This window comes from Cyprinodon tularosa, unplaced genomic scaffold (assembly GCF_016077235.1).
Source record: "Cyprinodon tularosa strain WSP-4 unplaced genomic scaffold, ASM1607723v1 ctg143, whole genome shotgun sequence".
NCBI lineage: Eukaryota > Metazoa > Chordata > Actinopteri > Cyprinodontiformes > Cyprinodontidae > Cyprinodon > Cyprinodon tularosa.
The window spans coordinates 1,284,905-1,427,403 of record NW_024038254.1 but is presented as its reverse complement, the minus strand read 5'-3'; the positions used below and the strand labels follow the sequence as shown (position 1 = coordinate 1,427,403).

The following is a 142,499-nucleotide window of genomic DNA, read 5'->3' as shown; positions in this document are numbered from 1 at the left end:
ATCTTTATGTGGCTGTATGTGTATTCTGTTCCCTTACAAACATCTGAGGCCCTTACAGATCATCTAGACTTTGTCCAATTTCTTTCAGTCAGGCTGTCTCCTTGGGCTCCATCATCTGCACTTTGACAATAATTTCACTGATCTCTTTCCAGATGTTTGCAAAAACTGCGACCACGTTATCGCCAGACACGAGTACACCTTCTCCGTTGTAGACGAATATCAGGTATCGTGTTAGATTACTTTACTGTTCTGGCAGTGTTCCACAGATTTGCTCAGAGGATCTTGTGTATCTGTATTGTGTGATGCAGGAGTACACCATGCTCTGCATGCTGTGTGGAAAGGCAGAGGACTCCATCAGCGTGTTGCCAGATGACCCCAGACAGTCTGCACCTCTCTTCTAAACCGCATGACAAACCTTAAAGGTTATCAACATGGATCTGACACTGGTCGCCCTTGAAGTGCTCCAACCATCGAATATTCAAAGGGTTTAGATCTCTCCCTGCACAAGAGTTTGCTGCTTGCTTTTAACTTATTTTGATATGCTCTTTGTTACATTGGCAGTTGAGCAGAACAGTCATTTTTTTTTAAATTTTATCAAGGACCAAAATCATCTATATTTTACTTGACAATTGACTGTTAATAAGATTTTTGTACTGTTTCACCGATTGATGTAAAGCCCAAATATATCTGCTGTTTACTTTTCCTCAAAAGGTTTGGTTTTGGATATATTTGATTCTAAGGAAAACTGGATTTTGTATTTGCCCAAGTTATCCTAGATATGAACGCTTGGTTAACTATGAGCAACTTACTAAAACAGAACATTTCTGATGGGGTAGGAATACTTTTTACAGTGTATTCCTAGGTGCTCCTCTATAAATAAATATATAAGTTAAGTTTAATACAAAATGCAAATATTATATATTCAAAGCATCTAATCCTCTTCTATCTTTTTGCCTTCTTTCCAGATGTGTACATTTTGCATGTTTGTAAATCACGGCTCTGGATGGTAAAGGCAGAGCCTCAGTAGAGCTGCTATCTTCCCTCTGGTATCACAGCTGGACATATTTTACTAGGCAAACATTTCTGCTCTCAAAATCTTTTATGATCCTTCAGTTATATTTTATATTTCTAACTAAAAGCCTTGTTGTGAGTTTCAGAAGCTATAAATGATAGTAAAACTGAAAAAAAAAAAAAATAAACAACTTTGCGTTCCAAATCTATAAATGTGTCTAACTTTTTCAGCTGAATTACTGAAATAATTTGATATTCTAAGTGATTTTTTTTTATAAAGCCACTGTGGTTTAAATATTTTCAATAATTGACCATAAAAATAAAGGGGAAAAAGCTGCTGGTGTCTTGGCAGAGGTAGCTTATAATCCAGCAGGAAATAAAGGTTTCAGGATTATCCTGTTTATGCATCAAAGCAAATGTGCTTAAACCCTTATATGATTTTTCCATCCCATCAAACAGATCATTTTAGTCGATGCATTTAAAAAAAAAATGTGAATTTTCCCTTTTGATGCCTTCTATAAATGGGGGGAAGAAAAAATGGATTTATCAGTATTTGAGCTTCTTATCAATGATCAACAGGAAAACTAAGATTTTCAATTCTTTTAACTGAATATTATAATAAAATGTCATTAAAATTTCAGACTCCAATCTTAGCAATTCACATTACATTATATTAAAAAAAAAAGCCTCTGCTTAGAACAATGGATTGACTGTACCGGTCAAATCTACCTTTATTGAAATATGTTTAGTTTCCATTCAGATCCACATAGTTTCTAATTTTCTCTCCTTTTATATCTGGTCAAGTATTCCATTTACCACCACACCCGCCTCAACTAACACCTGAAAGACATTCCATATTCCATTAAATTAAATCAGAACCAGTTCAGTAAAACACATATATGCTTCAGCAGATTGTACAAATAAATAAAATAAAAAAAAACTATGTAAGGATATTCATGCATGATTACAATACTGCTCTTAACATACATTCTTAGAAGCTGGTAGAGCGTGATAATATCTTCCTATAAAAGTAAAAGCACACTACAACACTAAGATAAGCAAAAAATGAGCAGCTTCTCATCAAATACAAGGATTAGTCGTCTGAGGACATGACGTCTGTGCAGCATGCGCCGGCTCTGTACATTAATGCTGATTTACACAAACCGATTGCATGGTTGGTTACCGTTCTAGTGGTTCTACAGTGAACACATGGTTTATATATTTAGTGCTCTTTTTGCTAATAGTACATATCTACAGTTAGTTGGGTTTATTTTACATCTTAAGTATTAAACATGATTATTTTGGTTTCATTAGTCCTAAATATAGATTGATTAGAGTGAAATGAGAGGTAAAGTTGGCAATCTTGACATTTTCTCCACTTTTTCACATCTGAATAAATAAATAAATACATTTTTATCATACATTTTACATTAAATACAGTACATTCCCTTCAGTAAATGTTATATTTACACATGCTAACAGACATGGTGGTTGGGGTGAGTCAGTCGTATGTGAGTTCAGTCATCAAGTCAATTTTCCGTAGGCTTTACCCTCATAGAGCAGAGCTTTTCCTCTGGAGCCAAGACCCCACTGGGCCGGCCCCGGAGAGGCCCTGTCCTGCGGCTGAGGGTGTCGAGGGGGCGGGGAGCCCGACAGACTTGATGGAGAGCGGCTACGTTCCTGCAGGGCGGTGCTGTCACGGAGCTCCTGTCGGGAGGGGGAGGAGCTTAAAGAGCGCTGCAGGGAGGAGGAGCTGCGAGGGCGAGGAGGAGGGCTGAAGAGCATCCCGCCACGATCCTGCATCAGCTGGGTCAGGCTGGCGAGAAAGTCTGCGTCGCTGGTGCTGCTGGCGCGCACCCTCAGACGCCGCCGTCTGGAGAGAGATTTGAGAAATGTAAATTCCTTCAAATCATTTCAAGAATCAAAACAGCTGTTGATAAATATGTAACTACTTTAGTTTCAGACCGAACCTATCGAGACAAAAGGTTTGATTCTTAAATACAAAATTGATGTGTTTTCTGTTCAGTTTCTGCTTTATTTCTACTCTAAACAAGTTTCAGAGTATAGCACGTTTTAGAGTATATGTCAGCTAAAATGTTTCAGCCCTTGTAGGAATGTCACTCTAGAGAAGCATTTAAGGTTGGCAAAGAAAAAAAGTTCATTATTTCTTTATATCTAAACCAATCGAGTGAAATAAATCATTCTAATTTTATCGGCTGTTATTTGCACATTTCTGAAACAGGCAAACCAGAAACTAAATTACATTAAAACCAGCAGCCAGGCAGAGATGTAGGCTGTTCCTTTGTAAACCACAGCAAACTCCTGCCTCATTCTAATCACACTTCAGGGGTCATAGTAATTTTGAGGGAAATACTCTCATCTTGATGGTATTTGTGCAGCTTATATACCTGCTGTCCACACATGGACGGACTGGGGGTTTCCCAGGAGGTGGCCGAGGCAAAAACCTTCCGCTGAGCTGCTCCGGGAGAAACGTGGCGCTGACAGGACGAGGGATTTTACTTCTACTTCCGGATGAGGAGGATAGGGACAGGGGGTCTTCTCCCACACAGTCAGACCTAGAGCCACGTTCTGAGGAAAGCCTGTCTCTGGGCAGAGCGCAGGGCAGGTTGTCACAGGACAAAGAGGGAGAGGGAGAGTGTGTGGGAGAGCCGACCACTGGGCTGCTCCAGCGGTGGCGTCGCTCCACATTCGGGTCCCTGCTCGGAGAGTCCAGCGGATTGCTGGGATCTCTCACCGGGATCCGACTTAGTCTCGGAGAAGACGGGGAGTCCCTTCGTTTTAGCAGAGCAGGAGGCGGGGAAGATGAGACGGTGACGGTGCTCTCCACGGCGCCCCCTGCTGTGTCAGCAGGAGGCTGCTGATTTGGCTCTGAGGAGCGGTCAGGCAAACCTGAATCGCTTTCTGGGTCTCTGTCGTTGGTCAGGTGAGACGTAGGGCCTTTGGCAGGGATTAACTCTGGCACTGAGTCCAACCTCCTTCTGTCCTTCAAGCCTTCCTCAGCAACTTCCTCAGGTTTGCAGCTAGGTGCTTCATCATTCTTCTGTACAGGAGAGAGTGGTGCAAAGTTGGAGGACTGAAAACAGTTATAGACATTATTCAAACTGTAAGAAGAGCTTTAAAAGTAAGTTCTATAATATTTTTAGTTGAGTCTTTTTATCTGAATTCATGTAATTTCTGTTTTTAAGTGTCAGCAGTTCATAAATCAACTAAAACCTAACTAGGATCAACCTGAAATGCATCTGCTTGAATTTTGTGATGCCATCGTTTGAATAAGTCCAATTGAAAATGAAAGTAAAACGATCGATTGAGTTGGACAAAGATTTACATTTCAATGTCATAATTTAAAGGTTAACAGTAAATTTTAATTACAGTAAAACACATTTATTTGACAAAGAAATCTGGATTTTAATCCCAGTTAACAGAATAAGATAACACTGAGCTTGCTCCATGTGCAGCTGACCTAAAGTTCAGACTAATTTGTTGAGATCAGAGTCCTGCTGCTTCTCATTATGTCCTAGTAGAAAGAAATCTTGTTATCCTACCTGCTCCATCTGGGATCTCCCCATTAAGACAGAAGGCATCTGTCCCAGCATCCCCGGCAGCCTCCTGTGGCCCAGTAACCATGTGCCGGGCACCGCCATCTGTAACAGGACTGGGCTGTTGGGTACTGCAGGACTGGCCTCGCCATCCGGCTCATTGGACTTATTCTCAGCTCTTTCAGCCCCACAGGGGCCTGACTTGTCCTCGCATTGGGATGCTGCCTGAAGTTTGCCTCCTCCTGAGCTGTTGACCTGCTCCAGCTCCAGCATCACCCACTCCTGAGAGTCCGCCTCCTGAGGCACAGGGCTAAAGTTCACTGCAACAAAGCCGCTGCTCGCCGCAGCTTCCTCCGGGTCAGGAGTTGCTGTTCCAGACTGTTCCTCATTGCAGGAAGGCTTCTGCTGCTCCTGTCCATTCTCGGGAATGGGCGTCTCCCCAACGTGACAGAGGACCGGACGCTGTTTGCCCAAGCTGACAGAAAGAAGGAGAATCAATAATGACATTTGCTTTAGGTTTCAGTTTTTGCTAATAGTATTTTTTACAAGGAGCTCTTACTATGCTTCAAACAAACGTTCAATGGTGGGCTTTGGCTCAGGCACGAGTCTATTTTCAAACGCCAAGCTCTGGCTGTGCCTCATCCTGCGGAGCAGCGGTGCAGCTCGGTCTAGGAACATCGTCTCAGATCGTACCCGTCTGGGTGAACTCTGCACAGAGCCGGTGTTCGGACTCTGGTTCCCCTGGTTCTGGCTGTGTTCATCCTCACTCACTACCTGAAGAACAGCAACAAGGACACATCCTATAATCCATAAAATAATACAGTGGCACCTTAGAAAACTGCAAACATGGATCCCACTCAGATTCAGAATTCAATTTAAAATTATTCTCTTTACGTTAAAGGTCATCCACTACATCTCACCTTCCTATCAGATCGTCCTCCTCAGTTCATCTCTCTGTTCCCTTATTCCGCCTCAGTACCTTTGGGAGCAGAGCTTTCTCTCACTCTGCCCCCAAACTCTGGATTATTCTCCCATCGGATATCCATAATGTTTACAATATTAATATTAACAATATATCAATATTGATCCGTGCGCCGGACTGGAATTGTGACAGGCAGCCCGGGCCACAGGCGGTTACGCTCTACCCCTTCTATTCATTTGGCTAGCTAATCTGAATCGTTCGATTCCATTTCGAGAGCGAGATCATCTGTGATAGTAGCACTAGACATCTTCCAGGCATGCGAATAAAACTAGCAGCAGTTCAGCGAACAGGATGAATGAACAGTAGCCGGCGCGCGCGGATGACATCATACACACGCCGCTTTGTTTTAAAAAAATATGAATATTAAAAAATACAACCGCGGATGTCTGGGGGACAGTGATTCGCCTACATGTTATGCATGCTGGCGTACCATAAATGATAAATTATGAACAGTTTAGTTTGTGCCTTCAAGTCGTTGCCCATAGGAAGACGTTACTTGGATATAACCTAACGGAATATCTTCAGAACATCTCCAAATGACGCAAAACTCATATGGGTGAGTAGAACATGATGTAATAATGTAAAATCAAGGGGCCAATGTAAAAAACACGGTGTTTCCCTTTAAGCTTTGTTTTATCCTGAGAAAAAAATTATAAATTCTAACTTAGTGAAGAAAAATTAAACACTTAAAATGAATAAAGTGTTCACAAACTTCAGCACAGAACTGAATGTAGAAGCTTCTGAGCTTCATGTGGGACGTTCATAGTAAACAACAATCCTGACCTTCCCGATCAGTGGCTGAGGATGTTTAAGGTTGCGGTTGCGATCCATCTCCTCCCACACGTCTCCACCGGCGGTGGTCGGTGTGGGGATGGGGGGGCAGTTATCGGCGTCGCTGAGGCGTTCCCCTTGAAGGACGTCCTCTGTGTTTTCTCTCTGCAGCTCACCCGGCAGCACTGAGGCATTGGCCATGCTGGAGAATGATAAGAGGGAAGGTCACTCTGAGGTTCATTTCCACTAAATCCTTTAGAGCTGTGATTTTCCAGGGATCTCTGAGTCTGCAGATTCCTGCTCTAAAAACAGCAGCACCTATGCTTTATGCTGGAACATGGTTCCAACAGAGTGTGACGGAGAACTGAATATCATCCTAACGGCATAAAATCTACCTAGAGGGAATAATAAAAATGATTGCAGTAATAACTATAAACGTGAAGAGAGATTTCTTCAGCTTCAATTACCCGAGGTAAGCTGGGGTGAGGCGAGTAAGCTGCTGAGCAGTGTTTGCTGCGGCACTGATGGTCAGCACATCCTCCGAGTTACATTTCTCCCAGTCGTACGGGTCGTTCTCCAACACATTGTTGCTCTTCATGGCCTTCTCAAACACAGACATCAGGAGCTGTTTCATAAAAACAAAGCAGTTATCAGCATTTTAAGCTTGGAGACACCGAAAACAGGGCAGAGAAAATGTTTCAAAACAAAAGAAAAAAATAAACCTGATAGTCGGGTTTGGTGAAGTAATCCAAGGTCAAGATGTGATCCAAGAAAGTGTTGAATTCTAGAGGAAGGTGCTTTAGCATTAGCCGGTGGTCATACGTCTCTTTTAGATTTCCTACTTGTTCCTAAGATGAGAGAGGGGTCAGAAAATAAGCAGCTGAAGCCATCTGTGAACACTGGTTATAGAACAAATTGAAAGAAAACAGGTGCATACTTTGTCTTTAATTTTTCTCCAGGGAAGCTGTCCAACCATGAACTCAACCAGCATGTAGAAGAGGGACCACAGGTCATCATGGCGACCCATCTCCTGCAAATACACACAGATGAGTATAAGGGAGACTAGATGCACCTTTTAAAAAAAGTGTTATATTAAAATAATATGATCCAGTTACTCAATATAAAGAAACAACAAGCATTTTCAGCAGACTAACTATTTAGGAAATAAATGACTTAAAGTAATAACAACGCATCCCATATTTATTCAGTTATTTCTGAAAACGGTTGCTCCCATGTCTGATAAGCCTCTCTTTACTCTAAAGAGTAGGGTTATGCTCTGAGGCACACTGGAGCAGATACCAGCTGCTTTCCAGCTAACATTCACCTCCTGGTTAAAAGGCTGGATTATTCACAGCTGTACGTACATCTACTAGCAAGACAGCTGTGCTTTAAATCCAGTTGGATGTGCAAAACCTAAACAATATGCTGAATATGTGAGTGAAACCAAATACAGTCATGAGGCTTAAAGCTGACCAGAGTCACACTGATTTCTGAAACAGCACCTATGGTTACTTGCATGTGAAATAATAAGTGTTGCTAACTTTTCCAAACACTATTAAATCCAATAAAAGAAATGAAACTTATAAATATATATTTTTTTCAGTTTTCATTATTTTATTATTTAATATTTTCTTCACTTCTATTTCTCCAACCTGTGTTTAAGATGTCTCCATTCCAGTGCAATCTTTAATATCTAGGGCAGAATAAGGCTTAGCCCCTAATGTAATCAATGTGAACAGAACTTTTTACCAAGCTTGTATACAACAACATATTTCAAAGTGAAAAAAGCAAATTTTAACTTTCTGATGTAAAGGCTGCAAAGAGAAAAAAAAGGAAAGACTGCTGCCACCATGGCTGGAGTCAGAGAGTGTAAAATTGAAAATACTACATTTTCTCAGTAAACGGAACAAACTAATATATTCCAAACCATTTGTGGGACAGTCTACGTGTTTTGGTAAAATCTCACCTTATTCTTATGAGCATTGACTGAAGCATATCGCACCGTTCCTCTGAAACCTGCCACAGGACGAGGCTGAAAGAGAATGACTATTTACTAGAATACAATCACACTGTAATACTCGTACTTTAAAAAGTGCCTCAAAAAAAATATAGCTTCATTTGACATGCTAGTTTTTATTTCAAAAACTGTCATGTTTGTTAATATTTCTCTCAAAATTATTGACAGATGTTCTATTTTTTATTTAAGAAGCCCAAATAGTTGTAATTATAGCACTTACTGGACGGACTTCCTGGTTGGAGTTGGTAAACTGTCGAGCTAATCCGAAATCCAACATATAGCAGCATCGGCAGGTACTGGCAAGTCGTCCCATAGCAAAGTTTGACTGCAAAGTTGACAGAAAAACAAGTTCACATTAGTTTAATTAAGAATTAGCTTATAATATGCAGATGATCTATCACACACAAATCACACCGTAAAGATAAACATACAGGCTTAATGTCACGGTGAAGGAAGCCCACAGAATGGATGCTCTCAATGGCTTTTAAAATCTGCTTCCCCAGCCTCAAAGTCGTGGAGATTGAAAAAGTACCGCGGCTCATTGTTCTTCGCAGATCTGCCAGATTCCTCCCCTATGAAAAGGATTTTAATATTGCATAAACAAAATGATCAAATATTCCGAATGGGTTAAACACCATTCAAGAGTTAGACAGCGAGAGTGTCACCTGCAGCTCCATTACTACGTAATTGAAGCGGTCGTTTCTGCCGCAGCCAACGAAGCGGCAAACATGATCTTTTCCTGTTCAAAAAGGAAGACACAGATTTAAATCTGTTAACAGAAATGCGGTGTGCTGGTTTCAGACATAAAGATGTGTGAAAACACAAGCAGACACAGATTATGTCATTGCAATGAATCTTCATTTATTTAACAAAAATTTTTTTTAATTCTGAGCAAAATAGGAATAGATGGGCTTAAAAAAAAAAAGATTATTTATATATATATATATATATATATATATATATATATATAGACTGCATTTCAAACAGGATTTATTGATTTCCTTGGATGGATGTAGATGCAAAACCAAACAGCACTGCACTGCTGAGTACATCAACTGAACATTTTGATTAGGAAATGGAGGCTATGAGAACTTAGAAGTGGGAGAGATCTAAAGCAAAAAGAAGATAGCATTTAGAAAATGTGACAGCATTACTAGCCAAATAATGGCACCAAATAATCAGAAAATAATACACTATTGATGATACAACACTTTCTGAACATATTTTAATTCAGGCTGGATAAAAGGATTACTTGTTCACTGGAAAGTTTTGAAAAGTAGGAAAAGTATAAGTTTTGTTAAAAGAAAATCTGAGAGTTAAGAGCTAATGGTTATTGGAAAGATATGTTGTATGATTCAGACTGTATAAACCAAACTGGTTTGTTAAATTGGTATTATTTATTAACTACCTCATTAAAATACCGACTTATGAATACATCAGTCTCTAACATGATATTTGAACTGTTAGATTTCATTTTTGCTTTGGTATGTGTCTTAACCTTTAAAAAAAAACACACCTTATTTGTCAAAATTGGAATTGCCAATTCAGACCAAAGAAAAAAAAACAGTGTTTACCAGAAGAGGAATGCAGAATTCCTTTTTAATAGTTTACAGATTTAGATCCACCAGAAACTCTTGAACAACTGATTATATTTCACCTCAGTAGACCGAACATTATGTTGAATTTTCATCTGCCAAGAGTGTGAATCATTTTGCAGCAAATTACAAGTTATAAATTATTCATAAAGAGACTCTTGAGTTACATTCTACGATTTCTCATATCTTACCCTGAAGCTTCTTTAGCACTGCCACCTCCATCTTTAGCACCTGTTTGGGCTGCTGAGCAGATTCCACCTTCAAGGCAACAGTGGCTTGGCTCAGCTGATCCAGGACCTCATAGATCTCCCCAAACCCACCTCCTCCTATCTTTTTGGCCTAAACATCAGGTTGGAAAGTTAAGCCATGATATTTGTTGGAGAGAGAACAAACAAAGTTATGCATTCATAAATCTGATTACTTTAAAGCAATGACACCTACCACTTTCCACCTGTCCCTGACCACATCACCCACTGATAGGATGTCCGTGTGCTCTACAGCTCCACTCATCCTGGGTGCTCTCTGCTGGCATCAGTGTCACAAGCACCTCACTAAGAAAAAAAAAATAATAATAATAATAACAACAACAACAAACCTCAGCAGCTTCATAACAGTGGGTCATTTATGTTGTAGCAAACACTGTACAGCCACACAATGACCCATGAGCATTTCACCGTTTCCATGGAACACTTATAAGACGCTAGCTAGATAGAAGGATATAAGCTAGCAGGGTTTTTCTTTTTATTTAAAGCAGAGCCAAAGCACTGCATAGCCAAAAGAGCAGAGCAGGAATCAGAGGGTGGGGAAAGATTCGACCAGTTTGATGCGATTACATAACTGAAACAGCATAAAAATCTTGTTTAAATGTCTCCGTTCGTCCTGGCAGTTAGCTAATTAGCATGCTTCCTGGTGGATAACCGTTAGGAGGCAGCCTTCTCCATTTTTTTTTTTTTTTTTTTTTTTTACCTGGCTTTGATGCAGCTCTGCGACACCGGTTAGTGTGTAACATCCAAGCAGACTCCATATTTCCAAACCACCCAGAGGTAGATGAGTCTTTTCAAACTCCTTCTTATTTACCAGACCAAACATGGGTGCTGGTGGTGGACCATAGCTGAGATTAGCTGTCCGAGTTAGCCAGCGGGCTGCTAAGGAACGATGAGCTGTGACGCCACATGTCTTGCGGCTTCTGATTGGTTGAGACACTCCTGCATCCCCAAAACAGAGATCAGGAGTTATCAAATAGTACAGCAAATTAGTTTATTATATAAATAGTCTAGCTTTGTAGAAACTAATCAGGTAATTTTTCTTACAATAACAGACAGTTAAACTATAGAGGATAGATCCATTCTCCAGCCCACAGGATATAAACATAAACCTCGCTTTATTTTCTGGTTCATATCTTTAAGTTGCTTAAATTTCTACTTGGAAAAAACAAATTTTAGACACAAACTAACGTTACAAAGCATCATTTAAGCTACCATTACTCATGCTTTTGTTCTTGTATTTTTTTCATGTCAATAGATAAAAAAAAAAGAACATACAAGACTGTTTTTTGCCACGTTTTTTCAGATTTTACTAAACTATAGGACAAATGCACACTTCATAACTATTGCATTTTATTGAGATTTTACGTTTGATGATTATTTTCAAATTAGAATAGGAATAAAAAATTTGAAAGTTTTAGAGGGTATTTGCATTTGATCGTCTTTAGTCTGTTGCCCCTTATGAGTGTTGTGGAACTCCCTTCATAAGACTCCAAATTAGCAAATACAGTTCATATGTACTAAACAAAAACAATATCATTTAACAATTTTTTATTTTTTTAACAAGTTTGCCCAATTAGGGAACTAACCCAATAAAGCAGATCTTTATTTATATTTATTTTCCTAATTAGTGGAACAAATCACCAGTTTTATCACAGTACTTGTTAGATCAGTTTGCTTGGATGGTGAAAAGATGCTTGCCAATATATCACAAAGTTTGTCACGATGCAATTTCCATTTGTTTCAGTTCACAAGTCTGTGATGGATGTGATGCAATGTCATCTGTGCATCTAACTCAATGACTAACATTGATATAAACTCACAACATAAAACAACTCAACTATACTGGACCAGGCATCAAACTCTGTTATTGAAAATTATATTTTAATTTCTTAAAGAAAAGAATAATAATAGATTGCAGCCATGTAAATTTCAAATGAAAGTGGATCTTAAACATGACAATAAATTAATACAAATGAATTCATTTTGAGTTAATGGCTTTGGATAATTAATAATTTAATCAATGTATTTATTGTGGATCAGTGTATTGCTACACTTTTCATTTTTATGGATTTTTGGGGGGGGAAAGGGTTGATCATGTTGTATTTACCTTTGATAGTTTCTCAGTGTGGGGAGTTTAACTGAAGCACAGATGCAATGTCACTGACAAAGACATCTTTGTTGAAAGACAGTCAGAACAAGACGTGTTTTACATCTGTCATCAGACTGTAAGAGAATCACAGATGAGAAATAAAAAAACAACTTTTGGCCTATTTTTACGATGATATGGTTGATGGGGAACTTTTCTGTAGAGTAAAACATGCCAGTGGCATCATTTTGTTGTAGGGATGCTATTTTATTCAAGTGAGAGTTTGAAGCAACTCAGAGGGGATGAGCTAAATAAAAAAAGAAAATGTAAGAAGCTTCATAGTATTTAAGACAAAGTCTGTTTTCTAAAGTCTAGCAGAGCAAATACTTTAATTACACAGTAAAGGCTCCAATGTGATGGTTTGTCTTAACTTGTTCTCAGCTATCAGGAGAAACTTGTTCATTCCAACCCTGAAAGAGAGTCTTAATGTTTCCTGGCCTCTGCTGTGTTAGCTGGAAGCTCCCTGAAATATGTAACATATAATTGTGTTATATTTGGAGAGATACGTTCATATTCTTACAGTGGCAGACCTCTTGGTTAAAATGAAGAATAATGCAGTTTGTAATCAGTTGAGAAGTTGCTTGAATTTTATGGAGGACCAATCCTGCCATAATTAAAAATACACCAAGAAATGGACAAATGACTCTCTAATATAATTAGTTGGCAAATTTGATCTCTGCACTTTTATACTTATTCTTTCCATTTTTAGTCTTTTTTTTTTTTTTTACTGCTGTATGCTATGCTAATGCTGTATTTTTCCATAGATAATTTATTACAAGTAAATGATTGGTGTTTAATTGTTCTCTTTTATTTATTTATTTCCTTCCCTCTCTTTTTTTTTTTTTTTTACCACCAAAATGTGCTTAAAAACTTGCTTTCCCCCTCAAAATATATTATCTGATTAGATTAGTGTTCTGTTTTGTGGAATACCAATCTTGCCATAATACAAAATACACAAAGAAATGGAAAAAAAGGCCGTTTAGAATAATGCATTACTCAAATATAAGCTTAAAATGTAAATGACTGATCCAGTAAATACAATTAACTGATCAAAATTAGGGTTATATATGTAAATGGTTAAATTAATTACATATAAGTAAATATTTGTATATATCTTTTATTTTCACTGTTCTATTTAATCTCCTTACTGTTATTCTAGTTATATAGTCAAACGATGAATATTCTGTCATATTTTTTTGAACTGAAATGCTCTATTTTTCCTTTGGTTATTTATTACAAGTACTTTCCTAACTCTTTTATTTCTTGCTTAGTCTCTTTACCGCCCAAAACAGGCTATTAAACATGTTTCCCCCCTTTAAAATACATGTTATAATTAGTTTAGAGTGCTGTATATTGCAATAATTAAGAGGCTAAAAATGATTTGACCTACGTGGTTGTGAAATCTTGATTGTGGCTCAATAACGACCTTTAGCAGCGTGGCGGGACTCCGCATCCGGGACAAACTGATGAGTAAAACAAGCGTCCACGGAGTTAACGTTGGGCCCGACAGAGGACTGGATTGGACAGCAGGATGTGACTTGAGCTGTTTTGGGGTGAGGCGTTTAGGGGGACCAACGTTTTTGTTTTTGTTTGCCCATCTGCGCATTTTCGCAGCGCTCTAAAGTCTCGAAATGAAAAAAAAAAAAAAAAGTAAAAATAAAAAATAAAATAAAAAAAAATCAGAATTTTCTGGGGAAGTACTCTTAGCAGCCGCTGCACGGCAGCATTTCACCGCATGCAGCAGCAGTATGATGCGTGTTACGCTGTGGTGCAGGGAGGGGGGGGGAAGTTGTGGACATGTTTTCCTGGAAGTGCACGGTTTTGCGGATACAGTGTGCAACATTGTAACTACTGCGTTAAAAAGACTCCTGCTTCTCTGACGGGACTTTGGAGCGTATTTCCGTGTTGCTGTCAAACAGACTGGATCGCCTTTTTTTGTGCGAAGCGAAACTCGATGAGAACTTATCAGAGTTGTGACATTTGCTGCGCACAAACCCTCTATGGAGCTGCGCGCAGTCGACTTTGATCGAAACCAAACTGACTCCATGGAGCTGATCAGGGGGACGTCTGTGCACAATTGATCAGGTAAAATAAATCCTTTGGCTTTGATAATAATGCTCGCTGTCTAATAGCACACCGCTTCCTTATTGCTTGTTTGCAGCTGAACATTACTGGCTATCGCTCGGGTGATTGCAAGAGCCCCTTCGTTTCCTGTATTTCTTGTTAAGCCAAATGGCAGCTCCGCTCTGGAGGCGCCTCCTTGTTTTTAGCAACCCTGAAACTTCAGCTTGCAGATGTCTTCCCTGTACGCACCTGATCGCATGAATCCAAACAGGTTTAGTTTCCCTCTCTCTGCTCTGCTTTATAATTTCACTTTTCACACCAGGCCGTTTGGCTGGTGTAGGCCTCAGTTTCCTCTTTGCTGCTGGCGACTGTAAATAGGCTGTAATGTCTTTCCCCTATAATGCTATTTAATTTTTTTTTTTTATGTTTTTATCTGTTTGTCTTTCTTCTAAAGGTCTAGCTCCCTGATGAAGTTAAAAAGATTGGACAGCAGACCTCAGATTTAATTGCTGAAAGAGGGCTGCATGTTCCCCACCCAGCACTTTCCTTTGGGATTTTATGTTTCCTCTCAGATACCTCTGTATACACAGTAAAAAAAAAAAAAAAAATCACGACTGTGGGCAGGGGCAGCACACTAAAGAGGCATATGCCAAATTTTGCACGCTCACTCATTCAGACGAAAAACATTTTCTAGTTTAGGAGACTGCTATGAGTCTTCCTTCTCAGGTAAACACTGACAAGAGCAAGCATCGGAGTCCAGCCATGAAAGAAGGAGTGCAACACACCGGGGAGGTTTATTATGGTATGGGACCTCCTGCTTCAAAGGTGAGCCATAGTGACTCTGCAAGCAGCTCTGGTGTTTATAACCCAGAGAAAGGGCACCAAAGTCTGCCACACTATCAGCAGGCATCTTCAGTAAAATGGATGCAGGACTCTTTACAGGCACCTGGGTGGACCCAGGAAGCTCCTGTCCCAACTTGGGGGCAGAACTTTGGCCAATACATGAGCGGCGTGAACGTCAGGGATCAGATGGCTTTCCATAAAGGAGTTCATGAAGGTGTAGCTATGCCGATGGGAGCGGAAAACCAGATGTCGGCACCTGTGGAAGTTTACAGAGATGCCCCCCAGGCTCAAACTCAGGGAAGGGGGCATGAATGGGAGCAGCATGCCACTGCTGCTGTAATGCACCAAGCCCAGCTACAAGCCTATAGCCATAAAGGCGTGGATCTCCAGAGCCAATCCCATGTGCCATCCCACACAATGCAGGGGCCCATTCTGCAACCTTTCCAGGCCTCATTCAGACCGAACAAGCAGCAGTTTTCATCAGGTTATTACTCTGTCTTTCCAGCAAACAAGGGAATGATTTACGGAGAGCAGCCCAAAACTCAACAGCAACTAATGCATCAAATGCAGCAGCAACAAATACATCATCATCACCACCAGCAACAACAACAGCAGCAGCAACAACAGCAACAACAACACATTCACCAGCAGCATCACATTCAGCTACAGCAACAGCAGCAACAGCATTTGCAGCAACAGCAGCAACACCAAATGCAGCAACAGCAGCAGCATATCCAGCAGCAGCAATTGCACCAAATACAGTATCACCAGCAACAGCTGCAGGAGCAACAGCAACTTCAGCAGATGCAGCAGCAGATGCAGCAACAGAATGTTCCACAGCCAGAAACAACACAACCTCAGGGACAAGCGAAGCTGCAGCAGCAAACCCAAAGTTTTGGAGCTTTTCCACCTCCTGAGCCTCTTCCACCTGATTCTGGAGTTAAAAAAGATGTACAGCCAATGGAGTCACGACCAGAGGCTCAAACTTGTGACGCATCAGCATTACCTGCTGCATGCTCTGAAAAGGTTGGAGCTACAAATCCCTTAGATACTGTGGACTCAGCTTCCGGGGCCCCTCGACGCTCACGCCGCCTCTCCAGAGAGGGACAGTCCCCGCTGGGTCCTCCACCCGGGAACATGTGGTCCCAAGCTTCCAAAGAGCTACCACCACCACCCCAGAACGGAGTAGCTGGTGTCACAGGTGCAAAGGGAGCAGAAAGCCAAGCAGCAACAGGAGGGGTCATACAGATAACCCGCAGGAGGAGGAGGGCTTCCAAAGAGATCAACCTAGAAACTCTGGCTCAGAAGGCTTCAGAGATGGAGTCTCTACCTGCTAAAGCTGCCAAGGTAAAAAAACAACAACAAAACATTTACAATGTTTTTGTACTAAATGTTATTTATTCATGACTGAAAACATAATTATAATTTTATATTAAATTAAATGCAATAATTGTATATTAAATAAACGAAAAAGTCTGGAAATTTTGATCCTCAGTTTTCTACAAGTGTAAAAAGGTAAATTTTTAATCACCTAGTATTTATTGGCAGGTCCAAATCGAGTTTTAGAATGGCTTTTCTTCAACAGTGGAATCTTGCGGAGTGAGTGTTCTAGTTACTTCTGTTCTGTCTATTACTACTGTTCAATGAAACAACTGTAGGTCTAGGTTATTTTTTTTTATATAGTCTGTAAGGGGTGTCCTAAGCTCTTAAAGGAGCATAGTGCATCTTCCAGAGTATTTTCAAAAGTCTCCCCCCTCTGGTGACAATGATATCGATATTGTGGACCCACATGGGTGAAGAGAAAATTGCATCAAAGTCTGCCACTGTGACCGCACAGGTCTTTTGTTTAAAGGCATATTATCATCTGTGGTAAGAAAATTAATAAATATTAAAGTCATTTCAATATGTATTTCTTAGCTTATCTTGGCATTGTAGCTTTTTAGCAAAAAGAGACCCAAATCAGGGTCACTACAGAGTTAAATCAGTCGACTGGACTGCAATTTTTGCCATTAATTTCACCCCAGAAACAAAACAAAAAAAACGTTTATTTTCCTAGTCTTGTGTTGAGCCTGTGATGGGGTTGTGACTGGCCTTTGTGATCCATCTCAAAACACAAAACAGTTGCCCATGTTCTATCACTAGAGTGTTTATGACAACAGAGACTCAACAAAGTAGGTGAACTAGAGCACATCCCCATAACCTTAATCACTCTGGTTTGCTAACTGAGTGAGCCTTGAGAAGCAACTGCAGTAAATAGAGGTAAGCTCATTTTACATGTCTGGTAATTGTGAGGGCATGTATGAGAAAGAAAACGTATTTAACTTTTCAGCTTGCTCAATGCACCTCTAAAAAGCCCTTCTGATTAGTCCTTTGTGACTATGTCAGAAATGATGTGAGCGGGACCTTTTCATTCCTGGTTTATTGTGAAATTATGTTCTTAAAACTCTTAAAATACAGGCCTTACCGTGCTCACTGCAGCACTGAGGAGCTTCGAACTGTATATCTAATGCTAATGCATGTATGTGATGCTTAAATTTTGGTCTACAAAAGTAAAGCTGTGAAGAATCTGAGAGAGCTCTTTGTTATCAGATTTTTTTTAGATTCTTCTACTTTTGTATTGGGAAACCTTTTTAAAAGGCATTAATTAGGGTTAAACCACCGCACATTAATTAGTATCAACTAAATGTCAGATTACCTTGCTGAATTGCTTCACATTGAATCTATTTTCTTAGCTCTCTCTGCGTTGTTGCGTGTTCTTTTATTCCTGCACTTTTCAAAAATCATCTAGAATTTATTCAGGGTTTTTGCATAGTTTTAAAAACTATCTTAAAATCCATTAACTGAATTTCGAAGCCTTAAAATGTCAATCATATGTCTTGAAACCATTTAATCCAATTTTAATGTTTAGGACATTGAAATCAACACATTCTTTTCACTTTATCCCTTCCCACCTCCACAGGTAATTTGTACATTTAAGAAAGTCATACTTGGAAATAGACAGATTTATGGCAATCTTAGTGTCATACTCTATTAAGGTGCAAAACGAAACGAGTCTGGTCAAATAACAGCAATAAACTGCATGATTATATTCAATTGCCAGTTTTTTTTGTTTTTTTTTTGGATAATTCTTGTATTTCTCAAATTCAAATGGGAATGGCCTAAAATAGAGCTGCATGGTGGCAGCCCTGTTGCCTCCGGGTTCGATTTCCGGCCTGGGGTTTTTCTGCTTGGAGTTTGCATGTTCTCCCTGTGCATGTGTGGGTTCTCTCTGGGTATTCTGGCTTCCTCCCACAGTCCAAATACTTGACTGTTGGCTTAATTGGCTTGTGCATGTGCGCATGAATGGTTTTGTATCCAGGGTGTATCCTGCTTCTCGCCCATTTACAGCTGGGGATAGGCACCAGCATCCCTCTCCACCCCAGCAGGGAGAAGCGTGACAGAAAAGAGATGGATGGTTAAAAATATCAAAAGTCCTAAATTTAACACACTGAAATTAAAAGAACCCAGCTAAGCATATCATTAAAATTATGTGATAATTTATTTGTGTGTGGATCATATTAGTCGTTACACCATTTCAAGTTAATTCAACCATTAGAAAGATGTTCCTTTATTTGCATTTGACAGGCATTTATGCATTCTGACTAACTAATGAGGATATAACAAAGCATGTAATATCCAAGCAATCAATAAGCTACCTCGACTGCTTGTCTGGTTGTGTCAAAGGTGACGGTATAGAAAAGAATTTGCTGACTAATGGAAAGTGCAGCAGAGACAATAGGGAAGAACAGGGGTAGGTCCAGGTAGGCGATGCTCTCCAGTCAGCTGGGTTTTCAAGGTTTCTTAATCGTAGACAAGGACATACTGTTTTGGCCGTGCTCAGTAGACCATTCCACCACTGCATGAAAAAAGTCAAGATTGTCTTGAGCTTAGAGTTGCCGCCGCTCACCAACAATCCCTTAACAACCAGTGTGACTGAGTCAGACAAATGGGAAATCATTCAAATTGATCAGAGTCCCTCTGATAAACATTTTGCAGAAAAAGCTGGTTGATAGGTCTGGCCCGATACGTCTCTAAGAAGCAGCACGTATTTTCCCTGTTTTATATATTTGCTTTTATTTAGGAGGTATAGCAAATGTAGCTTAATCACCAAGTGAAAGCATTTTTTTTCATCTATCAAGGTTGGCAAACAGCTATATAAAGAGGAAGAGCTTTGTTTCTATGCATAACTTCCCTATGGTTTTACAAAACTCCTCCAGCTGTTCAGTTTCAGCTCTCTTTTAAAAGAGGCTAAGCAGTTTATGATTGTGGACCACATTCTGTTGCAGCATTAAGTGGTCCAATAAGCTCTGCTGTACAGTAGATTTAACCCGCACTGAGGGTGTTATCTTTGCAAGACACATGATACTGTCCCAGTTCAGGATTGATTGTGTTTACCCAGTAGGTGCTGCGCCCTCTTAGACATTATTCGTTGCAGCTCCTTTGACACAGACTGTCAATACATAAACATAAGTGCAGAAAGTTCTCTTGCCTTGAGTGGTTTGTTAAAGGTTTGAGTGCTGAGCTTGTAGCGTGATGTGCAGTTGGAGTGGCTGCATGTCTGCACACCTCCACATTCCTCAGGCTGTCTGCCAGTCAGTCATTGGGAGGCAGGGAGGGGCTGAGCTGTCAACGTCCGCGGCCATTCTCCCATTCTCCCCAAACTGGTTTGGTGCAACTAATATGCAAGCCGGAGCTGTTCTCTGTTTTTCTTTCTTTTTTTTTTTTTTTTATGGTTGGGAAGTTGTCTGTTTCTTGATTTGGAGCAATGCCTTTCATGCTGCCTCTGTTAATGAACACCCTGACGCGATTTGTAGCTTTCAGTTCCTCACTTAAAATCTTGGATCAGTGTACAAAAAAAAAAACACAAACTATGAGATAATGAAATTTTATTCTCTGTAGAAATATGTAGATCTGCAAAAACACAACAGAAAGTATAAAACTTGTCTTATATTTGGCTTTTGAATCCAAAAGCATGCAGCTGAGATACAGCTATGTGTATTTTAACAGTTCAAACTTCTTATTGTGTATTTTTATTTTTGCTTTAACCTGACAATGTATCACTGATATTCAAATAATTTTTGCTGTTGCAGCACATAGTGAGATGATACAGACTCTCACCTCCTTCCCCTTTTATTTGTCACTCTCTTTTTTCCATATTCCCCCTACCTTTTTTTTGCCTGACTGCTGTATTTCCTCTCCTCTTCTTTTTCTTCTTCTTTTTTTTTTTTTTTGTTTTCTCCACACTCCGCAGGAGGACGCCCCCTCGACCATTGTGCCCCTGGTTATTCCAGTGTCTGTGCCTGTGCACAAGAACCAGGCTGAGTCTCAGGACGGTTGGGCTCAGGGTCGCATCGGCCACAGTGAGCGCCCAGCAGGCCAAGCGGATCGGAAGCCCTCTGTGATCGTGGCTCGGCGGCGTTCGCTCAGAAACTCGATGACTGAAAGTTTTGGCCAGGTTAGTTTCTTTTTTTGGACTTTTGCACAGCTTTCATGTTCTTTACCCCTTTTAAGACGGTATGCCTGGTTGCCTTACGGTGTTAGGATAGAATTGCATGATAAGTATCTTATACACATCAGAAAAATTATTTGATTTATTGAAAATAAGGAAATTATCCAAACCAGCTTGGCTATATGTAATAATTATTAGGCCACTACTGGTGAAGGAAATCCCATCCATTGTAGCCGATGTTACAGCCGCAAAAGAAAACAACAGGAACACACTGGTGCAAGGCGCATTTTTTCAAATTGATGAGGAGGAGCTTGAGAGAGTCGTATAGATGCTTTATATATGTTAAAAGTTGTATCATACAGACATGCATGTTTTCTCACTGCCTCACACTTCCATATTAAAAGATCACTGTGCTGATTTCCACACCTATAATAAAGTGGGGGATTTTCAACCAGAAAACAAAAGGAGAAAAAAAATCCCCCTTTTCATATTTAGAAACACCTGTCCTTTTATTGACCAGTTGCACAACTTTTTTTGGACACATTGCAAGAAAAAAAGTCTCCCACAGCCCGGGAGAAGGCTGTGCGACCCAGTTCCAGATTGATGGAGGTCAACTGCTTTGATCCTCCTATGTTCTTGAATTTCAGCTGTTCAAAATGATATTAATTTTGGAGATCTTTTAGCCCATCTCATGATGTAAGACGGACTTAATTTAACAAATTTCATCCATTGATCAGAGCAAGGTCAGGCTAGTTAAATTTATCTTGGTTTCCCAGGAAATTAAATGTAGTTTCAACTCTTTTTCACCAGGTTGGTTTAGAGTTTTTTTATTGAATAAAGGAAATCTTAATGTACTAATTACTTAAATACTTAATTATAATATAAGAAATTGTTTTGATGTAAAGTACAAGGTGTTAAACCTCATTTGTTTGATGATCTGTATCATTTACATATGACAAAAAGCAAAAATTATTAATAGTTGAAATTTATTTTTTTAATAAAGATTACTATAAGATTACTATATATTGTGTTATTAAGCATTTAGAAGTCCAAATGGAGTACAGTTTATTCATTAGAGTTATTCCACCCAATTAGAGTAGCATCATAAACCCTAAGGTTCTGTCAGCTCACTAAAGTGGTCCAGCACTAAAAATGTTTTACCATCATCAGCTGGGATATGCTGAAAAGCAATATCTAAACTTTCTGTTAAGTAATGCGTTTCACTTTAACCCTTTAAAGCCAAGTGTATCACATATAATACATGAGTTTTTAAGACTTCTGTATCATAATTGGGATGTTTGTGTGCTTGAAAACCCAGACTTACCCAATCAGACACATGTAGTGAACAGAAAATGTGTAAAAAATTACATAGAAATGCCTAATGTATAAAATTGATGCAAATTAATGCTCTAATTTAACTTATTCAGAAAATATACATTTTGTATTTAATTTGTCAGAAAGTTACTTGACAACTCTAATAAAAGAAATAGAATTTTCTGTCAATTATTTTTCACAATCCACAGTTAATTTCAGATAAAAAAATTAAAGGCAAAGCTTTGCAGAAATATTATTGACTAATACTAACCCGGTTTAACTTGTTCATTTTATGTGACAAAAATAAGCTTACATCAGACATTACAAAGTCTTTATACAATTATGGACTAAAAGGTAGTGCTCGAAAAAGTTCAATCAAAATATCTGTTAACCTTAAGGCAGTAGGCTGGTGGATTAGCACCAATTTTTATTTAATCCTACACCCACAGCAATAGACTATTGAAAACCATTTAGCAGTTTGTTTGTGTCTTTGTTGTCATTATTCTTCTTGTATTTTACATCACATCTTCAGCGTGAGGCGTAATAATGAAACTGCTCTTTTATTATTGGATACCAGACCTACACTGAAGCGTTGGTCATTTTTAACAGTATTTATAGAACTTTAATGTAAATTCAAACCTACCAGTTGTTTAATATTTAGTGTAAGGACCAGTCAACCAAGCATAGATTTTGAGTTCACGCATTTATTGGCTAAGATGCTAAAAACAGCAATAGAACTGGGTGCTGAGTATTGCAACACCTACACTTTACTTTCTATGGTGTCATTGTGATATTTTGAGCCCTTCTTTCATGGGCAAAAAGACTTAAATATTGTAAAATGCTATTTTAGTTCTTAGTTTGAGAACATTCTTTCCAGGCTGCAAGTTCTGGTGATGTTTATATATATTTAATTTTCAAAATGGTGAACTATTGAACATATTTCACAGAGATGGCTACTGTCCCTCTTTTTCGAGGTTTCACTTCTGCCTCCAAACTCTACAAATGAAGGCTTAGTCACAGATACTCTTGCTACAAAAGTTAGGGAAGCAGTTTTTTCTCTTTATAGGACACTTAAAGATATAAACTTTAAGATCTGCCACTTCCCCTCATTATTTCAGGATGGGGAAAGCGATTCAGGAATGGATGAAGACGGAAAGGCTAAGTTCAAGCGCCGGACTCGTCCTGAGCCCCTCATTATCCCGCCTCCCAAAGTATCCAACTTTATCCCCCCGTCCCTCTACTCAAGCATCACCTCCTACCAGAGCAACCTGCGCTCACCAGTCCGCCTGCCAGACAACCTGCACGCCCTGCCCCCATACACGCCCCCTCCCATCCTCTCACCTGTCAGAGGGGGATCAGGGCTCTACTTCTCCACCTTCCTCACCAACATAGCCGTAAGCAACCAGATCCTTCCGCCTCCGGCTACTCCAAAGTCTGCAACGCGTAGCCTCTTACGGTCCAGTAAGTCTCACATGACTTTTGCCAGTAATTGTTTTTTGTTTTTTTCCAATAATGCCTTAGTTTTTCTTTTCTTTTTGCATTTCTTAGCCAGCTCAGAAATCACACCTCCAGTCTTGCCTTTGATCACTGATGCCACACCTGTGTGCCTTGAACCGTGAGCATCACAGATTTGAACAGATTTCTTACTTATATTTTATTTTCAGCGTTGCTCACATTTCTATCTTTTTGTTTTGTGTCGGGGTCCAGCCGTATCAATATCGGGCAACAGTACCAGGCAGAAATACCTGATTTAAAAGATCAGCTGTCCTCTCACTTGGATCAGCATAAGGCCGAGTTGGTCTGGCTTCCTTTGAATAACCCCAACCAAAAACAAAGCGACGAGGAGACCAGTAGGTTTCTGTCACAGACTAATTTCAGTCATTTCTGAGCTTCTCTCCCCTAATTTACATGTTCTTATTTTAGTAGAGCATTTTATGAACCTGGCGTGTTCGAGTGTTTTTAGTGGAGGAGGGACCAATCAGGAGCTGGTTTTGCACTGTTTACATGAGGGTGGAGGCAAAATTCTTGTAAGTAAAGAGACCAGATGTGATTTATTTTAGTTCAATATCTGCATGTTTTATTTTTCATTAACTTTGCTTGATATTAAGGAAACACTGGAGCGTTTGATGCTTCAAGACCCAATTTTCCCCAAAGGCCATCACCTGGCAAGTTATCACTACTCAGGTGAAAAAGCTGCATCACCTTCCAGACATTATCCTCACATCCATCTCTTCATCTTTATTTTATTGCTAGGTTTAAATTTCATTCTATTTTTTTTTTTTACTTTTCTCCCAGGCTCTGACAGCTGGACAGCAGAGGAGAAATGTTACTTCAACAAAGGGATCTCTGCCTACAGGAAGGACTTCTTCTTGGTCCAGCAATTGGTAAGGATGATGCCTTTTGAGTCATTTTTTTCCTTTTCACCACAATACTAATAATAATCCTATTTATATTTTTCAATTTAACAGGTAAAATAAATTTTGCATGATTTATGTTATTCAGGTATGATAGAAATCATTACTTTGCAGACAGGAAGAGATTCTTTTTCAAGTTCCTTTCAGTTCAAAGAGAAGAAAATCAGAGTAAATAAATCACATCCTCTTCACAGCAGGAAGTCTGGGTTGCAGAATCATAACAATAGCTGTGGCATGTGTCGGTGTGTTACAGTATCCAGCCTGAAAGAATCTTGAATTTATAAATTATTTGAATTTTAATATTATTATTCATTTGTCAACTTTCGCTGTAGACTTCAATCCCTTATTCTGCTAACTTTATTAATCCCGTTATTAAAGGTGCCTTCTTTAAACTCTGACAACTGAATACACTCATGTCTAAATAGGTGTGAGAAAATTATTACTTATGTGAAGGAACCCTGGATTTACTCTCCAATAAGGCTTAAACTAATAATATAGATTGAAATAATCATCATTAATTTAGTTGGTTAACAATCGCTAACTGGAATATACAGACTCTAACAGATGGCATGAACTGAAAGAACAAATTCAGAGCAGTAATTAAGCCAAAACTTTATGAAATATTTGATGAAAACTAAACTGTAAATATCCTCCATTCAGACTTTATTTAGATTTTTTTTTCTATACATGTTTTTTGCCATTTACAATGAATTCATAATTTCCAATCATGTTTGTTTTGCTTTCTTACTATGTTCAAAGACTTGTTTGAGGTTTGTTAACAAGCTAAGAGTATCTCTTGTAGAAAACAGTGATTATTTTTTTGGTTGATTGATAGTCGCAACCATTGTCTTTTACCATAAATGCCAATATAAGCCTTTCCTATTGAAATTTGTTCTAAACCTCTCCAGAGGAGAACCTAATTTTTAATTTATAGAGTTTTTTGTTAACTTAATGTTTTGAATTATTTTTTAATCCAAGCGTTTTTTTTATTTATTTATTTATCAGGTGCGGACTAAGACTGTGGCTCAGTGTGTGGAGTTCTACTATACGTATAAGAAGCAGGTGAAGGTCGGTCGAAATGGTATCTTAACCTTCGGCCCCCCAGATTCACCAGTGGAAAAGCACTCTGAGGCTGTGGTGGACGTTAAGGTAAAGTCAAGGGAATAAGATGGGGATGAGGGTAGTTGAAATGATAAACTGATCTGAATGGAAAGAAAGCGAATGTTCAAAGTTAGTATTTATTTCTATGCTAAAAAAAAAAAAGAGTTATTTTATATTTAAAGATGAGCTAAATGTGGGGGTTTCCTCATTTTCAGATATTCTCTGAAAACAATGAATGAATACATTCTCCTGTTTGCCACTTAAAAACAATTTTTTTTAACCTTTTCACCTGGATTTTGTTTTGTCCTTTTTAAAGAAGTACTACAGACTAACTTATTAGCATTGAAGGTAAACATGCTATACAAGGATTAAAGAAGCACCAAAATCAATTATTTAGGTCAAGAGGATGGGAAAGTAGAAGTGATGAAAACTATGGAAAGTTAAAAAGAAGAACTGAAAATTAATGTACATGGGGGTTTAGACCTGATCATATTAATCCGTTTGAACATCACACACAATTTTCCCTTCCATTGACAGAGCTCACATCTGACAAAAGTAGCTCAAGGAGAGGCAAAAGAAGAAGAAGAAAAAAAGGAAGCTACTTTATACGATGAGGACAACGAAAGCAAGCAGCAGGCGAGGGTGGCCCAGTCACTACAGGCTCACGACTACGTAGTAAGTACTGAGCTTTGCTCTTTGTTTTAATAGTCGCCAGACTTTCTTGGTGCAGTCAACGCCCACATGTTATTGTTGCTTCAGACAGGAACAGTTCTGGTCATCAAAGAGCCAGAGCCGGTGAGTAACGAGCCTCATCACTCATCAGTGCCTCACAGGCCTCGGGCTGAAGCTGCTGCGAAGAAGCCCAAAGCTCCAACGAAGCCCCCGCAGGACCCCAATGAAGTGTTTCCATGCAAGAAATGTGGCAGGTATGGCCGTTTTTTAGTCAGCCAGACCGATCCCTGTGGTGTTTGTGTTTTTATATTTGTTTAACTTTGTTAAAAATATTTCCTGAAAGTTTGAAAGTTTTGTGGAACAAACCTCGCCATATTTGTGACTGACACAAAGGATCTTCTTGGTTAATTTTAAACCATCTTATCTCAGTTCTAATAGAATCAGTGTTTCTGCACGCTATTATAGCGTCTGGATGTCCTCAAACAATCAGCCATGCTTTCCTTTGTGGTGCGTTCACACCAAGCTCATTTTCAGTGCATGGAGCGATTTGTTTACATGTCATCTTTATTTAAAGGTGCATTCAGGAGCGCTGCGGTGCAAATTAATACAATGGTCTGCTCCTAGTCACTCGACAGGCAGGATTATGGTGATAGTTGCTGGAGTTGGAAATGTGAATTTTTTATCAATGGACGTGTCTGTAATGTAGAGTGAAGGAGCGCAGCAGTAATGAGCGTTTTTTTAATCGACAAGGAAAATAGAGATGTTGACAGATGATGAAGTAAGGAATGCTTTTAAGAGATTTTTGGGTGCTTGTTTTGATTTAGCCCTTAAAAGGACTGCTATACCCCTTTCCCAACTGCTTAAAAACCTGTTTAAAATGGGAACATTGGCTTTTTGTGGCAGTAGGAACAGCTCAGTGACCCATGTCTACCTTGGTCAAACGACTAGGCAAGCGACCTGCGTTAAAATAGCCTCGGCTCTGATCGGCATGCCTCAGGACCTTCAGAACAGGGTCGATCTGCTAATTTACATGATACCATTGAGAGCAAAGAATGGACATCAAAAGTATGCACCAGCCACCTATGATCTAACAAGCCAAAACAGCTTTGCTTTTATCCTGTAAACATGAATTGGACAGAGAAAAGAGCATAACGATTAAGCACATTTTTTAAGTCCTCCTTACATGTTGCTCTCTGTTGTTTACTTTCCTGATTTCTGTCGCACTGCTTACATCATCAATGTTAAACCAGTGTGATGACACCACCAGACACCCAGCAGTATGGGGCGCAGGGGCCACGCAGCTTGCCAGTGGGGAGGCAGACCTTGGCTTTTTTTTGCCAATGGTGAGGGAGCCAAATGTCGATGGTTAGCCAATCGAACCGTGTCAATCTTCATTCATCTTCCTGTTGAAGCTCCAGAACTCGTCCCAGCCCCCCACTGCCTCTCCCCGACGACTTACTCCGACGTCCTCCTGAACCCTCCCACTGTCCTCCCTTAGCTCCAGAGTACGGCCAGCCTCCTCCTCATGTGTTTTGCTGTCGTCTGAGCTCCATAACACCTCCTCACCTTACCCCTGTTGTCTGGTCGATCCTCCTCCAAAGCAGGATAGTTTCAGGACCTGGTCAAAGGGAAGTAACATGGCCAGGAGGAGGATCATTAGAGAATCTGATGGACCTTGAACCTTTGCTTAGCTTTCCGTGAGCATCATGATCTGCTCGCTAAAATCTAGGTCTGACATGTTGTGTTGAAACCAGGAAGCAGCAACTAGAAGCTCCTTGTATTTGATGAGGCAATGATGCGATGGAAGTGGAGCTCGTCCCCCACCACTCTAATTGCTGGCAAGACGTCAAGTTTGAACGCACTATTCGATACACCAGGTTTCTGCTTTGCCATCCGCTTCAGTTTTGGTTTGGCAGAGGCTTCTGTATAACTTGCTGTTAACTTCGAATATCCAATCTAATGATCAGTAAGGTTGACCAGTATTTCAAGTTCTGAAACCTGGATGTGTTTGCTTATGAGTTTCAACATGACTATTTATAATCTCTGAACCCGATGAGCCATGAGGGCGATTTCCACAGTCTTTCTCCTACATCATCACTTGCTGCCTTTTAATGGCTTCCTTTGGAAAGTATGACAAATATATTTGACTCTTTATCTGAAGCCCAAATATAAACATTTTCCTTTGCTCAGGCAGAAGCAACCTAATGATTTAATTTGGAGGTATGCGCTCTTCTCCCTTTTCATATTGTCACAGTTTATCTATGATATTTCATATTAGACACCGGGTTGATAGACTTCCTGGGAACTGCATATTATTGCAGAATTTCAGTTTGTGTCCTCAACCTTTCCTCTTGAAGATATATATAGATTAAAACATATAGTTTTGTATTCTTTACCCAATTAACAAGTTTGTTCTATATATTTCATAATATAATGTTGTAGTATGACAGTGTAGTAAAAAAAGATCCTGTAACAATGCATAAATAAGGACAAAAGTCACGGTTTGTGTAACAAATCTGGCCAATTATGCTGACTATAAAAAAAAATTAGTTTTTTTTTTCTTGCTCCTTCTCGATACCACTAGGTGTCACTCTAGAACAGCACTACTTTGTGGCAAATGTTGAAATATCCCATATTTCACAGATCATATAAAAAATATTTAATTAAGGAGGTTTACATTTTTTATTATTTTTAATAGTTTTTTTACATTTTATGTTATCAAAATATATTGATTAAGCTTGTAAAACCAATGTATTACATCACACTCACCATGATGCGGATATACACATCTCAAGATATCATTTTGCTTATGAAAACTCAGAGTTTTGTTTTGAAATTGAAGAAAATGACAAGAGTATACCATAAAACCATATAATATTTTAATGTACAATCATGGGAAAACCCGTTCATATTGATGTTCTGTAATGACGGCCCAGCAAACCGGCATTAAGAACCTAGAAAAAGATTTATTGCCAAAGAACCTGGTTCTGTAGAAAGCTGTATTTCAACAGATTTCTTTGAAAAATTTGCACAAGGGGAGTCTGCCTTGCTCTCTAAAGCATACCGGGAGTTAATTTCCAAAGAAATGCAAAATATACTTTCATCTCAAAAATGTATTTAGTTGTGTGTTTTGCTGTACATATTCTTATTGCTTGAGCACCAGTAATAACTGTAGCAGGATGATATTTTTTGTTACAGCTCTTTTTTCTATTAAACCTATATCAATATACTTGCAAACAGCACTTAGTAAAAATCCACCTTCTTTAGCATTGACCTTTTATCTTTCGGATTGTGAAGGGTGTCAAAAAAATGTCTGCCTTCATGTGACTATAATATAAAATCTTTATAAGTTGTATTATGTAGCATTTATGCTCATGTTTTTCATGTTTCCATTCACCAAAAGTCACAGTCCTGTTTGCGCATTAGCTGCACGAGTTCTTATGCTTACAAAGTAAATAAACATGTAGCAAAGTTCACTTTATGCCTGTATGTTTAAGGCAAAGCACAGCCCAACAAAGAACAGGCTTAAATTCCAAGTATCTTCATTTTACCTGAAACAGGAGGATTTTTTTCTGAACAAAGTGTTAAATGTCAGTTTTCAAGCTTTAAGTGAATCTATCTTTCCTTATAGGGTGTTCCATAAAGTGAAGAGTCGAAGTGCCCACATGAAGAGCCACGCCGAGCAGGAGAAGAAGGCTGCAGCCCTGCGGCAGAAAGAGGAGGAGGAGAAAGCTGCAGCGCAGGCTCGAGCCAGAAAAGTGGCTGCCGCAGCAGCAGCGGCTGCAGCAGCTCATCAGGGGGGAGAGGGGGACGGAGCGGCACAGCAGGCGGAGATCAGCAGCCAGGAGGACTCGTCCGAAGGGGAGGATGATGACGACGAGGACTGGCACTGAGTATAAACAAAACGGGGAAAAGAACCTTCTAAGCAGGGGGAAATTATGCAACCACCCTGCAGAGATGAACAAAGAAATTGATTAAAGAGTTAAAATCAAAGTGCAACATTCAATGGGCAGAATAAGCACAAGAAATGGGTTTTTCGTGTCTTCCTGTTAATCTTTACACTGTTTTTCTTCTGTTTTTTACCAAAACTGTCTCTGTTTGGCTGACTTTCAGCTTCACACCGTCACACTCCGCGTTTGAATACTCAGAGTTTATTTTTTTGTAAGATGCACTTACAGTGTCTGTGCTTTTGCCGATATTGCCTTTTATATATTTTATTTAATTGCAAATTCATCAAACAATTTGACGTTTTCATTGCGTAAACAAAACCGTGTGAAAACGAGATCAGATAAATCTGTCCTCCATTAGCTGAAGCCCTTTTGACTAAACATTAAAGGGCTGGAATGTAAAAAAAAAAAAAACTAAAATGGGCTCAATTTAATACAGTTTTCCAGATTGTTAACTTTCTACTACACTTTATTTTTAAGATTTCTATTATACACATTTTTGAAATGAAAATGTAAAAAAATATATATTTATGATACAGCATTTGCAATGATCATCATAATATAAAATAATAATCATGTTGGCTTTGTTCTGGAAAAAATGGAAAATATATATTAAAAAATTTATTGTTCTGAGAGGAACAGCTGTTTTCTTTGCATGAAGTCATCAGGTTGTCACTGCAGGTTCTTGTTGAAATACATGCTGACTGGGGTTTTCCTGTCAGTGTGAACCCGTGGCTCTTTGCATTTTTTCTCAGGAACATTGTGCACACCTCGGCTCACAGGTTGTTCCATTGATCTCTTTATCAATGAACCTTCTGCTCTTGAAAACAGTTGGAAAAGTTGCACACAAAAAAACTAAGCAGATCAAAAATTCTTCATGTTAATGCATGGAAAAGTATACTGATGAAACAAACTGCTAAATTTCAACCAATAAAATTGGTGTCACGATTCTAAATTATTTTGGGGAGATTTTAATTAACATTTCTAAGTACACGGCATTTACAGTGCTGATAAACATTTGGTCTGATAATGGATTTTTTTTCCATTAACAGACGGGTCATGTTTTAAATTTTATTTCATATCTGCTAACTTTAAATAAGTCAAATCTTATTTGAAATCATTGCTCTTTACGAGTCACTCAGTGAGATTCACTGAGGTCTGATTTACCCTCAAAGGTTTTTAGTAGGCGAGGAGCAGGGAGTGTGGTTAACAGTCATTTGGGTGCCAACCACACTGAATGCATCTTTGCCGTGTTGTTAAATTCATAATGGTTTAGTCATTTTGATATTTGTTATGAAAAACTATGAGTAAACTTTATGTACTTGTATGTTTCGGTCTTTTGCCCCTTCAGGAATGCTATTTTTCTGCTAGGATTTGCTCCTAGTTTCTTTCCAGCCAAATATCTGGGACTCACAGCAGGGGGCAGCAAGACTTCCTCTGTATGCAGAGAGAACCTGAAAAACCAAGTGTTCATCTGGGCCTACAGGCTCTACAACATGGATTCGATGGTATCTGGGTTAAAAAACAACCCCTTCTGCCTTCAAACAACCTGAGTTATTCATGTAGTTCTGGTACTGTATATTCCAGAATGCCTGTTGGATTATATCATCCTTATTCTGGTGGGGTAGATGTAGCAGCGAAGCACCCTCATAGTCACACACACAAAATTGGGGATAATTCAATAAAGGTTATTGAGAAACTTATGCACAAAAAAGTTAAATCTCTGAGGCCAGGGGAGGTGCTATTTTTTTGGGTGCCGTAAACCTAAATGTTTTTATGGTGTCACAGCCCCACCCCACGACGTAGAACACCTACTAGACATGATCAGTTGGAGTAGGCTTGTCAATCTATTAAGGTATTTGATTGTGATTAATAGCATAAATATCCTAAGCCTAAGGTATTGTGGAGGTTTTTTAGCAACTTTTTTAGAAGAACCACCCTTTAAACTTTAAAATAAAATACACATGCACAAAGCTGTACCCGCTCCTGAGAGGGAACGCCTATTAAACACGTGTGAGAGCATGCACAAGCCCATTACTCCTCATGCACGCTTTGTTTAAATGCTGTTTTCATAGCTGCAAGCTTCTGTGTCCAAACGTCTGCTCTAACCTCTAAATCCCTCAATCACTATATAGAGCGGGGACTATATAGTGGACTTTATAGCAAACTCTGTTAACTTACCGTTCGGACTGATGATCACTGCTTTTTGCTCCCCCGTTGGTCACGTAACTCCACCGTGCAGTGTCTGCACAATCTTCCTCACAACGGGCCGCTGTGACAGCAAATCCTGTAATGCTTTGCGAGGAGAGCTCTCCATGCAAGTTGTTCTAGAATACATCTGCCTCTTTTGTCTTTTCTTCTCAGACACTTCTCTTACCACCCTCGGCCATTTTCAATGAACCGCGTTGAGAAAGGTGAGCTTCAATGACTGTCTGAAACTAGCTCACCACAGATATATGCCAGAAAACTATAGCTAACGGAATTAGCACGTAGGACGGCCTTACATAAACATATTACCAGAATGATGGACAATTAGGAGGACCACTCATTTGGATGATCCACTCAGAAATGAAAGATTATCCTCTATACCTTTAACTCAAAATTATTCACAAATTAATCAAATATTTTCAGATATTCTCAATTTACTTCAAGGATTTTTTTTTGCATTTGTAAAATTAATTTCAGCATCAAAGTGGACATATATACCTTTTTTATGCAAATGTTTGTTTATAATTATGAAAGAGAATACCGAACATTACCAGGTGGAGCTAGACTTTTTTTTTTTCTTTTGAAGGGGGGGCAAGGCCTTCACAGGCATGGCAGTTATTTGCTTCCCAGCCTTTTGCAATATGGATTACCATAAGTATCTTGCACTTTATAAACAATGTAACATAGATGCATCTATAAAAACAACTTGATACTTGTCAGTATGCAAACGTGTTTAATAATGGGTGGTTGAATATCTGCAAATCAGAAATGAAAAATAAAATACTATACAAGTGCAGCCCATTTACCATATAAAACATGGTTGGTGCAAAACAGTAGTTTTTAAAGATTTTGATATTTGTTTATTGTAACTTTTAATTATTGATTAACTGTCTTTTTTCTGCTTACAAAAAAAGTAACTCAATAAGCTTTACGGAGTTACAGTATGCTTAGCTAATTTTTGCTTTAGGTAATATATAACTCACTGATAACTTTACTTGTATATGAGTAAAGAATTAATTCAAGTTCATGTATTTTTGACTTTATTGATTTCTTTCATTCCCCCCCTCTTCCGTTTATTTCCATCTCAGCCGTTACTAAGGGGGGGTCCAGCTCCTCTGAATGAGCTGAATGGGAGAGGCGGACAAGTGGCCGATGGTACCACGCCCACGCTGCAAGAAACATTTATAATTCCCAAAATTTATGTGGCTAATTCAATGAATGTGCTTTTATCTTATATCAGGGAATGGCTGTCATTGATGAGCTAATGACTGTTACATTTTAATGAGACTCTTTTCAGAGGAATGCTCCACACTCAGGGGCAGTTACAACTAAATGAAACTTCAATCAACTCAGTGAACTTTATTGATGTGACAGCCCCCCCATTAAACAACACCCCTAAGTGTATGAATTCAGCATCTTTACAAAGTCAACTTTGTCTTCAGACTAATTTTCGAGCAGCAAGCTGTACCGCAAAATAGGTTTAGTCTCGGATTTTAATGTGAGGCTTACCTGCTAAATCTTGTGCAGCGTGGATGGGAGGTGTGGATGTTCCTATCAACGTGTTCCCTTGTTAACCAAGTTGGAATTAAATTAACAATACTTTATCTGTTAAATCAAAGTTTCAGCAGTCCTAAAGTAGTTTTACCTGCATGATGCATACTGTAATCTTTTTTTTTTTTTTTTTTTTTTTTACAGTACTCCGTGCTGAAGTAACTCTTGTGCAACAACAGACAGACAGTCCCTCTGTGCTGATTAACTTATCTTGATTCTGTTCTGTATATATACATAAATAAAATGTAAGATGGTTTAAAAGACATTTTAATAAAAAATTTGGTAAGTGCGTCTTGCCCGTTGAGTCAATACTTTGTAGATCTGTATTTTGGTGTAATAACAGCTGCAAGTTTAGAGTATATTTATACCAGCTTTGCATGTCTGGAGATTAAAAAATATTTCGTTTTTCAAAAAATTTTCTCAAGCTCCGATGGAGAGTGTCTGGGAACAGCGATATTTCAGGTTTGCCAGAAATGTTAGTTGGGTGTAGGGTTGGACTTTGGCTGGCCTTTTCTGACACAAACAAATATCCTTGGATCTAAGACCCTTCCCCCTGTAGCTCTATGTTTAAAACTGCTTTCCTGTTGGATTGTATAATGCTGCTACAACAAAATCTCACTGTGGAAATACCTGTTTGCTTTGTTCTTGTTTGTAAGGTCTTTAACCCCAGTTTACCTTGTGGCTTTCTCTGTTTTTATGCTCACTTGCATAAAAGTCAGATTTGAAAGCCAATCGTTATTAAGTGAACAATTATATAAAACCTGAGCTGTGGATCTGTACAGCACCAACACAGTTACAACAGTCATTTTGACCTAATTAACTCTTTTCTTAACTGGCCTTTTAGTTTAAGATAGCAGCCATTTCATAGAACAGTGCTCTATGAAATGTTTGAAGCTTATCTTTTTATCATTAACCTGCATTTAAGTTCTCCATAGCTCTATTTCAACCCATCTCTCGTATTTCTTGGTCTTTACTGAGGCTCTTATCTACTAATGTGCTGTAACAAACCGTTTGGTTCTGCACAGAAAAGCCATGTTTCTCAAACTGTGCAGAAGATGACCATCTGGAGCCATATGGTACCACTGAATGTTATTTAGTGGTTTCATGGTAAACTTTATGATTATATAAGACTTTGTGTTGTATGGGGTACAGAATAAAGAAGCATTTACCATGAGTAATAATAGGGACTTAAGGTGTCGTTTTCCATATTAAAAGGTCAGATGCAGCAGGAAATTTTTTTTAACAGCTTCCTTCGCTGTTAATACATACATTTAATGTCTCAGTTGTTTGAGATGGATTTGACAATGCAAGAAAAAGAAGAAGAATAAATATATGAAGACATTGAAATCCCAATAGGTTATTGAATACACAAGGTTCTCAAAACTTTTTTCGGTTTGCACAGTTCCGTTTTCTACTCTTAGGACTATTAGTTTAGAAAGTGTAAAATAGCGTTTCCTGCAAAGCAAGCTTTTGCAACAAAATAAGAGGGAATATTTTTAAATTAGGAAGGGCTTTTTATTAGAAGCATGTCAATTTCTTCGCAACCACGTTTCTTAATAACTGTTCTCACATTTGCTATTTAGCTGTAGTCCGTAAGTTTGCAGTCCAATTAAGGTTCAGACCTTTCCAGAGGCTCATCCTTTGAAAACCTAGTGTTCTGTTTGTTCTGTATCACCCAGTTGTGTGCAAGTTTCCTTCATCCAGCTGATGATTTGATAAAGTTATAAAGCAATAAAAAGGACAAATTAACACATGGTACTGTATGACTGATCAGATATCGGAACAGGGACTTTCTGAACCAGTGTTTCAAAGCTACAATAGGATAAAATTGAAACAGAAATAAGAAGATTTTCCTTTCTTTTATCATTCTTAGGGAGCTCTTTATTGATAGAAAACAGACAGTTTGCTTACTTTAAACTTGTAAAGAAAAATATAAGTTCCCTTATTAATGTAAGAAAAAAAACAAAATGACATATTCAGTCATACATGTAGTACAGTGGCATATTTTTATACCCCTTTAACCTTTTCCACTCATTGGGAAATTATTTTATTAAAAAATTTGACAAATTTCAAGTGGGCTATAGATAAAGAAATAGTAATGCTTAATGAGAAGTGGAAGGAATATATATATATTTTAAAATATTAAAGAAAAAAGTTGAAAAAAGGTCAATTGTTTGCATTCAGTTCCCTAGACTCAACACTGTGTAAAACCACTTTTTTCTGTGAACCCTCAGTTTTTCGTGTAAAATAATCAGATTTATAATGAGCAATACATGTGAACATCAGGATTTAAAACAACATTTCTAATTTAAATTCACTGTTACTTTGAAAGAGTCCATTTAACAGATTAACATACTTTAACTCGAAGTTCTGCACCAGCCTTTAAACTTCTTTTTTTCTCCAGAATTTTCCTATATTCTATGTTTCTTACTTCTCAGCTCCCACATTTCTTGTGTAGAGAAGAAAATCCAAAACATGATACTGCCTCCGATCTGTATGGCTGTGAGGATGGTACTGTTCTCCACACTAAGTCCATTCACCGGTTAAGAAAACTCTGAAAGTGAGTGGCTGCCATCTATTTCGTTTCAAGGTATCATTGTTAAGGAATCTGTATATAGAGTTACATGACACTTTAAAAATTACAAAACAATTATTTTCCTTCTGCTTTAAAGGTATCTTTGGCTTGTGTTGATCCATCATAAACCGTTCTGATGAAATACATTGTGAAAGAGTTGAGGAAAGCTTAAAATCTCTGTACTGGTTCCACTACACGTTCACCGCTTGTGTAAAAATCTGTCCGAATGGTCCCACTAAATGTCTTCTAATAATGATTGCAGGTAATCCTCTAGCAACAGCTAGCAGCTCCGGCTTCGATTTTGCATCAGTGTGTTTCAGTCTGTTTGGCAGGTCTAGGGCAAAGGTTATCAATGCTTTCAGTAAAAACACAGTCTTTGGTATTTTGTAACACAAATTAATAGAACTGCATGATATTTGAGCTACAAACCTTAAGGAAATAGCTATAAGGTGGGGTTACTTTCAGGGTCTGGTAAAATACTTTGTAGATCATTTATGTAATACAGTTCTGTATATTTGAATTCTACTTAAAAATTCTGGGATGTTAAAATGAAAAACTGAGTTATAAAATACATCTCTAATACATTATTTGAGTGCTGCGCTCTTAGCAAAACAAGCAATAAAAGTTAAAGATTGATAATAAATTAGCAATGATATGGAGCTGATCTGATTACATTTAGTTCTGTGTCCTTTTTTTATTATTTTGTAGAGAAATGAGAATGATTTCCTAATATGTTATTTGCCCTGAATTATCCATTAACAACCCCTAAAATCAAACATAAAAAAGGGAGGGGTTTCACATAATAATACTGAACACCCCCACTCAATGCTGACAGACAAGTCTGTTTTACCTTTGGCCTGCCACAAGGACGGCTCAGACTTTGGAACCAGGGCAGCATATCTTCCAGTCCCAAGCGGTCATATACTGTAAGACTGGAGGAGTATAAAAGCCCAAAAACAAAAGCTCAAGAATTAGTCTTCAGAGAAAGAGGGAGACTCTCTGTATCCTGCAGAAGCTGAACCCATCATGTGGGGTAACAAGCTCTGCCTTTTGCTGCTCCTGGGCACCTATACCCAAGCCCGTAAGTACACCTCTTTTCTGCTGCTAGTATTACATTTACATTGATCCCTGATTAGTAAAATAATAGGTCTAAAAATATTTGACATAGTGTTTTATATTGCTGTGCTTTTAAAAGTCAAATGGACACAGTGTTTGGTGCCTAATCTTTACTAAATAAAACAAGTTTTTTACCAAACGGATATTTAAGTAAATAAGTTTTACCAGTTGAGCGTGAGCATGTTGACCTAACATTTGCAAAGTTAAACCCTTGTCTACTTTTTCAGAGCAAGATTTAGGAGGTTTGGAGGAACAATCAGTTTGCTTTTGTAAGTTTTCTTCTACATTTTTCTCTTTTGTTAATTTTGTCATGTAACACATTTAACAAAGAAACAAAAAGGGTTGAAGCTTTGAAAACCTTTAGTATCCTAAGGTATTTTTTTATGCTGTAATTTGAATAGTAGAAGGCTAAAAATTAAGGCCTCATGCTGGCCTTTTCAACAAGAAAGGAGAGTAGAGGAAATAGATGTAAAATGAAAAAGATTATTCAGTGCCAATTTTTTTAAACACTGCTATAAGTTACTTAAAAATGTAACAAGATATGCTGAAGAGAGTGAGAGTTAAAATTCTGGAAACAATTGTACTTGTGTATTAAGATGTGGAACTATTTGAGAGACAAAACTGAAACATTCTCCCATAATTTATAATTGTAAGTAGTGATAATATATATTTTTATTTTAATATAAATACAAGATTTTTTTGAAAACTTTACTTCAAAATCCCTTTTAAGTAATAAGGAAAATTATTAAAAATGTTTTTTTATATATATATTTTTTATTTGCACAGAACTGTATCAGTGATATAATGTCATAAATATTTTATAACAGAATATACAATAATATTGTTTTAGCAAAAAACTATTGCCTTAAAATTCAGCAATCTTTTCTTTATGACATTATATAATCTTTTATTAATATATTAATTTAATGTATTTGGATGAATTTGTTGTTAATGTTTTTTTTTTCTACAAAACTTAAAGTGTTTGTTTTATGCCCAATCTTAAACTTTAGCGGTTTACTTAAACTGTTAGGGTAGAACAAATTTCTTCCTAAATGATTGTGACTGCTAATGTTTCCAGGCTGAATGAAATGTTTAAAATATTCTAATTGAGTCATTTAAACTATTTTCAGTGGCCAAAAGGTACAAGAACTTTAGGCGGTTTGTGTACAACTATGAAGCTGAGACCTTTAACAGTGTAAACGGAGCCTCAAATGAGAAGAGTGGACCCAAAGTCTCCTGTACTGTAAGTTTTAAACCTACAATTATAACTTGGCAAACTCATTACTTTAACTGAATAATAGGGGTAACGACAAAATGTTTAATTTGCTGCACAGGTTGAGATTGATGTGCCTCAGACGTGTCGATTCATCCTCAAAACAACAGACTGTTCTTTGAGTGAGATTTTTAGTGTGGATGATGGGGGGAATCCACTGTACCGTCCTGCAGCTGGAGCCAAGGATTTCAAAGCTGCCATGGCCAAGTAAGTTCAGTGAAGACTTTATTCATTTGGTTGTGTACTTGGGTTCAACAACCTGGCACGATCACCAAGAAATAATAAAAAAGAAAAAAAAAGATAATGAACCAAATTCCAGGTTGAGAGTTAAAACCTCTACCTGTGTCCAGGAACACCTTGAAGGTTGCGGTGGAAGGACACGCTGATGTCAAGCTGTTCCCTGAAGATGATGAGCCGGTCAACATACTCAACATCAAGAGGGGAATCGTGTCTGCTCTCTTAGTGCCTGAAATGAATGAAGAAGAGACAAAAGAAATGGTAACTGGGCTTCTTCTTTTTTGCTTATTCATTATTTCTGTTTATGACCTCTAATTCATTTATGCCAAGTGGAGTTTGGTGAAGCTTGTGATGTGGAGTCACGCAATGACAAACAAGTTGCACAATGAATTGATAAGATGCCCCAGCCAGAGGTGATAAATCATGCCCCGTAATATCGTGTTCTCACAGTGATTATCTCTAAACACAGGTCAAAGTCCTTGATAAGTAATCGCCTTTTCGGCATCACCTGCTTCCCTAATCGTTCGGGTTCATTGATTATCTGATTTAGGGACAGAGGGGACATTTGGAAAGCAAACTCTGGAAAATTTATTTTTAGTCCTCACCAGGAGTGTCTTTGTTTCAGCCCACTGTGCATGGAGTCTGCTCCTCTGAGCTCACCGTCAACCATGGATTGGACACTGCTACCGAAGTGACCGTCAGTAGGGATCTGTCCAAATGCGATGGGTTTGTTGCTCACAGGCAGAATACCAGCCCACTGGCCCTCATCTCAGGCATGGTGAGAACTTGAGAAGCTTACTAGTCACTATCAATACGCTACCCTCTCCTCAACTCAACTAAATCCGTTGCCTAAGGAACTAAGTATTTTTTTTTATCTATTTGTTGTATTTTACTATCAGAACTACCCTCTGTCCAAACTGATCAGCAGCTCTCAGACCTGTAACTACAAGTTTGACAACCAGAAGAAGCACATGACCAGTGGCTCCTGCACAGAAAAGCACATCTTCCTGCCCTTCTCCCACAAGTAGGTTTCCATGTGTCATCCTATTTTTGCCTTGATAGAGTAAAACTTTGAATATACATCCCTTAGAAGATTCTTCATAAAAATTTATGCATTTTATGAAATTACTTAATCATCTTCAAATTTCCCATTCCACATAAAAAGCAAAGAATATGGAATCTCTGCTGTTGTGAGCCAAACTGTGACACTGAGAGAAACTTCCAAGATCAATGACAGAATCTTTGACCACAGTAAGTTTAATTTGAACATTTATGGAGCATTAATATATTGGGTTAGAGTCTCAATTCTGTGATATATCTACACAGATGAGGCTACTTTCAAGACCCTGCCCATGGATGTTGTTGATGACAAGTCCCCACTGCAAACCAAGGATGCCGTTATTGCCACAATGCAGAAGCTTAACACTCTATCAAAGACAAATGAGGGTGAGGAGCGTGCTGGCCTCTTCCGCAAGCTAGTGTCTGAGATGCGCAGCCTCAACTGTGACATCCTTACCTCAAATGTGAACGAGATGATGTCCATCTCCAGAGATCTTACCTGGCAAGCTCTAGTTCAGTGTGGCACTCCAGAATGCACCAGCAGCATGCTGAAGATACTCAGAAACTTTGACCATGCTTCATATGATGTTGATGCTTTCGTCTATGCCCTTGGAATGATGTCAAACCCTTCTCGCTTGATGGTGCAAGACTTGCTAGAAATGGCTAAGTACAAGCAGAGCAAACCCATCATGTATGCACTGAGCAATGCAGCCAGGAGGTACGTGGGAGTGCTTGGACATTGTAATTACAGTTGCAATTCCTGCTGTAAATTAGTTGCTAATTTTTTACCACTTATTTTTCTGTAGATTGTACAAATCTGAAGGAGTCACCCCAGAGATCACTGCTGTTTATGAGTACATGTCATCCCTCCTGGGTGCAGATTGTGCAGGCGAAAAAGAGCTGACATTCATGACCCTAAGGGTAGGCAGCCAACTGTGAGCACACACCTTTAAAGTAAAAATATTACCAATGATACTAATGTTTAAGTTTCCTATTCCATTAAGGTTGTTGGTAACATGGGTGATGTAATGGAGGCCGCTGACCCTGAAATTAAGAACACCTTGCTGAAGTGCATGAGACAGCCCTCGACCACATTGTCAGTACAACAGGCAGCTATCCAGGCCTTCAGGCGCATGTCTCTGACCGATGAGGTAACATTAGGATTTATTATTATTTTCTTGTTTTTCCACAGATTAAATATGGTTACTTTGAAAATCAACCACTTGCTTTTGTTTGGTGCAGGTCCGCTCCAACCTCCAGAGGGTCAGCCAGTATCACAAGGGTGCAGTGCAGAAACGTCTGGCTGCTTACCTGATCCTCATGAGGGATCCCCAGGACAGTGACATAGACATGGTGAAGAAGCTGCTAAATGAGGAGCAGAACATGCAGATCAAAGCTTTTGTGTCCACCCACATCTACAACATTATTAGCTCAAATGAAACAGAGGCAAAAAAGTTAGTTTTCTTTTTATCCTGAGCTTTATTTCACAGAAGTAACATGAAATGCTTTGTTAAATGCTATATTTACTTTTCCTTAGTCTTGGTGACAGAATACGCCGCGTTTTGATGGACACTGATATCTCCACGCATAACGACTACACCACAAAGTCACGCAACTACAAACTTGGGATTGCACATGAGAACATGGAGGCTAGTATTCAGGGTAATGTCATTTTTGATCCCAGCAACCAGCTGCCAAGGGAAGTCCTGTTGGAAACCACTCTAAAAGCTTTTGGCTACAACTTGGATATTTGGGAGGTATGTGATGTCTTGTGAACTGCGATGGATTTTTAAAAAACAGTCTACAACCATTCACTCTGGTGTATAAATCAAATGTCTTCTCTTTGTAGCTTGGTATGGACGGAAAAGGCTTTGAGCCAACCATCGAGGCTCTGTTAGGAAAGAACGGTTTCTTCCCTGATACCATTTCTAAGGCTCTGTACTGGGCTGGGGGCAAACTGCCACCGGAGGTTAAAACATTTTTAGATAAATATTTTGTCATTTCGACAGCAGGAAAGCAAAATGTATGTACTCACTTGTATTAAGTATTTACTGTTTTGTCCTTTTTGGCGGGTTGCATGTATGTGACCGTATTGATTTTGTTCTCTAAGGTACCTGAAAACCTTGTGGGAGAAATAATTGGCAATTTCAACAAGCTGTTGACCAATCTGCAGAGTCAAGAGTCCCCAGAGGCTATGGCCTACTTAAAGATCATGGGTGCTGAACTTGGTTACATCAAGGGCAATGATTTGAAGTTTATTGTTGAAAATGCAGTCACTAACGCAAGAGCTTTCATGCACCATGCTAAGGTACTGTTTTATACAAAAACAATATTTTCCACAATAGCTTTAGGTGTTTTTCTGACAAAGAGCACTAAAACTGTTTTGCCAATTCAGTTTCCCCTTAATAGATTCCCGAACTTTGACACAGAGATGTTTGCACACTACATCTTCATGGACAACAAATTCATCTTGCCAACGGGATCTGGTTTGCCCATGACATTTGCCCTATCAGGAACATTTGCTCCTGGTGCAAAAGGAGGCCTTCACTTCAACCCTAACATGGTACGTTTTTTGTTAATCCTTGATCTCAGAAATGGACTGGCCTGCTCGTTATTTTGTACCCACACACTGCCATTTCATCCCTTTTCTACATTTAGTTTGTATCTGTTTGCTTAAACCATAGCAAAAGAAGTTCATTTATGAACTTTAATTCATGAAATATCTATAAAGACACTCAAATCTTATAAAAAAGGACCGTTTCTTAAAAAACTACTGTATTGTGTCCAGAATCTTTTTCTTTAACTCACTGGTTTGTCAAAACATCTAAAATTGGCACATGGTAAGAAAGGAATTTTCTGCTGTAGATGACACCATTTCATTTGAAACATGGCAAAGATGTATAATAGCTCTACATACACATAACATACTATAATTATGATTAAGAACCTACGTAGGCTATAGAATTTAATTAGGCTTGTTTCTATGAACAGAAGGAGCTAGTCTTCAGTCCCTCTGTTGGAGTTGAGTTCCTGACCCAGATGGGAGTCCACTTCCCTGAATATGTTGACTCTGCTATTGAGATGCACACCAACATGTTCCACGAGAGTTCCCTCAATGCCAAGATCACCATGGAGCAGAATGAGATCAAGCTCTCAATCCAAGCTCCAAAGGGCACCACAAAACTCTTTAGAATCAGGTGAGTTATAAAAGTGATCAACATTTTGTTAAATCAATCAACACAAGTTAGCGTAATGCGGGTTATGCATCAAAAGGGCTACATTCAGACTCATCATTTCAGGGGATTAAACCATTTCTGTTTCTTTGCCTATTTTACAGCAACAAAGTTGTGATTATGGGTGCTGAACAAGCCACAATAATCCCACACAGTGAGGGTGAATCACAGTGCAGCCCTCTCTTCTCTGGAATCAATTACTGCACCAAAATGCATCATGCTGATTCCCAGGACAGGAATGCTGCTCCATACTTCCCCCTGAATGGAGAGACAAGGTGAGACCTAGTTTGGAAATTTCCAAGTTTATTGTTTGCATTCATATAGCACTGTATGTTCTATACATTTATGATTGTTTCTGTTTTAGTTTTGCCATTGACATCAAACCTACTAACGAGATCTCGGAGTACACAGCTAGCATTGCCTATGAACTTCTTAGTGAAGGAAAGGATGGCCGCCAGAAGGTGGATTCCTTGAAGATGACCCTGAGAGCTGACGGTATGAGTATTGTGTTGGGTACTTCTTATGTGATTCTGCCAGTTAACATTAATTAATATAAAGAATATATTTTATTCTCTTACTTTAGGTGCTGAGCCCAAAGAGGCCACAGCTATCATGAAATACAACCGGAACAGGAACATCTTCACTACGCAAATCCTGATACCTGACATCGATGTTGAGACTGGAATTAAGATTGGCATGACAGACAGCAGTTCAAAGGGCAAATCCCTCACCATCGAGCTGTCTAACAAGAATGTGCCACAGCTATCTCTGACTGGTCGTGCCAAGTGAGCAAACACAACCCCACATCCTTCTCAATATTATCGTTTGCTTCGACATGCACACTTTGCCTGATTTTCATTGTTATTCTTTGTAGACTTCAAGCCATGAATAATGGGATGCTTCAGGTTCAACTCGTGGTGCCATCCATGAAGATTGATGCCACCCTTGGTGCTACTGTAATGAAGACCGATGGGCTCACCTTGCAGATCAAGAGTGATGTCAAGCTCCCAGAGATTTCCTCTGTTCAGGCAGTAACCTTCAAATATGGTACAAAATCATCAGTTTTGTACAGAGAAATGTCATTTCAAAATATAAGAACAAGTTCGAATGCTAAACCATTTTGTTTCTCAGGTGAGAAGGAAACTGAGGCCTATTTAACATCCAATGTAAATGCTGATACAAAGATCCCAGTGCACTACGCTGAAGCCATCCAGTCATGGCTCACAAGGCTTTCCAAAGACCTCCTGGAAAAGAAGGTTGTGAAGACAGACATGAAACTCCGTCACATAGTCAACAAAGGAATTGAGGTGAACAGAATAAAATCCAAGCATAAAACAAATTGTTTAATTTCAAGCTTTTATCTTAAGTCTAAATGTTGGTATTTTTTTTCAGGCCAGCAACATCTGGATTGACAAAATCTCTGAGGGTTGTCCTTATATGAAGAATCTGATGGACAACATTGTAGAACTTGAATTACCAACAATACCTGAAGTCTTATTTTTGAATTTGTAAGTAACTTGATATGAACATGTTCACAATTGCAGTACCATGAAAAAAGTACACAAAAGAGATAACCTGATCAAATACAAGATCAAATTTCCCAATCATTTTATTTATTTAAAGCAGGGAAGTTAGACTCCAGTCCTCTGAGTTCACTATAAAGTCCAATATGTTGTCCCAGCTCTATATAGGTATTCAGGGATTTAAGGTTTAGGGCATACATTAGGACAAAGCCATTGACTTCAACTGAGGAGGTAATTCAGCCATTTGATTGAGGGGTAATGGGCCAGGGAGATAGCAAAAAGTTGCAGGATACCCGCTGCTAGAGGACTTAATTTATACATTCCTGATTTAAAGGATATATCAGCATAAATCAATATGAAAATGTGAAACTTCATAATTCACGAATTAATTGCGACACCACATATATCTTTAGTTCAAAACAGATACATGTCAGAGCTGTAATAAAGAGGCCATTTAAAAAGAACCCTTTTTGACAACATGAAATAGGTTCTGTATCCAATCTAAAGAAATTTAAAGAAAAGTACAATGTGGAGTTTTATAAATACCCTTTTGCATTTACCTGGGTTATTTTTTCAATTTTAAATTTTGATCTGAAATAAAAAAAGAAGGTAAAAATCTGCTAATCATTGTCTTGAATAAATACGAGTAGCTAGCTCATGTATCTTGGGAGTTTAATATGTGTCCCTCTTTTTATGTTTTGCCAGCGAAAGCAAACTCAAATACCAGTTCAACCAGAACCATTTCATGATGACCGTCCCTCTGCCTCTTGGTGGAAAATCATCTGAGGAACTAAGGATTCCACCTGTTGTCACAGTCCCACACATCTCTGTTCCCCAGCTGGGACTAGAGGTTGCCTCACAGGACATCCAAATTCCACGTTTTACAATCCCGACTGAACAAGACATCTCTCTCCCTCTAATGGGACTGTTTGAAGCGTCTGCCAAGGTCAACAGCAACTATTATGACTGGGAGGGACTGATTACAGCTGGCAATAACACCGCTGAGTCTCCTGAATACGTGGCTAGGTTTAGTGTCATGGCTGAAAGTCCAATCAAACTGCTTTCCTTCTCAACTGAGGGTAAGTGAAATGTTTTTCTTAAATAAAGTATATGTATAAGAGATTTTACAGAAACAGCAAAAAGGCTGACTTCTAAAAATTTTTTTCGTCATTCTTGCTTTTTAGGGGCCACCAAAATCACAGACACAGACAAAGAAACCATTGAAGTCACAGTTGATGGATCCCTGAGGCATATGCTAATGAACACAGGTTTCAGCGTGCTGGAAAGCGTTTCTGTCAAAGACAATGTACTGACAACAGGTCGTTATAACATCTATGCTACTGCTGCTCCAGTGGGTCTAGACACATCTATGACCATTACCACCCAGTTTACTCTTGAGCCAGATGCTTTCTTTGGAGACGTTAACACAGATGGCAATATCAACATTGGGCCTATGGTTGCCACAACAACTTATCTCTACACCTTCTCTGTTAAGCCAGCCATGAAAGAAGCAAAAATGGACAGTAGCCTAATGGTGAAATCTGACCTGATGAAACTATCCCACAAGATAAAAGCCTTTTATGAGAATGATGAGCTTTTGTTTCAATCAACCAGCAGCTTAGAATCTGACCCAGTCAAGCACACCACAAAAATCAATCTTAACTACAAGGATGTCAAACTCACCATTCAGTCTGACTCTGTTACCAAGGCTTTTGAGAAGATGATTCTTAACCAGTTGGCGTTTTCCATGTATGAAGGACAAGCTTCCCTCAGGATTGAGAACCAAGCTGATGACACACAAAACCGTGTATACTCCTTATTTACTGGAACAATGAACCCATCTGGTTTGGAAATCAATGCTGATGCCTCCATGAAGATCTTCTCTAGCCTTGCTTCTCACAAAGCAACCCTGTCCCTGAGCACAAATGGCTTGACCACTAGCTGCACAACAACTGCCCAGCATAGTCCATTCGTATTTGAGAACATTTTCCATGGTGGAATTGGTTCCTCTGGTGCCACCATGTCTCTTAAGACAAAGGGAGCCATTGAAGAAAACAAGGCTGAGCTTAACATTGAGGGGAAGGTTTCCAGCACAGAAGTGTATCTCAACAGCATGTATGAAGGTAGCTTGTTTGACATCAGTGGGCGGAACAGAGTGAACCTCAGGCTGAATGAAAATGGGCTGGTTTGCTCTAATAACATGGTGGGATCATTTAGGGAGATGAGGACTGAAAACACACATTCCCTGTCTCTTACTTTAAAATCGTTTACCCTTCAAACCAAAACTGACAACTTCCTTGATGAGAGAAACTCCTACATGCACGATATCACAGTCAACATGGAGCGTTTTACAGCCTCAGCTATGGTGAAAAATGAACTAAAAGTCATGGCAGTCCATTTTGAGAATAATGCCCAATTCAAAGCAGAACCCTATGACATAGAGCTGGCTGGGGCACTGACTGGAAGCTTCTCAGAGGAAGAGCTCAAACACATCTATGAAATCAAGTTTGTTGACTTAGTCTTGTCTGCAAAGTGCAATACTAATGGAAAACTCTTGGGATCGCACATGACACATACCACTGACATGGAAGTTAATGGTCTGGCTATTAAGTTCAGCAATGTGGCCAACTTCAACTCACCATCTCTTCGTGTGGACAGTACAGTTAAAACTACCGCTGCTCCCCTCATGCTTGACGTTGATGCCATCTTCAACTCAAACGGTGAGATAAATCTGTTTGGAAAGCATAGTGGTGAACTCTACAGCAAATACCTCCTAAAAGCAGAACCAGCAGAGTTTGCACAATCATTTGAGTACAGAGCTTCAAGCAGCCATGAGATGACAGACCGACCAACTGTGAAGACCAACATGAACAACAAGCTCAACAGCTTGCTAAACCTGGAAGAACAAATGGTCTCACTGGAGATGACATCCACTGTAAACGAACACACTTTTAAACAAGAACTGAGTGCCTATAACAATGCAGACAGAATTGGTGTTGAGATGAAGGGAGAAGTCTCAACTCCCTTCCTCAGCGAAGCCAAACAAGACTATGCCATCTCTGGATTTGTGAAGTATGACAAGAACAGTGACAGCCAGTTTATTCAGATCCCGTTCATCGAGAACCTTCCCACAGTCATTGAAAACATGAAAAGTACAATGATTAAACTGATAGGTCTCAGCACTGAGATGCTCAAAGACATCAACACAAGGTATGAAATAAGTGCTAAGATTCAGTCCAAAATTGAAGAAATAAGGGAAGCGCTTGACAGTTTTGACATTGCTCTTTTTGTCCAAGACCTGAAAAGGTTTATTGCACCTGTGGAGAAGTTCATCATGAAACTGACTGCCCAGTTCCCTTCTGACAAAGTCATTAATCTTTTGACATCTATCAAGGAAACTATTGTGGTTGAGATTAAGAATTATAACATTCCAACAAGGTTCAAGGCAATTTATAACAAAATAGAAGAGTTTCTGTCTAATTATGAGATTGAAAAAATAATTGGGACCATCATGGATGAGGTTGTAAAAGTTATGAGGCAGTATCAGATCAGAGAAAAGTTGCAACACACATTTGAGGCTATCCGATCAATTGACATCAAGCCTATTGTTAACAAAGCTATGGTCCCAGCAAAGGAGCTTTTGAATGAGCTTTACTCCATTGACTTCAAACAGCTTATTGATGACATGAGTGCTTTCTTCACAAGAGAGATCCAGAAAATTAAGTCATATGATTATGGTGCACTTGCTAGGGAAATGAAAGACAAAGTGGCAGAGATGAGCAAGATTCCTTGCTTTGGCAAACTCTATGGTGGGTTTGAAGTTAACTCCCCTCATTACAGCCTCATGACCACAGCTGAGCTGGAGAACACAACAACCACAGCAGCCAGACCTGAATTTAAATTAAGCCTGAACTCACGGGCCGATTCTACTCTTAATGTGCTTGACTTTACTGTGGATGCCTCTGCACATTTTGCTGCCCCCAAAATGAGCCGTCTGACCATGTCTGAATCCATCAATGTCAAACAGTCTTCCTTCACACTTGAACACAAGGGAATGATGGATCTGTATGGCCTATCAACTCAAGCCTCTGCTGAAACCATTGCAAAAGCAACATATGAGCTCTATGATGCAGAGCTTGTCAACAATGCATTCTTTGCTCTGGAAAATGGAGTCTCTGCCAAAATGGAAACTGCCTACAAACACGACCTCAAGTTCCCACCCCTAAACATCCAGAGTGAAATGATGATTGATCAGAAGACTATATTTGGGATTGAAGATGCCAGCATCAAGCTCACTATTAATAATGTGGCCAATGAAAAATACAGTATTTGGGATTTCTCAGATGAAGCAACCCACAAGAGTGACCTCAACCTAGAAATGGATCTCCAGAACATCAAAGTGACCTTCACTGGTGACACAAGCAGCTACCTTTTAAAGGCTAAGGAAAGTTTTGTTGCGGAAATTAATATTTTCCGTCATGTCCTGATTGATGCCAAGTTTGAGACTGATACACCTTTCATGAAGGGCAGTGTGGCAGAGCTAAAGCTTCAGGCCAAGGCTGAAGACATGAGAATTTATCTCTCAGCATCTCATGATGCAGAACTGGTCGGGAACATTGAGGGAACACTTTCAAGCTCTCTCCTAACATTGGTCTCAGCAACAGAGCTTACATTTGATAGTAAGAACAAAGGAAAGGGCAAGGTTGTTCTTCCATTCAAGCTGTCTGGAAAATTTGACCTCCAGAATGACATTGTTTTTACTCTGAACTCAGAAATGCACCAAGCACGCTGGGTAAGTCTGGGACGGTTCAATCAGTACAAATACTCCCATCTGTTTGCCCTGGAGAATGGAGAAAATGAGATTAACATCCAATCACAAATCAATGCCGAAGCAGATCTGGATGTGTTGAAGGAACCAATCTCAATTCCTGAGATAACTCTACCATACTTTGGCATGAAGACACAACGAGTGGAGGGCTTTTCTCTGTGGGAAAACACTGGCCTGAGCAACATCCTAACGACAACTCAGCAGACTCTGGACATCAACTCCAAATTGACTTATATTAAGAACCCTGACATGATCACAATTGACATTAATCTGGATCCACTCAGTCGTGCCATTAATACAAACATGAGGGCACTACACAAGAAAATGCTCATTAGCAAGGATAAAGCTGCGACCATTCTTGCTTCATCTTACAACAAAGCAATGTCAGAGTATGAAAAATACAGCATTGAGTTGCCTAAAACCATTGTAGTACCTTCCTACAAAGTTCCAGTAATGAATGTTGAGATGTCCTCCTTCACAATCCCCTTACCTGATGTCACACTAGTCACAATGCCCTCACTGCACATCCCATCTGCACTCAGCAAACTGACTGTTCCAAAAATCACCATACCTAAGGTTCAGAGCATTAAGATCCCATTGATGGGTGACCTGACTTATAAGTTCTCCATGGAAACAGCAATGATCACACTTAAAACTGATGCCAGTATCCTCAACCAGGATGGCCTGAAGGTCAGATTTGATGCCTCGTCAACCTCTGGGTGTGAAATGCTGACGGGGAAAATTGAGGGTAACACCAATGTTAACACAGTGGGTGAATTTCAAATGGCCTCCCTCCTTTCTGTAAAACATGTAATGCTTGAAGGAAATCATGAGAGCACCATCACCTTGAGTTATGAAAATATAGATACCGATGTGAGCAACTCAATTAAGGTCCTTTTGCCTTCACTCACTATGGAAATCAACCAGGACATTAAAGGAAATCCAGTAGATGGTCTTGTTGTCTCCATGTCCACGCCCTCTGCAGGCCATCTTGGTGTACAGCTGCAGACCAAGCGGCCTGCACAAGTTAAAGCTCGACTCTATGGTCGCTACCCGGTAAGAGAATACAAATCCATCTGCTTGTTCTTTTAATCTAAGATGTGTGTTTACTTTTTATTTTCTAATTTCTAATTTTTCTTTATTCACTTTTGTCTCCTCAAAAGACTGAACCATCAACAGACATCAACATCCTGGGTCTCAAGATGTCAGTCGTGAACTCTGAGAGGCTGAGCCTTCAGACGACCTGGAATATGGAGATGCCATATGAGATGATGCTGGGACTGAAGAAACAGGTTCCCGGTGCCATAGAAATGGTTTCTGATACTGCCGTCAAGGTGTACAACAAGATCAGCAGACATGTTAGGAGTTTCAAGGGCTCATTTGAAAGGTTCAGAAAGCAGGGTAAAGTAATGTTCAAGAAGGCTGTGGAAAACCTAGCAGCAGTTAGCTCTTCTGATTTTATGACAGCTACCACAGATAAGATCATTAAGATTCTGAAACAGTCCCAGAGGAAGGTTGAGCTTATTCTTGATGCTGTGATTAAATTTTTGAGGCAGACCAAGTTCCAGATTCCTGGCTATGAACAAAGGCTCTCTGGACTTGAGATCTACCAGAAATTCAACACTTTTGTTGCTGATGTTTCTGAGGAGGCGATTGAAAAGCTTCCTCAGTACATTGCCACCAGCTTTTCCTCAGTTTTTGATCATGTCCAAGCCATAGAATTTACCATCCCTGGATCTAACCACATCATCACAGGGAAAGAGCTCTCAGATGACCTACTGCTGGCTTTGGGTAGAATTCAAGAGCAGCTGATTGTTAACCTGAGGAAACTAGGAGAAATCAAAGTGGAGGATATCATTGACAAATTTTCAGAATTCCTCCAATTTATTGTTGAACAAAGTGAACGGTTTATCCAAACTCTAAAAACCCAGAATGTTGAGAACATCTCCAATGCTGTGGTGGATGCGTACCATAATGCCATGAAATCCCGTTTCCTGGCCACTGTTGCCAAGCAGGTTGATGAAGTGTACATAATCATTAAAGAATATCTCAAATCTGTGATTGATAAAATCCACAGCATTGTGGCTGACATCTCAACTGAACAGCTTAGAGAAGACATTCAGTCCTGGATTGACTCATTTGTGAAACGTATCAACACTTTACACAACAGTGTAATTAGGAACCTGAAAGAAAAAAGCAAGAATATTGAACCATACGTGAAAGTAAGTGATAGACAGGTAGAGGTTGACATTCCTTTACCATTTGTTGCTAGATTCAACTAACTCACCAAGAGAGCCAAACTGATAGATAAGTATTTGAATTAGCTACCTTTCTGCCATAAGCAAGCAACACAATAATTTATTGTCAGAAGCAAACTAAACTCTTCATATGGATTTCTGTTCTCACAATGCTTAACTTTGTGCTGTTTTTTTCCACATAATTTTGTTTTTTCATTGTAGACCCACAGTTGTTCTGATTCTCCTTTGTTTCTTGTCCTATTTAAACCTAAGTGGTCATCAATAAACTGTTTGTACTGCATATATCTCTGAGCCTTTTCGACACCACAGGGAACAATAATGTTTCAGTTTTAGTTAATTTACATATCTCCAAGTCATTTCCAGTTAGGTATAGACCTTAAGACAAGTACGGTAGTATGATTTAATCTAACTATTAAACAATATTTCTATTTGCCCTTAGTTATTGGCTTTGTTGCCATACTGGTTTTAGTCTAGTTTTACTCAGTTTTATGTTGTGAAAAAAGGTACCCTTTACAATTTCGGATAACAACCAGTTTCTTTACCAAATTGACAGCTTTACCTAGATACTACAACTGCTGGGTACAGAATGCTGGCCTGCAGCTCATCGTAGCGTTTGGGCAGAAAACTTTGATTTATGGAATTCAAATGAACTTTTTTTTATGAATTAATGCCCTATTTTATACAAAAGTGTCTAACAAAAGCTGTGAAAATAGTAGATCTAGTTCAACACATCATTGGTTAATATGTGAATGAATGATGCATTGCACACAGATCAATAAAATCTTCATTACTCCAAAAAATTAAAGAAGAAAAACATTTAGGCTTTATTTCGGGGAATTTACCCCTTGGTTACTGCTGCTCAGGGGTCAAAGTAGATTTATTCAAAGGGTTTTGATAAAAAAATAAAATAAAAAAATACAGAGAGAACCTTGTAATACCATGGCAATCCAGTCCTAAATTGAATGAATATGTGAACTAAAAGGTTGAAATATTTCTAGGAAATATAGAAAATGGTTTGATGACAATACAAGGAAACATTTACATCATATTTGAATAAATAAAAAACAACAACAATGAGAGAGAAATATTCAAAGATCTATGTACTTTTTCACCTGGCTGTTTTTTCAAAAATAAATAGTACGCAATGAAATATTTTCTTTGGATATAATTTAGGGATTCCTTTTGCTCAAAATTAAAGATTGTTTAGTATAACACCTTGTGAGCTGGAAAAAATAAAATCTTGATAGTTAGAGAAAGGGATTTTTCAAGATTGGCAGAGGATGAACAGCCCCATATAGTATAGCACATTTCTGCATAAGCATAGCTGGAAGAACAGAGTTTGTCAGTGTTGGGTGCGCAGTACCAAACAATTCGGGCTTATTGCCCCCCTTCCGCTGCTGCCACCATCTGTGTTCATGCAAAATGTGTGCCGCTGCACACCAAATGGGCGGTGTGACCAAACAAGACGATGCTGCACGGCTGATACTGCTTAGCTTGTCTAACAGATTACAGCACAATGATGCATTTTAAGCTGGGCATACACTGTGCGATTTTTTGCTCTTTTCGGGTCGACTTTCCAGTCATGCGAGAATAATTTGATCGGTCCAACTATCAGCCTGGTCTTACATTGTGTAGTGTACAGAGGGAAACAAGGGACTATCATGTGAAAGTTCTTTCTGTAAAATTAACAGACCATAGTTACCACATTTGCTCAGCCATGTCTTTGTCCAAATATGTTGTCTCCTTTTCTTTTTTGGGCTTTCAGCACACAAAGTTGCACAAATTGCCAAGGCAACACGTGGTTTCATCGTACAGTGTGAGCTGTAGCTGCGTGCAATGATTGAAAAAAATTTGCAGTGTATGCCAAGCTTTAAACGTCTGACCAACGACCCGCTTACGTTTTTATTTAGTCTCGTCTCATTGACGAAAACTTACACCTATTATTCAGCATGTATTTGTAATCGAAGATCTATGTTTATCTTGTCATTAAAAAAAAGGAGCGCCAACAAAATAATTTTGTCATTGTTGAAGAAGACAACACTAGTTCCAACCAGTTCAATTTAGTTAATTTTATTTATATGGCTCAAATACACAACACATGTCATATCAATGTACATTACAGACTTCACAATAGTCAGATTGGTTAAGAAAACCAGTCGATTGCATCCAGTCATTGACTTGCAACACATGCTCCTTCTTAAATGAGCTTGCAGCAATGATTTTCACTGCCTTTTGTCGTTGACTCTTCAGCAATCCCTCACACCAAGTATGCATGATCCGATAGTGGAGAAGGAAAACTCCCTTTTAACAAGAAGAAACCTTCCAGCAGAATCAGGCTCAGTGTAAGTGACCATCTGCCGAGGCCGACTGGGGTTCAAGAAGACAGAAGCAGACATAGAGAAAAGCAAAGATAAGGTAACTGTTAACCAGCTCCACAGGCGGGCTGGTCCAGGAAACACACAGCCAGGCAGATGAGCTCTGAGCCATTTCTCTTGTCAGAGGATGAAAGAAAATACATACAGTTGGTTACATCAAAAGAAACAGGACTACAATGAGAACCGACCAAGCTTAAATATCCATAAACACAATAGTTCATGGCAGCAGCACAGCTAAAAAGGAACAGACCAGATGAAGCTACTATGGCAGGAATAAGCAGAAAGAACAAAAAGTTGTAAGTGGAACAAATACTGCAGACTAGGAGAATAGATATAGAATGAAGCAGAATAAGGAAAAGTGTTCCTTATGTGATCCAGCAGCCTAAACATATAGCAGCAAAAATATAGAAGGGAGTGTTGGCTTAGTAGGTTAGAGCAGCGCGCTTGTGCTATGAGTTTTGCAAGTACCCAGTTCCCCACAGCCTCCACTCTGGGTTCCTAAGCAAAACCCTTAACCCAACACTGCTCCCCGGGCGCCTCCCAATGGCAGCCCATTGCTCCCCAATGGGATGGGTCAAAATGCAGAAAACGAATTTCCCCATTGTGGGACAATAAAGGGATTTACATTTTCAAAATGGCTCAGGATAACTTCACAATTTTGGAACAGGTATAAGAAAGGTACATTCACAGTAGGGCCAAGGAGAAACGTGCTCGGACTGAAATTCTCCCACACTGGATCAGGCTGTGTACGTTCTTCCTCCACCTACCTCTCTACTCACCCAGTTACTAAGCAAACATCACTCTCTTTTTTTAACTATAAGCTTTATCTAAAAAGAAGGTTGTAAGCCTACTCTTAAAAGTAGACAAGAGTGTCTGTCTAATGGACTAAAACTGGTAGCTGGTTCCACAGGAGAGGAGCCTAATAACAAAAAGATCTGCCTCCTATTCTACTTTTAGAAATTCTAGGAACCACTAATTTACCTGCAGAATGAGAGTGGAGTGCTCGCTTAGGAACATAAGGAAGAATCAGACCCCTGATACAAAACAAAGCTTGGTTATTTAGTGCTTTATATGTGAGAAGGTGGTTTTTTAATTCTATTTGGATTTCACAGAAAGCCAATGAAGTGAAGATAAGATAGGAGAAATTGATCTCTCTTTTTAATTTCATCAGAATGCTGGCTGGAGAAGCTTTGGAGATCCAGAGCTTAGGTGGGAGAATCTGATGACCGGACAAATATGAGTCTTGCAGTCAAAACATATCAAAACACATTTAGCTTAAAATAACCATTACACATCACCCTGAACATATCATCTAATAGTCAGAGTTGATGACAAGATGGGTGGAGCTGAAAAAAGGGTCATTCCAGTAAAAACAACAATGTTGGAGGCTGAAAAAGTCAAAAAATTGAACTTCCAGCAGGATATTTGACCCAAAGCATACAGCCAGAGCTACAATGAAAAAGGTTCATATCAAAGCCTACACAAGTGTTACAAAATTGAAAAATCCCCAAAATTAGAAAGGTTTAAAAAAAATAATAATAATAATCTGAATTTATAAAAACAAAAAAAAACAGTGGGCATAACCTTTAGTCTAATGATGAAAAACACACAGCCCTTGCAGCTGTCATTGCCATGAACTGTGTAGGTTCAGAAAGCCATATGTCATTTTCCTTCCACTTCCCAAACGTGTGGTGCTCTTTGTTGGCTGATGGTATAACAGCCTATTGAAATCACATTTAAGTTTGTGGTTGTAATGTGTCTAAATAAAACAAAAAGGTTTTAAACTAGTATGGAGATTTGTTGTAAAGTTCCATTTTGTTGGTTAGATAAAACTAAACAAAAATTCAAGTGTTTTATTAAATATCATGAACAAACTCTGTGTTCCACTACAGACATTTGTCCTTTACTCCCCCCTGTGCTCAGGTCTAAATTTAGTCAAGTCTAAAATAGCAGTAGTGACATTCATACTTTATCCTATGAAAGAGAGAGGAAAAATTACACTGTGTCGTTTCTAAGGCTGCTAGGAACAATAAAGAAAAGTTAAATACAAGAATAATCATTTCTACTACTTTATAAAAGCTAAATTCCTCCAAAATACATTTAACATGGATTGTAATGGGATAAGAAATATAAAAATATAATAGTTTAACTCTCAGTCATATCTGCTTGTTATGTAAATTATGTAGGGTGTATAGCCAATAAATATAAAAATAATTTTGCTGACAAAGTTGAAAGTGTTCTTCATTTTCCTACGTGAGATTTGCAATGTTTAAATAAGCAACTATCCTTAACCAGAAATAGTTAGAATATATCAGAAAGGATAAATATGTCACAAATGTATTTATATGTTTTGATAGAAATAATAAAAGGAGTGTTCATCTGGTTGTGAGGGACATTTTACAAAGAAATCAAACTAATTAGAAAGTGAATTGTATATGTTTAGCATTTTATTGAGTTTTTCATTCTTCCTGTATCTAATACTAAAAAACATGAAAATAAACAATCTAGCACATTCATCTTTGTTCTACTTCACTTTTGGGCACAAACAAAGGAGATAAAGACACTATGAAACATTGCTGTAAATCAGAGGGAGGGGGGCCAGTTTGGGAAAATTAATCAGTCCAGCACAAAGCAGTCCTGTTGTGTAGGTCAGCAGAAAGCCCAGCAACTGAAGAAAGCAGGGAATGTGACTTTTACACCCTTGGAACTCAGGGTAGTTTCGTAAAACCTTCACTGTTTTACGCCCCAGAGTATGTTGATTATTTCTTAGCAACAAAAAAAAAGATGTCTTTCACAAACTCCTCCCTCCTAAATGAAAACATGAACAGAAAATTCCTGACTCAACAGGGCAGCAACAGTGTCAGTAATGTATGCATTGCTTTTATTTGTACAAGCACTCCCAAAACCATACAAGGGGACAGTTACACAATACATGAAGCAACAGATGAACTTTGCTTGTTGCACAATCTGTAAAGGCTCACTTAAATACATTAAGTTATATCCCAATTGTTTTTCATCAAGTAAATTCAAAAGTACATTCTTGGTCGAAACGAAAAAATATTTAGTGACAAAAATTTGCTGATGGAGTTTACATGTTACAGCGGGTTCATTAATTCACATTTAACTTGAAAACTGTGTACAGAATGGTTTTATAATTAATGTTATACTTACCTGTCTAGGAAAAACACGAACTCCTAATGTGTAAAGTTTGTTTTAATACAAAATACTGCTTTTAATTATTTTGTTTGTGACGTAAGGTTACAGAATAATATATACACCAACTAGTCAATATGACTAAAACTCGGAAGATTTTACTGTAAACATGACAATATGATTAGCGCTTTAAAAAACTGCAAAATGGGTGGGTGCTGGTGATTTTGGCCCTTTTTCTTTTTTTCCAGGAACAGCTTAGAGCTGTTTGCTGTAATATGTTGCACTAAAACACTGAGGCAACTCAAACCTCCCTGGGGGATCTGTAGTACTTTTTATGATGTAAACTATTTAAATTTGCAATTCACTATATTAGGAAACCTTCCGTTTCTTCTTCTTTCTTGCCCCTCCCCGCATCAGATCCAGTTTCCTAACATTCAGTATCCAAGGTACCAAGAGTTGTGAGCATAAGAGCCAACAATGAGCTATTCTTATCTTTAGCAAACATAGTAAATGCTTGAAACTGTCTTAACTACCATCTTCCAAATACAGCATCTTAGAGATTTTAGTGTTTTATGTTTCCAATTGAATTCAACATATTGTCAAGCTCTATTATTTTTTTAACAGTCCATTATAGTTAACCATAATGAAATGTAGTTATTTGAAATTCAAGTAGCTTTACTCTAAAAATGTCACTCTGTGGTATTTTGATCTGTCAGAATCTGTCATATTTCAGGTAAGTGGAACTGGAAAGTCAAAGAGCAATAGGTGGAAATATGGGGGATATGAAGTCCTTCAAAAATATTTCATTATAAAATGATGTACATTTAAGAAAATTTTGTTCAATAAAAGAAAAGAGTGCTTGACAGCAAAGAGTAATATAGTAATAAGCATTGGTTTCATTAGACAAGTACCAAACGGAAGTAGAAAGGGACGAAATAGCCAAATCAATGGAGGGGCAGGATGACCTGTAAGGTTTGAACATGCTGGCTCCTTTTACTACATATGCTCAAAAAGATTTTTTATTAAGTTGTGAGGTAACACTGTTGCATACAAAGCAATCCTAAAAATCAACATATTAAAAAGTTATGGGAAAACAAAAAACAAAGTTGTTTTTTTTTTTTTATACCATTCATGTCATCTGAACTCTTTAATAGGATTTCAGAAAAAGTGCCAAAGTAAGTTGGGCTTCCTCTGGCTTTATAGTGCCAGGAAAAAAAAATCTATTTGAGCAAATTTAAATTTAAAAGGAAAACCATTTGATTGTGTGTAAACATGTTTGTTTAATCGGTGTTCCCACTGTGAGAATTTCAACATAACCACGCCAAACAAAAACTGGTCAATATGACCATCCATAATGAAATAATAATAAAATAGTATTTCCCTTAATACTGAACATCATAAGAAATAATTATAAAACTAGGGGGACGTGTAAAGGTTGACTCCTTGGTCACTTCAAAATGCAGGAAATTGTCTAACTCTTGGAGCAGATAAGATGCAGTGCAATCCTTCACAAATCTCGTTAAAGTCTACCTAAGCAACCTACACGCAATCAACCAAAGATGAAGAAAAAAATAATAATAATTTGCTTGTGTATCCCCACTTTCTACTGCCACCCTGGGCAACCACCCAATAAGAAAACCACCAGTTTTCAACCAAAACAAAGGTAGTGTTCAAATTATAATATATACCTGTTACCTCAAACAAAATTATAGTTAAATTAAAAACACTAAACATAACATCATAAGAATGCTTAATGTATGATCAAGATGATTTACAATATTACAATCTTGGGACAGGTTTGTGGTTGAACACAATTTAGACTTAAATTAGAGTGCAACATTTTCAGCTTTGGTTCTTTTTACAAAGTGTAAAAGTTTAGTTAAAAAGCTACCTTTTAAAAAAATACTTTGATGCACAAAAAAAATTGTCAGTTTAAAAGCATGCCTCAAGTAAGGCCTCATTCAAATGACTGGAGGAGACATTTCTCCAAATAAAATGGAGCAATTTCTAACATTGTTTATCCTTTGTTTTTCAGGCAATGGGCATCATGTGATCAAGAGGAGAAGCTTTAACCGGTACTTTACGCACACCCACATGCAAGTGTCCGAACAAAGAGGTGGCCACTGGTTTTGCTTCAACATGTCCAAACACAGACCCCACGCAGGAACCGTCTTGTATCTTCTAAGGCCCTGAAACCCACAGTTCAATCACAGCATCACACAGCATTTGAAAATATCCCCCGTGGTGGAGCGTTTCTGGAGGGTTGCCCGTGTCGCCGTTTCGAAGACCTCCCAGATGCCTTCTTTGGTTCTGGCGGAGCACTCCAAGTAGTCGTATGCGCCGATGCGCGCGGCCATAGCCCGGCCTTCCTCCGCCTTCACCGGCTCTAGCTTCATCCGAGACAGCTCGTTCTTGGTGTTCTCGTCGTTGCGCAGATCTTTCTTATTGGCAACCAAGATGATCGGCACGTTCGGACAAAAGTGCCTGACCTCGGGGACCCACTTTTCGGATATGTTCTCTAGAGAGTCCGGGCTGTCCACGGAGAAGCAGATGAGGATGACATCAGTGTCCGGGTAGGAGAGAGGGCGCAGTCGGTCATAGTCCTCCTGTCCAGCTGTGTCCCACAGCGCCAGCTGCACTTGCTGGTTGTCTACTTCTATGTCGGCCACGTAGGTCTCAAACACTGTGGGGACGTAGACTTCAGGGAACTCGTCTTTGCTGAAAACTATCAGTAGACAAGTTTTCCCGCAGGCGCCGTCCCCGACTACCACCAGCTTCTTCCGTAGGACAGCCATCTGGGTCTCTTCTTTGGCTTTCTTTAATCGTGGCATACAAAACACAGATCTGGGCTCCTTTCTCGCTTCGGTCCTGATTAGAAACTGTCAGGAGACCGATCAGGCTTTTTCTGCCGGGTGGTTTTCTCTCCAAACTCTACAATGTTTGGGAAAATCCTAGGCCTTCAGTTTATAAAGCTGGGCTGGTTTCCTAAATATAACAATCCAATCGGAAATGAGGGAGTGAGATCATAGTTTGTAGAGGGTTGGGTGACTGGATATCATTGGTTTCTACTGAGGAGGGGAGGGCCAGAGGCCATCATATGTCCCAACCATGTGACCGAACTATATATTGCATTAAATTCTCTTTTAGCTAAGTTATGTTATAGTAATCATTAAAATCTTTCTTCTGTATACATTATCATGAGAAGCTTTGGGATCTTCCCACTTAAGTTGTGTTTAATACACAGCTACAATTTTGCATCACTTCAAAAACTCAATGTTTTCTTCCCTCAATGCCATAGGCCCAAATAAATCTTTTTTAAAGTTTGTATTTCACATTATAACTATCCATAATACATTTCTTTAAAGGGCCAACTATAACAATTTAGTACATAACAGTGGCGGTTCTAGACCAGATTTACCAGGGACCCCGGTGTGGGGCCAGTGTTTTTTTTATTATTTTTTTTATGGGTGCACCAAGCAAGATAAAAAAATAAAAAATAAATAAGTAAATATATATATATATATATATATATATATATATATATATATATATATATATATATATATATATATATATATATATATATATATATATATATATATATATATATATATATATATATATATATAGGGAAAAAGTTCATAGTTTGATATATTCCAAGGTGATGGGTTAAATGAAGAGGTACATTTCTCCTATGTGAGATCAATAAATTTAATTTTTACTATTATTATATTAAGTAAACCGAAGAGCAATTTGCAGCTCTAGAAACCTGGATCAAAAATTTCAACATCTTAAATTTTTAAAACCATCAATAAAGTAAAAACTAAAATCAGTTGCAGTTTCCATAAAAGTGCATAGCTGGTATTGCCTCTTCAGTACAGTACTTTAGTTATTTAAACTAATTAAAAATACAGACAACAAATAATTAAAAATATAAAACAAAATGTGATATTTATATAACTATGTTCTTTAATAATCATTCTTAGTAATTTGATTTAAAAACATATATTATAAAGTATTTAATCATTTTCAAGGGTCTTGTATGCGGATCATTAGAGTTTCATTATTCTCATGATGAACTGGATCCACGTGAAATAGTAAATTAAAATTAATAAATACTAGTTTTATATGATAAAACACGGCAAATGAACGCTTGACTGATAAGGTAGTCAATTATTTTCCTGAATTTTTGTCCTTACCATCACGTTAGCGAAGTTTTACTACATTAAGATATATCCAGAATGCTTGTATTAATATATTCCCTTATTCAAATATGTTTAAATAAATTATCTTCTGGATTGTGGCACTTTGATAAAATAATAAATATAAAAATGTCTTGTGAAAGGTATGGGAAAGTACACACGTAGATTTACGTAGTTCACCCTACTTACAGGAAGGGGGTGCCAGCGAGGGCAAACCCTTAGCACTGAACAAGCCTTGCTAAAAATCACCGCTCTCTCTCCACGGCAACAAAACAATATAGAATAGGGTTTACAGCGTGCTACAAGCACAGAGGCTCAATCTACACGACAAGGCGTGAGTATTTTGTAATCTATTATAGTATAACTCAAGCAGAAATCCGTAAATCAAGCTATTCGATCGCCGTTGTTAGCCGCGCTGTGGGTATTTCTCTTTTGTTTAGCGGTTAAGGCCCCTCTGTTTTGGGACTCGAAGGGGGGCCATGTTGTTGAGTATTTGGCTGATGTTTAAGCTCCAGACAACAGCAAGTTGGTAATAAGCTCCCATGATAGCTGTCGGTCTTTTTTCTTTTTTCTAACTGCCCATTTTGAACATGCTTAACGTGATCGTCTTATTTACAACCAACATTTGTTTAGTTACTTATGATAGTCTTACCACTAGCAATTGAACAACACTGAATTTCATATTGCAATAGTAATCAAGCGCTACAAACCAAGAATAAACAGAAGCAGGCCCGAAGCATTTAGCTTCGGTTCGTTAGCCGTTGTAGTTGCCAAAGCTCACAGTCGTTTGTAATCCCATTCAGCAACATGCACGCTCTGTTCTATGTAATAAACAGACATTCTTTAGATTATTGGGTGTCAAATATTTATTTTTCCAGATTGTTAATGGTCATGCTCAACGGAGTTTTACAACAAAGCTAATGAAAGCTGCTATGCTAGCTTGAATGCTAGCAGCGCGTTGGCTACTTAGCTTTTCTATTGGATTTTTGCTTCAGATATTGGATAAAGAATACTCAAATTTTAAGTGTGAAAAGTATTTCACAGTATCTGGTTTTAAAGTATGTTATAATTAATCATATTTACTGTCTGCATCTGTTAGAATAAACAGCTGCTACCGCATCACGGTGGTAGCTTAGGGTTAGCGAGAGCTAAGTGTAAGTTTGGGAACATTGTATTGTGTTTTTGTACATGTTCAGTTCCTTCGAGACTTGTTTTTCTAACTTTTAATTCCCAGTTTTGCAAAACGCCGTTCGAGACCGTCAAAATTCAGCTAATGTTCGTGTGTGTCGGTAGCTATAAAATTACCATAAAAGCTATGGAGACTCATGGCTTAGGCTTAGCATGACAGGAATTAGTCAGTACCCATCGAGCAAAATGAACTTACACTTTGTATTTTTGGCTTTCTTTTGAGTGTTTCATTTGATCTACTGCTGCTAAAATGTTGGGTTTTATTAAATGTAATGACAAGCTTTGGTGTGGTTTATCTATATATTAAAATGTTATCTTTTGGTTTGTGATAGGAGCTTTATTAAAGACATAGCATTGTCCCTGCAATGGCTTTTGGAAGTTTATGAAATAGACTAATGTCCATCAGATGTTAAAATTATATGTACCGTCACCTAAATTATTAAAATAACTATAATTCCTAATATTTGTTTCTTACTTTTTGTAATTACTAAACAGTTTTTTTTATTACTAATTCTAATGGTGCTAATAAATACACATTTAATTGTACCTGGAGATATTTTTTTTGTAATTTTAAAGATTATTTAGCTTTTTTGAATTTAGATTTTATGCTAAATTAGTCACCCACCACTACTGAAACTGTTAAGTCATTTAGCTGTAACGTTTTCTTTTAATAACTTTTACCCTTTTATCTTTTTCCATTGGTTTTACAACTTAGAAGTTAACATAGATGGGCCAAGCTCCCAGTTGGGTATGAATCACTGATATCCTCTCTGTCCCATAGCTTGAGTAAAAATGTTGCAACTGTTTCACTGCTGCTTTATTGATTTATTATATTATAATATAAACAAAAAGAAAAATAATTAATAGACTTTGTTTTGTACCAGAGGTTATATAAGCAGGTTTTTCAGGTTATCTACTCTAGTTTTCTCAATATGTCAGCTTAAAAAAAATCAAGAAAGAGTGAGAAACATTGTAGCCATCCTGGAGTCAACTTACCAGTAGTGCTGCAGCAAGTGACAAGAGAAGCTTCATCTTATTTGTTCTCTGTGCAGCTGGAAAAAACTGGTCTCATCACCTTTTGACACTTTGTCTGCATAAGAAAATGCAAAACTTAACAGGAATAGTGGAATGCTTCTCTCTGTAGGTTTTGAAACTGTTAAGCACATCAAAAAAAAAAAAAGTGCCATTGGACTATTTGAGATGGTTAAAGTCTGACCTTTTTATGTTTTGGATTTTTCTTAGGCTTTCCCGTGGAATGAGCATTCCATGCAGCATCCTAGGCATGAATGACGTGGGTTGGCAGGAGACAAGAGGTGGGATGCTGCATGCAAATGGTGCTCCTGATGCAGGGGGTGTTCGGGTTCATGGTGGCGGACCCCTGACGGCGGTCGGCGGTGGACAGGCTCCTGGTGGACCACATTTACAGGGTATGGACAGAAGTTCTACCCTCACTCCAGGTACGCCGCAGCCTCCATTGAGCGGAAGATCTCAGGACGATGCAACAGTTGGATACTTCTTTCAGAGGCAACCTGGAGAGCAACTTGTTGGTTGCACTCCTAACAAGCACCGCTGGCCAACTGGAGATGCCAATCATGTTGATCAGGTAAAAAAAACTCAGAACACAGTGAACTAAACTTCATCATAGGCTTTATGATTTAGCACACTAGTTTCATGAAACGAATACACTAAATAAATCTGATAAAAAATTTTCTTTGGAACTTTTAAGCTGTTGCTGCTGCTGTCATCTCCTTTTAATATTTCCAATGTGTTCTTCCTTGGATTAAGTTGAAAATTAAAGTGCACGATTGCCATAAAGTTTGAATGCAAAATCTTATTTGATGTTTGAATGAATTCAGTTTTAATTAATGCATTTGGATGAGATGCAGTTAAGTGCATAAATAGATTGCATCTTTTTGTTTGTTCTGTACTAAATTTAACACAATAAACGCATTTGGCTCCAGACTAACTGCATCAATTAAAATGCATTAGATGATGTGTGAATATTAGAAACATACAGAAGTGTTGTCAAAAAGAAATCGTTGGAGTGACAGGAATATAAAAGATAATTTCCCGCTTGGCTGTCATTGTGGCATTGTCTTCCCCTCACATAGTATTTGCCTGGTTCCTTTTTATAGTTTCAGTGAATTTATGTACATGATGTACAGTTAATCAGGACACATTGCCACCAAAAGTTTAAAGATTTTGCCATGATGTTCAGTAGAAGGACCTTGGATACAAAACTGATTATAACAGGATGCCCATATATTGTTCCACATTTTAAGGAGAGGTTTAGAGTGAAAAATAAACCACCCTTCTAGTAAATGGCGCTATCTGACATTTTGTCATTGTTAATGTTTTTTTTTTTTTTTTTTGAAATTCAACTTAATTAACACGATTTATGTTTTTTCTGAGTAATTAGATCCATCCTTTAAATTACTGCTGTCATGAAGATTGAAAAAGACCCATTATCTATTAGCCTGTAAGGATGTATACTCTAGGACAGACAGTAAAGCTCAAAATAATGGATGCATGAAATGGAATTGGATTTTTTGTTTTAACACTTGTTCTTTTTCTAAACTTTAGGTTCGAGCTGTAGATGAAATGAATTATGATTTTCAAGCTCTTGCTCTGGAATCAAGAGGAATGGGAGAGGTAAGGGATTTTAAAACTTAAAACAAACCTTTTGGTAATCTCATAATATTTTTTCCTTTTTTTTTTTTTTGGTCCCCAAAGAGAGACCGACTTTTAATATTCAAAATGAATCAATGATATATCCATGATTTAAACACACTTCACCCAGGAAACAAATTGAATGCATAATAATGTAATCCAGATTAAAAGGGGAAATAAGTGATTTATTTATTTATTTTTTTTTCTCAAAGCCATTTTAATATAATAAACTGCCTGTTAAAGCTAGCACCTAAATTGGTTTTAAAATATTGCTGGAAAACTTTGATCCTTGCCTGGACTTTTTAGCACACAAATAATAAAGGAGCTGTTCTATAGTTCGATCAAAGGAAAACCTTCCAGCCTTTGTTAAACTCACACATGTGGCTTCAGTTATTTATCAACCCGTAATAATTCTAAATGTTTTTAATCTTTTTCTTTAAGCTTTTGCCAACAAAAAAGATCTGGGATTCCGATGAACTTGCAAAGGATGGAAGGAAAGGGATGCTTCTTGGTGAAGAGTGGAGGGAGAATGCATGGGGATCGTCTCGTAAGTGGTGTTTATATTTTTCATAATGGAATGTTGTTGGGTTTTTTTTTGCACTAAATAGGATATTTTAAGTTGTTTTTTTTTATATTTATTGTCTATTTAAGGCAAGGTATAACTTTGTTTCTCTTGATGCCAGTAACATTTTAAATGGCCTTTGAAAGAAACAAATAATTAAAAAAAAACCTAAAAACAAACTGTAGGATCAGGTCTCCTATTTTGAGAGTAAAAGGAACCTCTTTATTTTGGTCTTGTCTAAATGAAGCAACATTGGCAGGTTTTAGAGATTAAAAAAGTTCAATGACCATCCTAGCTTTACCTAAAGCTATACCTAAACTGAAAGTTGAGTTTGGCACTTTATAACATTATAGATCCCTTATAGATTCCTAAAGGCATGTCTGTTTTTTTTTGTTTGTTTGTTCTGATTTTCCAACCAGATTAAAATTTCTGTCAAAAATGTCTGTTGTAAAATGTTATGGCTTCATCTACTCAAAGGTGAACACAAACGGAAAAGACTGTGTTTTCATAAGGGTTTTGCCTCCAGAGTTTTGCACTTAGCAGCAGTGAAGATGCTGTATGATGCTGGCGTGTACAAACAAATGGTAAACTGCGTTTCTAGTTGTAAATCTCCGTGAATGGAGCCTTTCTGACTATCATTATGCAGCATCAGGTGAAATTAAATCAAAGTACTGCTTGAAAGTCTTGGTTTACTAGTAATGATTTATAGTTGGTCATTTAAAAAAAATGATGCTGTAGAGGGTTTATTAAGATTAGGTTATAATTTCTAGTCACCTGGATGCAGATCAAAACTGTGTCTAACTTTGAGAGGGTCCAGAAAACTTATTTTTGATCATCAGCAATTCTCCTTTCTTGCAACCTTTTCTCCAGATCATTCAGTGTCCCAGCCAATCATGGTACAACGGCGGCCTGGTGAGGGTTTCCACGGGAACGGTGATACAAATTCTGTGCTTTCGCCTCGCTCAGAGGGCGGAGGCCTGGGTGTGAGCATGGTGGAGTACGTCCTGAGCTCGTCTCCTGGTGACAAAATGGACGGTCGCTACAGAAACGGAGGCTATGTAAGTCATCACTGGTCTTTCTTTTATTAGCTTTATAATTTGGCTGTGAAAATGAGTGGGACTAACCACATTATTTTAGGGTGGAGGAGACACTGACCAAGATGGAAGAGAAAAGAGTGATGTACAAGAGAAGGTGTCACCCTTTGAGGAAGACAAAAGCCCTGAGATGAAGGTGGGAGAGGACAGTGATCCAGCCAAAACCAATGGAAGAGGTCTGCTAAATGGCATGGATAGAGACTGCAAAGACTTCAAGTAAGTCATCTTGCTTTAATAGTTTCATTAAAGGATTGAAGTGGATTTACCTACTGAAAAAATTTTAAGCAAGCAGATTAGGAATGCTCCTATCAGATTCCTGCGACCGATTACATCTGTACCAAGCCTTGTTTCACCAATGCAGGGTTCATCTTTTTTTAATTTCTTCTTAAGAAATTAGATATAGAAGATATAAAAATTCTGTTTATTAATCTTTCTCCCAGCCTCCCGACCCTAAGCACTTGAACATAAGCTTTTATGAGAGAACTTTCTGTAAAATTTGGTTATTATAATAAAATGGTTAGAAAAAAAAATCTCTAATGAAATACTTTCACTTTAAAGACATTTTAAATCTGCTGTCTCTCTCAGTCTAAAAAGTACTAACTTTCAGTCTTCTTTAGTCGGTAACGGAACAAAGTCTAGAGAAGGTATTCTAGAACTTAGACCCCTCTTGATATTTTAAAGCTTGTTTAAGCTACCATTGTGGCTTCTAAAACAAACACGGCACATGCTGATAACCTACCAAACAAAATTCTAATAACAAAAGTACTTGATGCTTTGCTTTTGCAGCCCAACCCCTGGAAGCCGCCAAGCATCACCCACTGAGGCCGTGGAGAGAATGGGTCCCACCCAGGCGGGTTTGGAAATGATGGCACAGCACCATCAGCATGTCATCCAACATCAAAACCCTGCCCAGAACAAGGTCCCTACTGAGGACTTCCAGAGCCAAGAAGCCCAGAACATGGGTGGCATGGAACAGGGAGGTGGTGTAGAGTCTCTGCAGTTCGATTATGCTGGGAACCAGATCCAGGTGGACTCTTCAGGAACTCCTGTAGGGTTGTTTGACTACAACTCTCAGCAGCAGGTCTGACAGGATGGCTTTTATTTGTAAAGCGTATCAGATTGTATGCGCAGGAGATGACAATCTTTAAATGTTTTTGTTTTTTCTTCCCCCAGTTGTTCCAGAGATCGAATCCTCTGACAGTTCAACAGCTTACAGCAGCTCAGCAACAACAATATGCCCTGGCTGCAGCTCAACAACAGCATCTTGGTAGGTCAGGCTGCTCAGCTCAGTGACCTCTCAATTCAATTATGGTCTAATTGGTTTCGGTTGCATAGATTTTTGGATGAGATTTGAAACATCAGCAGCATCACTCTCTCCTGTCTCCCAGCTGGACTCGCTCCTGCATTTATGCCAAATCCTTACATCATTAACGCTGCCCCGCCTGGAGCCGACCCATACACTGCCGCTGGCCTGGCAGCAGCAGCCACACTAGCAGGTAATTACTGCTTCATGTTTTGATAAAGTTTGGCGGATTATTCTCATGCATGATACTCTTATAAAAGTTTTAGCTCTTTTTTTTAATAAAGCAAATTAAGTAAAATTATTTTTGAAAATGCACACTTTTTCATTCTCAGGCCCCACAGTTGTTCCGCCCCAGTACTACGGTGTCCCTTGGGGTGTGTATCCAGCCAATCTCTTTCAGCAACAGGCTGCATCAACTGCCAATCACTCAGCTAATCAGCAAACATCCAACCAGGGACCAGGGCCCGGCCAGCCACAGGTGGGAGCAAAGTTATATTTCATAGCCTGCAGGTTTTCTAAACGTTGTTGAACCTGAATGTTCTTTGGTCTGCTTTTCATTTAACCAATTAGTGGACCATTAGTAAGGTGCTAGTTTTTCATGGAGAGAGGTTTTATCTTGTGTCGACGAAAAGGAATTGAAGTAGTACAGCAGATAGGCTAACAGATAAAGCTGTGCAGACATTCATCCAAGATTAGTTTGTTAAACAATATCTTAAGTGTTGAAAATTTAATAAATCAATTACAGATTGATCAGTCATCTAAAATTGGCAAGGTTATGGCCAAAGGGCAAAATGTTAGAACAAAACATGGCAGTCTACTTAAACTGAGAGGCTCACAAAGAGAGGAAGCGGGAAACTTTTGTTAATTTTGTAGGAGCTGTAAGGAGCCACAGCTCAGGTGGGAGACGGCCAGCATGAATACTGGAAAAGCAATTCAAAATATAAACAAGGAGAAACGTCTCTAATCCAACCTGGGGGCAAAGCTAATCGAAGAAACAATCTTACCATTTTTTCCTTTTTTACTCAAGCAATGCCCCACATTTTGTTGAGTTTATAAGTTAAAAGTCAAGTAACATAAGGGTTTGTGGTTGAAATGTGAAAACAAAAAAGATTTTGGATATCATTTAATATAATTCATTAGCTATGATATATAATTTAGACTTTTTGTGGTTTTGAGAATGAAGATTTATTTTCGTACCAGCTTTTCTTCTTAATGAATAAAAGTATGCATTTCCCAGTTAGATATGAAAGTGTTTCCTTTGTTAATCTTTCATCAGTTTGGTAACATTTCACCAGAATACAAGTCGACATGCGTTTGTCCCCTGGAAGCTGTCAGAGCCGTTCTACAGCCTAATGTTCCTGGTCAAGGACTCTTAACTTCAAATCTTTTTTTCTTTATCTACCTATTTCCTTAAAAACATGTCAAGTTAATTGAAAATGTTGGCAAAGATGTATATTCTATGGCTCTGTTGTTGAAATCAACCCATTGTTTCTCTCTCTCTCAGGTGATGCGCACAGGGTCCAACCAGCGACCTCTGACTCCAGGACAAGGACAACAAAGTCAGCAGGAGTCTTTAGCTGCTGCAGCTGCTGCAAACCCTGCTCTAGCTTACGCAGGAATGCCTGGTTAGTAGAGATCGTCTTTCCTGTGCCACACCTTTAATCCAACAAAAACTAACAACTGATGTGTGTCTTTGTTTGTTTTTAAATGAACAGTGTGGGGTTAAGATTTGCTGACTTTATGCCAAAATACATTTATTTGTTTCTTGTAAGATTGCTTTTTGTTTTAATTTCTACTCAGGTTATCAGGTGTTAGCCCCGGCTGCCTATTATGACCAAACTGGAGCCTTGGTAATGGGCCCCGGTGCTCGGACTGGTCTGAGCGGACCAGTTCGTCTTGTACAAACCCCTCTACTCATTAACCCAGCTGCAGCAGCTGCACAAGCCGGTAAGAGATAATCTAGTTATGTTTCAATTGTTGGTGTGCATTCAGAGATCCACTGCTACAGTTAAATGTAATAAATCAAATTAATACTGATGCCTATTAGCAGCAGCTGTATCTGCATCTGGCTCTGGTAACAACATGTCTGGACCCCCAGCCAATGGTCTGTACCGCTCCATGCCTCAACCTCAGCCACAGCAGCAGCAGGCCCCCCCACCCAGCAGCGGCATGCAGTCCAGCTCTTTCTACGGCTCTGGATCGGTTCCTAACACCTCCCAAAGCAGCTCTCTTTTCTCTCATAACTCTGCTGCGCAACCGCCGCCAAGTTCCTCTTTAGGCTTCAGCAGCACAGGCGGCTCCCTTGGTGTGGGGTTGGGCTCTGCTCTTGGAGGCTTCGGCTCATCAGGTCAGTTGTTCATTTCTTTACCTTCTACATTTCTTTAATTTTTTTCCTCCACCTGTTCTCTCATCTCTTTATTTAAATCAGGGACATCTCCTTTCTAACTGTCCTCCTGTGTTTTTCTTCCAGTGTCCAGTTCAACCAGTAGCAGCGTGTCTCGCAGGGACTCGCTGTTGGCAAGTTCAGACTTGTACAAGCGTGGTGGCAGCAGTTTAACTCCTATTGGTCAACCGTTTTACAACAGTCTGGGTTATTCATCTTCACCCAGTCCTATTGGCCTAACACCAGGTCACTCCCCACTCACTCCTCCACCTTCTTTGCCTTCTTCTCATGGGTCGTCCTCCAGCCTTCACCTAGGTAAGCTTAAAGTTGGATCTGCAAACGCTTTGGTGTCTGGGATTTTTTTTTCTTTAATGAAAACCCGGAATTAACCTCTTAATTAAAACTTTGGCTTTTGTTTAGTTGTGCCACAGATGTTTTCTATATCCTATTTTCCTGTTTCTGCTGTTTACATTCTTGCATCAGGAACATCATTGGACAAATCTAATTTTTCACACTTGACTAAAAATAGACCTGGGAGATTAACTAGATTTTTACCCTTACTGTCATTCACTAAGATAAACGGAGACAATTTTCCCTGGTTGGTAAAAGAAATCAACTTAATTCTGCAGTTTTTTCTGTGCGCGGGGGTGCCTGGTACTTCCTTTCCCTTTATATCACGGCAGCACGGTCTTAACCCATTCAGTCAGAAGCATAAACAGAATGGCGGATGAACCCAGTGAAGAAGTGTCTAACACAGCTGTAAAGAAATTACATCAGTTAATCCTGTGTAGCTGAGCGAGGCAGAGATGAAGCTGAGCACATAGAGAAGAAGTCGAGAGCATGTCGTCAGAGTTGACAAGCCGCAGACCAGTTTTGCGTGAGGGTGTGCAAGTTTAAACAAAGCACATTGTTTTTGCTTCACGCTCAATTTGCAAAATTACACTATAGATGTTGAGCAAAAGAATACAAAATGCAAAGTTTCCCTGAAAACTGTCAGGATTACCCTTAGTAACACATCAAACCTCCACCTACAGCACTAACTCGCTGTTGAGTTCAAAGATGTGCTCCATTACCTTTGCGAAAATTTTTTTGCAAGAGAGGAAACATTTTTCTCTTGTTCAATGAGTGTTAAACCTCAATGGGTACAATAGTTTAATATTTAATTAAAAGTTATATGTAATGTGATTTATTCAATATATAAATTATAAGTAGATCAGTTGCATTTCCTGCACATTTTCTTATTTCTGATGGAGGAAACAGAGCATTTACTGTGCGTTTTTGAGGTAAAAACTGCCCAATTTATCGTGATATTGACTGAGTTCATACCGCCCAGCCCTAACTGAACATAGTTGTGAGTCTTCTCTGGATGGAGTATAACCTCTCACATCAGGATGTTGTGGTTGATGGGGTATTGTTTCGATTGACAGGAGGAATTTTAATATTTTTTCCTTGTTTTTTTACATTTTTTTTACTCGTGAGTTTCCTGTCAAGGTGAGTATGATCCATTCTGATCACTATCCTTGTTCTAAAAGTATTTATGGTTTACATTCTTTACACTGGGCAAGTTTAATGGATGGAGGAGGATCTGGCCTCTGCTGAGTAAGAAGAGACCAGCATATGGCAAAGTGGATACTCTTAGTCATCTCTTTGTCCTCCCTGCAGTAGACTCATAGTCTCTGCAGTTTAATTTTAGCACACTAGACAAAAGCTTTATCTGTAGTGCAAAATATAATAGAATGCTCTCTATAAGGGAGAATTATCTGGAGAGGGCAAACATCCAGATTGTTAAACAGATTTTTAAGGATTCTGCATTTGCTTTTGAAAAAGACATGATACTTTCCGGCTGTATTGATTGACATGGAAATAAAATTTGCATTGGGAAAAATTTGTTTTCTATCAGATGATGGAATGCTTTTTTTTTTTTCTTGATGAATTTTCTATATCTTGGTCTAAATCCATGTACAAAACAGTACAGTACTTTTTTGGGGGGGTTTCAATGCAGTTCAAAAGTGGCAGTGTTGTAATTGGGAATCATTAAAATGCATTTTAATGATCATTGCTCTGTATTTTCTTTTATATCCTTAGGTGGCCTGACAAATGGCAGTGGGCGTTTCATTTCTGCTGCTCCAGGAGCCGAGGCCAAATATCGCAGTGCTGGTGGCACTTCTAGTCTGTTCAGTTCCAGCAGCCAGCTCTTCCCGCCCTCCCGGCCACGCTACAGCCGCTCTGACGTCATGCCTTCTGGACGCAGCCGCCTGCTCGAAGATTTTAGGAACAACCGTTTCCCCAACCTCCAGCTACGTGACCTACCGGGCCACATGGTGGAGTTCTCTCAGGACCAGCATGGATCCAGGTGACTGACTGAAACGTGAAGTTAGACTCACGTTTTCTTCTCAGCAAGACAAGAAAATGTTTTTAGATGAGAGGTGTTGATTTAATATCTGATTTATTATTGCTTTTTCTAGATTCATCCAACAGAAGCTGGAGAGGGCTACACCTGCTGAGAGGCAGATGGTGTTTGGAGAAATTCTGCAAGCGGCGTATCAACTGATGACTGACGTTTTTGGGAATTACGTCATCCAAAAGTTCTTTGAGGTTTGAAAACCTTCTTGGATGTTTCCCTTTATTATCAGCTCTCATTATTAGGTCTCATACATATTTTTTGCTTATAATTTTTTATTTTATACAGTTTGGAAGTGCAGACCAAAAGCTGGCTTTGGCAACACGCATTCGCGGGCACGTCCTCCCCCTGGCTTTGCAGATGTACGGCTGCAGGGTCATTCAGAAAGCTTTGGAGTCCATTTCCTCAGAGCAGCAGGTAATTGTAAGTGAGCTTTTAATCTTCTAACAGTTTATAAATTTGATATCTTTATCAGTCAAACTTTTATTTTAATAAAATCTTAACAGCTGCTCTTTTCTCATTCGTAATTCTTTTTCCCCAGAGTGACATTGTACGAGAGTTGGATGGGCACGTACTGAAGTGTGTCAAAGACCAGAACGGGAACCATGTGGTGCAGAAATGCATCGAATGTGTCCAGCCTCAGGCTCTGCAGTTCATAATTGACGCCTTTCAGGGACAGGTAGGTTTATTGCTGTTATTTTATTAATTTCCGTCATATTTAATTTAATTTTTTAGAATCAGTATCACAGTATCACGTGTAGCCTGGTCCTGGACATTCCAGGGGGCTTTACCATATTAACTTTACCATATTAACATGTCGTCAGACAACATGCAGTAATTTCTAAATGTTTTAAATCAGGTTCGGTCTTCTTGTTGTTGTAGTGGCCTTGTTTGCCAAATAAAATATTAGGATGTTCCTCTCTCCATTTCACATTCAATACAAATATCTGTTTTGCTTCTGTAAATTTTTTTTCTATTGTTTTTGGAGTTCTGTTTGAAATTACAATATACTACGTAATTACTTGATTTAAACAAGTATTTTTAGATTGTGACTGTTTGGACTATTTTATTAGAATCATAATTTTTATTCATTGAAACAATGACTCAGCCCCTGCTAGGTACCGTAAACTATTTCAAATCTTTGCCACACCTATAAACACTTGGATTAAGTATGAGGGTTAAGATGAGGTGTATCTTAGTTCTTAAGTTGTTAACGTCTAGCAAAAACAATGGTCTTCAGCTATTCCTCAAATTTTAGTTTAAATTATGATGCATTTTGTATTTTTTTCCCTTATTTTGCAGGTTTTTGTGCTTTCTACTCACCCCTACGGCTGCCGAGTAATCCAAAGGATTTTGGAGCACTGCACTCAGGAGCAAACGCTGCCCATCTTGGAGGAGCTGCATCAGCACTCTGAACAGCTTGGCCAGGTGAGCCCTTTCCGCTCCTAGTTTCCAAATCACTCTCAGTAGATGTAAGATTTGTTTTCGAGGTATGAACATCAGATGTGTCTGGTGGTCCTTGCATGTCTCCATCATGTTTGAACATTTCACTGTCATCGTGGTTTAATACGTGTAAAGATAAATGTAATTGAACTGTTAGTTGTCATGACATCTGATTGTGATTATTTAAACATCCACCCTGCCCCCTCACTTATTATTCCATCTAGAAATATCAAGGCGTTTCATTGGAGATGACACCCAAAACATATTATACAGTGTCCCGTGATGCACTGTTCAAGGTCAGCAATTTGCCTCTCTTGCGGATGTCCCCATTCTCCTCTCCCGTTTCCTCCTTTTTATATCTTCTAAAAAGATGTTAACATTTAGTTATCAAATTCTCCACTTATACATACCTCTTTTAACCCATTGAACAGCTTTTTTTTCCTTCTTTTGCTTTCTCCTTTCTTGCTCACGTGCCTATCTCCCGTATTTTTGCCTACTGCACATTCTGATCAATCTGTTTTCTTTGTTTTGGTTTGCTGAAATTATTATAGTTTTGTTTATATTTCTATATAAATTAAGCCACTCCATGAAAAAAAAAAACAACTCAAAATTATCCAAAAGCAGCACAAAGCATGTTTAAACAGATTGATCTGCAGATGAATGTCAGGGCAAACACTAGAAAATCAAGGTGGAGACTACTGTGGCTTTCCAACAAATTACTGCATTGATAATACTGGTAATTGAGTATTTGTTTATTGCTACGTGAGGGTGAGTTTTGTCTCCATCTTGTCACTAAAATCACACCCATAACTGTCTATCACCTATTTCTGAAGGGGCAAAGATGCTACTGGTTGCATAGTCTGGTCGGCAAAACTCTAAACCAGCAGCATCTATTTTGTCTGACCTTCCGCAGTGATGACGTTAGGGTATTTGATGTAATACAAATGGGGGTGTCACTCATTCGTCAGCCTGTTGTTGTAGACATGCATGATTGTTTCTCACCAGTTGAGACCAGTGGTGAATTTTTATTTATTTATTTTTTGCATGGATATCAATCAAATGAAATGGTTTCTCACAGATTTTATTTTATTTTATTTTTTATTTTTTTTTGGAAAGTGCTGTTTAAACCTGCATTGCTTGTGCCTACTTTCTGGTGCCTCCTGCAGGATCAGTATGGTAACTACGTCATTCAGCATGTCTTGGAGCATGGCAGACCAGAAGATAAGAGCAAGATAGTGGCAGAAGTCCGTGGAAAGGTTTTGGTCCTGAGCCAACATAAGTTTGCAAGGTATGGTTGGACTGCTGCTTTATGTGCTGGGTGATTCACTCACCAGATTTCCGCTCTGAGTGGTCTGATTTAAACCTTATTTGTTAAATTTACAGTAATACTTAATAGGTTTTATTATTTAAAAAGTGAATACTTTTAACACACGTAGGTTAGTGTTGTAATTTATCTTTGATTTACTTGGATAGCTAATAATTGGTTGTGTAGTTTTTTTAACATACCACAGACTTTTTATTTAGCCCATGTTACAAAATTGATAGTAATATGCACCTAAATGTTAAAATTTAATCACGTTCTTAAATAAAACAGTACATAGATTACATCCCTAGGCCTTCGGTGGATAAGAAGGTCATAAGAGCATTTGAAATAATCCAGAGCTGGATGGTCTCCAGGATGCACAAAGCGATAAAGCATGAGTTTCAGTTTGTGTAAAAAAAAAAAAAAAAAAAAGCCTGCCGTGGTTTGATTGAGATGGTTAATTACAGTGGTTTCGACATATAACTCTTGGGTGGAACCTAGTAGCAGTAATGGCAGCTTATCAGAGCTATGTGGCCTGATCACACAGGCTTAGTCATCAGAATTCCCAAAACACTGGACACACTCAGCAACAGCCAATTTCTCCACCCTGCTCACAAGTTTCATTACTAAAGAGAAGTTTTAAAACTGTTCCCTTTTTTTTTTTCTATCACTTTCCCCACTTTGCTTACTTAATTTGCTAGCTTAGCCCACTCATATTTCCTTTGTTCTACTTTTATGTTGGGATGGGCAGTTCAACAGTCTCTCAGGGTAGAAAAAAAAATCTGATTATTCTGCTTGATAAACCAGCTGTTTCCTTCTGGGGCTCTACAGGTTGCTATCTCTTTCTGCTGGGGGGGCATATGTGTTAAGCTGATTGTGACTCTGCGTCAAAAATGCCATTATGCAGAGGTTTTACTCACTGAAAAGTGTTGCGCCGATGCCATTTTTTGGCCCCGATACCGATACCCGATACCTGGCTGTGCAGTATCGGCCGATACCGATACCATAATAATGTAAAATAATTGCCATCATGGCTTTGTCAAGCTGCTGCCTACCTTTGTGAAGCAGGAAAAAATCTAATACAAAGTGAATCCAGTAGAACTTTTTATCTAAAAGTTCTACTGTATAACAAAAATAAAAGTTTTTATTGCCTACCAGGAGTGGGTGACAATAGTTGAATAAACTTATGGCTCTCAAAATGGTATCGGTGCCCTATTTGTTGGAACTCGCCGATACCGATACCACCATTTTAGGGCAGTATCGGGGCCCCGTCCGATACTGGTATCGGTATCGGTGCAACACTACTGAAAATCACTGTAATGGCATAAATTTAGTGTAATTTCTACAGCCCATCATGCTCAAATGTGCTGCTGAGAATACTGTATAAGCAGAACTCTTGGACATAAACATGGGTACGCGTTGCCTTCTGGGGTATGATTCAGACGTGTAGAGGTGACCACGCCTCATAAATGTACTTAGCCTGATGTTCCGAATAACATTTTGCAATTTAAGGCCTTGATGCTGTCAAATTAGTCTTTGGACTCTAGTTAAACTAAAGACGAGAAAAAAAAAAAGATTAGTCTTGTTCTAAGAGCTGCAGCATAAATCTGCTTTTAGTTCCATCTACGTGTACTAGAGGAGATCTGTCAGACTTCTGCACTTGTTTAGCATTTGTACAGAAACTCCACTGGTTATGAGGAAATGTATGTGATGCATGTAGGGTAGGATGAAGGACAGCAGGAAGAACTCATTATGCAGGCGAGTATAAAGTATTGCATCAGCATCAATTGATTGATTTATGACCATATAGATGCATGAAAATGTAGTTTAACAGAATTTGAACCAGATTAACTTAAAACTTAAGGGTTGTTGACCTTAAATGCAAACTATATACTTGGTGCTTTAAGTGGGTTCTTTCAATACATGGCATGTTTTAGAATCTGTATACTCCAGTTTATGGTTGTTGTTTGATTACTAAAATAGTTTTTCTGTAAATTATTAATTACAACTTTTACTATTAATCGTTTGAGCTCTAGTTTATAAGCACAGATGGAACGTGCTTCTAACCATCTTGGAGATTCTAAATTGCAAATGTGTGTAACGGCATCTCATGTGTTCTCAGTAATGTCGTGGAGAAGTGTGTTATCCACTCCTCGCGTGCTGAGCGGGCTCTACTAATAGACGAAGTGTGCTGCCAGAAGGACGGACCCCACAGCGCCCTATACACGATGATGAAGGACCAGTATGCCAACTATGTTGTGCAGAGAATGATAGACATGGCAGAACCTGCTCAACGGAAAATCATCATGCACAAGGTGAGAAGAACAAAACTCAACAGTTTTTTTTTCCCCCTCTGGAGTACCTGTTTATTTATGGAAGTCTAACTTCCAAACCCTTAGATCAAAAAGATATTAGATGTCCTTAATTCTTGAGAGGAAATAACAGCTATTCTACGGCCCTGCAGTTCTATTTCATCTGTACTGACTGCCTGAGGCCGTCCAACACAGGGGGTCAGATGGGATGAAATGGAACGAAAGTTGTCTGTAACTACGATTCTATGAATCCCGTTTGACCGCTGGAGATTCTGTCACTCAGAATAAATTCTTCTGCAAGAAGATTTTAGGAACAGAGCCCTGGATGATGCTAGCATTAGCTTATGAGTGGTCATCCAGGGTATCATAGGTGTGACTCTGTTGGCATAATTACTCTGTGTATGCAAAGGGAACATTCAGTGCTTTCAGTACTGCCCTCTGGTGGTCATCCAGGATTCATAGAACCGTAGTTACAAACATAACTTTTGTTTTTATCACTTTGTCCTGTTGACCTTATGTATTATTTTCTAATGAATTGTTGCCAGGGCTAATGCAGAAGGGAAAAGAGGTAGCTTAACACATTCATGCACGGTACTCAAACACGGCTTAATACTTGCTCTGCTCTAACATGGATTAAATGTTTAAATTCTGAAATTTTCCAGTTTCCAAAAAAAAAAAAAAAAGATGAAAGATGTAGATTAAGAGCTAACAGTGTTACAAAATTAAAACAGAAATGGTAGCCCTGCAAAAAAAGTCTCTGTGTTAAAGGCCAAGGATGACAAGAAAGGAGGGAAGCTCTAAATGGGGGTGCTCCGATCATTCGGCCAATTTATTAGCCTCAATTTTCTTAATTTCGGGAATTTATTTATTTTATATATGAGAGTATTTTCATATGTTTTTATCATTTCACAATTACCTATCAATGCCCTTCAGTAAGAGAAGCTTGAAATATTTAAGGGTTTTTTGTGATCTTTAAAACAATTGACAGTATCAGTTATTTAAAAAATCTGTATCAGTCAAAATCGGAATTAGCATTTTAGGTTTTTTAAAGATTGGGAAAAAGTGATTGGTCACAGACCTGCAATCGGTGCGCTCTAGTTTTAACTGTCAGTGATGGAGACGGTCTGATTGGCTGACTTCAAAAGGAAGGAACTGTAAGACAGATGGACTAGAATTAAACTAGAGTTGCACAATACTTCACAATTTCAATTTGGCAAATATTAACATCAGGATATTAATTCAAAGCACCTGTTTTGTTGCAGTTTCTGGTTCAGTGTATTTTAAGCCACATAACAAATAGTGTTTCTCTTAATGCAAAGCATTTATTTAACCAGCTGGAATGACTTTAATTACCCAAATACTTAAGTTCACAAACAGCAGTGAGGAAATTATGATTCCTTAAAAAAAGGACTGAATACAAGACCAGAAACTGTATGATCTGCTTCAGGGGGAGTAAACATGGTAAATATGTGTATGAAATAGTTGTTTTATTCACCCTTTTAAATTATAACAGCAAAATGCTCAGTTGTTATTTGGAATAGCTCTTTTTTTCTCCTGTTGCTATGAACTTTATAGGTTGTTAATTTCAATCTTTGTATATAAATAGGTTTCATTCACTCATTCCCTCTGTCTCCACTCACTCCTCAGATCAGGCCTCACATCGCCACTTTGCGCAAGTACACGTATGGGAAGCACATCCTGGCTAAACTAGAAAAGTACTACATGAAGAGTGGCTCTGAACTCGGCCCCATTGGCGGCCCCACGAACGGACTCATGTAATTGGCACCCCGGGTCCCCTGAAGAAGTGGAGGAGTTTTAAGCCTAAACCCCCTGTTCTGTGAAAGATTGCTCCTTTAGCCATAGGCCTTTTGATACAATTGGTCATCCCTTTTCTTCTGCTGGGGGAGGGGGGCTATTTACCAAAAAAGAAAAACACCTACAACAAAAAGACAAGTCAGTTTAACCTAAGAATGCTGTGACACTGATCCCTGCCACTTTGCCACCCCTGTGCACATTCCCAGTAGGGGCCCCAGGGGCCACACAGTCAGCAGGTTATGTTCTGAATTTTCTTTATTTTCCTGGGTAAAGCACAAGCCCGTTGTTAATGATGTAATCAATATATTTGACTGGTTTTCATATTGTACATTTTGTTTTTTTTACCTTGTAAATTCTCTGTAGAAAAAAAGGAAATGATTACACATTTGCTGAAATTTACAATTCTTACAATTAACACCAGCAAGTGACTTTAAAAAGCTAAACAATGATTCTTTTAAAACATCATTCTTAATGTTTTTTTGTTTTTTTTCTAGCCAGATTTGATAATGTCAGCTGTCCTGATGAGCTCTAGGTGATTGAAATTTATATTTGTATAATATCCCATGCACAATAGGAGGGTTCTCACATGCCAAAGCAACTAAATGATTTAGTATTCGAATGGCTCTAATCAGGATGGATTGCAGTGTTAAGCTGCGTGTGCCACAGTCGCCCAGAGGTCAAGACCTTATTCTTCAGCTTGCTGTTGGGGATTGGTGCTTTAGTCTTGGGTTCACGTTCCACTTGTGGCTTTATGTTCTCGCCTCTTAACTCCGTCGGGTGGAACCGGTTTACTCCGCCTCTTGTTCCGGGACTACAGCTGAGCAAACGCTCGCAGAGTCCTTCTTTTTGTGAGCTGTTCTTCTTTCACTCGTCCAAGATATCTTTTTGAGTTGATGAAAGGTAAAAAGGCTATTACTTGATTGTTTTGTTTTTTTTTTAAAGAAAAAAAAGTGGAGGCTGAGGTTTGGGTTGTACAGGTTTGATCTTGACCATATTATCGGGGGCTTTTACGTAGAGGGTAGCAGGGTTGTGGACGGGAAAATTGCTTTCGCATGCTGTGACGGGTTTTAATTCTTAAATTAATTTTTTTCTTCCCTGTATAATGTTTTGTATAACATCCGTCTTGTAGTTGGAGATGATCACTGCCCTAGAAAACAGTATATTTATGTACTGAATTATCATCTCTTCCGTAGAAGTAGTTCAGTGATGTATAGCAGCTTTATGTACGAGTAAAATTGTTGCCTATTGGGCGGGACGGGGCGGCTTGTAGTGATGATTTTAAACCCCCACCATGTGAAGGTCAGAGCAGAGTCCAGAAGCAATGATGCGGCGCTCATCCCATCTTATTCTGAGATGAAATGAACTAGAGGTAGAGATGATTTAAGGAAAGGGATGTTTAAAGAACCTTTTTTTTTCCGGTTCTTTTTCTTTTTTAATATATAAATATATTTATATATATACATAGTTTTTAATTTTCCATTTGGCTGGGTTTGCAAGTTCAGCTGTGGAGGCCGGTAAAGGCCGTCGAAACTTAAAACAATTCACCTGTAATGCTCGTAGTGATGGCTTCTTTGCTTCTTTGAATTGTAGATTACATGTAGTATATGTGCAGTTAAGTGTAAGATTATTTGTTAAATCAAAAATATGTTTAGCTGTGGTGGTTTTGTTTGTTTTTTTCCTGACAGGCCTTGCTCTAAATCTGTAGTGATGCTTTTATTTCGTCTGTACAGTTGTACATTTGTAAACGTTAATGATGTAAATGGGATGTCTTTTACACTTTTTGAGAGGGAGAAAAAAAAGGCAAGAATTGTGCATTTAGAAATGTGTGTGTATATTCATCACTCCTTTTCCCCTTGGATATAATGTAAACAGTTTTATTTGATCAAGTGATATTTTAAAAGGAAAAAAATATGGATTTGCAATCTGGCATGATTTATTTTTTGTTTTTTAATCTGTTATGTAAAGGCCAGCCTCTATTTGTACTGAAGCTGTAACATCTGTTAATAGTCTCTAATGTGTGACCGTTTTAAAATGAGAGGAGGAAAAAAAACACACTCTACAAAAATTGAGATTGCATTTTGTCCTCTCTGCTACCGTGCAAACTTCACAAGATATGACGAGAATTATTTTTGTACAGATGAGTGCTGTGTTTTGGAGCAGCCACAACCTTGTAAGCAAAAGCAATGTAAAATATTGTCGATTATATAAATATGAACATATGAGTTTTTGTCACACTGTCAGTCATGTACATTTTCAGGTGGCCTTATGTACATTTCCAGATGTTAGAGGAAGAAAAACTCATTATCTTTTTTTTTTTGGGAAGCAGAATTGTGACTATGTATGATTAAATTGTCTTCTAACATTTCATCTGATTGTTGTGGTCTTTCAGTTTTTAAATTGGAGCACAGTTGTCCAAAGAATAAAGCTCTATGTCCTTGTTTTTGTTTATGAAATTGACCAAATTTATAGGACCTAAGGTTCTAGATTCCACATCCCCCAAAAAATGTATGACAAATTACATTAAAAAAAGGTTCAATAATGTATATTCTCAAATAATGACTTTTTTTTTTATGTTTTTTAACCATCGTTAGAGTTGGATATCACTGAATTAAGGTTTTAGAAACTCGTCAAACAGGTTGTTCGTAGCAGTTTTTGTCTGTGTTTTGATAACAAACATGATGGTTTTAGTCTTGCTCTCCATCCTTTGGATCATTAAGCTTTAAAAGTTTAGTTAGACGAAAAGTTTTATATCCATTCAAGTTTTTTTTGTTTCTTCTGAACTGAAATATTTCTCTTTAGTCCTGCTTGTTTTTTTTTTTTTTTAGCCATCACAATCCCTGTTAGAGGAGATTCCATCCACTGTCCTCTCCTGCTGGAAGACATCTTTTCTGTTCATGTTGGCTTGCAGGCCTGATGTCACACCTTATTAAATACTGTCATCCATTGCTATGATCTTCCTCCTCATGCATCTTTGAAGCTGTTGACAGTAATTCTGTGGTTGGATCTAGGGTATTTAGTTCAATTAACTGATCAATTTAACATTTCCTGTGGTGAAAGTTCCATTTCCCCCCCCCCCCCCAGGTAATTATCTTTCGTGGTCACCCAGGGAGCTCATGTATAGTATCTTTGTTTCCTTAAAAAAAAAATTATGCTTTAATTTTCTGTTGCAAATATTGTTTTTTTTGAAAAATACATTTTAAATCGAGCATTTTTCAGTAGTTTAAAATGTAATGATCCTCCTGGAAATCCATTATTACAAGCCCTGAAGCTTTCCCCTATATTTTAACCTCCAATTTTAAGGGTTTAATGGTTGGAAAACTGTTCCTATAGTTTAAAATTTTTTTAACAACTTTGCTCCTAGTTTGGATAAAATTAGGGGAAACTTCCATTTCGTTTCCATTTTTTTCTCCATTTTAAATAGGTCAGTTTTTTTATTTTTAACATTTATTTTTGGACACCACTTGGGGAAGAACAATTGTATCAGTGTAACTGGGTGTAAACAATATATTTGCATAGAATATAGAACTGTATAGCGGTTTTATTTTAGGTAGTAACTGAGGACACTTTTTGGATATTTTGCAATAGCTCAAATAACTATGGCTGAAAATTATGAATCAGCATGTTTTAAAGATGCAGGTTTTTTGCATTAATTGGAATAGATTTCTAAATGTGTGATTCATCCATTATGTAATAATTTTATTAAGAATGGAGGCTTATTTCTTTTGGGGGGGGTTTTTCTTCAGAAAAGTACATTAAATTAGTGTTGAAACAATTATTCGGATTAATCAGTATTAATCAATTATTTAAATAATCGTCAACTAATTTAGTAATTGATTGATTGTTAACTTGAGTATGGAGACTCTAAAACCTGTCTTTAGCTGACAGAGAAATCCACCTTGAGCAGCAAATATATGAAAATTGTGCAAAAAATATGTAAAATTCTAGATTTAAAATAAAATATTTTTTTCCATCTATCTATATGATCTATCCAGTTTCACCTGCTTTAATTTAATAAAAAGTCTTCTTTAAGGAACCTTTTGCTGTCCAAAAATAATCAACAGATCAATGGTTTTGCAAAATAGTTTCAGCCCTACAGTAAATATTTCATGTGCAAAGTCTTGCAGGGTGTCTTCAGTGAGCAGAAGTCACCTCCCATCAGGTGGAGCGTGTGATCATTTCCACAGTGGGTGGGGTTTTCAGCAGCTCTAAACCACCTGAGGCTGTAGCCAGGTTGCTGTTTATTTCTAGAATCAAAACTGTTCCAAGGAAGGAGGAGGGAGGCGCGGAAAGGAGTCGAGAAAGATGCACTTATCCCTGGCAGTCTCCGTGTTTCTGGGATTAATCCTTCCATTAAGAGTGTCGGTAAGTCACCTCCTGACTCTAAAGCTCATTAAACAGAGGAAACCTGATGGTTACCTCCGTCTCATTCTTACCTTTCTCACTTCCTGTTGTTGACCATGAACTTCGAGCCAAAATGTCACGGAGCCTGTTTAAGAAAAAAAACAAAACATTTTGGGGTTTTAAACTTCCTAACTAGACTGAACTCACTCAGATTCTTCACGTCTCACCACAACTTGAGCTGCTTAAAAATAAATAAATAAATAAATAAATAAAATTTTATATTGAATGTATATAAATGACTAAAAAAATTAAATAAATGATAGAAAATGTTATCTTTTTAAATTCATAGAGCTTTTACAGACCACCATAGACTGTTTCATAACATTTTATGCAGCAAAAACTAAAATGCATGGAAGAAAACTCTGCTGTATTTAAAAACGCTGATTGTTGTAGGTTTATTGTGGGGCTGGAAAGTGTGTGGCCCCATGTGACATAATGAGGGGGGTTTCCTGGTAAAGAAATGATTTAATCTAAGGTGTGCACCTTTTAAAGATTCCATCAGATGTTCTGACTCGAATATATTTTATTCAGAAATCTCACAAAACTGTTAATCATTTAGTGATCTTTGTTTACTGGTTGCAGGATTGCTGCAACGTGAAATATGAGCTGTACGATATATTGATATTTATGTTTTTAGAAAATTCAGATCGAAATATTAACTCTTCAAAGTCGTAAAGAAACTTTGGATTCAATGCATTAAGGTTTTCATATGGTTTACTTGTTTTAAAGGATAAATTAGATCCGTTTGAGCTGTTTTTACTGCCTCTTGAAATACAAAGTGCTTCATCAGCAGAGTAAAACACTGCTTGCAGTGCCTTACTTAAAATGGTCTTCTCTCTTCCTCCAAGTTCCTTTTTTTTTTATTTAACATTAGTTGTGGGAATCAAGGAAATTGGAGGGCTATTCAAGATCAATAATAGGCATGCATGGTTTATGCATGACTCTTCAAACACCTAAACAAATATTGCATTCAAACAGCTTTTTTTGTTGTGATATCATGAATTTGCAATAATGGTTTTAGGGTAAACTATTATGCAATTATGTGTTTTTGGGTCTTTTCATTTAACTACAGTTCCCATCTGTCTTTTCTTGAAAAAAGACCAGTATTAGTAATTGATGTCATTTTAAAAAATTCCCCCCCCTGAGCTGTTGCTCTCTGCAGCCCTTTCAAAGCTAACATGGATCTCAGTGTTTCCTCCCTTCTTGCCCCACTCTTGTCATTTTAAGATGGTTTAAACAATTTGTTCTTCAGTGTTCCTCTGCCTTCATAAGGCAGTTTGTTTTCAAAGATTTCCTTCAGAGAACTGTTGTAATTATATTAACATTAAATTATATATAAATAACTTTTCAGGATATTGGTTGCAAATTTTTTTTTTTTTTTTTTGAAAAGAGAATTAAAAAAAAAATGTATCTGAGCCTGTTGTGGTTACAGAAGCCCTCAGAGGCAAGGGAGAAAAAAAAAAAAAAATCTGGAAAAGAAAATTATTATTTTTTTTCCTGCCCCCAGAGGCAAGGGACAGAAAAAAATAATCTAGAAAAGAAAAGTTTGAAGTTTTCATTTTTTCTTTTTATTTATTTATTTTTTTCAACCTGCCTTTCAGGACAGAAAAAAAAAAAAATTCAAACTTTTCTTTTCTAGATTTTTTCTCCCTTTCCTTTCAGGGCTTCTGTATTATGGTCCCTTTACTGCTTGGGCTTTATTTTTTGTTTTAATTTTTCTTAGATTTCCAATAAGCTATTTTTAAGTTTTAGCAAATTAGAATTGGTGTTAACAGTTTTGTATTGCATTGTTATTATAAGCACTTAGTGTAGCTCCTCTAGGTTTATTGTAGACCTGTTTACTGGGTGTGGATATTATGACACAGACTATGAAGTCCTATAATGTTTTACTTATAAATATTTTGCTGTTCTGACTGTTTTACCATCGTTATTTCTGCATTTATCAGATATTTATGGGCCTATAAGGAATAAGGTTTAGACATTAGATTTCTATTTACTGATTTTTTTTGTGTGTAAATTAATTCACAAAAGCAAGAAATAAGATAATGGGTTGAGTGACGCAATTATGTGTTGTTATCTGCTCATAAGTCTTTACTGTTGATGACTCCCTCCTTATCGGATTGTCAGGGGAACTTTGTGTTTGGCCCATATATTTATTTCCTTATTGCTTTGTTATCTTCCTTAGAGCCTTGTGTGTTTTAGTGACTGCCATCTATATGCTAAAATTATTTCCTTTTTTCTATGAATTAGCCTTTTGAACTTCCAGAGGACTTGGAGGCATCAGGATATGACGTGGATGGCTCTGGTTCAGGGGATGATCCAGATCAGGGTATATCTACACATTTCTTTTAAGAGCTGCTTTAAAGGACACCTTCTTTTTTTCTAAATATACTCAAAGTATATTTTTGTCCCTTTTTTATTTTTCTTTCTTTGAAAATGAAAAAACTCCAAAGAAGGGACTAACAACAAACCTGACCCAGTTATTATGTCAAACTCTGCAGATGGAAACACAAATTCAGCCAAAGTATGACTCATCTTTAAAATATCCTGCTGTTAACCTGTTATATGATTTATCATGCATATAATATGGGGGATACTTTCTGTTTTGCTTTAGAGCTCGTCAACTCTGAACCTGGGCAGCTCATACAGGCATGACAAAGACACTGCACCCAATTTTATTGTTATAACAAACAACAAAGGTGCACTGGGAAACAGCAAGATTGTTGAAGGTACTGTGGGATACAGGCATTATGCAGGTGATCTAGCTATAAAATGCTAATCTAAATGGAGTTGAGCTGTTTACTTTTTTCATCCACAGCGGCCATAGCAGGGGGGATAACAGGAGCAGTATTCGGAGTCTTACTATCGGCGTTCCTAATCTACAAATGGATGAAGAAACACACAGAAGAATGTATTCTTAGACAGAAGGGTTCAGATGAAGGCAATGAAAAACCATTCAAGGCAGTAGTCTTTATCTAAATGCCACATCCACAATGGTTTTATATGTGTCAAACACATATAAAACCATTCACATTGCTGTGAATGAATTTTGTCACAGGAATAAAGGGTTGTTTGTTTCATGCACTTAATCCACGTGTAAGGTGCTTCCCTAAAGTAATCACACCCCTTGTTTTAGCACATGCCAGGTGGCACTATGAAATAATGTTTAGTATCCACCACCCCTGAGCCTTGAGAAGTTCAGAAATCCAGAACTGAGCATCACAGAGACACAGAGGGCAGACAGTCACGCACACTCACACCTAATGGTGAAAGATTTAAACTCTATGTTGGAAGAGTCCATGTCTGTATTCAAACCTTCATGCTGCCAGTCTTATCTTAACATGCATTCTTGGCAATAGTTAACCTGTTTGACAAGAAAAAGCCTGATCTCTGATTTGGTTACCATTGGGTTGTTCTCCTCTTAGATTAAGATCCTTCATCCTCTGTTACCCAGTTGGGTTGGGAAACCAGATCTAAGCAGGGCCCTGGTGCTTTCAAATGTTAGTAATAATTAATTCCTTAAAAATAGAGCCTAAATTCCATTAAAGGACTAAGATGTTTGTGCCTCAAAGGAATCGTAGAGGTCTACTGATCTGTCCTTTGAAATTGTTGGTTGGGTTTTTGCTCTGATATATATATTTTTTTAAATCTGTCAGACATTTTAGGTAATTATTTTCCAAATAATTACATTTTGCAATGATCCATTCTAATCAAGTTGCAAAAACCATATAACCAAATACCATTGGCCTTTTTTTTTTTTAAATAAAATAAATCGTTTTTTGGAATCAGACTAATATAATCAAATGAATAAACAGACAAGGGTGTGAATACTTCTGGGGGCATTATCTATTGTTATATATGTAATAAAACTAAACGTTTTATTGAAGAACCTCATTTTGCCTGTGTATTTAAGGAATATGTTTTACTTTGTTGTCTGTGGTGGCTGACAATGATTTAAATATTTTTTTCCGGTAATCTAGAAGTTGAAGAATCAGAAACTAAGCTGGAAGTTATTTGTTAAAGTCTTCGACCTAATTTACCATAATCAATTTTGTTAAATATAGACCTTAATAATTTGACACAAGATGCACTAATTGCCTTACTGGTCAGTAGCAGTTACTGTTGTTTGTTTTTCAATTATTATGAAAGTAGGAACAAATCTGGGAATGTTATTTTTTATTTTTTTTTTCCTGTGGCAGCTTGTACATCTTTTCAGCACCTTCTTTGGTTTTTAACATAGTACGATCCACATATATTTGTGTAATTATACCAGAATGTTAATGCTATTATTCCACATCTTGGATTTGTGTGGTTTTCTTTTTTTGTTGGCTTTCTATCATTTACACAACAATGTATTGAGGTTGGTCAGAACTGGTGGCTGTTGATGTATTTCAGGTAAAGATTTGTCTCTCGGCAGATTCAGTCACGCAAAGGCAGTGACAAAATATTCTCCATAATTTTTTTTATTTTACCTAATAATCCAGAAGAAATCAATAAAACATTCAACACAACTGTTTGTTTGGTTTTGTTTTTATTTTTTTCTCAGTTGCTTCTTCTCTTGTGTGTGAGATTTAATTAAAATGTGTGTCAAGATATATATTTTTTAAATACTTGATATTTGAAAAAATTCAAGAGTTCTTCCATAATAAGACCCATGATGACTTTTTTTCCTCCCACTGTATTTGAGTGTGCACCTAAACAAATGTGGAGCAAGTCATGCCATGTTAATTTATATTTTAGATGCAATGGTGATTGGTAGCTTGAGTTAGAACCTTTAAATGTTGAAGGTATTTTTCTGGCCCTTGAATTCAAAAGTGGATTCTTCTAGAAATGTTTGGGTCCAATAACTGAATTTAGGAAAGATGCATAGTAAGTATCTCTAAGACTCAAAAAAGGCAAGCAGAACTGTTTCTTAGTACAACGTTTGACATTTGTATGAATAGCTGGCTAGTAAATTCTATCGTTGAAAATGTCATTTAGTTTCACTAACTTTATTCATTAGGGAGCACGCATTTAGATCACTTACACACTGATTTATGTTTTCAAGCCATTGTATCTGTTAATCATGTGTTTTTTTTTGCGTTGCTTATAGCAATTAAAGGCATGCCACTTAGAATGGCATTAGAAAAAATCCACAATTTTTTTTTGTAAATGTTGAATGTGGATTTTAGAGTAATTATGACAAAATACTAATTTGAAATTCTATCTATCATCCATCTATCCATCCTGTGGATACAGTATTTCCAGCAAATAGATAAAGAGACAATATCTGCAGTATAACCTGAAGTAGGACCATGTTATGGATGTTCCATCAATGTACAATCAATTCAGTTTGTTTATATGGTGCTGATTCACAACCAAAGTCATATGTAGATGCTTAATAGAGACAATCCAATCAAATCATCCAGCTTGGTTAAAAGTTTTCTATCTAAGGAAACCCCGCAGATTGCATTGAGTTGTTGGCTTTGCAGGGTTCACTTCTCTTGGATTAGCATGTAGCAACAGTAGATATTCACTTGCATTATGATTTATTATTATAACCTTGACTGCAGCAATCCCCCGCACAGAGCATATATGCAGGGACATTGGGGAGGAAAAACTCTCCATGAAGTGGAAGAAACCTCCAGCAAAACCAGGCTCAATGTGAGTGGCCCTCTGCCAAGGTCAACTGGGAGTTCAAGAAGACAGAGGCACACACAAAAAAAGCAACACAGAAGCATTGATCCATCTTTTCTGTGTTTGAAAAGGTAATTCCACAGGTAGCTCAGTTTAGGAAAAGAAATGGTTAAACAAGCAGATGATCTATGAGCTGGTAAGTATTGTAATGCAGCATTAGCTGCATTTGTAAATTGCATCATGCAGCCACTGTGGGTCTTAAATTGAGATCCATATACACCAAACCTGATTTCAGTCATTTTTAGAAACAAGAATATACTACACAACATCAAATCTTTGGTGATTTGTGTTTTCAACTTACACCGTATACTTGCAAGCTTGATGCTAATATTTGGATAAACAGCATTTTGCAATGTGCTGAGAAATCTGTTCTTTTTGAAGCATCACAAAGCTTCTGGCATCATGCTAGTCATATTTTGACCATTCTTACAAAATAATAATACAAATCATAGCAGCTTGTTTGTTTTCTGACAAAATCCATTAAGAATTTCCTAAGTATTTGTCAAAAAGGACTGAAGTTAAGTCCATTCTAGAGGATTAATGCTAACCTATTGTATTAATTCAAGACCAGTTTTAAAGCATCACAAGATGAAATCAGAGTTTTACAAATGAACAATTAAAAATTCATTCATGTTTAATGATGTAGATTTTGGTGCAGATTTTATTTTTTGTTGGTAGTTGTTAAAATTTGGACAGATAAACAATGAGACAAAGATCCCTAAATCAACCTAGATTGGTCTTAAAAACAAAAACATTCTTAATATTATTTGCAATTTCCTAAGGTTAAGTAACCCAAATAAATGTGTGGATTGAACATTGTGTAAATTGGCAGAATTAAGGAAAAATTCAGCTATTTTATTTATTTTAATTGCTGAAAGGGTTAGTTGTGTTACCAAGCTTTGCTCAGTAAAGAACTAATATCAGGAAGAACTAATATCCACAAATCAAAATGGCGTTCACATTAATGATGACAGTGTGAAAACATTTTATTTACTGTAATAAAAACTAATTTGGTGCTCTGGTATGTACGATACAGTCAAAGGCTTGTTTTCCATGCACAGTTTCTCCTTTTTTATCTTACAGCCATACATATGGATTTTGTTTTTTTAATGAATTACAATTAAACTATCTTTTAAGCATTTTTTGTTTGTCTTGCAAATGAAAAAAAAATGAGTGCATGGGAAATCATTAGTCTATTTTATTAATATGTAAAACATACATTAGAGCTATTAAAACCACTAACAACATCTAAAGTCTTTTATTAGGATTCGAATAAACTATTAACTGCAATGAAAAGGTGAAGGTTGGGGCTGTTTGTGATGTTTTATTTCTTTTTTTAATGATTTAGTCCGTTCTGTTTTCGTTTCTTAATTTGTTTTAGATTTTATTTTAAATCCAATGTTTTCTTGTTTTGTTTCTTCAGTTTAAAAATTATTTTTAGATTTGTGTTTTCCATGTTTGGGAAATCCTTCGTTGCCATTGGTTATTAAACATGCCAATCAAATCTCTTGGCTCCGCCCAGTCCTCTTGACAGAGCGTTTGTTTTCATCCACCGTGTGCGCAGGTCGTCGAGGGAAGAGGTGGGCGTTTTTACACGGTCGCTTGCTGGGTGTTGATACTGAGAAGAATTTTTTCCGACGTCTCCTGCCAGCTTTACAGATGTTTCTCCCTACGCTCGTAGAGGACATGCATCACTTTAAGCCAAGCCGTGATAGACTGTACACCACCCGGTGCTGCGGGTGTTGCCATGTTCGAACCGGGACCATCATCCTGGGAACATGGTATATGGTGCGTAAGATGATTCTAGATAACGGTCAATACGACAGCGTTAGCCTGCGTCGTTCGCTTGTTAAGTTTGCATAATTGAGGAGTTACATAACCGTTACAGTTTATATTTGGTTATTGTTGGGCTATGATTGTTTTTCTTTCGTCCTGTTTTCTTAAAAGAATGCTAGGCTCCACGGCCGACCGTTAATAAATCTGGTTTATATCGAAGCGATGCTAACAGGATGCTAAGGTTAGCTATAGCTAGCTAACTTATTTGATGTGTCTCTTGGCTCCGTCAGCTCATGCAGTTTTAGAGAGGAAATTGACAAATTATGTCCTTTTCAGACTTTTTATAAAACTTCAAGTGTGAAAACTTTGAAATTGGAATCGATTAACTCACAATTTGGCTAACTTCTGCATAACGGTTGTCCGATGATAAGAATGCGCTGCCACACACACAAAAAAGACAGCTGTGCAGTGCAACATCTCTTGAGTTCCGCATTATTTATGTTTATGTACAAAACTAAAATGGAAAGTTTTCGCCATTAAAATAATGTTATCTGTTCACCTCTTGTTATTGTCCTCTATAGGAAACTTTTTGCTTGTTTTCATACATTTATTAGTTCATCCACAGTTTGGAAAGGTATATAATTTGCCTTTAGTATTTCCAGGGTCAATAAGTACATTAACAATAAAGTAGAATAAAGGAAAACTTTATTTATTTGAAGGATTCCTTCCCGATCCTAGTGTTGAACGGTTGCATTCTTGCACCTATCTGCCTAGTATTTGCCCATCATCTGTCAATTCCTTTCTTTATCTTTTAACCATCTTAATCTTCTACTTATACTATCATTTGTCCCTTCAAAAATACTTTTAAAACTGCCTTGGCCAACTATTGGACTGGAGGTTTTGTTTGCATATATATATATATATATATATATATATATATATATACACAGGTGCTGGTCATAAAATTAGAATATCATGAAAAAGTAGATTGATTTCAGTAATTCCATTTAAAAAGTGAAACTTGTATATTATATTCATACATTACATACAAACTCATATATTTCAGATGTTTATTTTGTTTAATTTTGATGATCACAAATGACAACAAATGAAAATCTCAAATTCATCATATCAGAAAATTAGAATATTGTGAAAAGGTTCAAAATTGATGGCCCCTGGTGCCACACTCTAATCAGCTAATTAACTCAAACCACCTGCAAAAGCCTTTAAATGGTCTTTCAGTCTAGTTCTATAGGCTACACAATCATGGGGAAGACTGCTGACTTGACAGTTGTCCAAAAGACGACCATTGACACCTTGCACAAGGAGGGCAAGACAAAAGGTCATCGCTAAAGAGGCTGGCTGTTCACAGAGCTCAGTGTCCAAGCACATTAATAGAGAGGCGAAGGGAAGGAAAAGATGTGGTCGAAAAAAGTGTACAAGCAAGAGAGATAACCGCACCCTGGAGAGGATTGTGAAACAAAACCCATTCAAAAATGTGGGGGAGATTCACAAAGAGTGGACTGCAGCTGGAGTGAGTTCTTCAAGAACCACCACACACAGACGTATGAAAGACATGGGTTTCTGCTGTCGCATTCCTTGTGTCAAGCCACTCTTGAACCACAGACAGCGTCAGAAGCGTCTTGCCTGGGCTAAAGAGAAACAGGACTGGACTGCTGGTGAGTGGTCCAAAGTCATGTTCTCTGATGAAAGTAAATTTTGCATTTCCTTTGGAAATCAAGGTCCCAGAGTCTGGAGGAAAAGAAGAGAGGCACTTCATCCACGTTGCTTGAAGTCCAGTGTAAAGTTTCCACAGTCAGTGATGGTTTGGGGTGCCATGTCATCTGCTGGTGTTGGTCCATTGTGTTTTCTGAGGTCCAGGGTCAACGCAGCCACATACCAGGAAGTTTTAGAGCACTTCATGCTTCCTGCAGCTGACCAACTTTTTGGAGATGCAGATTTCATTTTCCAACAGGACTTGGCACCTGCACACAGTGCCAAAGCTACCAGTACCTGGTTGAAGGACCATGGTATCCCTGTTCTTAATTGGCCAGCAAACTCACCTGACCTTAACCCCATAGAAAATCTATGGGGTATTGTGAAGAAGAAGATGCAATACACCAGACCCAACAATTCAGAAGAGCTAAAAGCCACTATTAGAGCAACCTGGGCTATCATAACACCTGAGCAGTGCCACAGACTGATCGACTCCATGCCACGCCGCATTGCTGCAGTAATACAGGCCAAAGGAGGCCCAACTAAATACTGAGTGCTGTACATGCTCATACTTTTCATGTTCATACTTTTCAGTTGGCCAACATTTCTATAAATCCTTTGTTTTTATTGGTCTTCAGTAATATTCTAATTTTCTGATATGATGAATTTGAGATTTTCATTTGTTGTCATTTGTAATCATCAAAATTAAACAAAATAAACATCTGAAATATATGAGTTTGTATGTAATGTATGAATTTAATATACAAGTTTCACTTTTTAAATGGAATTACTGAAATCAATCTACTTTTTCATGATATTCTAATTTTATGACCAGCACCTGTATGTATATATATATATATATATATATATCATATATATATCATATATATATTTTTTTTTTAGAGAGGAAATTTAACTTATCAGTACTTTTTTTCCTCTCCATACTTGGTCCGCATCTTAGACTTTATACAACTTTTAAAGGGAACTCAACTTTATCACTATTTAGGTTTAGTGCAACTCTGGTGTGATTCCCTGCTTACCTGTATACAGGTGGTTAACCTGTTGATGGGGATTCTGCTGACGGTGGCCGTGACGCACCCAGAGAATGTACCAACCATCGATTTGCAGTATGAGGTCATCGACCATTACTTTGCTTCCGATCGGATGTCTGGTAAGATGAAAAAAGAATAATTGTCTTACAAAATTTTTTTACTATAGATATTTAATGTCTTTTTGTGTAGAAATATCTGTAAACCCATAGTGAAAACAATACTGTTTAAATATGGGGTATGTTCCTTTGAATTTTTTAATGGAAAAAGCAAACTTTATTTATGAAACCTTTGCTGAAGCATAGAGCCATTAAGCAGATCAACCAAGTTTTTCTCAACTCTTTCCACTGAAGTGTAGAGCCAAGTCCCAAGTTAAGGCATGAAAATTCAGAGTCCTGCAAGTGACCAGTCAAGGTATTGCCCTAAGTGTTTGTCAGATAACCTGCTGGAAGTGAACTTGAATATCATCTGGAAATTAGCACCGGTGATTCTTTATACAGAAAATATAAACCAAAACAACCAAAACTGTATTTTCTAAAGTAGTTTTTGAAAAAGAAAATACAATTAACACCAAAAGACTGGATTTATAAACAAAATATAATTTAACCAAATGCAGTTGTTGAAACCTGCCTTTTAAGTGTGTACATGAACATCAAACATGCTGTTATCTTTTGTTAGGATGCTCTGAATCCATGTTGTTTTGAGTCAAAGGTCATAGATCTGTAGAACTAGTGGTTTTCCAGATTACATTATTGATTCGGGAACATAAAGGTTCTTAGTGTTATATAGCAAACTTTGGCTCCTTTATTGCTTCTAATTAATATTTTATTTTCAAAGTTTAAATTTCAGAAGGGAGTTTGACATTGTTGCCTCTCTTTTGTTTATTAGTCCATATCTTTTCCAAACTCTTTTTGGTTTTTGATCACCCTGTAGTGTGTACAAGCAAACAAACTTCTATGTAACAGTTCTGTATTGTGTTAAATATCGGGATCTGGAGAATTTACTTGAACAGGCTAAAAATGTCTGATAACTGACATTAAAAACATTAAGTCATTTTTCAAATTTCAATGGGTATGTGAAATCTGATTATCATGGAATCCAATAGTTAAACTTTATTAAAACAAAATAATTAAGACAAAAATTTTTTTTTCAAAGGAACCCATATGCAGAAAGAGAAAATATTGGATTGTAGTGTGAAGCCATGCATTGTTCCATCGATGGGGTCCCACTTTTTTCCTTTGAATTTTCCAAAAAATACAGGATAATTTTGTCCAGCTTTGCCTGAAAACCCTGTAAACTTTTTTTGGATTTTTTACATTTAAACATAGGAACAGTTTTCTTTTCTTATATATATTCTGAGTTTATTCTTACAGTAGCTTCAAATGATGAGCTCCAGTAGACTTTGTTTTTATTTTCCTAAGCTATAAGAAGTGTCAGACAGGCTCAGGCTGATGTACAGATTATTTTGCTCGAGCTAAAGATTAGCAAAAAGCTCATCCAGACTGCATTGCTGCAGCAGCTCTGGCACAAGCAGCCCCAGTGCAAGAGTTAACAAAGTGAAAGGATAAGTGATGAGAGAGAAGAGGATATGAAAGGTAGACCATTTAATTATCTCAGGTCGTTTCCTTCATATTAACTTAAACTGATGAACGCAATCGACATAATGCTCCCCGGAGCCTACCATTTAAAACTGAGAGATGGCCTTATCAGCGTATGCAAATCCCAGCTGCCTCTTTAGAGCAAAGGCAAATATGCATTTTGCCTCGACTTGTGACCTCTACTATGCATTAGAGCTATAGGGTTACCAGGACTTACCGACTGTATCTATTTCTCTTTTGCAGAAAATGCCTGTGTGGGTTTTGCCATCTCCCTGCTGATGCTCACCATCAGTGCCATGATGGTGTATGGAGCCATCACTGTAAGCTGGGGGTAGATTTTAAACTTTATTAAGGGTCATCAGGAGACAATGTAATTTTAAAATACACTAATGGAAGGTGTGTAGCTTCAGAGTGTTTAAAAAGTAGCATCATGTCTGAGAAATAAGATGCAATATAGCTTTTTAAACTGGAGTTAGAATGGGTTGTTATGATGGCTTGTACCACAGCATGCTTGTGTTTTCACTGCATGTTATGTTTACCTCACAGGCCAGCTTGATGGCAACAAGAGCGACAGGTTTGATAGCTTTGTCACATGAACCTTCATTAAACTGCTAGCTGTGACTGCACAGTTAAAGTATGACTCATGACGGCTCGCTGCGATCATGAGGCCTGTCTGTCTAAAGGTCACACTTCAGCTGTGCTCTGACAACTTTCCAATAAAGTGCATTAGAAACCCTTTTAGTTTAGAGTTGCATCCATATCCAGATTTAAAGATACGAGGACTATACAGTGGCTTGAAAAAGTATTCACACCCTTGAACTTTTCTACATTTTGTCACTGAACAACCACAAGCAATAGGTTTAAATGGATTTTATGTGAAAGCTGACAAAGTGGTATCACATTGTGAACAAGGTTATACACTATTTTTATCTAAAAAACTCAAATAGGAAAATAGGATTGTGCAGCCACCTTTTGCTTTAATTATAGTCCAAGTCTTTTAGGGCATGTCTCTATCTGCTTTGCTGGTCTAGTGACTGATTTTTTTCTGAATTGATTCTGCCATAGTCCCCACCTGTGCCAGTCACAGGTGGGGATGACTCAGAGTACGGGCAGTGGAGCCAGAACTTTGTGGTCTGGTGCCAGCAGAACCACCTTCTGATTAATGCAGGGAAAAACAAGGAGCTAGTGTTGGTCTTCCACAGAAGCAGGTCCTCCCCACTGACACCAGTGAACATCCAGGGAAGTCACATTGAGATAGTGGACTCTAAGTACCTACAGTAGGTGTTCACCTAAATGACAAACAAAAAAGTTAAACTATAATAAAACTGGACTGGACATGGGGGCTCTGTATAAGAAAGGTCAGAGCAGACTCTTCCTGCTGAGAAGATTGAGGTCTTTTGGAGTACAGGGGTCGCTTCTAAAGACCTCTGACTCTGAGGTGGCCTCAGCCATCTTCTATGGAGCTGTCTGTTGCAGTGGGTTATCTGTAGCTGAGAGAAAGCGGCTGGATAAGCTGATCAGGAAGGCTAACTAAATTAACATCCCTGTTGGATAATGTCTCCCACCCCATGCATGAAGCTGTTGCAGAACTGCAGAGCTCCTTCAGTGACAGACTGCTGCACCCTAAATGCACCAGGGAGCGTCATCACAGATCCTTCCTCCCAGCAGCTGTAAGACTTTATAACCACCACTGTTCCCAACAACCTTAATAAATTGTTACATTCATGCTGATTTTGCACATTTTTTTTTTTTATCTTAGTCAGTTAAATAACATGCTGCTGTCATTTTGCACATCTCTGATGTTGCTGCTATTTTCAAATTTCCATTTCTGTAGAAATTAGTTATTTTTCTATAATCTTTAGCTGCTGTAACACCAGAATTTCCCCATTGTGGAACAATAAAGAAAATTTCTATTCTAATCTTTTTACCATTCTTTGTTTAAACAGCTCAAGTTCAGTAAGATTAGATTCATGCTTGCTGTGTCTCCAACATGGCTTCTGGCAAACTGCAAACTGGACTTCGTGTTGGTTTGTAACATAAGATTCCAAAAAAATATATTTGCTTTTTGTTGTCAATTGAAAACCTGTGGAGAAGGTCAAGTGATATGAATATTTTTGTAAACCACTGTAATGTTAGTTTGAGTGATCTGGGGGGGGGGCTTCATTCCCAGCCCAAGTGTTATTAGTTTAAGTTTGGATTAAAACCCGACTTGCTTAGTCCATAAAGGAAGAACCACCAAGCTTGTTTTAATGGTATCTCTTCCAACATCATATAAACCTAACATGCATATACCTTTTGATATATTACCAATGATAAAGAAAAAAAAAAGGTTTGGGAATTGAATAGAATATACCTCTACATGTATTTGTTCATTGTAAGAATCAGATTATACAATGTGTTTAGAAGTTGGATGAAAATGAGCTCTGTGGTTCTTCTAATTCCTATAGTTTTCTGTCCAGATTTCTGCTGTATCTTTTTTTCTTTTAACTCTGTCCACCTTTCTTAGCACCGTGATGGATGGCTCATCCCATTTTTCTGCTACCAGCTGTTTGACTTTGCTCTGAGCTGCCTGGTGGCCATCAGTTCTCTCACTTACCTGCCTAGGATCCGGGACTACCTGGAGCAGCTGGTCAGTCCCAACGTTGTCCTCTGAATGTTGACTCTCTCAGTCCTCCTTATGTTAGCAACAGTGGATATTTCACTTAGTCCTAAGCAGGAACTTCTCATTGTTGTCAAGCAATTACAGTCTTTCTCTTGTAGTTTCATGAATAAAACACACAATTTTTATTCTTTAGATAATCCCTTTTGTCTGTAATTGTATGCTTATTTTATGCTAGCAACAATTGGTTTTCATACCCCTTGAATTCCTTCATGTTGTTGATGTCCTGTTGCACTATGAAACTGTCCCAGTTAAGTCCTTGACTGGTTTATCCATGTAACTTATCAACTTTGACCAGTCATTATTAAAGAAAAGCAATCTCATAGCATGGTAACGCCAGTCCTGTATTTTAGAATGAAGATGGAACAGTTCAAGTAGTTAAAAAAACTCTATACTTTTACTACATTAAATACGGAGAGTTAAGGGAAATAATTTCACTGGATTTTATTTAGGGTTGCCAATGTACATAAGGTTGAAAACAAATGTGTGCCACACTTTTAAGCCTTTGGGATAAACCTCATCAAATAAATTTCTGTTTTCTGAATATTTTTGCGATACATTGAGAGGGATGTTTAATGGGCAATAATTGCACAGTTATTGTTGGCCTTTAAATGGGTGGCAGTAAATGCAACAAACTATTAACATTCAATAGACAGTAATTACAAAGGCTGGCACTGCTGGCATCTTTAGTAGAAAGCTGTTTATGTAGTCAGGCCTTGGGTTCATTAAAATAATTATTCAAAGGCCTAGCACCCTTACACACAAACAGCATTCCTAAAGGAGGACGCTGTTAAAATGAACATTTATGGATGTAAAAATATATCAAATTTCTTTATCTACAAATTAGTAGCAGCTGCCTTTGACTACACAAGTCCGAGTAATGCTGGTTGGTGTTGCTGCTGAGTGTTACTTGGATAATTGTGTGAACTGAATTTATATTGCAAGACTTCACTGACTACAAAACACTGTTTGTTCTTTCTACTCAGCCGGATTTCCCTTATAAGGATTATCTGCTGTCCCTGAACTCAAGCTGCCTCCTCCTCTTTGTGCTGGTGTTCTTTGCCTTCCTGATCATTCTCAAGGTGATTCTAACAGTTAAAAAAAATAAAAATAAAAGCCCCTGTGCTCTTCTGTGAACAATAAGACCAGTTGGCATGTAAGCAACCCAGTGCCTATAAGTATTCCTCTGTATGCATTGCTTCCAGGCTTATTTGATCAACTGCGTGTGGAACTGCTACAAGTACATCAACAACAGAAACATGCCTGAGATTGCTGTGTACCCTGCTTTTGAGACCCCTCCTCAGGTCTGTATGAGTTCAAGTCAGAATAAATGAGCAGGAAGTGGTTTTCATGCTGATAACCTGGCATTTTCATCGGTGTAATATTTATTAAGCCAGCAGGTGGCCCACTATCCACATAGAGGAGGTCTGTCCTATTAAGAACAGTCTGAGTTGTCATGATGAAGGTTGTTGTCTGTTCTAAAAATGTTTGTTAGGTCATTTAATGATTATTTAACATCAGTGATAATTCAAATAAATTAATGCTTATGCTTTTTGCACTATGACAACTGTATTGTTTATGTGATATATAGTATATGGTTCATCAATATTTAGGAAAAAGGTTGTTTGTTTTTTAAACTAAATGATGCTCAAGTATTTAGAGTTTAAAGCTCAAAATAGGGCCAATTACATTTCAATTAAATTAAAACATTCTAAAATACTTAATTAATTCTAAATAAAGTTTCGGACAGTTGACATTTACAAAGGCAGGGTCCCATTCCACACATAATCAAAAATAAACTGCATGCTGTTCACTGCCCTCTGAGGGATGGGTTTAATGCACAGAACAACTGACCCATAACAGAAAAGGTGGTTTATTATTATTTAATCAGAATTCCAATCTTTTTAATTAACTGAGTCATATTTAAAATAATGCTTTAACAATTTGTTAGGACTAATACAGGTTAGGGTTATGGATAGTTTTTTTCTTGAATGATAGTTTTTTTTTTTTTTTTAGGCTTGAAGGAAATAAAAACAGCTGCAATGGTTTGAAAGTTATCAGTTAGTGTTTAGTCCATGTCCCTGAATACGATCAACTCTGTTTTATCATTAGATTTAAAAAGTCATCTTCTGCATTTTTTTGCATGTACCTAGCTATTAGAAAAAAGGTTTTCTTCTTTTACAGATATATATATATCAGGGCTGCAACTAATGGTTATTCTGCAAATTCTTTAATCTCTAGATAATTTTTTTCACTTAATAATCGGTTAGCCAAAAGTTCCTTAAAGAGGATTTCTTGCGAAATTAAATACAATTTATAATTTTTATTTTATTTTATTTTATGTAGGTACAGCTCTAAGTGCTTAGTTCTGTCAGATAAAGGCACATTTTACAGTCTATACTCCATTAAACGATTAATCGATTACTAAATTAGTTGACTATTTTTTTTCAATAATCACGATTAATCCAATTGTTTTAGCACTAATTTTGTTAATGGATTAAAAAAAGTTGATATATTTTATTTAAATTGGCATTCATTAAAGTTTCTCAAGCCAGTATTCTTTGATAATAAATATTTTAAATGTAAAACTTAATAAATGCAACTACCATCTTTCCTTTTCTTTTATAGTACATCCTGCCCACCTATGAGATGGCGATGAAGATGCCAGAGAAGGACCCTCCTCCCCCTTACATGCCAGTCTAAGCACCAGCCGTGTCACCAGGACACACACATGCGCCCCCAGCCATCATATGCATTCCTACATGCCCCGTCTAACCCATTCTGAACACCATGAAGCCCTTATTCCCCTCTGAACCTTCTGTGTCTGTGTGAGGTCTTTAAAGATATTTTCTTCAATCTCTCCGCTATATTTCTTTAGAGTGTTTATAGAGCATCCTGGAGATGTGATGGAAAAATGGTGGGAGAGTTATAACGCGTGATAATGGATGGATGAATGTGGAAGAACATTTGAAGGAACCCCTCTACCCTTGCTACCCTAGTCCCTCAAATCCTTTTTAAGTCTTAGTAAAAGGGATATGTGAAAAAAAATGCTTGAAATTTGCTCATAAATCCAGCACCATTTTATTAATAGATCAATATATAAGTACTGAAGAATTGTTGAACTATGACAATCTGCTTATTATAGTTCTTATTGTTTAGTTGTGTTGCAGTTTTCTGCTGTTTGTTAAGACCTAAAGTATTCCGCCTTTGCTTTGATTTGAGTCTTTCGCACTATTTTGTCTGTATTTATTTAGCTTTGCAGTGGTACGGTTCACAGTGTCCTCACCGCTTTGCTGCTGTGGTGTTTGAGCAAAGCTGCTGAGTTTTTGTTTTCCAGCTGGAAATGAAGGAGAGCAGAATTGGATCATTTCTCTGCCTCTTTCATCGCCTGACACGTGAAGATGAACAGCTAGCCTTGTGATCATTAGTTATTGCATGCTTATCAACGCCATCTTCCCATTACTTTGTTAGTAATGATTTTATCCCTGTGAAAAAGCAGTTGACTTAAATAAATGTGTCAGAACAATGAAAAGATCTTTTGATTTTGTTTCCCTCCTGTAACCATATGTCCTAAGTTTTTAATCTTTCTTGGTGTTGACTTTTCTATCTCTACAAACTCTTTACCTAGTCTTGCTGTCCACTCTAACAGATAAATGGGCTCTACTTTGTGTTGGCTGACCATATAAAGAACTCTCTGTAGTTCGGGAAGAGCAACTTTCTCTTTGAATTATTTGCAGTTCTTTTACATGTGAGTTTTTAGGTTAATTATTTAGAATTAAACATTTTTTTTTTAAATACATAATAAAATGGCTTTTAGAAATGCGCTGCCATGGAGTAATTATTAAAGATAAAATAATTTGGTTAATGCGGAATTGTCTATCATTTTCTAAGAGGTTTTAAAAAAAAAACAATATAATACTAATAAAAAAATATATATATAAATATATACAAGATTGAAAAACAGAAGAATAAGCAAATGTATCAGCCACATACTTACAAAAAAAAAAAAACTGCATTTCTAGACCCTCCTCTGCAAGTATACGTTCACCCAATCCTGCTAGTCCTTTCCTACCTTTGTATTGGTTGGATACAGCCAGACACGTGTCTCCTGAGATCTCATATTTGGAGGTGTGCATTCCCCCCTCCAGAACAGAGCAGGAGTATCCTGATAACCATTCCTGTGAGGGTACACCCAGATGTTACTCTGCTAAATAATCTAAAGATGAACCCTTTCATGTGGAGCCTTCTATATTTTGTTTTACTGCTGTTTTCTGAAGTTGCACATGCCACATACCACCTCAGAGCAGGAGATCCTCAGATGATAACTGCACAAAGTTACGCTCAGACCAGACAAAATGGTCAACCAATGTTCAGGACTCTGAATCCAGCAAGTAAGTTTGTTTAAGAATCTTTTCTTCTTTAAAAGATCTGCTTTTAGATTGTAGTTACATTTGTTATAAAACTTTATCATTTACTTTATGACACCTGTAACAAAGGAAAACGGGCTTCTGCTGTTCATTTCCTTTTTAATTTGAACCCAGCTTTAGCTTGTGTAAAACAAGCAATACTCACTTATAAGCAAATACATTTTTGTTGTAAGAAGTCATTTAAATAGTGTAAAACTATATAATTTGTTGACTTCAGTGTTTATGAAATACTTAAAGAAAATATTAGCCAAGCCATTTTTTAAAATTATTTAGTTCACTGGTGAATTAAGGCACCATTTCGCTATTGGCCAATTGGAGATTTGTGTTTTGTTTTACATTTTAGAAGCAATGTGTTACTTTAATTTGTATTCAATACACAAGGCTTTGAATGAAAATGTAATGTAAAGATTTAGAAGTATTTTGTACCATTTCTAATTTGATTTATAACATAGTGTGGATTATATTTAACATTTTTCAGTGTCTAAACAAACCAGAATTACAAAAAATTATTCCATAAATAGAAAAATGAAGCGATACCAACATTTTACCATCTCAGGGAGCACTCTTTGGTGCTTCATCCAAAAATAAAATATGGCACAACTAGAAGACGACAAAAAATGGGTTAGACAAGGAAAGCTTTATTCACAGAAAGTAACTAGTTTGAGAGAAGCTGCAGAGATCAACAGCTCAGGTGGGACAAGCTGTTGAAAGAACTAATAATTTCCTTGTCTGACATTTATGGGTGGAGAAAAAGCCATAAGAAGTCCTTCTGTCATGGATCTCTGATGAGTTTAGATTAACTTTTGGCCAACACACAAAAATGTCTTATGTAGCAAAAAAATGTATACAGTAAAATATGCTATAGGCAACAAAATGCTGCAGGGATGGAAATTCTTTACCAGGACAGTGAGGCTAGTTGAAATTCACGGGAGGATGGATGGTGCTAAATATAAAATAACTGAAGAAACTGGCAGAGGCTTATCTTCAGCTAAGAGTGGAGCCCTATACAGACGCCCAGAGCTGGATGCAACTGCATGCCATGTAAAAAAAAATATATATATATATTTTACCCCTTTATCATCACTACTAAGTCCTCCTTTTTTCTGACATATAAAGTGTTAATGAAATATAATTAGGCCTTTGGATCCATCTTGTAAAAAGGGGATACTTTTTATAAAACACTGTGTTAGGCTACTGTGGATGAATATTACAACATCAATTTAATGTTTAAACTGATGTTTTTTAAACTGTTATTAAATCTTTTGTGCATGTTGATCACATTTCTGACAGGAGGTTTTACAAGCAATTTATTATAAGATCACTGCTTGTTTGGAACACCTCCAGAGCCTTCCAGAGTTTTTCATATTTGCTTCCACTAATCATGTGTCTGTATTTCTTTCAAAAAACAACAACAAAAGAACGGATTGCTGTTCATTTAACCAGTGTTTACTAAAATATTAACTTACAAAACTTTGATTTTTGTCTTTTTTCCTACCTACTAATGTTCTGTATCACTTCTCATTTCTGGTGGGCCTGTAGATCACAGAAGTGATTACACGTATAGAGGAAGGTATCACTACCACTACCAGGCACCGAGGATCCCTCCACCGGTAGTGTATCGACCTGTTCCTCTATCTCCACCAGTGACTTACCACAGACCCCTGGTCCCCATGCTGCCTTATGGACACAGGTTCAATGTGCCAGCTCCACCACATTCACATCACATATACAAAGGTTTATCTCCACCAGTTGCTCAGCCGCATCCCCAGCACAGAATCAAAGGCCCATGGCCGTACAGACTGAAAACTTCATGCCCTACAAACCTGGTGACAGCGGCACCTGTTGTAGTCCGCCCAAATCTACCAGAATCTACAAAACAGCCCACCTTCCCTGCAACAGGAGTGGCTCCAGTGACATTCATCATGACCACTGCGTCGCCGGTGGAGACCCCTGCTCCCTGGACGCAACTGGTCAGTACCCAAAGCGGGCTCATCACCACCATCAGTCCTGTGGAGACAGGTAGAATATTACCGGGCAGGATTGCTTTCCAGGATTGCTTTCCAACCCGACTGAATCTCCTCCATATTTTCAAGGTCAGATGTACTTTTCCCCTTTGGTCATTCATAGAACGTGCACCTTCCCCTTAATGGTATGATCACACACTGAGTCAGTAATCAATTATCTCTCTTAAAAAGCAATGGGAATGTAAAAAATATAATTTTATTTTGATTTTACTTCTTATATTCTTCAATGTTTCATTAAATAATAAAAAAAAAATCCAAAATGCAGTTTTCACAATTAATATTTCATGTATTAATGGAAAAAATAAATCTATCTAAAACAATCTCATATTATATGACCTTCCAGAACTGGGCTACCTCCCAAAATCACCCCAAGACAGCATTAGAGTAGCCTTGTCAAAATCTGGGTTAAAATCCAATAAAATATTCTGCCTTGATCTTAAAAAGATTCTTCAGGCTAGAAGACCCTCCATTTAGGCTGAATGAAAACAATTCTGCAAATAAGAGTCCACCATGACTTAAAAGATTTACTGCCAGTCCACACAAATGATTACCACTTATCTGACTGAACAACAGATTTTACTGCAGAATTTACGTGAAGGTCAGGCAGGAATCCTAATACCCATGTCTAATGTTGCAATGTCAAGCATATCTTACTTAAATCAAAGTGATATGAATTGTTGTAACTCTGAAATGATGCACTGTATGTTGTTAAGCATACATGATCATTTTTGAACAACCAACAACGAGATGCACCATCTTTTCATCTAGTTCATCTGGGAACATGCTGGGCATCTCATTGTTTTCAGTTGTGGGCGATGCTCTTCATTACTAAAACCCACTTTTTTCTTCGATTATCAAATGGACTTATTTTTGCCATGATTTGGTTGATCACCAGAGACAGACTCCCCGTGCAGGAGCCGCCCCCTGGACCTGGTCTTCATCATTGACAGCTCTCGCAGCGTTCGTCCTGCAGAGTTTGAGAAGGTCAGAATCTTCCTGGCTAACATGGTGGACACCCTAGATGTGGGCTCAGATGCTACAAGGGTGGCTGTGGTGAACTATGCCAGCACAGTCAAGATAGAGTTTCTGCTCAAAGACCATTTCAACAAACTTGACCTGAAGAAAGCCATCGCCCGAATTGAGCCCTTGGCGACCGGTACGATGACTGGCCTGGCCATCAAGACAGCAATGAAAGAAGCCTTCACTGAGCAGTCTGGAGCCCGGTCTCGCTCCAGGAACATCGCCAAAGTTGCCATCATCGTAACTGATGGGAGACCTCAGGATCAGGTGGAAGGAGTGTCTGCTGAGGCCCGTGCCTCGGAAATAGAGATCTACGCTGTGGGCGTGGACCGTGCAGACATGCGCTCCCTACAACTGATGGCCAGTCTCCCTCTGGAGGAACACGTCTTCTACGTGGAAACCTATGGCGTTATTGAGAAGCTCACCTCCAAGTTCAGGGAAACCCTGTGCGGTAGGACAAAGAAGGGCCCTCTGGACCTTTCCCACCATTAACCACAGCTCTAGATCCTCCATCAGGGCACCTACAGTCTACAGGGGTGGTTGCTGCAGAATGTAAATAATTTACACAGGCATTTAATGACCTTTGAAATCATGAGGGAAACATGAAGCTGTAGATGCTGCCAAACCCCACATGGACTGCAGGTGTCGGCACTTAAACATGTTTGTTTAGGCATTAAATACAAGTAAAGTTTGGAGGCTGTTCAATCCTAAACTTTTGGCTTGACCTTTAAAATAATCCAACGAAAATTTTGAATCTATTTTTGCAGCCAAAGTGTTCTTAATCTATAGATTTTTATATTTTGTATTTAACTGTGGTGTAACGTAAAGCCTTATAGCGTGGAAAGTAGTGTTGCACTACTTACCGATACCGATAAGGCGAGTACCAACAAATAGGGCACCGATACCATTTTGAGAGCCAAAAGTTTATTCAACCATTGTCACCCATTGCAGGTAGGCAATAAAAAGTTCTACTGGATTCACTTTGTTAGTCTTTTTCCTGCTTCACAAAGGTAGGTAGCAGCTTGAAAAAGCCATGATGGCAATCATTTTACACCCAAGTAGTATGCAGTTCTTTATATATACACACCCACATCGATTTCAAACAGGTGGTGTCGGTATCGGCCAATACTGCACAGCCAGGTATCAAGTATTGGGGCCAAAAAATGTCATTGGCGCAACACTAGTGAAAAGATAAGAGCAGGGTTTTGCAACCTGTGGCTTCTAAGATCTTTCACTCTTTTTTTTTTTCTTGTTTGTTTTGAGTTTTTACGGCACTAGTGGCTTGTTTTTATGGACAGTAGGCTGACAGGAAAGGGGGCATGAGATAGGGGGAGAGACATGCGGCAAAGGACCACAGGCCGGATTCGAATTCTTTCACTCTCAATATCAAATTCATTGAGAATTTTTAAAATAAAGGGATAGAAATAAATGTTAGATTTGGCAGTTTTTCTTAGGCTCTAATGTAGTAAATATTTTGTCTTGCATTGTCTAAGAAATGTCAATATGATAAGGTATGTTGTTTTTTTTTACTTTTACAGTTTTTGGCTACTTTTTGACCTACATTTTTACCAAAACTGAGCATCTCAATAAGGTGAATGTAAATTTTTCATTTATAAGATTTTAAAGTTGTGTTTTTAATAAAAACACCAGAATACGTTCTTCAATTTAGTAATCAAAATAAATTCCCAAGACTTAATATTATAAAAACGATAAACTTGTTTCATGTAGCTCTTGTAGTTCAAAATGAATTTTTTCTTTTATGGACCAAGAGTGAAAATGGCTCTTAGGTTGTTAGATAGGTTGCTGAACCCTGGTCTGGAGTTTAAATTTGAGTCTGCATTAAAGGCACCAGTTGTTTAAACAGTTGAGACTCTGCTATGGAGATGATATGTGTTGACTCGGTGTTACTATTTGTCCTGCGTCTGTCTTTCAGGTAGCATGTCTGTTCTGTCAGTGTTTCTGTGATTTTAACTGTTGTCTAACACACATCAGGTTTCATTGGGTGAAATGTGGTACAAATAATCTACAAATTCAAGCAACACCTAACTAATCTCAGCACAAGACACTTGAAACATTGTTGACCATCTCTTAAAAATCTATTTATAGTTCCAACCTTTAATTTGGGCTTATTCTAGGTGTGGACCCCTGTGCCATGGGACATGACTGTGAGCACATCTGCATCAACAGCAACGCCTCCTATTACTGCAAGTGCCGGAACGGTTATGTATTGAATGCAGACAAGAGAACGTGTTCCCTGAAACGTAAGAACAAACTGCATGAATTTAACCAGCCTTCCTTTATCATGAGTAATTCTGATGATATTACTGCTGCTCACAAGCTTATAGAGCCCATGGCTTCACACATCCCAACCAACTCCTAGTTATAATGCCATGCAAAAAGATTAAAAATCCTTGATCTGTCATCATTTTATGTCGCAACGGCAAACTTTAATGTTTTCATTTGAATTTTTATTTTGTTTTTGATAGACCAAAAAAAAAGTTTTAAAAGGTGGACTTAAATCTTTAACAGTTTTTGTTGGACAATAGTCGAGTAAACAGTAGATTTACTCAAAATCTCTCTTTCCTTCTAATTTTAGGTCATAGTAAAAAAAAAAAACATCAAAGGTGGTACTTTCTGTGCTCTATCGCTGTAACACTGATGTGAAATCTCTTCTCTCCAGGTGAAGAGGTGAGAGCAGAGGTGGTGGAGGATCCCTGCAAATGTGAAGCCAGGTTGGCTTTCCAAAAGCAGACGCAGGCAGCCATCCAGCAACTGACAGACAAGCATATCCTTCCTGTTGTTCCGCATGGCAGACTGTACTCTAAACAGTCTGCTGCAGGTTTATTATAAACTGACCTGCAAGTCCTGTAGCTGAGATGTATTTTATTGTCTTTTTCTTCTTCCCTTAACTGGTCAAACTAGCTGACATATCAGGGAGGATAGAGCATCTGGAGAACATGTTGGGTCGTGCATGAACTTATACACACTGGTAATAGTGACAACCTTCCTTCTTCTAAATATTGATGAAGGTCATCCATGCTGTATTTATCTTAAACTTCTATTTCCTTGTTTTTTGCAGAGGGAACTTCATTCATGCGCATGAGCTTCCTGCCATCTGCAACCTCCTCTCACCAGATTTCTTCCAGGCCGCCCAAAGCTGTGACTCACATTTCAATGATTTGTAGAACACACTTAAAACATCCCATCCGGTGTTTAAATCTATTTTTTATTAAACTAATGCATTAACTAATAAACTAATGCATTTTCTGACCATTGTTTAATGTGATTATTACTTTTTGCATTAACAAAAAAATGTATATAGTAAATTTTATTGTGGCACAGTAAATAAATAAATCTGAATGAATTTATTTAGTAACATCGTAAGAAAAGGTGTCAATTATGTGTCAATTTAGACTTACATGTTAAAAATAATGACACATTTTGTGCTTTATATATGTTTATGAGGGAATATGTTTGCCAAAATGTATGTGGAAATGTAACAGACATATAATAAACATAGTAAAAAGTATTTTTTTTATTTTATCATTATTTACAAAGTACCTAAGAGCTTTAAGAGCAATTATAATATGTTAAATGTATATATGTATATATTTGAGATTTTTTTTTTCATTTGATTTAACCTCTGTCATAAACAATGTGTTATATTTTTACATATAAACCTGGAGTTTTCCAATGCTGCCAGGTACTTTATGCAAAATAACCAGTTTAAGAAATAAAAAATGTTAAAAACAACAACAAAAACAAGGAAGTTCAAGGTAAAACTTTGCCTTTTAAAAGTTTACAGGCGCTTATCATAAGTATGCATTTGAAGCTGTTACTTTTGGGCTGCAAAGATCATGAAACAAACATCAGTGAGGGAATTTTATTTAAAGAAGGCTTCAATGCTTTTCTTTGCATGATTTTATTGCTACTTAGTGCTAAACATTTAAGTAAGGCTCTTTCATGCATGCAGGTCCATAAATATTTTCATCGTTGGTTCATTGCTCCTTAGTAAACTATAGCTTTGACCAAATATGTTTGGGTGGAGTAAAGCCATCGGCCGGCATGTTGGTACTCCCTAGTTAAACCGGGCCTAATGAAAACAATACGTGCGCTAAAGCATCAAACAACGATCATGTTCTCATTTTCAGGGGTATTTAAGATTTTTGAAATAAAGATAAATTCATCACTTGGACACACATTTGCTGTTTCATAGCATCAGTAGATTAATTTGTGATATAAAAAAAGCACATCACATTGCAAAGTCAATGTGAAGTCCATCAAGTCTATAAATAATGTAATATGAGATATCATAAAAATCCATCACAACAAAATGAATGTGTTAATGGAGCATAATAGAGCTGCTCAGTGGCACAGTGGGTTGCACTGCCATCTTGCAGCAAGAAGGTTCCAGGTTCGATGCTCTTCCTGGGGTTTATCTGCATAGAGTTTTGATGTTTTTCCTGAGCATGTGTGAATTCTCTCTGAGTACTCCGGCTTCCTCCCACATTCCAAAAACATGACTTGATTGATTGGCTTCTCTAAATTCTCCTTAGGTGTGAGTGAATGGTTGTTTGTCTCTGTGTTGCCCAGCGATGGACTGGCGACCTGTCCAGGGTGTACACCGCCTCTTGCCCATAGACAGCTGGAGATAGGTAACAGCACCCCTCGCAACCCCGCTTGGGATAAGTGATGGAAAATGGATGGATGGAACATAATAATACAGATGTGCCAAAAGTGCTGAATTGATGATGTACATGTAATAGACATATACTGATTACATTATTATGGTGATTACATATTACATTTCAAGACTGAATTACAAGTAAGTATGTCTGTTAATGTTATAGTATTTTCTTATTTGTATGTTGTGCATGCATGATGCCATATACTTGTATGCTGTGCATTAGCCTTTTAAAATGTTTGATTTGCTTTTTTTTCATCAATATAACATGCAATATATTTCAGCACTTTTTCAAATGAGAAATGCAATAAACTCTACAAAAATGACAGCTTCATCCACTCAATAAAGAATTACCACACTGACATTTCACAGTGAATTATTTTCTATTTACTTTCTAATTTCTAAAGTTAGACACAATGTCGATGGCTAACTCAGTCAAGATCTTTGAGTCAGTCCGAGATACCCAAACTAATGTTGTGCTATATACTATACTATACTATACTATACTATACTATACTATACTATACTATACTATACTATACTATACTATACTATACTATACTATACTATACTATACTATACTATACTATACTATACTATACTATACTATACTATACTATAGGATACAACAGCGTATATATGTATTTTCTTGGTTAGTACATCCGATGACAGCTGGCAAACTGCTTGTTTTTGCAGCAAAATGCTACACACATGGGCATTTTTATGGCGCCATATTGGAGTACCAATATGGCAGCCAGTAGCTTTAATTTTTTCGGGCTGTCAGCAATCCAGTGGACAAATAGAGATCAGTCGGTTGAGTTTACAGATACTCCAGAACCTTATATTTGACCTGTACTCGTGTGGTTAGAACCACTGGGCTCCAGTACGAATGGTAGCTACACAGCCCCACAGCATGCTGCCACCATCCCTATGCTTGACAGCTGGTGAACAGAATTTGTTTTCTTTCTCTTTGGGGTAGCTCAGTCTTCCTCTCATGTAATCACAAAGGTTTCATTTCCATAAACCTTCCCATAAGGGCAGCTGCAAATTTAAGATGAGTTGATGACCAGCACCAACGTGTGATGTTAAACTTGCTTCCCTGTGGATGGTGATGATGGTGTCCCAGCATCGTCACGATCATGCGAAACTTAAGCCTTTAGTGGTTTCTTGGGTTTGGATTGTACTCTGGAAAACCAAGAAAGTCTAATGTTACCTGATCCTAAAAGTTTAATAAATTTTTCCCCCTGCATATGGGGGTGCGAAATCCTGCATAGAGCCTGATTTACACAGCTAAAAAGGAACTTTAATAGACTTTATCTTGACCAAAAGATTAAATACCTTTAGTATTTTTGACCCAGATGTCTGATTTGCATCAGTCTACCTTCGATTGCCACAATCAAAGCATTTAACACTTCATTATCTAGCAGATTACTATGGTGTGTATTATGTGCAGTTGTATTAATTATGTAGTGATTCCACAGAAAAGTTTACATGCATTTATCATAAGCTTAATTGTTTTCTTGATTTTCTACTTAGGGTGCTACAATGATAATTTTACAACAAAGTATTCAAAGATTTTGTGATGGTCCGAGCAGTCAAAGGAAATTCAGGCACAGGTTTAGATTCAAAAATGTATTTTTTTTTATTGAACCCAAAACAAAGAACTTGGGTCAATAAAGAACAAATTACAAAGTTGGGCCCATAAAAGAGGTCAAAGTAACAGAATTCAACTCAGGCTAACAAAAAGACCTACTAAAACAAACAGACCTACTGCATGAGACAAAGGGGAAACTTAAATACTGGCTAATCAGGCTACATAAAAGATACAAAGGGGGAAACACACAAAAACCTAACTGAAACTAACAGAGGAAAATCCCACTTCCCCCCTCTTGCTGATGAGTAATGGTGTAAACCAATTTGCAGTTTCAATAGGCTGGCTCGACCCCTTCTCCACCTCTGTTCTCCTGCAGGACTGGAGCAGCCGGCACTGAGGTGACTCAAAAACAAACAAAGATTAAATCAAGCAGAACATAACAGTGTGAACTAAAATATGCACACTTATTCCAGAATACAGTGTTATGCCTTTCCTTACAAAAATGATTCTGTAAATTAAATCCTAAATTTAAAGATCTCGAAGTCTCGAAGGTTCTGAGTTGAAGTCCCACACATTTCCACGGACTGCCCTGAGCAAAGCCCTCATCCCCAGACTGCTCTCTGGGCGCCGCACAATGGCAGCCCACTGCTCCCCAAGGCGATGGGCTAAATGCAGAGAGTTAATTTAGTTGCACTGTACTTGTGACAGTGTAATGAAAAGAAAAAAAAAATTCAGAGATAATTCTGGTTAAATATTTGACTGCTCCTCTTAGCTAAATTTGTTGCTTTTGTGATTTTGATAAATTTTTTAAAACACTGATTACAAATTGTCATCACAGAAAAACAGATGAATCTTCCAGGAGATTACCTTTTTCCTGTCTGGAAAAAATTCTAATGTGTGTCTTTGATCTTTATTCAGTTAGATTAACCAAATTTTACCAATTTTTAACCACCTAATTGCTGATTTAAGGAAAAGGATGAAGTGATTTGGAAGCAGTCCTCTCATTATTTATTTCACTTTAATGGTTGACATGGTACTGTATCCATAGTAGAAAAACAAACCCACTGCATGATTTTTACCCCACCAAACATTTTTTTTCAGTAGGCCTACACAGTTTTTTATTTTTTATTTTTTTTACATTTTTTCTTGAAGGTAGCAACAGATTTTACTCAGTGTTGAGTTTTGATGCAGCCACTTCCTTTTTAGTTGGCATCTTTATAATCAATCCATGGTCATGTTCAACTTGTCACAATTTATTGGCTAGAAAGGCACACATTTGTCCCTTTATGGTCTGATAAATTCCTTGCTAAATAACCAGAATATAAAACAGATTATACATACAAGTATTTTTTTTTATCAAAGAAAAAAAGGTTGATCATCAAAATCTGTTCATTTTATCTCAACAGATTTTCTGTTTTTCTTGAGAACATACATTAAACTATATATAAATCACAGGGGGAAAAAAAGAAAAATTATTCCTCAATATCTATGGGAATGTTGAAAATATACTCTTGACCAACTGATTCCAAGTTGGAAAGTTTATAGCATGTTTTTATACTCAATCTATTTGCAGTGAAACAACTAACAGCTGCTCTAAGCTTACCAATGAAGGGCAAGAAGCCTTCCATATTATGTGTGTTTTTGTCAAAGAAAGAGACATATGGTAGTGGAAAATATCTGGAACCAAATGGTTGGAAAAACATGCATCTATGGAAGGAATGAAGTATAACATTACTCTGAGATAACAGTAAATCTTCATGTATTGTTTGTATGGAAAAATAGGATAGTAGGACTCTGACATTTCTGTTACTAATGTGTCAAAGTTTGCTCTGATATCTGAGGTCAGGAGATATTTTATCCTAAATGTTAATGCATTTGATTCAGAAACTAACTTTAATATAAAAATTATAATATAAATGGATAGTGGGATCTGTTTGTTCACCTTGTTGATAATTTATATATTTCATGATTGTCTGCTGTCAGAGAAACAACTGCAACAGGTCAGCGCTGGAATGTTCCAGCAACAGCCCAGTGGACAGAGCGTCTCTTGTCTGCGGTGTCTGTAAGAGTCAACAGTCCAACGTTTACACTCTCATCTGGTTTGGGTCCTCTTCCTTCTTTGAGCAGACAGCTGCTTTATGTTTGTTGACTGTTTTGCTTCATGGTTACCATACACACCCACAGAGGCTGTTAAAAAGGGGACTGTTTCAAGGAAAAAGATGAATGGAACTCACAGATGTCTGCGAAGTGAAAAAGATGCACAGAGCTTTGCTTTGTTGAAGGTGTAACCTAAGCTGAGGGTCAAACCGAATCTTCAGCAGGTGGTAGATTTTAATGGTACATCTTCTTTTGTAATTTGGCACAATTCCTGATTTTTAAAAGAAAAAAAAGTAACTTTGATTAGTTATCTATGTACAAACTCTTTTCAATCTTTTCTTTTCAATAAATCCCGTCTCTTTTTCACGCTTTTATTTTTGAGCTTACAGAGCATTTCTTTCTCCTGTTTATTGTTGGTCCAGACTTACCCACTTTGGCGTAAACTTACCCAAACACAGGGCAGGGCTCTGATTTTCAAAAGTTACAAACTGAAGAAGTGCAGCAGTAGCCAACAGGACTGAGTTCATGAATGAAAACATCTTAAAGATTTGCATAAAATATTTTGATAATAATCTGTTCGCTCACCTTTCTGGTTTACAATACAATCTGTAATAAAAGTAGGCACATGAGGCATATCCAGAGTCAAAGACATGCATGCTTTGAGAACAAGTTGATAAAATAATGTTGAAATTTTCATAATTTTGCAGAAAGAGAAATTGCAAAACTTACTGGAGTTTAACGTAAAAGTGAATTTTGTAGTAGAGTAAAGATACCCCCATTCATGTTGTATGTGTTTTGATAAACCTCTGCAGTGAAGTGTTAGAAGTGTTAACTCAACTAATCCAGTAAGAGATTAGTAGGAGAGTTTAAAGCCCAACAGTATAGAGTGAGGAAGACCTATCTGGTATGAAAGCGGATGAATGAAAGATGAATGCCACTCCAAAGTAGATTTGACCACGTTTGCATTAACTCTCTCAGCCAACAGCAACATATCGGTAATTGAATTGAACTGAATCTGATTCTGTTCAATTCAATTCAGTTTCTTTATATAGCGCCATTTCACAACACGTGTCATCTCAAGGCACTTTACAGAAAGAATTCAATCAGATCATACAGTCAGATTGGTTCAAATATTTCTATCTTAGGAATAATGAGTTGAAGTCATTCCATTATTATGATCCATAAACTTATTTAAACATATTTTATTTCCATTTTACAGCAGTTGGTTTGTGACCCTTTGCTCTCTGTCTGCATGCTCTTTTTGATCTGCATTAATTCATCCACACAGTCTGGAGAAAAATTAGCTGTTTAGAAAAGTAGGCACATGCAGAGTGGTCCCTTGCTCCATGAATTATAGTTTTTCATCAAGACAGGCAACTTATTTTCTGAGGAACTGACTGAGAGTTTCTTCCTATTTTTCAATGTCTCCTTGTTGTTAATCACATCACAGGTTTTACCCTGAATTGTTGTTAATTAAACGGTAATATCTGGACTAAAATATATATATGTCTATTTTTACTTATCAAAGATTCTAAGCTTACTTCTAAATTGTAAATCCTCTAATCAGTCTGAGAAGAAATAAAAATGTGCTGCTCAGAAGAATTTGTCTCTTCTAGGGTGAAAGATTTACAAATGCTCCTGGGGTTCACAGTATTGTGTTTTGGTGAAATAAGAATCAAGTCTGCCCTCTGCTGTCACAACTCAATTTATTTTAGGATTCCAACAAAGGGTGTATTTTGGTTTAATTTATCCAATATGATGGTAATGTGAAAAATATTTAATTCTAAGACAACAATCAAAATATATATATTTATTTTATAAAAAAGTAAAACAACAAATAGGGTGAGTTCGAAGCTTTAAATAAGATACTTTTATTATTGCAAAACATTAACACTATTCCTTGTAAACCATTAATATCTTATAACTATAATTAGTTTTTAAAACTAGATTAAAAAAAACATTTCACTATTTCATTATATAAAGATGAAAGCAGTTTTTTATATTTTATGAAGTCCTTAGTGTTGACCCACCTGAGGAACAATACAGGCCGCTTGCTGGACCCCCTGCAGTTTGTCTTCATGGCTAACAGGTCAGTGGATGAAGCAGTCAACTTGGTATCATATTACATCCATCATCACCTCAATGCTCCAGATGCTTCTGTTTGTTTAAACATTATTCTCAGCACCTAACCTCCACCTGTAAAGTGATTACAAATTTCCTGACTGCATCCTTTGCTCAATGCACTGATCCTCTATCGTCTTAATCTGCCCATTTTGTTTACAGTATACATTCGGTATTCTGTTACCCATGTTGATTTAATTTACCGTAGTGTTATTGAATAAGCAAACACATTGTTAGTATTGTACTATCAAGGGACAACAGTGGCGTCGGATGTAGCCTCACTCCTCTCAGTGAGCCACAGGGCTGCTGTGGCTACAATTTAGTTTGCAACCATCAGAGTGTGAATCTGTACGTGAATGGGTGAATGACTGAATTTCATGTAAGTCCTCCATATAAGTACAGGCCATTTACCATTTATCCAAAGCCAAATGGCAGGTATTTTTACACATATCTGGCAAAATAAAGTTGATTCTGAGCTCTTCTTCTTAAGTCGAGGAGTAACAGGTAAACTCTAAGCTTTAAAAGCAGCAGCCTACCTGTTGCCCAATGGATCAGTGGGGATTGTACTGAAAGGTAGTTTGATAAAAAAAAAAAAAAAAAAAAAAAACAGAACTGAGGAGGCCTAAACACAAATGCAATAAAAAATTTGTTTTTTCAAATTAAATGTCGAAAAAAATGTTGCTATTATTATTGTTGTTATTATTATTATTATTATAACATACAAGCAATATTTTTCCATCAACGATGTTAGCTAATTTTTTATTTTTCCTTACAAGCTTCGTGTTTTTTTTTTGTTTTTTTGACGCACAAAAGTTTGATTGGACCGTCTGGCTATGACGTCACATCCGCAACAACCTTTACTCCTGTGCGGCTGCTATGGAGGGCGAAAATTCCCAGTTATTAGAAAATGCGCACTCAGAGTTCAACAAACGCAACTTTAACCAAGCGGAAGAGCTGTATACAAAGTTTATCTCTTCCTGTTTACAGTCCAGGTACTGTCCCATCTCGTAGAGATGTTAATCAAGCTAACGATCGCTGTTATTAAAAACGTAGTGTTTTGTAACATTTTCCTACCTTTAGTATTTAGAAATGGGAGTTTTATTTACCGAAAACCAATTTATTTTATTTACTCTCTCCACGGGTCTAATAATAAAGCTATAAAGAGTTGTAACTCTGTTTTATCTGTACAGGAAATGTGAAGCTAACAAATTAGCCACCGCTTATAACAACCGTGGACAGATAAAGTACTTCCGGGTGGATTTTTATGAAGCTATGGAGGACTACACCTCTGCTATAAAGACTGACTGCCAGTTTCCAGTTCCTTTCTACAACAGAGGACTCATCCGATATAGATTAGGTAAAAATTACCAACTCTGATAACGAGTAAACAATAACTTATCTGATATAATCTAAAACATGCTAAAGAGAGTCACCTTCTTCCGCTCTCTGACCCTTCAAAATAAAACATTCTGGCTTAAAAAAATCCACCATGTACATTTTTGTCTCTTGAAGAACTCATTAAAACATCAGCACTAATTATAAGTGATGATTTGTTCATGTCAGTAATTCAGTTACAGAAGTGAAACTTGGAATTGTAATGGATATTGTAGTTATTGTAGTTCTATTCTAGTTATTCTAATTTAGATGTGTATGCTTAACAGCTAATGAAAATCCTTAATCTTTTTTATTTTTATTTTTTATTAAAACCATAATATTACATTCCATCACTAAGAAGGATGATTGATAATTGATCAATGTGGAGGCAAGTATTCTGTGGCTCTAGCAATGTACATTCTGCAACGCTTCTAGATTGTGCAGAGTAATGTCTCACCTTCCTCTTGATAATCCTCCATAGTTTCTCTAGGGCTTAGGTCAGGCATGTTTTAGTGGCCAGTCAAAGAACTAATACAACAGTGATTGAAGCTAGTGTTTATATTTTTGCATTGTAGACATGTTTAAGTCCTGCTTGAAAATAAAACCAGTTTTTTCATAAAGCTTGTCAGTGTAGGCGAGCAAGAGGTGAAATAAAAACTCACTGTAGACAACTCGCCTATAAGTGAAGTTATCTGTCCTGTTGTTTTTTTTTAAGGTTGTAGTCCTGGATTTGACTAGCATCATGCATATGATCTTTCTACAGCATAATGATGTCTGGAATGCTAAAGGATGTCTGAATACTACACGGCAGTCAAGAGGCTAATTTCTTACCCACTTTAGAGGTCATATTGATGACATCATGAAAGCTGAAGAAACAGGAGCTAAGGGCCTACAGGTTCATGATTTTGTATGCAGTCCAAGTTGCACCACTGAGCAACAATCCATTATTTTTCTCCTTAGCTGGGATCCATTATCTCTGGCTCAGGAGAGGCCTTACTCTGTTGCAATGGTCAAGGAATACAAGTGTTGTTGTCCATATCTTGGATCCTCTTGATATATATATGGTATAAGGATGCACTTTCTTTGCATTAATTTTTTTATGAATATACCTAGATACAGCATTATGTGAACACCAATTTTCCTAAACCATTCCTATATAAGTTTGGAGTTTATAAACAACATGCAATTTAAATATGAAAAAAATATATATTGAAAAATAAAAAAACAAATAAAAATACAGATTTAAATAAAAAAAGCAGTAGGAATATATAGTTTATACAACCATCTTATTTATGTGTCAAAGGCTTTGAACAGTTTCACCATTTAATACTTTAATGAGTATAAAATAAAACTGACCATATGGTGACTTGCTGTATAATTTTAATGGGCACTAGATGGAGCTGTGTGTTTATAGTCAAGATTTTATCTGGCGCTGGAGTGCCTCAGAATTTGGCAAATGCATTAGAAATCCTAGCCTTGAGCTTATTACACACTATAACTCTCTTTATGTTTCTTCCAGGCTTTTTTGAAGATGCTGAAAGGGACTTCCAGCAAGTGCTCAAGCTCAATCCAGATTTTGAAGATGCAAGAGTGAGCCTGCAGCAGACACTTCTGGACCAACAGAAGAAGATAAACAGAGGATACTGATGATTTTACTCAAGCATCTTTGTATAAACTCTTGAAAACCAGGTTTATCTGATACGTAATGACTGTCTTTGCAGATGCTGGAGAACATTTGGACAGACTGTGTAGCTGTTTCATGCAGATACACAATCTGCAGTTCCACATTGAACATTTCAAATGTTTAAAAAATGAATTTTTAATTGAAAAACAAGGTTGTCGTTTTTTCAGACTATCCTCTTCTGCATATACTTAATTTATTATTTATTTCATCAACATTTTTGTTATGAGGCTTGCTTTCTGTACATTTTATTAAAGAAAGACAGACAAAGATGCCTTTATTTTGATACAAATACACAGCCAGTTCAAACAATATATGAACAGAAACTGTTTTACTAAAAAACTGACCCACAGTCAGTCACAGGATATGTGTGATCCTAGACTCTATAGTCCCCTTTTTTACATAAATCATCAGTATTAAAGGCTCCAAAATTTGTATAACTCGGGTAATAGGAATCCGGGGTGATTATTTTCACTGCTTCTAGTTTCATGTAAAAAGGAAATTGTTATTTTCTACATCTGTTGCTAAGCAGTCGGGATTGTTGAAGAGTCAAGCTAATCCAAACAGCTATGCTTGATTATATAGAAAATTTTATATGACACTACAAATTCATCTAAGGTTAACTGCAACTTTTTATAATTGTGATCAAAGTGGATTGTATGCACTCTACTGGATCAAAAAAATATGCTTTATTAGATGTTGATTAGATTTGAATTGATATGAGAAGATGTATTTCTGTTTAAGTAATTTTTAATTGAAATTTGTTGTGTGTTAGGATATCAGTGTTGTGATTTGGAATTGCATTAATAAACTATTAAAACATGTTTCAGAATGATAAAAAAGGTTTTTGGATTTTCTATGTTTAAAACAATCTTTTATCTGTATCTGACAAAATATATTTTCACAATTTTTTAAGTTCTATAAACACTGATATGTGATTTAAAAAAAGACATATTCCACAGAAAAATAGTAAAGTCGTTCTCCCAATTATTTTAGCTGTAATAAAAGGAATCCAGGTGTATCTTGTGGCAATCTATTATGGCCTTTATCATTCACAAATTAACGTTGAATTAATCCAGAGGCTGGAGATCAAATAGTGAAGATAAGAGATTAGGTTAAATAAGAACTTTGCACCATACATTAAATGCATACAGGATAACTGCTGCTATTGTCGTCTATAATTCTCTTCTTGACGACTTAAAATTGAAGCTAAGTTTTATAAAAATTCAAAGTTCTTAAAAAGCAGAAAAAGTCTCAAACAAAGATCAAAAAAATTTAGGCAGAGGCAGCTGAGTCCAGGTCCAGTGTGTTTATTGCTAAACACAACACATTCACACTGAGCTGGTCACCGGTGAGCATCAGCTGAACAAATGGTGAAGACAGCTCCCCTTTATACATTTCTTATCGGTGGAAAACCCCCTTCAGAACATATTTCAGTCTTTGGTAAAGGTCACATTGATATTTATCTGCAAATCACAGTGACATTCATAGACACATCTCATTCTTGTGAGAGCAATCTCTCAGGCCATGAAAACATCTGGTGCATTCAAATCAGAAACTTATGACAGTTTAATCACAAACATGTTGGAATACATCCTTTTCCTTACTTCAAGCCATGTCAGTCTGGCCTAGTGCTCCCCCCTCGTGTCTCAGTCAAAGCATCACCCTTTCTGGGACCATTACCGCTCCGTGTGCCTTGAAAATAACAACTCTATTTATCACAAGTTGTATGGCCAAATTTTGCTGAGCTGGGCAACCTTGATATGTCAAATATTTCATTTTTAATGAGTGTGCTTTCTTATCACTAAGGGGCCTCAACCCTGCGTTTTCCTGCAGATTCCCCTCCTCCTGGGCCAGGTGCAATGGTTACACACTCATTGCTCTGTTTTTCTCCTTTTGGCCTTGAATGGCTCCATTCATTGCTCTGTTCTCCTTTTGGCCTTGAATGGCTCTTATAACAGTATTTGTGAAAACAACTTTAAACTTATAAAACATTAACTTTATTTTATCTTATGATTAGTGCAGATTAATACACAACACTATCCACTGCATGAGGCATCAAAAACAACAAATATATTAGATGCTTTGCAGCAATAAAGGACTGCTTTAGCTAAATTTGTCTAGATTTCAGAGGAAAGCCCAAATGCATAGACTTTAAGAAAATCTGACATATAATCGATTAGACACATCCATATGAGGTGCCCCCAGGGACATAAATCAGAATTAACTTGCATATACACATATTAAATTACACTCTTCCATATAATATACTGAAAACCTCACACAAACACTAGTAAAAAGCTCTCACATAAACTAGTGAAAACATTTACCTCTTATATAATCTACTCAAAAGCTCTCATACAAAGTAGTGAGAACTGTTCATATAAACTGGTGAAAAGCTTTACCTTTCATACACACTACTAGAAAGCTTTCATATACACTACTAGAACACTCTCATATACACTATTAGAAAGCTCTCATATACACTATTAGAAAGCTCTCATATACACTATTAGAAAGCTCTCATATGCACTACTAGAAAGCTCTCATATACACTATTAGAACGCTCTCATATACGCTATTAGAACGCTCTCATATACACTATTAGAACGCTCTCATATACACTACTAGAAAGCTCTCATATACACTATTAGAACGCTCTCATATACGCTATTAGAACGCTCTCATATACGCTATTAGAACGCTCTCATATACACTATTAGAACGCTCTCATATACACTATTAGAAAGCTCTCATATACACTACTAGAAAGCTCTCATATACACTATTAGAACGCTCTCATATACGCTATTAGAACGCTCTCATATACACTATTAGAACGCTCTCATATACACTATTAGAACGCTCTCATACACTCTATTAGAAAGCTAAAATATATGGTCCCCCTCCTTTAATTTAGGCAAACATTGCTCAAATATCACCGAATCCAGATGGTTTGTTGTTGATGAAGAGAGGAATAAACACAGTTTAAGATTTGCAGCTAAATTAATTTGTTTCCATATTATGGAACTGCTATCAGGCACTTCCCATCATCTTATATCAGTAATAAAAAATTATAAATACAAATTTGGTATTTGGTGACTTGACTTTTATTTCTGTCAGGCTGAAGTGAAAAAACTTGGAAAGAGACTGATTCAAATAACAACACAAAACAGCATAAGAAAACCGCATATATTTTTTTTATTTTACAATTTTGTAAACAACAGCGGCTGATTAAACTAAATGTCTCACCTTGTATAATTTTACGACTTTTTATTTAACCAAGAAATGATCCGAAAGGCCTGGGAAATTATCAGATCCGCTTATGTGGCTGCAATGCGCGGCGCGCTCCCGACACAGGTATGGAGAGATATTTGTGCCATCGGTTTGAGCGCGCAGGAACCAATCCGAGCGCGCAGTGAGACAACACGCGCGCGCGCAAAACCGGTCTGGTGCGCGCTCAACTCTGAAAAACCCTCTCAACACACTGTTCTCGCGCACAGTTTCATCTCTGCGCGTGCTCGAATCGTCTCTGCTCGCGCTCGCTCGACCTGCTCTCTCTCCGCGCTCAACACCAGCTGTGCGCTCGGCTGTTTCTCCGCTCTCTCGACTCTCTGCGCTCGCAACTTCAGCAATGTATGTAAATGAACCATACCATCAGCCAATCACACCCAGCTTCTTTTCATCCAATGAAAGCATTCCTTCCTTCTTCTTCTTCTTTTCTATCATGGCGGATCGCAAGCAACTTTAGGGTGTATACCGCCACCTACTGTTCATGAGTGTGTAGCAACATTGTTTTACATCTATTAAATTCTATTTTTTAATTTTGCATTCTGAAGATAACTAAATAATGCTTTCCTTAATCTATAAATATCCTTTATATTTCCTTTATTTCCCAATAATCCTTTAAGACTCCATTCTTGGCCTGTCATTTCAACTACTCTTCTCAATTTTTCCCTTTCAGGTTCATATGTTTTACAGTTCATTAATATGTAAGCATTCCTTCCAAATACTACATCCGGTTAAATGAAAAAAATAAATAAATAAAAACACAATCAGGAGAATCAAAAACTCTTACAGTTATTTTGTCAACATTCCTAAGATAGTACTATAAAATATCTTGAATTATCTCAAATAAACTTCAGTAAAACAGTCATTAGATCATTGCCTCATCCATCTCTTTTACCTGCTTTTGACATGGATTTAAATTTGCTGTTTTAAAAGAAAAATAAGGAGGATATTTCAGGTTCAAGTATGGTTCAACAGTATATAGATAATGTTTTGGATCATATTGGCCTTACTCTTAGCTTTTGTGGCGGGTGTTTCTTCTTTTTGTTGTTTTTTATGGAGGTTGGCAAACAACAATTACCGCCACCAACTGAAAAATCCTGTTTATCAAATTATTCTTTTTAATATATATAATAAAGAATAACCCTCTTATTTAGAGTCCATCTGTAAAAGGTCTTCTAAATAATAATTGTTAAATTTCAGATCAGGTCTGCTGTCTGAATAATTGCGTTTAAATTAATATAACGGTCGCTGATCTAAAATCAGAGCAAACTAAACTTCTTAATGGAACAATTTCTTCAATCCATTGTAAGGCCAATATGATCCAAAACATTTCTCCTTTGTAGGCTGAATTCCATCACTGATTCTTTTACCCGATTTAAAAATAAATTCTGAAACTAAAACAAAACACCATTCCTAATATTGGAATATTTTTGAAGCATCCATAAAAAATTTAACATATCCATAATATTTTTTATCTATATATTGTTGAACCATACTGGAACCTGAAATATGCTCCTTATTTTTCTTTTAAAACATCAAATTTAAATCCATGTCAATAGCAGGTAAAAGAGATGGATGAGGCAATGATCTAATAACTGTTTTACTGAAGTTTATTTGAGATAATTCAAGATATTTTATAGTAATATCTTCTGTCCATCAAATGGTTAGGAAACTGTAAGAGTTGTTTGATTTTCCTGATTGTGTTTTTATTTATTTTATTTTATTTTTTTCATTTAACCGGATGTAGTATTTGGAACGAATGCTTACATATTAATGAACTGTAAAACATATGAACCTGAAAGGGAAAAATTGAGAAGAGTAGTTGAAATGACAGGCCAAGAATGGAAACTTAAAGGATTTTTGGGAAATAAAGGAAATATAAAGGATATTTATAGATTAAGGAAAGCATTATTTAGTTATCTGCAGAATACAAAATTAAAAAATAGAATTTAATAGATGTAAAACAATGTTGCTACACACTCATGAACAGTAGGTGGCGGTATACACCTTAAAGTTGCTTGCGATCCGCCATGATAGAAAAGAAGAAGAAGAAGGAAGGAATGCTTTCATTGGATGAAAAGAAGCTGGGTGTGATTGGCTAATGGTATGGTTCATTTACATACATTGCTGAAGTTGCGAGCGCAGAGAGTCGAGAGAGCGGAGAAACAGCCGAGCGCACAGCTGGTGTTGAGCGCGGAGAGAGAGCAGGTCGAGCGAGCGCGAGCAGAGACGGATTCGAGCATGCGCAGAGATGAAACTGAGCGCGAAAACAGTGTGTTGAGAGGGTTTTTCAGAGTTGAGCGCGCGCCAGACCGGTTTTGCGCGCGCACGTGTTGTCTCACTGCGCGCTCGGATTGGTTCCTGCGCGCTCAAACCGATGGCACAAATATCTCTCCATACACAGGTGGAACTGATTTTCACATGGGAACAGAATTTCGCACAACACCGGAAAAGGATCTCTGTTGAAGCAAAAACATAAAAAATAAAGTCGAGTAATGCCCATGCTTCTGTGAGTTGTTTAGCGGATAGCTGAGCATGAATCAATAATTTTATTTGATACAATTTCGGCCGGAGATAGCACAAAATGTACGGAGCTAGCCAGAATGACCTCCGTTTAAAACAACTTCCGGTGTAATGACGGTCCTTCCTGTTTCACTGAAACACCTTCCGTTTCAACTGAAATCCGCTAATAGCTTTTCAGTAGTGTGTATGAGAGCTTTCTAGTAGTGTATATGAGAGCGTTCTAATAGTGTATATGAGAGCTTTCTAATAGTGTATATGAGAGCTTTCTAATAGTTTATATGAGAGCGTTCTAATAGTGTATATAAGAGCTTTCTAATAGTGTATATGAGAGCGTTCTAATAGTGTATATGAGAGCTTTCTAATAGTTTATATGAGAGCGTTCTAATAGTGTATATGAGAGCTTTCTAATAGTGTATATGAGAGCGTTCTAATAGTGTATATGAGAGCTTTCTAGTAGTGTATATGAGAGCTTTCTAATAGTGTATATGAGAGCGTTCTAACAGTGTATATGAGAGCTTTCTGATAGTGTATATGAGAGCGTTCTAATAGTGTATATGAGAGCTTTCTGATAGTGTATATGAGAGCGTTCTAGTAGTGTATATGAGAGCTTTTTAATAGTGTATATGAAAGCTTTCTAGTAGTGTGTATGAAAGGTAAAGCTTTTCACCAGTTTATATGAACAGTTCTCACTACTTTGTATGAGAGCTTTTGAGTAGATTATATAAGAGGTAAATGTTTTCACTAGTTTATGTGAGAGCTTTTTACTAGTGTTTGTGTGAGGTTTTCAGTATATTATATGGAAGAGTGTAATTTAATATGTGTATATGCAAGTTAATTCTGATTTATGTCCCTGGGGGCACCTCATACATCCACATTTAAGAATTTTAATACTTTCTGATTAAAGGAAACAAGAAAGGACAAATATAATCTGTAAATACATTTGTAGTGTATAAATACAAAAGAGTATTGCTTTCCAAGTGTCACATTAAATACAATCCAGTATTTTCATTCTCTTTTTTTTAGATTTGGTTTGCAAAAACAAAAGTATGTTATCTGTTAGTGAACATAGCTTGTGACACCATTGCAAAATGATTTGAGCAGCCTAATTAAATGTAGTGCCTGATTTTGAATAGTTAAGGGCCAGTGTATTTGTGATATTCAAATTGTTCTCTGACCTTCAGAGCTTAGAAAAATGGGCAATTTCTTCACAATTGATGAATCAGCATTATATTTGATTTTTGATTGCTCTAAGCATGTGCAAACTTGCTAAATGTGTATGAGGAAAAAAAAAAAAAAACCTCCAGGTGTGTTATATTCTTACTGATTAGGTCACCAGAGTGTCTGTGATTAACTGGCCTATAAAACAGGTGCTGAGGCTCCTCACAACACATCAGCTCCTCTGTCTCTCTCAGAGCTGTTTTGTCCTTTGGGTTCATTGTGCTTATTTGAAGCAAACTCTGTTGGTGGAGCTCTTCTTTTGCCTGCTTCTGTGCTGCACCATGCGGAAGCCTGAGAGAATGTAAGTACTGTTTTAGGGGGAAAAAAAATATTCTGTAACCTGTCTTACCTTACTCATTTCTTGTGTTCTAGTTTGATCTGGAACTTGATAGCTGTAGTTTTTGCGTTGGGTCAAGCATGGCCAACAATGAAGGATTCTCAGCCAAGTAAGTCCAACTTGCTTCATTACTTGACTAGAGTATGTTTAAAATGCTACTTTTGATTTTTGACAAAGGGTTTTTTACAGGCAGTGGCATTAAAACGGACTGTGTTGCTAATCTGATGCGGCTGACCCTGGATGAAGCTTTAGCAGTGGGGAATCAGCTTGAAGTGGAAGCAATCAGTAGGTTGAGGTTGTGAATTATGATTAAGAGTGATAGAAATTACTCAATATTTTAAACTCTATCCTCCAACAGATGGCACCCAGCACATTTTGTTGACACCCAGTCTAGCTGCCCAATGTGGATACAGCATGGAGTCAGACCCCTGGGGTAACACTAGAATTTACACCTCCCTCCTTGGCTGTTATGTCCATAATAAGGTGGGATTAATTGGCTTAAAGCACCAGGTTAAATGGTCCTTTTATTGTTCCCTTTTGCTTGCTAAAATGTAATTTCTGGTCTCTTAGGATGACATGAGCTTCAATGTTGGCCTGAAGCTTAAAATCTACCACCATGGTCCTTCTGATGTGATTACCCATGATGTGGCTAAGACCTGTAGCTACACAAGCTGGGCAACCCGAGAAATCCTCTGTGACAGGAACTACATGGAAGTGAGTCTTTAAGAAAATAAATAAAATAAATCATACACTGCAGACTTGTCTAAAAGTGTGCTTATACCTCATTTAGGTGTCAACATACATGGCTCCAAAATACTCCCAAACTAAAGTTAAAGGCCAAAAGGGAGAGGACCTCCAACTCAACACAATTACCACTGTATGTATTAATGGCTTCATTAAAGCTTAGAGTTGTAACAAGATTATAATGGACATGTTTTGCTTTCTGCAGGCCTCTGAAGAAGTGCATGGGATCTGGAAGATGACATTTTTCACCCCTGAGCCTATGTCTTTGGTCCTGGAGGAAGCCCAACAAGCTGGCTATAGTGCCAAGACCACATCTACCCGTCTGGTTGTGCGAAGCCCTTACAACATGGCTGAAACTTATTCAGAGGATGTAGGTACACTTTTTTTACTTTCAATCGGTCACTTCACTAGTGACATTGATGGCTACTTTTAGGTTGCTGGAGTCCCTATGGAGGTGATGAAGGTGAGCATCTACCACAAGGGTCAAGATGGACTTAATGTCTTCAATTTGGCAGCTGCTTGTCCAACAGGTAAAGGCTGAACAACATGGCTTTCCATTGAAACTGTCTCTATACAGACTAAACTCTTTTCAATGTATAGGTGGTGTTCTGTTTACTGAGGACCTAATCTCTTGGCACGTACCTCGCCGTGTGACTCCACTATTGGATGGCCACATTAGGCTTGTGGAAATGACTATGGGAATCAATGGACAAAGGCTGGATAAAGCTCAGGTGGCTGCAAGGGGGTACTCTCTGTCTACCACAGACTTCCATATTGTTGTGGAGATCCCAGTTGGCTCATCTGATGGCTACTATAAGGTTGGATGGTTTAAAAAAAACAAACATGGTTTTGGGGTTTAAGTGGTTAAACTAAAATTGTGTGTGTAATTGCAGAGCCATGCACCAGATTACCAGTACCATATGACCTACTCCGTCGAGCCAATGCTTGAGGTGCTGTGGAAGGCAGACCAAAGTGTAGATGACACTAGATACAAGATCTTGTTTCCCATTACAACCCCACCAATGAGTCGCCCTCCAAACACTGAAGACCGTAAGTCTTATCAAGCTGCCAAAGAAAATTGGTAATTGGAATATTTGACTGAATAATCTTGTTCTCAGGCACCACTCCTGAAGAGAGGGAATTTAACCTGTATGTTGGACCATTTCTCTATGATGTGGCTGTGAGGAACATCACTTTTTCCACCGGAGTCCTTACTGTTGAGGAGAGCAACGCCAGAGGGTTCATTGTCCAGCAACATGTCCTTGCCAATGGGACATTTGTGTTTTCTCTAAAAGTTCCCTTTGACTCTAATGTTGTCTCTAAACATGTAAGCTAGTTGTTGATGGGATGCTCAACCTCTGGTTTCCCTTGTCAATGTTAACACTTGTTTGTTTGCAGAATCCAGAGCTCTTGATAACTACCTACAGCCTCAGTGTAGTTTTTGGGTTTGTCATTCTGCCTGAGGAAATTCCATTTGCCCATCAAGTGGAGTTGGATGCCTCTGTCGAGGATGTTGGTAAGACTCTAATATTGAAACTTGAAGGTCTTTCCTGAGCTTGAAGCCTTAAGTCTCATCACTCCTTCCAGTGCTTCCTGTACTCACTGGCACCTGTGACCAGGAGCAATTTTACATCACTGTAAAATATGGCAGCCAAGGGAACAACACAAATACAATGGTTGGTGGCCTAGACCTTACCCCAGAGCTGGCAGAATTCTACAATTTCAAGGGAGATGCCACTCAGTTCAGCATTGCTGTGCCATATGCAGCCACTGGTTCATCTTTTGAGGTAAGATGGCAAATTCCAGCAAGAGGGATTTGGGCTATGAATGACTTGGTCTATATTTTGTTCAGAGTCCTTGGGTGTTAAAGGAACTGTCAATATGTGTATATCTTTTTGCAGTTGATCACAACAAATTCCATTAGAGCCAGGCTGGATGTGGTGGTGTGGGACCCAATTACCAACTGGATTCTTTCTGACCTCTTCCTGGCCTGCTATTTCCCCTTGATGACAACCAGTAAGTAAAGTAACACTTATTATTCTAAATGAGGAAGCTCTATCTAAAACACAACCACCTCCAGGGTGCTACCCCAATGGAACAATCAGTGCTCTGGCTGTGAAAGTAGAATCTGTGCCCAACCTTAACCCAAGCTGGCTGACTCTGAAGGACCAATCCTGCTCACCAGTTTTTAGCAATGATCACTTTGCTCAATTTATCTTCAGTGCTGACTCCTGTGGAACAACTAGAACAGTAAGTCCTTAATACTTGCTACTGTCTTGGCCTTTTCCTAATGGTTCTAACTAAACTCATTATCTTTAGTTCTTTGACCACTACATGCTGTATGAAAATGAAATTGGCCTGTACTACCATGGCAAGAGAGGAGCTGCTCACACTTCACCTATGGACCCTGAATACAAGTAAGGACAAACATCAATAGGGAACACTTGGTCCTACTGGGGTTTTTGCTGATGCCAGTCTCTCTGCAGGCAAACTGTCTCCTGCTACTATGTGGTGAATGACACTCAAACTATTGCCTTCAACACAAAGTCCAGACTTTATGAACCAAAGGCAGAGATTGGCTCTGGACAAATGAGCATCCAGATGAGGCAAGCAACAGGTAAGGATACAGCAAATTTAAACAGTTACAGCCACAACTGGAACTAAAATCTAATTGTATTTTAGATTCTTCATATGAGAACTTCTATAAAGCTGAGGACTATCCAGTGGAGAAGTACTTGAGGGAGCCTTTGTACTTTGAAGTAGAGTTGGCACTATCAACTGACCCTAACTTGGAGCTCATCTTGGATAACTGCTGGGCTACTCTTCAGGAAGAAAGAACCTCCCTTCCCAGTTGGGACATCATCGTCAATGGGTAATGTAGTGAAACTTGCTCTGAACAGGGTTCAGGTCAGAATTAACAGTTGCTGTTCTCTATTAGGTGTGCATACTCTGGTGACAACTATGCAACAGTGTTCCATACTGTTTCTATGGATGAAAGAGTGTCTTTCCCATCCCACTACAAGCGGTTCTCCATGAAGATGTTTGCTTTCATTCAGGAAGACAAAGTTTTGAAACATGAGGCAAGTATCCAAACTTGCCATGAAAGCACTCAGGGAATCCTAAAACTAACAATGGTACATCCACAGGTTTATGTACACTGTGACTTGGTAATTTGTGACACAAACAGCCCTATGGAGGCCATCTGCCAACGCCAGTGTTCTAAACCAGCTGTGAAGGGCACTCAAAAACATTTGAGAAGGGGTAAGTTTCACTAAAGCACAATGACTACAGTGGAAGCTTGAACTAATACTGCTTTGTCTTGCAGAACGAAGTGCAACCTCAAGCCACCAAAAAGGGATTTCTTCTGGACCAATCATGTTTAAAAGTTTTCAATAAAATTTCAGAGAAATATTCACTTTTGTAAACCTTTTCCTTGACTCGTGACAGTTGCCTACAAATTCATTGAACCTTCAGAACTCAACTGGGTGTTAAACAAACCACTTAAGCCTCTGGCTTAAAACAATTTAACTGCTGGTAAAATATTTCTCTAGAGGCTGGTAACCCTGAATGACAAGGGTGTTATTTGAATCATTGGTCTAGCCTTTGACTCTAAACTTGAGTCTCACTGGAGATGGTATAATGGCTAACCTGGGTTCAATTGCATTTTTCAAGAAGAGCTACCCTGCTGGGGGCACATCTTTCCAAAACTGAGAATGCAGGCAGTTGCCAGCAGTACTTGAAATGACTAGTGGTTTTTTTTTTTTTTTTTTTTTTTTTTTCCCATGATGGAATTTAACCGGAACTTCAGATTCAATATGAATTTCAATTTTTATCCCTTGGGATTCTGGTTCCAATAACTTGGGCTACAAAGGGTGGAGTTAATGTGTGTAGTACAGGGCTGAGAAATGTAAGGGGGATTAAAGGTCTACACTATTGGTGTAGTTTGACAGCGTTGCACTATAATCAAGTGGATGTGATTCACATTTCCATTTAAGATAAAGTAAGGGACTGTATAAATATCCACTGTAAAAGGAAAGTCTTTAAAAATTTTGATTCTATGAAATGCTAAATATATTCCTCAGCATTTTGTAACATTTTTCTTTTACACAGCTAAAATTTCACTTGTAAGTGGGGTTTAAAAAGTAAGCTGTGCTGAAGCAAAACACTCATTTGCAGGTGTCATCAAAATATTTTACTGAGTATATGGAATTTCTACTTGTTGCAGCTTTCAACTAAAATTACCAAAAGGGGATGGATCCTCACTTTCAATGTGGGGTCCAAGTACTGTCCCAATTCTCCAGATTGTTCACACTAACCTACACACCTTGTGTACTTCCTCCAGCTGCACGCTTCAAAGAGCATAGGGTTTAGGAGTATTGGAACTGGGCCGATATTAACTGCACTGGTGTTAGGAAGCATACTATTCTCAATTCTAGCTTCTTCCCAACTGTTATTCAGATAACTTGTATAATGCACCAGTGTGGCTTAAGCCTCCTTACTGATTCAATGTTTTTGGGTTTAGCAATTGCAATTCTACTTTACTCAGCTATTTTTACAGCAGTGCTACCTGTGCAAGAAATTCTACTTATATATGCAGTGTTTCTGAGCCTAAAGGCACAGGGGACACATTAAGTAATCAAGTCTACCTGTTGTAACACATTAACCAAACAATTCCCCAAAACATGCATAAGTCAGGCATTTCTGCCTATATTTTCGTGCTTTAAAACAGTGTTTCCCAACTTTTGTTTGGCTTGTGTACCATTTTGGGCATTTTTTCTTATGAGTACCCCCTAAGTCAAAGGTATTGATGACTGTGCAAAAGTCAACAAATTGTAAAATTAGCATTTAATTCTTAGACATTTTGTTGTTTCAATCTCAAAAACAACTAATCTTGCCCGGAAGCTAATGAGGAATAAAAAATAAAATCCTTTTAAATCTGCCTCTTTAACTTCCCTTCTGCCCTTCTGAGTAACTTCCCTGTAATCACGAACTTGAGGAATTGGAAAGACATTACTAAAACCTATAGTCAAACTGAGTCCATTTATTTTACTTTGATTTTAACATTCATGACACCTGAGCTGCTTTGAGTTCTGATGTGAGCCCAATGTGAAAAACAGCTGATACCAGGCTGTTCTCTACATCCAGTCTGTTCCTCTACTCAGTTTTGATGTCAAAGCTGAGGATGAATTTAAAGAAAATCTTACATTTAGCTTGAAAAAAAAGCTTAATTTATTTTTCAGGTGGGTCCTCACAAAGAACCGACCCCAGCCCTATTTTATTTTACTTCCTAAGAAATAAAAATATTGTAACTTACCCCTTGCAATGCACCCGTGGACCATTAGGAGTATCCGTAGCTTCAGTTGGGAATCACTACTTTAAAACACCAAACTGGAAGAATGCTGGATGAATTTTTTTTTAATTGTAGTTTTATTAACACATTTAACTATGAAATCAGTCACATTTATTTGTCCTCCATGAAGCAGATGGTTGTGTAGCAGAGAAAGCTACAACATAAAATACACATATAAAACATGCATAAAGAAAAAGGGTAAAATAGGTCAATAAAAAAGCACAACTGGGAAGCTTTTGCTCTTGGTGTTGAGCAGGTAGAAGGCAGAAGGAACAAAGGAATGTTTGTATTGTAAGAAACTGGAACTGATGATATAAAGAATGTGAACAGTAAAACAGGATAAATTCAGCTGGTAGTTATACAGATCCTGCAGAGTATCTAATGCTATTTCCATAATTTTACTACAGACTCTGATGACCTAATTATGAGTTCTTTTTATGTTTTACCCCATGGAATAAAAACCAACAAATGAAAGAAAACAAACATTTTATCATCAATACCAGGATGGTAAAATATGATCGACTAGGATGAATCCACCTTGGATTTTAAGTTTCCTGAGACAAAATAGACACTGCTTAAAGTTCTTGTAAAAGAAAAATTTTACAAACAAGTCTACACAACCAGTCTGGTCAGAATATTAAAATAAATATTGAGGGTTTGTATTTGGCATCACTTAAAGATTGTTTCAGGGGAACTTTCTTTTGACTTATTTCTGGGCAACTAAAATTGTAGAAATGATAATCCTGTTAACTGCAGATACATTTTACCCTTTTGAAAGTCCATAAAATAACTTTTTACTCAAAGAATATGGTAAATTTTGCAATATGCAATAATAGTTAAATATTTAACTATTAAAACATGTCAAGTCATCATATTGTATAACATTAAGGTGACCTCTGCATGTACCAAGGCTATTAGTCTTTCGATGCTACAGTCCAAAGTTTAATTGCCAAAAAAAAAAAAAAAGAAAATACAGTACTTTTGCATTTCTTCCTTTTCCTTTAACTTTGACATCTGGGATTTTGAATCTTAGAAAAATGAACAGGACTTCAATTTGCTGAAATTTGGGTCCCTGCCAAAGAAATTAGATTTTATAGCATGTTTATGACAATAGTGACCTTTATTGATTAAAAGCTTTACGGGAAGAAGAGCAGACATGTTTAAGACCACAGGATGCACTTTCCCTACCACCAAGCCACCTACCACACTTACCTAAAATTTATAACTTTCATATATATATATTTAAAATATTTACAATGAATAAAATATTTATATTTATATACATAAAATACAATTTTTCTATCAAACAGTTAAAGGTATAGAGAACGATTTTTATTTCGGGGTGGATCCTCTAAATAAGTGGCCCTCCTAATTGTCAATCCTTCTGGTGATATGTTTAGGCCTTCCTACGTGCTTATCCTGTTAGCTATCTTTTTCTGCGCATGCACACTTTCAGGTCTATATCTGCAGTGAGCTATGGTTTCTGACAATCATTCAAGCTTACCTTTCTCAACAAGGTTGTTTGGAAATGGCTGAGGGTCCTAATAGAAAAAGTGACTGTGTTTGAATTTATGGGTTGCATCTTCCAAGGACACAGTCTACCTGGACTGGATCCTTTGAAGCTCTTTAGAATAAGGAGACCGGAAGAGTTTTCGTTGTGAATTCAAACATTTCTAGCCTTGGGCGGCTTTCTGCGACATATGCTTGCTTAGCAACTGTGACTGTTGACACACAAAGTAGGAAAAGAATGAATACCGAACTTTTCAAAAATATTTCTTTTTAATTTAACAACTGGTAGCATGAACAAATAAAAGGAAATGTAATGATATAAATCATAGTTAAATAACATGCTGTCATTTTGCACATCTCTGATGTTGCTTCTATTTTCAAATGTCCATTACTGTAAAAATGTCCATAACTGTATATTGGTTATTTATTCTCCAGGTGCACAGTCTTTACATTGTTAAAACACTTTACAGTACCGTATTTTATTGTTTATATTTTAACTCTTCCCTATTATATTATTCTTATACATGTTTCTAAGGTCCACAGTTGTGTGACCATTTCTTTCAATAATCTTTTTGGTGCTGTGTCTGACTCAATAACCATTTAAAACAACTATTTTCCTTAATTTCAGACGGAATTATTCATGGAACTATTCATACTTGTATCATAACTTATTACCTATACAATATATACCACTGTTTGGCAACAAATACCATTTCCTTCTATTGGGGATCATGATTGGTCTCACAATGAATCCTAGGATAACAAAGTATAGATAGGTTACACCAGACCCATCCTTTAAATCAGGCAAAAAGAAGGGCGCATTTTTAGGCCGCAAAACGAGGAGTCTTGGAATCTGACAAGACCTCAGCGCCAGGCAATGACATAAACGTCCTTCGAATCTGGCCTTCGGAGGACGCAGCCCATGAATTCGAACAGAGCCAGAGTCTAAGAAGTGTATGAGAAGAAAAGAAAGGCCTCAAAAGAGGCATACACTGTGTGCAGAATTATTAGGCAAATGAGTATTTCGACCACATTATCCTTTTCATACATGTTGTCCTACTCCAAGCTGTATAGGCTTAAAAGCCAACTACCAGTTAAGTAAATCAGGTGGTGTGCATCTCTGTAATGAGAAGGGGTGTGGCCTAATGACATCAAAAACCTATATAAGATGTGCTTAATTATTAGTCAACTTCCTTTCCTTTGGTGAAATGGGTCAGACAAGACATTTGACAGATTCTGAAAAGTCAAAAATTGTCAGATGTCTTTCAGAGGGGTGCAGCAGTTTGCAAATTGCCAAGTTTTGAAGCGGGATCATCGCACAATCAGGCGGTTCTTGGCAAATAGCCAACAGGGGCGCAAGAAGCATTTTGAAAAAAGAAGATGCAAAATAACTCCCTATTAATTCAGAAGAATCAAGCGTGAAGCTGCCAGGAAGTCATTAGCCATCAGTTGTGCCATATTTCAGAGCTGCAACATGTCTGGAGTGGCGAGAAGCACAAGGTGCTCAATACTCAGGGACCTGGCCAAGGTGAGGAAAGCCGAAAAAAGCCACCTTTGAACAAGACACACAAGAAAAAATGTCAAGATTTGGCCTAGAAATATCTGAAGACTGATTTCTCCAAGGTGTTTTTGTCTGATGAAATGAGAGTGAGTCTTGATGGGCCAGATGGATGAATGGGCACCAGGCTGGATCAGTAAAGGGCAGCAACTTCCTTATCGACTCAGACACCAGCAAAGTGGAGGTGGGGTACTGGTATGGGCTGGTATCATGAAAGATGAGCTTGTGGGACCTTTTCGGGTTGATGATGGAGTCAAGATCAACTCTCAGACCTACTGCCAGTTTCTGGAAGACACCTATTTCAAACAGTGGTACAAGAAGAAGTCGTCATCATTCAAGAAAAACGTGATATTCATGCAGGACAATAACCGTCACACGCATCAAAATACACCACAGCGTGGCTGGCCAGAAAAAGTCTAAAAGAAGAAAAAATAATGACATGGCCCCCTTGTTTACCTGATCTGAACCCCATGAAGAACCTGTGGTCCTTCATGAAATGTGAGATCTACAGGGAGGCAAAACAGTCCACCTGTCTGAACAATGGCTGGGAGGCTGTGGTGGCTGCTCCACGCAATGTTGATTGCAAATGGATGAAGACACTAACAGAATCTATGTATGGAAGGCTTTTGAGCGTCATGAAGTGAAGAAAGGTGGCTATATTGGTCACTGATTTTTTTTTTTTTTTAAATATCGCAAATGTTTATTTCTGAATTTGTTTACCAATACAAGTGTGTCAAGTGTCTTATAATTTCATGGCTTCCTACACTTGAAAAGGAGGACTTGAAGACATCAGGAATTCACTCAGTCTTTTTATTTTCACCAATGAGTGAGAACCAATAAACAGAACAGAGCAGGTGAAAAACCTACAAAACACATACAAAATACTTTAACATACATTTTAGACATTTGGTTCAAAGTTAATAATTATCTTAATGACTATTTCCATTTTTAACCTTAAACATACATTTCTTTTATGATTTTAACCATAAATTCAAGTGTTAAATTATTAATTTCCATATCTGGTTGAATTGGAACCAAACAAAACCAAACATTTTAGAATTACATTTTTTTTCTTTTTCTTAGGACATAAGTTTTAACATTAGAATTCTTAAGTTACATTTAGTGGAACCAAACTGTAAAACTAGCATTGCAAACTTTTACTTCAATAAATTCTGCATTTAATTAAATGAAATAACTAACCTGAAACTACAGTTAAATTGCAATCAATTGAGCCCAGTTAATGGCTTACCGGTAGTCCTTTTAAGTCCTTTCCCATGAAATGCTGCTTTGGAGGCTGTGTTTGCCTTCCTCAGCTCTGTTGCAAAACCAGTAAAGCTGTTTGTGGATTCCTTATTACCTGAGTTGAGGGTGCTGCTGATTGGGCCAGATTTATTTCACCTGCTGAGAAGTGCTGCAGAGTGGCACACTGAAATGTGTGTGTGTGTGTATGTGCACACACAAATGTCTGTTCATGCACCTCCATCTGAACTAATGAGCAGATCTGCGCAACACCTCCCACTCGATCTTGCAAGGTTTTACCTGGGAAGATCGCATTTTTTAAGTAAGCTGGTTCCCTCTGCTTGGTCTTCTGCTGGGATGAGCACTACAAGGCGCCGGACGTCCCGATGGAGTATGGTGCCCTGAACCTCCTTCACCAATCCAGAACATTTCACAGAAGGTTTGGGTGCATTTCCTGAACTATACCCACTTGGAGAAACTTTCACATAAACATCCCGGACTATGCCCTTGCAATCAGGATTCACAGCAACAACTCTGCCCATCTTGAATTGCCCTCTTAGCGTGTTTTGGTCGCAGAGCCAGACCACATCGCCAATAGCAACATTTCTTTCAGCAGTATGCCACTTGCCACGGACAAACAAGTTGGGACCTGCAAGTTGACTCCAGGACCTCCAAAAGTAGTCAACTTGAGTTTGTATTTCTCGCAGCCTTTTAAAGGGATAAGTGGTATAGTCAAATGTCTTGAAATCTCCACTTTGTGTAGCTCGACCGAGCAACAGGGTGTTTGGAGTGATGTACTGGATTCGATCTTCATGACTCTGTACTCTAGCATCAATAGGTCTTTCATTGGCTAGATTGGCAGCTAGCTTAGCTGTCGTAAGAAACTCACTGAAGGTAAGACCTTCCACTCTGCCAAGACTTTGTAACGCTCTTTTAATGATCTTGACAGCAGCTTCAGCTGCGCCGTTGCGATGTGGTGAATCGGCTGGAAGAATTTTCCATGTCCAGTCAGTCCCATTTTTTGCAGCATACTCTTCAAGTGAGAATTTGTCTTGCTGCCTCAGGTATGCATACATTTCTTGCAGAATGGGTTTTGCCCCAATAAAGTTCGTACCTGGGTCAGACCACACCTTCTGGGGATGACCTCTGATGGACGTAAACCTCTGATAGGCAAGTATGAAGCTCTCTGTAGATAGCGTGTTTGCCAGTTCAACATGAATGGCTCTACTTGACATACAGCAGAACAACACACCCCAAACTTTCATGCTCACTCTTTTCTTGACGTCATCTTTCACTTGGTAAGGGCCAAACAAATCAACAGAAATGAACTGAAATGGTGCACTTGGATTAGACCTTTCTTCAGGCAGATCCCCCATTATTTGCTGACAGGTTTTTGCTCTCATCTTTTTGCACAGTACACACTCATCAACAACTTTTCTGGCAATGACTCGTCCTCTGATGACCCATGCTTTCTTCCGCATACGCAGCAAAGTTCCTGCCACTCCATCATGTCCTTCACTGTGTGCTGCTCGGGCTAGAAGGGTGGAGATCCAAGATTGGAAGGGCAACAGAGGAACGCCTCTGTGGTCCTCCTTAAAAGTCTGAACTCTGCCGCCACACATCAAGAGCCCACTTGTTTCATCTTTGTAGACAACAAGTCTATCAGTCGTTGTAGTTGGAAATTGTACACCTTCTTGTGCTGCTAGGCATAGGTCTCTGAACACATCTTGTCTTTCACCAACTGTAATGACACCAGATGAAGGGACCGCCTCCCACTTTTCTTTATCTGTGACCTTGAAATGCAGGAACTTTTTTGCTGCTCTCCAAATCCATGCAACTACCCCTATCAGTTTTCTCAAACTGCTGAAGTGGCTCACGTCCACTAGTTGCTGGGCTACTGCAGCTGCAGGCGGCCTCCTAGAGATTATCAGTTTACTCTTTTCTTCTTTCAGTTGACTTCGGGTAAGTACAGCAACAAATGTTTTCTTCTGTATTTTTATAACATTGTCTCTTGCCTGCACAGCAACATCATTTGCAGATTTCTTTGGCCACTCAATTTCAGGAAGTTGAAGGAAACTTGGACCCAACTGCCACTCTGAGTCTTCAGTTAAGTAAGCAGGACCTGCCCCTCTGGTGATAATGTCTGCAATATTTGCTGATCCTGGAATCCACCACCAGTCTTGGACATTAGTGCTGCTTTGGATCTCTCCAACCCGGTTTGCGAAGAAGGTTTGATATCCATAACTCTCTCGCTGTATTGCACACAAGACAGTTTGACTGTCAACGAGATGGAACCACTTCTCAACTTTGATTCGGCAATGTTTCTGGAAATAGGTCTTTAGCCGGGCTGCAAAGACTGCTCCGCATATCTCAGCTTTCACGGGGTCTCCATTGCGGTTGAGAGGAGTCAGCTTAGCTTTAGACTCAACCAACCTCACACTGACACCATCAGTGCATTCCCAACGTAGGTACAACACAGCACCATATGCATGCTCACTGCCATCAGAAAATGTGATGCCAATTGGACCTGCAAGTGGCTCTGGTGGTGTCAAGGATCTGAAGAATCTGAGATGGCTCAGGTCAGCATATTCTTCTAGCAGCTTTATGGCATCCTCTCGTAGTTCTTTTGACAGTGCAGCATCCCATGAGTCTTTTGTGCAATACATTAGCTTTGTTTCTTGAAAAGCCCTTCGAACCAGAATAGCTCCTTTCTGCTTTACAGGAGTCACAAGGCCAAGTGGATCATAGAGAGCAGAGACTTGACTTAAAAGTTCTCTCCTAGTAAGAGGATTTGGCGTTTGTCCCTTTACTTCTTCTCTTAGCAGGTCCTGACCAATGCGTATTTTCTTCTTCCTTTTGGAAAAGTTCACTGCAACCATGACATACAATTTGTCATCTCCAACGGTGTAACCCAGACCGAGGGCTTTGTTATCTTTTTCAGTGAGCTGGTTAGGCAAGATCATGGTCTTTACCTCCGTGTTAACTTCTCTTGACTCCTGCCTCCCACTTTGACTAGAGTAGACCCAGGGCTTCATAAAAAATCCTCCAGCTTTAAGGATCTGCTCGATGTTGGATGTGAGGAGTTTCAGGTGATCAAGGTTGTTGTGAGATGTCAAGATGTCATCGACGTAGACGTCTTCTTCCAGCACACGTTTCTCCTCTTTGAATTGTGTGAATTGGGGTAGGCTGGCAGTCTCCCGCATGGCAACTTGTGCTATACAGCCAGCAGGTTTATCTCCGATATTGACTCTTGTTATGGCAAAATCTTCCATTTCAGCATCCTCTCTGTCACGCCACAGAAACCTGTGCAGATGAACCTCTTTCTCTTCTAACCACACAGAGTTGTACATTTTTTGGATGTCACCAAGGGCAGCAAAGACACCAGCTCGGAACCTCAGGAGGACAGCTCTGATCGGATTTAAGACATCAGGACCTTTAATCAACATGTCATTCAAACTCAGACCTCTGTACTTCTGGCTGCTGTTCCACACTAGCCTCACCGGAGTAGATATGGAATGTGGATTTAGGGCAATCAGATGACTTATATACCACACTGGCCCAGTCCAGCTTTGCAGTACTTCTTTGGACAGTTTCACTGCAGCTTTGCGATCAACCATTTCATGAACTTGTGAAGCATAGGCCAATCTCCACTCTGGATCCTTTGCCAGCTGTTTTTCCGTCCTGAGGAATGTAGCTTCTACTGCTTTCCTATTGTTGGGGAGAGAAGCCAAATCTTCAGTCCATGGATATGTGGCATGCCAGTGTGGTTCAGGGGTGTGGTGGTCACCATTCACATATGTTAAGCCATTTCTCACCATCTCCATCTCTTTCTCCTCAGCCAAAGACATTTCCTTCCCTCCGGGTTGGCAATTCCCGCAGCGACATCCTCCACATTTTGGCACACAGGCTGCTCCGATGCTTTCCCATTCCCACCACTTCAGAAAGTCTTTGCTGGTAGTGGCTGCATTGGATTGGATGAAAGGATGACTGGGAGACTGACAGGAAACTGAAGATTGAGAGGCGAGTTCACTGTACTTAACTGCTGCAGTCCTCATTGATCTTGCAAAGTGTGTTTCTGATGTATGGGCAATTAAGGTAACTTCTTCAAATAGGTCCGGATGTGTGCCTCCAATCGTCTTGCCAAGTGGTCCATCCCATAACACTAGGTCCCCGACAGAACGAACTTTCTGAGGTACAAGTTGACCTTCTTTGTGGCTAATCAGGAGCTGTATCTCTTTAGGTTTTGTAAGGTCTTTCATGGAGACATCTGGAAAAATACTCTGAAACTTTGTGGCAGGGACATGTCTATGAACTTCTGCAATCTTGTCAAGCCCATAGCAGATCAGTTGATGTGATTTGAGGGTCCCTTTTGGTGTATTGACACGTATCTTAAGGAGATAGCGCTTCGTTTCAACAGACACCTGCATCCCTCCAACACCATGGACCACAAGCGTTACATCTTCACTTCTAAGTTTCAACTTACTTGCAGCTTTATGAGTAATGTAGTTCGTATCTGATGCCAGGTCAATGAGGGTTCCAATTCTTTGTCCATCATTGGCTGTGACATTAAGAATCATCAG

The 142,499-nt window shown here is 37.9% G+C and overlaps 10 protein-coding genes across 21 annotated transcripts in view; 8 read left to right on the top strand and 2 right to left on the bottom strand.

Annotated features, from left to right (window-relative positions):
* Window positions 1-1,244, top strand: part of churc1 (churchill domain containing 1) — a 2,787-nt gene extending 1,543 nt beyond the window's left edge. Inside the window, exons 3-4 of the mRNA XM_038278716.1 lie at window positions 153-223; window positions 309-1,244. Of these exons, the coding sequence (XP_038134644.1) occupies window positions 153-223; window positions 309-401 (164 nt within the window). The 3' untranslated portion in view covers window positions 402-1,244. The remainder of the gene's footprint in view (window positions 1-152; window positions 224-308) is intronic.
* Window positions 1,245-1,717: 473 nt separating this feature from the next.
* On the bottom strand, window positions 1,718-11,074 carry ttbk2b (tau tubulin kinase 2b). Its single transcript, XM_038278715.1, has 15 exons — window positions 10,900-11,074; window positions 10,375-10,484; window positions 10,125-10,272; window positions 9,004-9,077; window positions 8,770-8,910; window positions 8,559-8,663; window positions 8,288-8,353; window positions 7,259-7,351; window positions 7,044-7,169; window positions 6,789-6,946; window positions 6,334-6,523; window positions 5,128-5,342; window positions 4,575-5,043; window positions 3,420-4,072; window positions 1,718-2,884 (listed from the first exon to the last, which is right to left on the bottom strand). Exons 2-15 carry the CDS (start codon window positions 10,441-10,443, stop codon window positions 2,536-2,538), a joined length of 2,856 nt encoding a protein of 951 aa, XP_038134643.1. The 5' UTR covers window positions 10,444-10,484; window positions 10,900-11,074; the 3' UTR covers window positions 1,718-2,535.
* A 3,035-nt stretch (window positions 11,075-14,109) lies between these two features.
* On the top strand, window positions 14,110-30,823 carry mideasa (mitotic deacetylase associated SANT domain protein a). Of its 3 annotated transcripts, XM_038278713.1 has the most exons (14): window positions 14,110-14,430; window positions 14,507-14,680; window positions 14,864-16,599; window positions 20,543-20,746; window positions 23,173-23,515; window positions 23,603-23,669; window positions 23,762-23,904; window positions 23,978-24,081; window positions 24,163-24,238; window positions 24,350-24,438; window positions 25,474-25,617; window positions 26,107-26,244; window positions 26,329-26,495; window positions 29,873-30,823. In XM_038278713.1, exons 3-14 carry the CDS (start codon window positions 15,118-15,120, stop codon window positions 30,132-30,134), a joined length of 3,219 nt encoding a protein of 1,072 aa, XP_038134641.1. In that variant the 5' UTR covers window positions 14,110-14,430; window positions 14,507-14,680; window positions 14,864-15,117; the 3' UTR covers window positions 30,135-30,823. The 3 variants fall into 3 exon arrangements, with proteins under 3 accessions (XP_038134641.1, XP_038134642.1, XP_038134640.1); XM_038278714.1 differs by lacking the exon at window positions 14,507-14,680 and having other exon boundaries at window positions 23,981-24,081; XM_038278712.1 differs by lacking the exon at window positions 14,507-14,680.
* A 6,634-nt stretch (window positions 30,824-37,457) lies between these two features.
* On the top strand, window positions 37,458-52,331 carry LOC119779155 (apolipoprotein B-100-like). The gene is made up of 26 exons (XM_038278702.1): window positions 37,458-37,603; window positions 37,866-37,907; window positions 38,769-38,881; window positions 38,973-39,118; window positions 39,262-39,409; window positions 39,774-39,926; window positions 40,048-40,172; window positions 40,314-40,399; window positions 40,475-40,925; window positions 41,014-41,128; window positions 41,212-41,358; window positions 41,450-41,661; window positions 41,745-41,964; window positions 42,057-42,230; window positions 42,318-42,515; window positions 42,603-42,770; window positions 43,199-43,404; window positions 43,545-43,715; window positions 43,805-43,935; window positions 44,024-44,225; window positions 44,315-44,487; window positions 44,572-44,747; window positions 44,833-44,948; window positions 45,669-46,042; window positions 46,148-50,847; window positions 50,955-52,331. Exons 1-26 carry the CDS (start codon window positions 37,549-37,551, stop codon window positions 52,071-52,073), a joined length of 9,921 nt encoding a protein of 3,306 aa, XP_038134630.1. The 5' UTR covers window positions 37,458-37,548; the 3' UTR covers window positions 52,074-52,331.
* Window positions 52,332-57,284: 4,953 nt separating this feature from the next.
* On the bottom strand, window positions 57,285-60,577 carry LOC119779158 (rho-related GTP-binding protein RhoB-like). The gene has a single exon (XM_038278710.1). The coding sequence runs from the start codon at window positions 60,406-60,408 to the stop codon at window positions 59,785-59,787; it is 624 nt and encodes a 207-aa protein (XP_038134638.1). The 5' UTR covers window positions 60,409-60,577; the 3' UTR covers window positions 57,285-59,784.
* Window positions 60,578-61,969: 1,392 nt separating this feature from the next.
* On the top strand, window positions 61,970-82,355 carry pum2 (pumilio RNA-binding family member 2). Of its 7 annotated transcripts, none has more exons than XM_038278706.1 (23): window positions 61,970-62,113; window positions 64,210-64,570; window positions 65,551-65,619; window positions 66,079-66,184; window positions 67,070-67,257; window positions 67,337-67,509; window positions 68,080-68,374; window positions 68,467-68,560; window positions 68,682-68,789; window positions 68,929-69,074; window positions 70,101-70,221; window positions 70,397-70,543; window positions 70,695-70,943; window positions 71,067-71,294; window positions 73,065-73,332; window positions 73,445-73,574; window positions 73,669-73,803; window positions 73,922-74,059; window positions 74,683-74,808; window positions 75,048-75,119; window positions 75,990-76,111; window positions 78,249-78,441; window positions 80,086-82,355. In XM_038278706.1, the coding sequence occupies exons 2-23, from the start codon at window positions 64,223-64,225 to the stop codon at window positions 80,215-80,217; spliced, it is 3,588 nt and encodes a 1,195-aa protein (XP_038134634.1). In that variant the 5' UTR covers window positions 61,970-62,113; window positions 64,210-64,222; the 3' UTR covers window positions 80,218-82,355. The 7 variants fall into 7 exon arrangements, with proteins under 7 accessions (XP_038134634.1, XP_038134632.1, XP_038134633.1 ...); XM_038278704.1 differs by having other exon boundaries at window positions 70,647-70,943; XM_038278705.1 differs by having other exon boundaries at window positions 70,644-70,943; window positions 73,669-73,797.
* A 9,523-nt stretch (window positions 82,356-91,878) lies between these two features.
* laptm4a (lysosomal protein transmembrane 4 alpha) lies at window positions 91,879-102,660 on the top strand. Its single transcript, XM_038278701.1, has 7 exons — window positions 91,879-92,118; window positions 94,873-94,993; window positions 96,713-96,789; window positions 98,976-99,098; window positions 100,115-100,210; window positions 100,334-100,432; window positions 101,757-102,660. The coding sequence occupies exons 1-7, from the start codon at window positions 91,990-91,992 to the stop codon at window positions 101,829-101,831; spliced, it is 720 nt and encodes a 239-aa protein (XP_038134629.1). The 5' UTR covers window positions 91,879-91,989; the 3' UTR covers window positions 101,832-102,660.
* A 584-nt stretch (window positions 102,661-103,244) lies between these two features.
* matn3a (matrilin 3a) lies at window positions 103,245-110,128 on the top strand. 4 transcript variants are annotated; one of them, XM_038278696.1, is made up of 7 exons: window positions 103,245-103,519; window positions 105,095-105,574; window positions 106,475-107,050; window positions 108,735-108,860; window positions 109,280-109,384; window positions 109,519-109,588; window positions 109,679-110,128. In XM_038278696.1, the coding sequence occupies exons 1-6, from the start codon at window positions 103,351-103,353 to the stop codon at window positions 109,572-109,574; spliced, it is 1,512 nt and encodes a 503-aa protein (XP_038134624.1). In that variant the 5' UTR covers window positions 103,245-103,350; the 3' UTR covers window positions 109,575-109,588; window positions 109,679-110,128. The 4 variants fall into 4 exon arrangements, with proteins under 4 accessions (XP_038134624.1, XP_038134623.1, XP_038134626.1 ...); XM_038278695.1 differs by having other exon boundaries at window positions 103,251-103,519; window positions 109,280-109,379; window positions 109,514-109,588; XM_038278698.1 differs by lacking the exon at window positions 105,095-105,574 and having other exon boundaries at window positions 103,251-103,519.
* Window positions 110,129-117,928: 7,800 nt separating this feature from the next.
* On the top strand, window positions 117,929-120,992 carry ttc32 (tetratricopeptide repeat domain 32). Its single transcript, XM_038278733.1, is given in 4 exon segments — window positions 117,929-117,970; window positions 117,972-118,087; window positions 118,286-118,452; window positions 119,989-120,992. Coding segments are annotated over 4 exon segments (453 nt in total). The 3' UTR covers window positions 120,117-120,992.
* A 6,371-nt stretch (window positions 120,993-127,363) lies between these two features.
* On the top strand, window positions 127,364-131,678 carry LOC119779174. The gene is made up of 21 exons (XM_038278734.1): window positions 127,364-127,483; window positions 127,555-127,628; window positions 127,709-127,804; window positions 127,878-128,002; window positions 128,090-128,233; window positions 128,310-128,396; window positions 128,469-128,633; window positions 128,697-128,793; window positions 128,864-129,081; window positions 129,157-129,313; window positions 129,382-129,590; window positions 129,662-129,779; window positions 129,851-130,050; window positions 130,165-130,279; window positions 130,344-130,513; window positions 130,583-130,680; window positions 130,750-130,880; window positions 130,946-131,135; window positions 131,202-131,343; window positions 131,410-131,524; window positions 131,589-131,678. Exons 1-21 carry the CDS (start codon window positions 127,464-127,466, stop codon window positions 131,657-131,659), a joined length of 2,742 nt encoding a protein of 913 aa, XP_038134662.1. The 5' UTR covers window positions 127,364-127,463; the 3' UTR covers window positions 131,660-131,678.
* The last annotated feature ends 10,821 nt before the right edge of the window (window positions 131,679-142,499 follow it).

Coding starts and splice junctions, on each gene's coding strand:
- mideasa (XM_038278712.1), top strand. CDS start 15,118: ATGAGTCTTCCTTCTCAGGTAAACACTGACAAGAGCAAGCATCGGAGT. Junction 24,239..24,349: donor GGCAAGTTATCACTACTCAG/GTGAAAAAGCTG, acceptor CTTTTCTCCCAG/GCTCTGACAGCTGGACAGCA. Junction 25,618..26,106: donor AGGCTGTGGTGGACGTTAAG/GTAAAGTCAAGG, acceptor TTCCATTGACAG/AGCTCACATCTGACAAAAGT.
- pum2 (XM_038278703.1), top strand. CDS start 64,223: ATGAGCATTCCATGCAGCATCCTAGGCATGAATGACGTGGGTTGGCAG. Junction 68,375..68,466: donor ACTACAACTCTCAGCAGCAG/GTCTGACAGGAT, acceptor TTCTTCCCCCAG/TTGTTCCAGAGATCGAATCC. Junction 71,295..73,064: donor GTCCTCCAGCCTTCACCTAG/GTAAGCTTAAAG, acceptor TTATATCCTTAG/GTGGCCTGACAAATGGCAGT.
- LOC119779158 (XM_038278710.1), bottom strand. CDS start 60,408: ATGCCACGATTAAAGAAAGCCAAAGAAGAGACCCAGATGGCTGTCCTA.
- LOC119779155 (XM_038278702.1), top strand. CDS start 37,549: ATGTGGGGTAACAAGCTCTGCCTTTTGCTGCTCCTGGGCACCTATACC. Junction 43,405..43,544: donor ACAAAACTCTTTAGAATCAG/GTGAGTTATAAA, acceptor CCTATTTTACAG/CAACAAAGTTGTGATTATGG. Junction 46,043..46,147: donor GCTTTCCTTCTCAACTGAGG/GTAAGTGAAATG, acceptor CTTGCTTTTTAG/GGGCCACCAAAATCACAGAC.
- matn3a (XM_038278696.1), top strand. CDS start 103,351: ATGAACCCTTTCATGTGGAGCCTTCTATATTTTGTTTTACTGCTGTTT. Junction 103,520..105,094: donor CAGGACTCTGAATCCAGCAA/GTAAGTTTGTTT, acceptor GTGGGCCTGTAG/ATCACAGAAGTGATTACACG. Junction 109,385..109,518: donor CCAGCAACTGACAGACAAGC/ATATCCTTCCTG, acceptor AACTGGTCAAAC/TAGCTGACATATCAGGGAGG.
- LOC119779174 (XM_038278734.1), top strand. CDS start 127,464: ATGCGGAAGCCTGAGAGAAT. Junction 129,082..129,156: donor CATCTGATGGCTACTATAAG/GTTGGATGGTTT, acceptor GTGTAATTGCAG/AGCCATGCACCAGATTACCA. Junction 129,780..129,850: donor TGCCTCTGTCGAGGATGTTG/GTAAGACTCTAA, acceptor CACTCCTTCCAG/TGCTTCCTGTACTCACTGGC.
- laptm4a (XM_038278701.1), top strand. CDS start 91,990: ATGTTTCTCCCTACGCTCGTAGAGGACATGCATCACTTTAAGCCAAGC. Junction 99,099..100,114: donor GGGACTACCTGGAGCAGCTG/GTCAGTCCCAAC, acceptor CTTTCTACTCAG/CCGGATTTCCCTTATAAGGA. Junction 100,433..101,756: donor CTTTTGAGACCCCTCCTCAG/GTCTGTATGAGT, acceptor TTTCTTTTATAG/TACATCCTGCCCACCTATGA.
- ttbk2b (XM_038278715.1), bottom strand. CDS start 10,443: ATGAGTGGAGCTGTAGAGCACACGGACATCCTATCAGTGGGTGATGTG. Junction 8,911..9,003: donor ACGTAGTAATGGAGCTGCAG/GTGACACTCTCG, acceptor TCCTTTTCATAG/GGGAGGAATCTGGCAGATCT. Junction 2,885..3,419: donor CGTCCATGTGTGGACAGCAG/GTATATAAGCTG, acceptor ATCTCTCTCCAG/ACGGCGGCGTCTGAGGGTGC.